The sequence below is a fragment of the Setaria italica genome, chromosome IV, assembly GCF_000263155.2.
Source record: "Setaria italica strain Yugu1 chromosome IV, Setaria_italica_v2.0, whole genome shotgun sequence".
Taxonomy (NCBI): Eukaryota; Viridiplantae; Streptophyta; class Magnoliopsida; order Poales; family Poaceae; genus Setaria; species Setaria italica.
Genome location: NC_028453.1, coordinates 8745225 through 8885805, shown reverse-complemented (window position 1 = coordinate 8885805; position 140581 = coordinate 8745225). Strand labels below are relative to the sequence as shown.

Below are 140581 nucleotides of genomic sequence, written 5' to 3'. Positions count from 1 at the left end.
GGCGCAGGCGCGGTTTTGCCGGTGGTTGAGATTTGGCGGAGGTGGGCGTCGTCGTGCGGTGGATCTGATAGAAGTGACCGGGGAAACGGTGCTAGAAGCGAGGGCGCACAGGTGAGAAGACAGGCGGCTGCGGTCGCGCGGGCGAGCGCGAAGCAACAGATTTTCGGGGGCGCGGCTGACAGGGCGGAAAAGGAGCTGTCGTGGCCGTGGTATGGGTTGGCGGAGGAGGAATCGTCGCGTAGCGCATCTGGGGCGGAGCGACGGTGGAGAAACGGCGAAAAAGACGGGAGGCATCGGGCTCTGCAGCCGGGGGTCCGGCGGGGTGATGATGGGCGCGGGCGGCGAGGTGCTGTAGAAAGGGTTGTAGAGGGCATCCGCTGCTATTGGGGAAGGGGGCGCGGATATCCATCCGGTCGCGGCCGGTGACGAGGCGGAGCGGCGGGTGTCGAAGAAGTTGAGCCACGTGGCGGAGAAGCTCTGAGGCGGGCTTGATGCTGACGGGCTTGGATATCACTTCTGCCGATTTGCCATGTCACTTCCCGGCTAAAGGTTCTCGCCAGCTGGAGACAAAATCCATTGGTGGATGGAAATGTTATATTGATCGACACATCAGAACTGGAACCATCAAAGAAAAGGAGCATGTGTTGGAGGTATGCCCTAGAGGCAATCATAGAGATGATGATATATTCCATTTGTATCCATGATTTATATTGTGTTCCTTGAATATCCATTAAAGGCTACTTGAATTGATTTGCAATTATGTGAATTGTATGTGAAACTCTTTACTTGTATGGTTATTCTAAAGTTGTCTCTGTCGGAGTTCATGTGAGGACACACATGAATGTTAGACTAGCACATGTATTAGTTGATGACTATGTTTCTCAAGTCATGGACATGGAGATGTTGAACTAATAATGTGGGCAAATGTGGAGACACGTGCTAGGACTGACCCAACACGAGAAGTAGTTCTCTCTTTACACAACATATACGCTTTGTCCTTAGACTTGAGATTGCCGCATGTGCTCAAGATGTGGATCGACTTACTTAGGGGCTATCAAACGCTACGCCGTAACAGGGTAGTTATAAAGGTAGCTTTCGGGTTTGTCAAGAAGCATGCTATGAGACATGGTCAATCAAGATGGGATTTGCCCCTCTCTAATTGAGAGTGATATCTCTGGGCCCCTCGAGTGATCGGATCCGAAAATGCATGGCCATGCTACGTACGGTTAAGAGTTAACCTACAAAGGAATTCCGAATCATAGGATCGAGAAAGAGCGGTCGGCTTGAAGCTAGACCAAATATCGTGAGGCAAAGGGAATAGCATGTATATAATGTTGTGATGGTTCGTCTGATATGATCTTCGTGTGCGTATAGGAGTTGGCACGTCTTGCTAGAGGCCGCTACCGACTATTGGGCCGAGTAGGGGTACTCGGGCCATGTCTATACGTATCCGAACCCATAGGGTCACACACTTAAGGGGCTGGAAGCCCAATTCGGATGTGATCCGAGTTGGATTAGGTTTAAAAGGACTAATGGGCCTCGGACCCAGAAGCCTGTTAGGAACCTCTATAAATAGAGGGGTGGGGGTGCTCTAGGGTTTAAACCTTTTGGCGAAACACATCTGCTGCGCCTCCCACGCCCTCGCCTGTTGCAACTCACGGACCTAGCAGTCCGGCTTGCGACGCTTCCTTCCTGCACATGTGGATACCTTGGAGGTGTTGCGCCTGCAGCACTTGGACAAGCCGCCGACGAGCCACGACGAGCCGCCGACAAGCCACGACGAGCCGACGACGAGCCGCGGCACGAGGGCGATCTTGCTACACGTGGACGAGCTGCTGAGGAGCTGCTGGACGTCGACGTGATCGATTACGTATGACTATGCTGATCAACTTCGCTGCATCGACATGAATCTACATCTTCCGCATCATTGCGTCGAGTGGTAATCCCGTGATCCTTATACGGCAGTTTTCCTGGTTTACGCGGTAGAAAATTTTGATTTGCGCTAGTGTAGCCTACCTCGTATCCCAACAGCATGTGGCGTTTCTGAATATGTGGTTGGACAAATTTGTATTCCGCGGAAGATCGGCCGGCCCGACCAGTTGTGGCGGAACCGCCCGGATTAGCTTAGCTAAAGCACAATAAGTCGCCTAACACGCGGTCTTATGCTTTAACCAAGTTAACTCGGCAGTCCGTCGGATTTCATCCGATAGAACCACTTACAGGACCGGTTTAGCAGAGCTCACATGAAGGTGAGTGGTTCCAGAGAATACAACATATCATTCAACTTTAAACAAGTTCCTCAATTTATTACAACACTGTTTCGAAATCAGAGTTTTATAGAGTTCACAAGCAGCGGAAAGATAAAACAGAACAGCGGAAGCTAGCGCCGGGTCGGATGTCCCTCATGAGGCCGATCAGGACATCAATGATCCCTCTCCTCGCCGTCCGAGGAGGGATCCCACTCGACCGTCCACCCAGGAGGAAGCTGGGGAGGCCAAGTGCCACAAGCAGCAAACTCAGAAGCTTCAACTTCACCTGAAAGATGTGCCACAAACAAGGCTGAGCTGCTAAGCTCAACAAGACTTAACCGACCAGTGGTATCTACTCCACCAACTCTTTGGCTGAGGGGTTTGTTTTGCCAAAAGCGACTACAGTAGGTCCTTACTTTCAATATTTTAGCTCAGGTTCTAAGTTCATTATCCAGTCTACATTAGCAACTTATGCTAAGCAAACATAGTCTCCAAACAAATTAAGGAACAAACATCAAGGTTCACATCATCATCATATTCCATCTTTACTCAGTGTAGCATAGTGATCAAGCAGTCCAAAACTGTGAGAGGCAGATGAATCAATTCGAATTTCTTAATCATGCATGGTGAACCTAATCTCACGACATCCGCGCACCGTAGAGGGTCGCTTCTTGTGTCGGCCGTCCCCATCAATTCCCAAGCGCGTGTCAGGTCCAAACTTCCCTTGGCATGCAATGCTCCACAGTCCCAACTTCTTGCCGTACTGTGACCGCACATGCACCCACATGATGCACCACGGGAATCTCGTTCCAGGGACAGCAGGGGTATAAGCCACGCCCTAGTTCAATCAGGTACTAGGCTTCCCTATCCCATACTAGGTATGAGATTAGTACTTTCAAACACTTGATCACGAACACCAAAAACTTTCCAACCTTAATCAAATTTTATGTAGACAGACGAGGCAATCCACCGACCACCAAAATAGTTCACAGAGCCTTGCCCCGTCCATCGTCCTTATAGTTGTAACCAGAAGGAGAGCAAGCAACTTCTATAACTTGCGAGTGACAGGGAATCACTCGACTTTTACCGAGTCCTGTTTAAGCATTGCAACTACTCGACCTATCATACTAGTGTACAGATTAAGGGAACTAAGTCATACATCTATGGTTTCAAACAATTCCTGTAACGTAAATGCACATACATACAAATGAAGGCATGCGCAAGTTTTAGAAAGACTGGGTTATGCTCCAGGGCTTGCCTTCGATCAGGGCGGAGGCAAACTGATCTTCTAGTTACTCTGCTTCAGCTCCTGCGGTCGGCAGCTCGGCTACCGCTCTATCTTCTAGCACCAGGTGCAGCTTGTATGTGCCGTCGGTGAGGTTTAGCTCTACACGGGATGAAAATGTAGGGGTTAAAACACTTAGACGGTTATTTCAACAACACTTGCAAGAGGTAGCTCCAGAAACTGTAGTAACGCTACAGGAAAGGTGAGGAATCCCAAGCTTCTGTTGATAGAGAACAAGATAGAGGAGTTGGATCGGGAAAAACTTATGACCTGACCCTCAGACCTAAGGAATAACTGTACTGGGGTCCTCAGACTTAACACAGAGAAGTCCCCGAAATTTTACACAGATACCCTTGGTTAAAAGAAAAGGATACAGCCAAGCCCTTGGGCGAGGCGGACAAGGGTCGGCGAAACAGATAGGGGTCGGGCGAAACGGAAAGGGGTCGGCAGCTTACCTTTGGGCCTACTGACGAAGTCTTGGGGTCGGAAGGAAGCAAGCTCAGGTGGAACGATGAAAGGTGCTAAGGTTCGGGCGACGATGATGTTTCTTGTGGACAACAAGTAAGCTCTAGCATAGCTTGAAGGAAACGAGCGGCTGGTGGGGTTGGAAAGGCACGGCGTTGGGCGGAAGGGGGAGTTTCTCAAAGAGCTTATGCAGCAGCACTTGAGCACGAAACAGAGGAAGGTGCGGCAAGGGCAACGATGGCGAAGGGAACTTCGATAAGAGGCTTCGGTATCCTTTTTATAGCTACGCGAAAGTGAACGAGTTCGAGCGGTGCGAGGATAAGATCGAGGGGGAAAGGAGTGCTCTACCGCGGCGGCGATTGGTCGGCGTCTCCATTGGCCGGCGAAGCGGTGCTCCGGGGATAGGATCTTACGGTATTGGGTACTGAAGACAGTGCTATGCAGGCGCGGTTTTGCCAGACAGAAGGATTGGCAAGCTCGAGCGCGGAGTTTGGTCGCATCAAGCGCCGGATTGGGTGCGGCGGCTCGGCCAGCGTGTGGCAGGAAGGAAGGAAGGGGCACTGCAGGCGAGGTGACAGGGCGAGCGGCGATGCTAGCAAGAGCAGAACCAGCGGCTTTGCTGTGGCACGCTACTGGCGGGGAGGGGGAAAGGAGTTGTCACTGCCGGCGTAGTGGTTGGCGGAGGCGGTATTGTCGCGGGGCGCGCGTGGGCAGCGCGACTAAGGGGCGACGGAAAAGCCGGAAGGTGTTGGGGCGCGCGGCCTGGGATCCTGGTGAGGAGATGTGCGCGGGAGGCGAGGCGGACTGGCGCGGCAGCAGCCAATCCTTGGTCGCAGTGGCGATAGGGCGCCTGGCGTGGCCAGCGAGGTTGCGGGCGAGACGAGACGAGGCGGAAAAGGACTGCAGGGCGCTTCTGCGCGTGATTGGAGAGGAGGCGCGCTGATCCATCTTGTCACGGGCGGCGACTGGGTGAGGCGACGCTCGTCGGTGAGGCTACACCACGCGGCGGCGGCGCTCTGAAACAGGGCGCACGCGCTCTTGGGGGCGCTTGGTCCGAGAGATCCGCGGGATCCTGTTCTGGGTCCATTTTCCAGCCTCTTGATCTCCCAAGTTGTAATCTTCACCACTTTGACTTCCTTAACAAGAGTTGTAGAACACCAGCTAGGGTCCAACTTTGATGCAGTGGATTCGGAGACCCAAAGCTCCAAAGTTCAAAGGAACACTGGTCTCGGGACTTAGAGAAAACGGCGGTTTGTTGGGTTTCAGAGGTCGGGGCTGATTTGAGCTGCAGATTTGGGATGTTTCGGAGATGAATTGGACCAAGGTCCAATTAATAAAGTTGTAGCAGGGACTTCGTTCTCCAACTTCCATAAAGGAATTTCTGGACGTTCAGCTCAACTTACCAAGGATAAACCCTCTCTAAGGCACCAGGTTGGGCTAAAAACTAGACTTAGCCGGGATAGCTCCAGAAAAGTGCAACCAGATTAGGGGATTCATCTTAAGATTAAACTCGGCTTAAGTAGTCCAGGTCGTTACACCAGTAATATGCAACCTTTGGCCGAAGCATTGGCACGGGGTCTTCAATTCCCGTAGGAAAGCATCTTCCTGGATTGGCCTATCACTTACTGCATCAAGTATCCAACAAACTATTGGTTGGAGAACCCATCAGCAATCTGGGCGGCCCCTGGTGGTTCATCAATTTGTGGCTCTATCTTCACTTCCAACGCGCCTACAAGTACGACGTTAAGAGTATGTCCTTTCCCAGCGATCAGCCAGAGGAAGAACCAGCTGCAATTCACCGATGCATGTCTTATGGTGAAGCAGTATCAGCTGTCCCTGGCAGTAAACTCACCCTTTCTGCAGCAGCTGAGGCCTTCAAGTGTTGTTACAATGGACTCACCAAAGGGGCTACCGTCTGGTACGCTTATGACAGTGAAATCCCCATTTTTGAGCTGCCATATTGCTTCGACTTCGTAATGTGCACCTTTAGCGGAGAAGTCTTAGAGGCGATCATCAAGCCTGGAATCCTTCCAGCTAACTTCTTCATTGGTAAATGTCAATATCCGACATATGAATTTTATCACCCGTCGGCAGCAACTCGTCAACTCGGCTTTGGACAATTACCGATAAGACCTTATTTCGCCGATCTTGTGAAGCCCCGTGAGAAACTTTAAAGCGGCCTTGAATATAACAGACTCAACAATTATCCTTGGACACCAGCACCATCAACTTGGAATCATGGACAACTGCCACCTTCACTATTAAACAATTCAAGTTGTGGTGGAAAGAATGGAAGAATCATCTCTTCTGCGTCGCGATGGGGATATACTGCAGGAAGTTTGACCCAGACTTCAATGATCCTGACGAAGGGGTAATTACTACCGGTTTCACCGAGTCTTCTCTTATCATAGATATGTTCTTCTTACTAATACTTCTCCCCTTTGCAGGGTATTGACTTTACACCTCCAACTGTTAGCAAAAGCAACAAGCCTATTGCCTACGCCCCTCCATCGGCTGATCCCCTCATCGGCTACGGTGTGCCATCCTTAATGGACATAGCCCCAGGCCAAAAGCGCAAAGTTTCCACCCTCGAGAAGACTACCCGCAAGAAGCGCGTTCAAAAGGGCTCAACATCGGCTCAGGCAACTGATCCACCGATAGCAATGTCAGCCCAGGATGCTGATCCGATAGTAGCAGCGGCACCCCAAACGGCCGTTCTGACAGAAGTAGCATCAGTGGCAGCATCAATTTCGATAGAGGCTATCCAGGTAATCTCACTTATTTGAATCTCTTTAGATATTTGGAGCATAACAAACATACCCGGTTCAGCCGATGATGACCGTAGGGAAATAGAGGCTGCCGATCAGATTCGCCTGCGTGCGATAGATGCAATCTAGACTCTTCTGGAATACTTGTAATGAACGTTATCAGCCTCTATGTATTCTGGCACTCGATACATTCCTCTTGTGATGTCAAAATTCAATGTCCGTCTTGAATGTGAATTGGTCAATTCTTCGCAGCTTTCTCTGACTTACCAATGGCTATTTTATTCAATGCACCTCTTCTAACCGACCGTTGCTCAGCATCCGAAGCCTTCAATGTCATTCTATAAATAGGAGCATCAATTGTTCCCTTTAGATGCATCCACACAACTGCACTAGCCTTCGCCTCTGTAAGCACTTGATCCGAACCAAAATCCTCATGTCCAAGATGTCGTCTTCTTCATCAATCAATCAGGTATTGTTATGGTTTCTCAATTCTGAATTGGTCATCGTGAACCAAACCCTAACTCTTCATTCTCTCCTTTTTTTAGCCAAATCAAGTGGATGAACAGCTTGAACGAGTCATTCAGATCCTCCACTCCAACGAGCCTCTCACCCAAATAGAGAAAGCCCTGATCCAAGCTCATCGTGACTGAATCAGAGACCATCTGCCGGCGGACGTCAAATCGATCTTGTCCTCAATCGAAGCTGCAGGCTCAAGCCAGCAAGTGTAGCAGCCAATCCTTCGAAGCCATCAACCTCCCTCCCGCGTATTGCTCGAAGATAAGTTGACCAGCTTGGAAGCAAGGAGAATTCAACTTCTACGGGAACTGGGCCAAGTCGACAGGGAGATCGGCACTACTGAGGCCCAACTGGGGTTCCTCCCAAGCACATCTCGCCAAAGGGAGTAGGTATTTGCCGATACCAATATAGAGCCAGCCAGATTTGCCTGCGATAAAATGTCTTGGCCATGATACGACAATGACTTTGATGTAATAACCTTCTGTATTCCAAATGTTGCAAGTATTATTTGTTCTAAGGGCAACTTGTATTACATCGGCCATATCACAACTGATTTCATGGGCTATCCGTATGTCTGCCTTTTTTCCTTCTTTCCTTTTGGACTAAAGACGATACCCTCGGCATCGGCTATGTCAGTCCGAGGCATCACGCCGTCAGTCCTGCATCTACCCATATACTAGTGTAGTATTTCTTTAAGTATTTTCCATTTAGAGCCCTAGTGAACTCTTCTCCTTCAAGTGTCTCCAAAATATATGCGTTGCCTGGATCACATCGGTTTATCCGATATGGTCCGTCCCATATAGGCGACCATTTTCCAAATTTAGAATCTTTAGACCCAATCGGCAACACCAGTTTCCAGACCAGATCCCCCTGGGAAAACTCTTTGACCTTGACCTTTTTGTCATACCATCTAGCCACCCTTTTCTTATTTTCTTCGATACTGATCAAAGCCCTTAGCCGATGACCCGTTAGGTCCTCCAACTCCCCTTTCATCAAAGTAGAGTATTCTTTGGCTGTTAACTAGTCTTGCAACGACATACGTCTAGACCCAGTCTTTAACTCACAAGGTAGAACTGCTTCATGCCCATAAACCAACTGATAAGGGGATACTTTTGTGGCTCCATGACAGGCCATCTGATATGCCCATAAGGATTCGTTCAACATCGTGTGCCAGCACCTTGGCTGCTCCTCGATCTTCCACTTAATTAATTTAATGATCCCCTTGTTAGATAATTCAGCTTGGCCATTTCCCTAGGCATAATACGGAGAAGAATTCAACAATTTGATCCCCATACTAGTAGCAAATTCTTCGAACTCTCCTAAAGTGAACATTGTCCCCTAATCGGTCGTGATAGTTTGAGGAATACCAAATCGATAGATGATGTGTTCTTTGACAAAATCAACCATGCTTGCCGATGTCGCATTCTTCAGGGGGATTGCTTTGACCCACTTGGTAAAATAATCTGTTGCTATCAATATGAACTTATGACCCTTACTTGAAGGTGGATAAATCTGGCCGATCAAATCAATACCCCAACCACTAAATGGCCACGGCTTTATTATAGGGTTCATAGCCGATGCTGGGGCTCTTTACACATTGCCAAACTTCTAACAATCTTGACAACCCTTATATTATTTGAAGCAATCTTCAAGTATCGTCGGCCAATAATACCCATTGTTTCTAACCATCCATTTCATCTTAAAAGCCGATTGATGAGCTCCGCAAACCCCTTCATGAATTTCGCCCATCAAATTCTTGGCTTCTTCGACCCCGAGGCATTTAAGCAGGACCCCATCAACTGTCCGATAATAAAGGTCATCCTCAAGCAATACATATTTCAAAGCCTGAAATCGAACTCGCCTATCGACTTTCTTGGAAGGATCGTTTAAGTAATCTGCTATCTCTTTCCTCCAATCATCAGCCATCAACTCTAATGCCATAGCACCACAAATCGGCCGATAACCAGAAGCATGCTGAACGAGTTTGTTAGCATCTTCATTGTAATCTCTGGGAATATGCTCGATAATCACACTCTTGAACTCTTTAAGTAACTGGAGGTACTGCTCGTAGTAAATTCTCATAATATCATCTCTGCATTCACATCCTCCAGTCATCTGATTAATAATAAGCATAGAGTCTCCAAATATCTCGACGGCATCAGCTTTGATTTCTCTCAATAATTGGATTCCCTTCAAAACGGCTCGATACTCAGCCTGGTTGTTGGTAGCAGAAGCCTTAATCGGCAACAAGAACTTGTAGTTTGCCCCCCGAGGCGATATGAGAATTATGCCGATTCTTGATCCAGTCTCACATGAAGATCCATCAAAGAATAAAGTCCATGGGGCTACTTCAACAATTGCAACCTATGGCCCACAATGTTGAGCAATGAAATCGGCCATGACTTGCCCCTTGACAGTTTTAGTCGATTCGTACTTTAGATCAAACTCCAACAGGGCCAAAATCCACTTCCCAATTCTTCCATTTAAAATGGGCAATGACAACATGTATTTGACCACATCATCTTTGCATACCACAACGCATTCAACAAATAACAAATAGTGTCTAAGTTTAGTGCAGGAGAAATATAAGCACAAACACAACCTCTCGACTGGAGAATACTTGGTCTCTACATCCAAGAGTCTTCTGCTCACATAATAAATTACTCGTTCCTTCCCTTCAAATTCTTGGGCAAGAGGTAGATAGGTACAACGTGAACGACTTGTTAGCTTGTGGAGGAACCAACACAGGAGGTGACACCACGTATTGTTTTATCATCCAACGCCTTTTGCTGCTCTGCCCCCCCCAAACAAACTCCTGATCGGCTTTCAGTTTAAGCAACGGGCTGAAAGATTGAATCCTTCCAGACAGGTTTGATATGAATCTTCAGATGAAATTGATCTTGCCAATCAACGACTGCAACTCAGTCTTATTTTGCGGAGCCACGACCTTGTTAATAGCACCAATGATCTTTTGATTAATTTCAATGCCGCGTTCATGGACCATGAATCCCAAGAACTGTCCAGCCAACATGCCAAAAGCACATTTATTCGGGTTCATTTTCAACCCATGTTTCCTTGTGCATTCTAGGACTTTACGCAAATCGGCTAAGTGCTCCCGGTACCCTTTCGATTTGACTATGACATCATCGATATAAATCTCCACTAGGATGCCGAGAAGTTTATGGAAGATGTAATTCATAGCCCGTTGATATGTAGCCCCAGTATTTTTCAATCCAAAGGTCATGACCACCCATTCGAATAAGATGATATGCCCAGAACACTTGAAGGCCATCTTAGAAATATCTTCTTTGGCCATTAATACTTGGTTATATCCAGCATCGCTATCCATGAAACTGATGACTCTGTGTCCTGAAGTGGCATCTATCAACACATCAGCTGTCGGCATCAGATAACCATCCATCGGCGTGGCTTGATTGAGATTCCTGAAATAAATTCAAACACGCAGTTTTCCATTCTTTTTGTACATAGGAACCACATTAGAAATCCACTAAACATACCGACACTGCTAAATAAACCCTGCTTCAATTAATCTTGTAATCTCAGCCTGAATATCAGGTAATATCTTCGGATTGCAATGTTGCGCAGACTGCTGATACGGCTGATATCCTGGCTTTATTGGCAACCGATGTTCAACAATAGATCGATGTAAACCAGGTATTTCATGATACTCCCAAGTAAAGAAATCTTTGAATTCTTTTAACAACTTAATTAATTCGCGCTTATACTCAGGATCTAACTTAGCACTAATATACGTCGGCCTCGGCTTGCTCCCATCTCCAAGATCTACCATCTCTAACTCGTCGGTCGTAGTAAACCCGTGCTCCAGCTTCCCGTCTTCTTGAGTGAACTCATCCATCAGGACGATTCTTCAGAGCCAACTGCTTGGATCGGCTGTAGCCCGAAATCGGACATGTTTAGGAAGTCTGTGTCCCAAACTCTGCCAGATATGCAGCTGACTTGTTCATAGTTCCATTGTTGTGCATCGGCTGCAGCGATGCTGAAAGAAGAATCGGCAGTGACTACTTCAACTGAGTTGCCGATCCATTGAACGAGACATTGATGCATTGTAGACGGGATGCAGCAGTTGGGTAAATCCAATCTCGACCCAGAAGCATGTTGTAGGACCCTTTACCATTAATGACAAAGAAAGTAGTAGGTAGAGTCTTACTGCCGATGGTGAGGTCGACGCAGAGTGCTCCCCGGGCTGGGGAGATACTTCCTTCGAAGTCCTTTAGCATCATGTCTGTTTTGATCAAGTCTTCCTCAGCTTTGCCGAGCTTGCGGAACATGGCATCCGGCATGATGTTCATGGCTGCGCCTCCATCCACTAAAAGCTTGGTAACCGGTCTCCCGTCGACTTGCCCCTTGAGGAATAGAGCTTTCAGGTGCCGACGCTTTTCGTCTTTAGGTTTTTCAAAGGTGGCTAACATCGGCTCCAAGGCTAACTGTGCCATCCCCTGTTCTTCTTCCGTTGCTTCATGACCAGCTGGAGCCATGAATTCCATCGGCAAGATGAAGACCATATTGACATCGGCAGCTGATCCGGGATTGTTATATTTGTCATCGGCTTTGTCTTTGACGCGCTACACCTGAGATTTGACCCCTTTCCATTCCGAAGCATGCCTTTGTTCCTCTTCCTGCTGTTCCCATTGTTGCAGGCGTTGGACCCTCCTCTTCTGGGACTTAGTCAAACTTGTTGGGCACCATCTAGGATGTTCTACCGCTTTGTCTTGTGACGCACGCCACCGCTCTGGTTCGCGGCACAGAGGCTCTTCGTTGAGGACCCTTGCATTGGCCCTTTCCTTCAGTCTGCTGGGTACATTAAACCTGCCCCCCAGCTGATCATGTATACTGACTCTGCCCCCAGCCGATCATGCACTAGGATGCGTCTGTCATCATGGTAAGGCTTATCCCTGCTGATCGGCTTTTGATGTCATCAAAGCACAGCCTTTTGGAGGATCGGTTGTCTTGGTATGATCCGTTGCACTCAGGGCAGTTGTCAATCAATGGTAGCTTGATTCCATCCTCCTAGCAGTATATGAAGAACAGGCATCTCCAGTGGTCTTCACGGCGACGTATCATCTCTTCCTGGCACCTTGCTTGTTCTTGTTGTCTTTGGAACTTGTTGAGCAACTCTTGGGAGGTGATCGGCCGGTGAGGCCTTTCTGAGCTTTACCCTTCTTGCAACTGACTCTTTCCTTTGACGTCATTGGTCGACACCTGTACTTTAGGGTCCATAGAACCACTCCTCCTGACCGATTCTGATGTCAGCACCTTCGTGGGAGGTGTGCTTTTGCCCCCAACTTCCACCATATTGGTTGGGAAGAGATGCTGGTCAATTTTCATCAGCTTTGCTGGTTTGGAGGGAACTTCAAACTTGAGCCTCCCTTCCTTAATAGTCGATTGGATCTGCTGGCGAAAGACCTTGCAGTCGTTGGTGTCATGAGATGTGGCCTTGTGCCACTTGCAGTACTTAATCTTCTTAAGTTCTTCGGCCGACGGGATTGTATGGTGTAGTGTGAGCTTGATCTGCCCTTCTTGCAGCAGCAAGTCGAAGATCTTATCGGCCTTGGAGATATCAAACCCGAATTTCTCAAGTTCCTCCATGCCGTATGGGCATGAGATCGGCTTTTTGGTCTTAACCCATTCTGCCAAATCGATCTCTACCTCTTCCTCTGAGTCCGAACATTCTACGTATGCCACTTTTTTCTGGAAGTTCTTGCTTTGATCAAATGGGTGCACGTCTTGGTTCAACAGCCGATGTACAATCTAGCTTAGACTCTTGAACTTCTGCGAAGCATACTTTTCTTTGATATGTAGTAGAAGCCCCTGAAAATCCACGTCAGCTAGTTGGCTGTTGCTCAAGACCAAGCTGTAGCACTTGTTCTTGACCTCTCCAAATCGCTGGATAAAGCTGGCCACCAACTCATCACTCTTCTGCCTGAGACTAGTTAGATCTATAAGCTTCATCTGATAAACCCCAGCAAAGAAGTATTTATGGGACTGTTTTTCCAAATTGGCCTAGGTGATGATGAAGTTAGGTGGAAGGGTTGTGAACCACTGGAAGGCCGACCCGGACAGGAATGACAAGAATAGCCAAACTCTCAGAGCATTTTGCGCAGCTGCTTCCCCACACTAAATGATGAACCTGTTGATGTGCTCTACCGTAGATGTGTCGTCTTGGCCTGAGAACTTTGTGAAATCGGGCACCTTGTACCGGTGGGGGAACGGTAACATATCATAGGCTGGCGGGTACGGCGTCCTGTACGTGTAGGTCTGAAGTTTAGGTTTTAGCCTGAACTGATCTTGCATCACCTCGGCTACATTTGCAACCCAATCAACCTGTTGCGGCTGCCGCTGGACAATAGGTTGGAGCATCGACTGGACTGCCGGCACCTGCTACTGAATCTGTGGCACCACGATCGGCTGTTGGATAGACGATGTATGTTGCAGAGGATGTGGCTGGATCATCGGTTGAGGAGCCAACGCTTGCTGACGAGGAGGATCAACGTGCCGCAACACGCCGGTTGTCTCATCGTACACCACTATTGGTGACCCATCTCTGTGAAGATCCGAAACACCTTCCTCCTTGCTGACTTCTGGTGGATTCTGCTGATAACGCTGGACCGTTGGCTGCGGAGCCGATGGTGATGGTGATTGTACTGGAGACCTCATGGCTGGAACAAATGATCCTGGAAGCACCCCATATCCAGTGGCCGGATTCCAAACAGGTCCGAAGGGCATCCCAATTGCCCCCCATGGCGCCGATGCTCGCAACAACGATGGCACGGAGTATGCTGGAGTAAGCTGGTTTGCCGTCTGAGTGAGCGAGGGTGTCGCAACATTGTTTTTCTTAAGTAGTGCAGCACCACAACCCCCACTTGACAACTGAATCGGCTGAGAAGCCGACTAACTCATTGCAGGTGGAGTCATCACGCTTCCGACCAGAATGCTCCTAGGTTGCCCGTACGCTGGACCGTGAAACCCCTGAGAGCTTCTGTGGCGGAACCGTCCAACTTAAACTAGCTTAAGTGCGCCTAATCGCTGTCAGAACAGCCATTATCCAAAATGCACTTAAAACAGTGTAAGTCCGGTAGTCCGTCAAGCGTCCTGTTCATAGAACTCCTTGAAAACCTCCACGGTGTGTTTCATAGCCTTACATCAGGATCGCTTCCATGATGGGATAGCATCAACAATAGTAAAGGTACGATTTACTACATAGTAAAGGTACGATTTACTACAAACCATAGATTGAAAGAAACTTAGTAGTGAAAGTTAAACCATTTCTAAGAGTTCAAAACTTAACCAGTTCAAGGTGAGGAATTAAACTTTTAGGTCTTATCCTGGGGTATCATGAGACTCATAAGATACCCTAGTTCTTCGGAGCTTCCTCCTCGGTGGGTCCCTGCTAGCTTTCTAAAAAACAGTTACAAGGATCCCCTGAGTACGAAGTACTCAGCAAGTCTGACCCGACTAACCGAAATAGATAGATTCTCTTTTACTGAATGATAGTTGTTTGGTGTACTAGCTAACTCACATTTTGCGAAAAAACTTACTATCGGTGGAACCTTGGTTTTGTTATTTTATTGCAGTTTGGTTTTTACCTAACCCGTCTAGATGAATAAAACATTTTGAGCACTCAATGGGACTAGGTCATACAACATATTAATTTCAGGAAAAACATTATATTCAACGTGATTACACTACGATGCTTAACAATGATCAAAGTGCATTCATAACCAAGAAATGCGGCGATCCGGACCGATTTACATCCTGTAGGAGATACCCGACCACCAGCCATGTACAACTGTACGGGTTGTACACAACAACCTTTCAATTAGTCGTACCCAAAGATTGGGAATATGACTACCCAAACCTAGGGACACACACACCCCCACATGGGACCCCACGTCTGGCCTAGTCTCCATGTGAGTTTCAGGCTACGCCCCTGCCATTCTCGAGCACGTCAAGCACAGGTACGAAATATTCCCGATCAGAGAGCCAACTAACCTACCGGGCTTTGCTGGTCCCATACCCAGTAAGCAACCAGGTAAAATCACTTGATCAAAGGTTAAGACAACGAACGGTCCTTAACCACATTAACTTAGCAGACAGAACTACCATCTCTAGCTTCTCTAGCTTCTGTCCGCATTTCCAAAATCTCAGGCCATTTCCTTGATTAATATGTCTGAGCATCTTAGCCTTAGCGTTGAGTAACCAAAGATTACTCATAGGTATCTAAGCATTGCTAAGCATAGGATAGTTACTAATTAGTTGAACAGGTGGCAAAGATGTCCTTAATAACAAGGTTGGATTGTGCATAAAAGCAAGTTTTCAATCAACTCCTAGACCTAATGCACATATAAAGAAATAACCATCAATTGGACTCATGAATAGTAATTTCCAAAAGTAGATGGGTTTAAATGCACCGTAGCTTGCCTGGGATCAACAAATGTTAGTTCTTCGGAAAACCCCTTTAGTAAAAGAAGCACTTCAACACTTCTCGGACTCTAACAATCTTCAAATGAATGCCACGAATTCCACTTCAGGAGCTTCGACGTCTACAATTTAGTACATGCAGGAGTTAGAGATGCAAAATTTTGAACACATGACTATACAACTTTCCTTCATGATAAAGTTGCAAGCCATCACTAAACTACCTATAAAGATTAACCCACAATTTTAATTTCCTTACTAACCTACATAAGCCTTTTATTTTATTTTAGAAAAGTATTATAATAATTTTCTAATCTCAAAACTTAATTCCTATGGATTAATAATAATTTGTGAATATGAAAACATTATTCAAAATTTTATGCATTTAATAAAGGTTAAGCATTTATTTAAATACCTTAGTAAAAAGGCATTAAATAAATACCTAAATTTTATTATCTTTCCTAGAGTTTAAGAATTTTTAATGCATAAAGGAAAATAAAACCATCCTAATAAAATTGGTTTCACTATTTTTGGACATTTCTACAATTTCTAGTGAATTAAATGGTGATAACTGAATTTAATCTATTTATCCGCCAATGGGAAAATCTATGATTATCCAACCCCTCCCGCCAAACTTTTCTCACTCACGCCACTTCTACCCCACGTTCTGATGCATGGGACCTCTTGGGCCGGCCCCCTTCTTTCCCTCCCTCACTTCCACCTGGGTCCCAACCGTCAGCCCCCCTCCCCTCCTCTCATCTTCCCTGGCGCGTGGGCCCCTGATGACAGGGGCTTCTTCCTCCCTGCGCCCCCAAGACAGGGCGCAAAAGTAGGGGGGCGGGGCCTCGCCGGCAGGGCCTCCCCGGCAGCATGGCCGGGCTGGGGAGCAACCCCAGGCTGCGGCACACCCAAGGGTGGCAGCAGCTCCCATGGAGGCGCCCTGGGCCGGGCCCTCCACGAGCGGCAGCGCCATGGCTGGTGGCTGGCCGGCGTGAGGCCCGGCGGTGGTACCAAAAACGGCCTCTGGCATGACCTACGGCCTCTACACAACCTAGCTACTCTCCGAGGACCGACAATCAAAGGGAAAGGGTCGGCACGAAGGAGCTCACCGAGAGGATAGTGGTAGTGGCGGGCGGATTAAAACGGCGGTGATTCGGAGCTCGAGGGTGAGGAACTGAGCAACGGTCGGCCTCAAGGCATCGTGGTGAGGATAGAGGGGCTATTGGTGGGCGGTGGCACGAAGGGAACGGCGGCGGGGTGATGGCCGGCGATGGCGCTGGCTCGCTCGGGCTCTGTTCTTTCCACGGTGAAAACTGACGGGGGTAGAACGGATAAGCGCGGGAGGTGACTTATACAAATTTTTACCGCTGCATGCCGTCCACCTCGGCTTGTGGTAGGTGTACGTGGATGCGAATGTGGCTCAGCTCATCATGCTGGCCGGCGCTCCAAGATGCCGGCGACGGCACGGCTCCTGCCATCTCTGCTTTTTTCTTCTCTTCTTTATCTCCTGCCAACCGACAGGTTCAGGCCTCAATTACTCAAAACTTTCCATCTCAACTCGTAAAACTCTTTTAAGAAAACTTGTAGAGTAATCCAAGCAATTTATTTGAGAGAATTGCCTCCAACCGAAATGATCACTCTAAGACCGAGATTTTTAAACCCCAAGTTCGGGCACAATCAATCTGTAACCGAATAATTTCAGTTCAGTTTCATTAGGGTTATTTATACTTCTTTGAGCTTGATTTAAATTAGGCAAACTTGTTCCATGCAGCCTGACCCTTACCTATCCTTGTTCTAAAACTACAAAGATTCCATTTTGCACAAGAACCCATATAACTTTTACACTAGATTTTTCTGAAATTTTCTCCAAACATTGCTAATTGCGATGAATTTCAGACTTAGAAATTTCTCGCGACTTCTCGGCTGAAATCAGCTCAACCTGCCATTTTGGACTTCATTATAAATTTGAATCCTCCACTTTCTCTGGCCCACAATATCTTTTTTTCCTTCTTCATAGACCATATTTCACTAATGTCCAGAAACATTGCTCACTTACAAGAAAAATTCTCCAGAAATTGATTCCAAAGTCGTGTACTCAATATTATTTTCAGATTCCCGTGTTTTCGGACGATGCATAGTAACTTCGTTGATTCCATCTTCGATTATATTTCCGAGAGGTTTATGACTTGAATTATACCCCAAGCTTCATTCTTTTGAGTTCTAAATACCCTCAAGCCTCAATTTCATATCTTTGCCAAATTTATCCAAATTTGAAACTCCAAATTGCAAATTTGGTCGAATTCAGCTCAAATTCGATTTTGGCTCAATTTACCTTCCTTTAATCCAAATTTCACCATTAGCTTCTTAATGTCATACTTAAGTTGTCATTAACACTGGGTGTTACAGCTTCCACCATAGAGAGTGCTGAGGACGGTGTTGTGCATGGTGTTGGTCATTACTGCAGCTTGGTTGATCAGCGCATGATTGAGAGCCTGGTTGATCATTTCCTGCATCTTCCCTGTGTCTTCAGCGATGGTGATCTGGCGAGGAATTGGAAGGGCGTGCTTCTTGACAGGTTCCCCTCTCCTAGTACGACTGAAGGACTTCAGGCACAACAATCTGAATTCTTCTACAGCCCTTTGCCACCTCGCTATTCTGATCGTCCTGGAGCTCATTCTCAGTAACCTCGATAATGTTGTCATCCAAAACTTCAGCAGTCTACGGCGCAGACATGTTGAGACTTTGTATGGTCCCACCGGGCATGCCAAAAGTGTGTTGACGCAAAAATCAAGAGACGATCCTTGCGCACTGACACACAAAACCCGAGAGAATTTGCTTCGCTCCTGTTCGGGTTATAGCCCAATTGACCCGCGGCGTGCCAGTCAATTTGACCTGCTGATTGACAAGGACAAGAAAACTGTCAAATACAAGAGCAAATCGGCTGGTGTCCGAATCGCTTCATAAGACGTATCGGCAGGACTGCCGACACAGGCAAAAGACAATCGGCTAGATCAGCCGATGTGGACGTAGTAGATGCAAAGGAAGTGTAAAGCATAACCTAAACAATACTACGTGTACAACACTCAAAATAGATCTAATCGGCTATGCGGCAGTAGATTGATACAAGAAAATAAAATAAAAGCCGATTGGAACATGTTCCAAGCTGGATAACTGTGATAAAAGCTAAAACAACAAGATTTAACGAATAAAGCTTGCAGATATAACAAATATCGATAACTTGTGAATAAATCTAGACGAAACGACAGCGATGCGCCCGAAGTTAAAGCCGAGAAAGTATTCAGTAAACATGGAACTTACAGTCTAGTCGGAGATCGAAGCGATGCAGCCCAACTAGCTTGGAAGAACTCCTGAAGAAAAGAAAACAATGGCGAAGTCGCCGACTTGAAAGTAAATTGCAAAAATAGTAGATTTGTATTGATTATGATGTATATCTCCTCTCAGACCTCACAGGGCCCCTATTTATACCCTAAACATCAAGACTTCTAGTCCTAGTCGATTACGACAAAACATAAGATTTATCTCTAAAGAAACTGTTGGCGCTAAAGATCAGCTGATTGAATCTCAGCGTTGGACACACGACCCGGGAGAATCTGCTTAACTCCTATTTGGGTGATCGCCATGGTGCGGTTCGCGCGGCATGCCAGCCAATCTGACCTGTTGATTGGCAAGGAAAGAAACATGTCAGATCCCGGAGGTTGCGATCGGCTAAGGTTCCGATCTCGAGTAAGCTTATCAGCGAATCGGTCGATTTGCTATAATAAGGGAATCGGCTATAGCGCAGCCGACTACTCAGTAACGTGCGTGAAGAAAACTACTAGAGTAAACTAAAGAACGCTACAATAGCAACACTTGGAACAGATTTAATCGACTATGCGAAAACAGCAGGGAAGCAATAAAAGTGTAAATAAGCCGAAAGTTCTAATTCCAAGCTGGATAACTGGTGATAAAACTAGAACAAAAGGTAAAACCTAGAATTCTAGCAAATATCGATAACTGATGAATAAATCTAAACGAAACGACAGCGATGCGCCCGAAGTTAAAGCCTAGATGTTACTCGATAATCGGAACTTACAGAATCGACCGAAGTTCAAGCTGATGCAGCCCCGCCAACCCGTATGAACTCGTGAAAAGAAGAACAATACAGGCGAAGTCGCCAACTTGAAAGTAGAGTGCGAGGAAATAGTAGATTGTTGTATTGATTTGATGATGTTTACAGATCTCTAAAGATGGCTATTTATAGCCTGTTACAACCAATCTCTTAACCGACTAGGACTCTATCTCTAATTTTAAACGAAAACGAATATTTACAAGCATAACTCGTATCGGAGTTGGTCGTCGCGCTCCTGTGGGCCGATCCTCTTTTGTCTTCGTAATCCACTTTAAGCCCATATTGGCCCAACTGCTCCAGCCTCTCAATCGGCCGATCTCCACCAACTCCATCCGCCGAAATACTGCAGCACCAATCGACCGATCTCCAACTGTAGCACCAATCGGCCGATTCGCAATCGTGACCTCCTTGCCTCGCCACATCAGCTAATTCTCTCCCTTCTTGACACCGATTCCATACGTGTCAAAATCTGGCATCAACATATGCCCCCCAGTTTCGGAGTGAAACATATTCTTTACTTCGAAATTTTTATTCAGCTTCCCTTCCAAAACAAATGCATTGAAAATATCCTTCCATTTCGCGGTCTTCTGCCTGATGATTGCAATCTTTTCGAAACGGGCGCCTATGACAACCACTCCTCCCAAAAAATTGAACCGACAGCGCGGTAAAAATCCTACTTTTACCCCTTCTCAGACCGTCCTTAAATATCAGCAAGTCCCGCACCTCTTTTTCACAAGCCCATGTCTTCCTTCTTTGGCGCACTGGTTTCCTTCTTCCTCCGACGCCTCCCTAGCTTCCAATTTCTTCCTCCGGCGACCTTTTCCATCTACACTCCATCCCATCTCCCCAATGGCGACGCCTTTAGGAACTTCACCGACACTCGAGGTCCCGGAGACGGCTCCACCAGCGGCGGCTCCTGCAGCAATGGCGGCAGCTCCATCGGCAGGAGCGGGAGCTTCATCAACGACGAAGGCCCCACCGACAGCTTCGGCATCCGTAGCTCCGCCGACAATCCCGCCAACCACGATGAGCTTCATACCGGAGGTTTTTACTGAACCTTTTCTTTCCACCTTTTAATGCCAATGCATTTACCTTAGATCCGTTCTTACTTTCCTCCTTTTTACCTTTTTTAGGCGGTTAGGCACCAGATTACCATTCGCCTTACCGAAACTCCCGGTCTCATCTGTCTTGGTCCCATGGGAAACCCAAATCCAACTGACCTAATAAACTTGGAAACCCATAGAATTCCATTTAAGCAATCAACCATGGACCTAGATCACTGGTCAGGCACCTTCAGATCATAGCCGAATGAAACCCCCGGCTGGAGAGAATGGTATCAACAGATAGCCGCCTCCAAAAGAGTTTAGTGGGACGAGCGAAAAATCGGCCAATGTATTGACTTGTCCTTGTCCCAAATGGAAAGGAATCAGCCTTTAGTAATAGCAGCCTCCTACTTTTGGTCCGATGCTCTCAACGCGTTTCTCTTCGGACATGGGCCTATGACTCCCACCCCGGCCGATGTGGTCATGTTGACCGGCCTTGACATCTCCTCCCCTGATACTCCTTTCCGTTACCTGGTCAAAACAACCCATCGGCTGGAGACAAAGGGAATCGGCGGGTGGAAAGGATTTATCAAGAGCAACAAGAGGATCGGGACAGTCGCAGAGAGAGAGAGCACGCGGCCTTCCTGATGATGTGGCTGGAGAAGCACCTTTTTTGCGGGAGAGCAGCTGGTCTATCCTCCAATACACAGGCTCTGGCCGAGGCACTATCGATAGGAGCTTATGTTCCTCTCGGTAAGCATCTACTGGGATCGACCTATCATATGCTTCACCAGATCGGCGTCAAATTATCCAAGGGAGAGCCGATTGGAAACCCAGGTGGATCCTGGTGGTTCATCAACCTGTGGCTCAATCTGTATATGAGCAAGATCTCTCAGCAGCGAGTGGAGCACATGACTTTTCCCAACATCAAATCGGCAGAAAACCCCACTGTACGACGCCGGTGCACTTCCTTCGGTGAAGCAGCATCGGCCTTCTCTAGTTGCTCATATTCTGCCACCAAGGTTGCCGAGTATTTCAGATGCTTCTACAATGGCTTCAGTGAAGATGCAACCAGCTGGTTCCCTTATCAAACGAAGGAACCACTCTTTGAGCTCCCCTCTTGCTTCGACTCGACGACCAACACATTTGATGAGGACCTCACGGATGAGTTGATCAAGCCAGGGATCCTGCTGGCGAATTTCTTTTCGGGGAAGGACGCCCCCACCTATGAGTTTTACAACCCTTCTGTCGCAGCACGGCAATTTGGCATACTTCACCGGCCGAGCAAAATTCCGAGACGAGCTCACCAAAGGTCTCGACTACAGTCGGCTGTACAACCGGATCCTAGACTCCAGCACCATAGACCTGACCGATTGGGTAGTGGCCCCTTTCACCGTCCAGCAGTTCAAGCTATGGTGGGCAGAATGGAAATAACATCTATTCTACGCTTCTGCGGCGATATATTGCAACATCCTGGACCCCGACAACATCGATCCGAATGCAGAGGTATCGCTCCCTCTTTAGCCGATTTTCAACTTCCTCTTTTTATATGCCACTGACTCTTATTATTTCTTTCAGTCTAAGAGCCGCGTTCCCCCAAAACGCAGTCGGAGTGGCCGGCTGATAAAGAACCGTTGATGACATCACTGGCCAGTTGAAGCAAACGCAGAAGAAGATTATCAAGAAAACAAGCCGCCGGGTGCGCGCCCGCACATAATCGGCCGATCCACCCGCGGCTGCATCAGCGGAATCTTTGGCCGCGCCGACCCTTCCGATCATTGAAGAAGTTGACCTCCAAGCTGCTACAGAAGCTGGAGTGGCTGCCGCGTCATTGTTGGTGGAAACCATTCAGGTAAACTCACCATCTAATTTCTCCTGGTCGTTACTTCAATACTGACTTCTCCTTATACTAGGCCGCACAAACCGCCCCGGTGGATCCACAGCAATCGGCGATGCCCAAGCAGAAACTGAAGTACCAGTGCTCCCTCCCACTGAGGTATAGGGTCTCTCAACTTAATTCTTTAACATTTAAAAGATGACCTTACCAATCTTGACGCAGGTCATCGGCACACTAACTGTGCTCTCCGAACAGCTGCCTACCAGAGAAGTCCCTCAAGAAGCCAGCTCGAGCAGAACGCCGATCATCATCGAATCCTCCTCTTCCAATGAGCCAATCACACCAGTGCCCGAGCCGAGGGTAATGATTCCGCAGGCGCAGATAGAGGAGATCCGCTTCAAGGAAGTAAGAAGTCTTATTACCCGAACTAGCTGATTTGCCACCACCATCGGCTGACTTATTTTTTCTTTTGTTCATCATGTTACAGGAGCAGGATACTCCCAATAATAGCCTCTTCTCATTTGCGGTTGCGGTCTCTGATGACGAAGAAGTCGCTTCTTGTCAAGTCACCTTGAGCTCCGTCCCCGATGATGTCCGCGCCAAGCTTGAAAGTATACGGGCCCTTCTCCAAGAAGACATCGGCCGATTGGTGGAGCATGCCTCACCGATTCGGCAGCTCTTTGGTGACGTCAGCGGCCGAGTCCCAGAAGAAGCAGAAGAAGCTTTGGCACCCGCCGCATACATTGAATCGATGCGGATCCCGGTGTTTAGGGCTCTACGTCACATGGCTGATCATGCCAAACTGGCCAAGACTCGTGAGGAGGAGGATTCGTATAAACACCAGGCCCAAGAGGTACACCATCGGATCCACTTCCTCGAGAACTCCCACCCCAGAATCGTCGGCACCATAGATCGCCTCAAGCGCCGAAGGGCAGAACTCGCCAAGGAAATGGAGCAGGTAACCAAAGAGATAGATATCGAAGAGCAAAAGCTACAGGAACTCCCCTCCGTTATCGCCGATTTGAAGCAGGAGAGGAAGCATCTGGCCACGAGGCCCTCAGACTTCATCGTCACATGCCAGAAGTCCCGGGATCAGCGGAGGATGACCAGCGGGTCTTAGACTGGGCCGATCAGACCAGGCAACGACCGATCGCGGCCATTAATGCCCTTCTGGGATGATCTGTAAAAGTACTGGTCGTTTTGTAAGAACATTAATACCTTTTGACCGTTTGGCGCCCGAACTCAATCTCAACCCGTCCTTTGCAGCGCCTCTTTTATTTATTACCTTTTTATTCTGACGGGACGCATCTTACCAAACCCTCGCCCTTTCTTTTCTTATAAATACTGGTCCTGGTATTGCTTTCAAGGGTACTTGCTCCCCTCGATTCTTTTTCCCTTTTGATTGCTTTTTCATCGGAACACTCGCGAAAATGTCTTCCTCGTCTTCTTCTTTCTCTTCTTCTTCCGTCAATCAGGTACGAGATCCGTCTTTGCTTTTCCCTTCCAGTTTGAGCCTTTTAAACCGACCTAACTTTTAGGCGGTTATATGTTAACCCTTTCAGCCAAAGCACCTCAGCCCTGAACTCGAACGGGCGATCGAACTCATGCACTCCGATGAGCCGTTGTCGCAGGAAGACAGGGACTTGATCAAGGCACATCGTGAATAACTCAGAGACCACGTTCCTGCCGACGTTCAACGGATCTAGGACTTCATCGACGGCAACTGTTACAGGCGGCCACGAGTCGACAGGAGCCACCCACTCCCTCCTCCGGTTGTCCTTGAAAATGCCGCGGCGGGAACGTCTCGCCCGATGCTAGATCGGATCCATCCTCTTCCTCGCCAAGTTGAGGCGGAGGCTGCAATGAAGGATGTGGAAGAACGGAGTGCCCGTCTTCTGATGGAATTAGATCAGATTGAGAAGGAGCTTGGGAAGAAGCGTAGTTAAATATTTTTTGTTCTAAGGGTGACTTGTACCGCGTCGGCCGTGTAACTCATCGCTCGTACCGAATAATAAATCGGCCAATTTGAACGATTATTTTTCTCCTCTAGGCGATTCCTTTCTCTGCATCGGCTACGTGATTATCCAGGAAATAACCACTCTGTCTCATCATGCCCCATAATGATCTTTATGCATCGACCCATATACTGGGGTAATATCTTTTCAAGTACCTCCTGTTCAAGGCCCTAGTAAATTCTTCCCCCTCGATTGTCTCCAGCATGTATGCGTTTCCCGAGGCACATCGGCCGATTCCATACGGCCCCTCCCAAGTGGGAGACCATTTACCGAATCTAGGATCTTTAGATCCAATCAGCAGCACCAACTTCCATACCAAATCTCCTTGGGAGAACTGCTTGACTCTGACCTTCTTGTCATACCATCTGGCTACTTTTGTTTTGTTTTCCTCAATGCTGATCAAGGCCCTCAATCGTTGACCCGCCAAATCGTCGAGTTCCCTTTTCATGAGCGAGGAGTAGTCATCGGCTGTCAGCTGATCTTGAAGCGATGTACGTCTTGAACCCGTTCTCAACTCCCATGGCAATACTGCCTCATGACCGTACACCAGTTGATAAGGAGATACCTTGGTAGCCCCGTGGCAAGCCATCTTGTACGCCCATAGAGCTTCGGTTAACCATAAGTGCCACTTTTTGGGCTGTTCTTCGATCTTCCTCTTGATCCACTTAATTATCCCCTTATTGGAAGACTCAGCCTGGCCGTTAGCCTGAGCATAATACGGGAAGGAGTTTAGCAGCTTGATCCCCATATCGGCCGTGAACTCCTCGAATTCTCCCGACGTGAACATCATTCCTTGATCGGTTGTGATAGTCTGAGGGATGCCAAAGCGATAGACAATGTGGTCCCTTACGAAATCGACCATAGCGGCCGATGTTACGGCCTTTAATGGAATCGCTTCCACCCACTTGGTGAAATAGTCTGTTGCTACTAGAATGAATTTGTGTCCCTTACTTGATGGAGGATAAATTTGTCCGATGAGGTCTATTCCCCAACCTCTAAACGGCCATGGCTTGATGATTGGATTCATGGCCGATGCGGGTGCACGCTGCACGTTCCCATATTTTTAACAATCTTGGCATCCTTTATAATATTTGAAACAGTCCTCAAGGATTGTCGGCCAATAATACCCATTATTCCTAATCATCCACTTCATCTTATGCACCGATTGATGAGCTCCGCACACGCCTTCGTGAATTTCTTCCATCAGGATTTTTGCCTCCTCCGTCCCTAGGCATTTGAGCAGAACGCCATCAATCGTCCGGTAGAATAAATCATTCTCTAGTAATACATACTTTGTGGCTTGAAAACGCACTCGCCGATCCACTTTCTTGGACGGATCTTTTAAATAATCGGTAATTTCTTTTCGCCAGTCGTCGGCCGCGAGTTCCAGAATCATGGCGCCTTGAATCGGCCGATACCTGGATGCGTGCCGGGCAAGTCTGTTGGCCTCTTCATTATAATTCCTAGGGATATGCTCAATGACCGCGGACTTGAATTCCTTCAGAAGTTGGAGGCAATCCTCATAATAAATTCTCAAAACGTCATCTTTGCATTCAGATCTTCCTGTCAATTGATCCACGATGAGCATGGAATCTCCAAAAATTTCCACGGTGTCGGCCTTAATCTCTCTCAACAATTGTATCCCTTTTAGGATAGCCCGGTACTTCGCTTGGTTATTAGTAGCGGATGCTTCTATCGGCAGAGAGAAATCATAACTTGCCCCCCGAGGCGATATGAGGACGATGCCGATTCCTGATCCGGCCCCACATGACGAGCCATCAAAATATAGAGTCCATGGAACTGGCTCTACGACAGCGACTTCTGGTCCGCAGTGCTGGGTGATGAAATCGGCCATGACTTGACCCTTGATGGCTTTAGCCGACTCGTATCGTAGATCAAACTCTGATAAAGCCAAAATCCACTTTCCTATCCGCCCTTTCAAAATCGGCAATGACAGCATGTATTTTACCACATCGTCTTTGCATACTACTATGCACTCCGCCGATAATAAGTAGTGCCTGAGTTTGGTGCATGAGAAGTAAAGACATAGGCATAGCCGCTCTACCGGGGGATATCTTGTTTCGACATCCAGAAGTCTTCTGCTAACATAATATATCACCCGTTCCTTTCCTTCAAACTCCTGGACCAGTGCTGACCCGATAGCTCGCTCATCGGCCGATAAATATAGCTTGGATGGCTTGTCAGTTTGTGGTAGGACCAATACGGGCGGCGAGACCAAGTATTGTTTGATGTCTTCCAGCGCCTTGCGTTGTTCTTCTCCCCATACGAATTCTTGGTCGGGTTTTAATTTCAACAACGGTGTGAAGGCCTGGATACGTCCGGACAGGTTGGATATTAATCTCCTGATGAAATTGACTTTGCTGATCAAGTACTGCAACTTAGTTTTAATTTGCGGGGCCACGACTATATTGAGAGCCGCTATGGTCTTCCGGTTCATCTCTATCCCACGCTCATGAACCATGAATCCCAAGAACTGTCCGGCGGATACGCCGAAAGCGCATTTGTTTGGGTTCATTTTCAACCCATGCTTTCTCGTGCATTCCAATACCTGCCGCAAATCGGCCAGATGTTCCTGGTGTCCTCTTGATTTGACCACGACGTCATCGATGTAAATCTCTACCAGTACGCCGATGAGTTTGTGAAATATGTAATTCATGGCTCGTTGATATGTAGCGCCGGTGTTCTTCAACCCAAAAGTCATTACTACCCACTCGAATAAGCCAAGGTGGCCTAGACACCTGAAAGTTGTTTTCGATATGTCCTCTTCGGCCATTAGTATTTGATTGTATCCGGCGTTTCCATCCATGAAACTGATGACTTTGTGACCTGCGACGGCGTCTATTAATACATCAGCCGTTGGTATCGGGTATCCATCCATCGGTGTAGCCTGATTAAGGTTCCTGAAGTCGATGCACACGCGCAACTTCCCGTTTTTCTTGTATACGGGCACAATGTTGGAGATCCACTCGGCATAACGGCATTGCCGAATAAATTTCTCTTCAATCAGCCTTGTGATTTCGGCCTTTATATCGGGTAGGATCTTAGGATTACATCGCCGTGCGGGTTGCTGATATGGCCGATATCCCGGCTTTATGGGCAGCCGGTGTTCGACCATGGACCGGTCTAATCCAGGCATCTCATGATATTCCCAAGCAAAGCAATCTTTAAACTCTTTCAATAATCTGTCAATTTACATTTGTATTCCGGATCCAAATTAGCACTAATGTACGTCGGCCTTGGCTTGGTGCCATCGCCTAAATCTATCATCTCTAACGAATCGGTCGACGTAAACCCCTGCCCTAGCTTCCCATCTTCTCGGACGAAGTGATCCATTTAATCTGAATCTTCAGAGCCGACTGCTCGGATCGAGCTGTAGGCCAAAATCGGACACTTTCAGGAAATCGGTGTCCCAAGTTCTCCCGGATATGCACTTGACGTGCTTGCAGCTCCATTGCTGTGCATCGGCCGCCGCGACGCTATATGCGGAATCGGCGGTGACTATTTCGATGTTGTCGCTGACCCATTGTACGAGGCATTGATGCATTGTAGACGGGACGCAGCAATTTGCGTGTATCCAGTCTCGGCCGAGTAACATGTTGTAGGACCCTTGGCCATTGATAATAAAGAAAGTGATGGGAAGAGTCTTACTGCCGATGGTGAAGTCGACGCAGAGCGCGCCGCGGGCGGGAGACACGTTTCCTTCGAAGTCTTTGAGCATCATGTCCGTCTTGGACAAATCATCGTCGCTTTTTCCCAACTTCCGGAACATGGCGTACGGCATGATGTTGACTGCAGCGCCTCCATCTACTAGTAGCCTGGTGACAGGTCGCCCGTTGACATGTCCTTTGAGGAACAATGCCTTGAGGTGCTGCCATTTTTTGTCCTCGGGTTTCTCGAATGTGGCTGTCATTGGGTCCAAAGCCAATTGCGCCATCTATTCTTCTATCGCCGACATGTTATGTCGGTCGGCAATAGGTCATGAATTTCATCGGCAGAATGAAAACCATGCTGATGTCGGCTGCCGATTCCCGATTGCCGTCGTCTTCCCTGTCATTTCTCTTAGGGTGCCAAATCCGAGGCCTGTCGTGCTTCTTGTCCATCATCTGTTCTTCTTCTTCTTCCTGTTGCTCCCATTGGCGGAGACGCTGGATTCTTCATTTTTTGGGATTTGGTCAATCCATTAGGGCACCACCTGGGGTTTACTGGTTTAGCCGCTGGTTTGGCGCGTTCCCATTCTGGTTCCTGCCCCAAGGGGTTTTCGTCTGATACTCGAGCATCGGCCATCTCTTCTAGCCGATCGTGTGCGCTAACTTTGCCCTCTGGTCGGTCGTGCCGATCGGTCCTACCCCCCGACCCATCGTATCACTCGTGCCTGTCTTTCAGTCGATCATATCGGTCACTTCTGCCCCCCAGCCGATCACGCACTGAAAGGCGCCGATCTTATTGCTCGCGCCAGTTTCTGCTGATTGGCTCTGGCCTTCCATCTCTGGAGCGAGACCTTCTATACGGTCGATTGTTGCGATATGGGCCGTTGCATTCTGGGCAATTGTCGGCTGATGGCAACCTAAGGTTACTTTCCCAGCAGTGGATGAAGAACGGGCACCGCCAATGATCCTCATGTCGTCGCATTATCTCTTTCCAGTACCGTGAACTTTCTTGTTGCCGCTGATACTTGTTGAACAAAAATTGGGAGGTGATGGGCCTACGTGGCTTTCCTGATCCTTCGCCTTCATCATCCATCCGTCTCTTCCCTTTGACATCTTCAGGCGTGGCTTGATTCTTGGGGTCCACGGCGCCGCTCTTTTTAGCAGATTCTGATGTCAGCACCTTGGTCTGGAGTGCGTTTCTTCCCGTATCAACCATGTTGGTGGGGAAAGGATGCTGATCTATCTTCATCGGCTTTGTTGGCTTCGCCGGAACCTCGAACTTGAGCCTGCCTTGCTCAATGGCCGATTGTATTTGATGTCGGAAGATTTTGCACTCGTTCATGTCATGGGAGGTGGCATTATGCCATTTGCAATATTTCATTTTCTTCAATTGCTCGGCCGATGGGATCGTATGGTAGGGTGAGAGCTTGATTTGTCCTTCTTGGAGGAGTAGATCGAAAATTTTATCGGCCTTCGACGTGTCGAAACCGAATGTCTCTGGTTCCTTTTTGCCGAAAGGACACGATATCGGCTTCTTTCCTTTAACCCACTCCGCCAGGCCGATTTCTGCCTCTTCTTCGGATTCAGCTCCTTCTAAGTATGCCACCTTCTTCTGGAAATTCCTCCGTGGATCGAAGGGGCGTACTTCCTGACCAGACAGTCGATGTACGATTTGACTCAGGCTCTCGAACTCCTGTGAAGCATATTTTTCTTTGATGTGAGGTAGGAGACCTTGGAAGGCTATATCGGCCAATTGTGCATTGGTCAGGACTACGGTGTAGCATTTGTTCCTGACTTCCCTGAACCTCTGCACGTATGTGGACACCAGCTCATCACTCCTTTGTCTGAGGCTGGTCAGATCTGAGAGTTTCATCTCATGCACTCCCGCGTAGAAGTATTTGTGAAACTGCTTCTCCAAGTCGGCCCAAGTAATTATGGAGTTGGGTGGTAGTGTAGTAAACCATTGGAAGGCCGACCCGAACAGAGACGATGAGAAGAGGCGCACCCATAGAGCATCTTGTGTAGCTACCTCTCCACATTGGATGATGAATATGTTTATGTGCTCCACAGTTGAGGTATAATCAAGCCCCGAAAACTTGGTGAAATTGGGAACTTTGTACCGATGGGGAAATGGCAGTAAGTCGTAGGTAGGTGGGTACGGCATTCTGTACATGTAGGTTTGCACCTTCGGCTTTAAACCGAATTGCTCTTGAATCACTTCTGCTATCCGTGCCGTCCAGCCTGCTTGTTGTTGATGAATTATTGGTTGGGGAACTAGCACGTGTTGGTAGATCGGCGGAGGGACGAAGGCGTGCGGCATCTGTTGTCTCAGTGAACCGGCCGTTTCATCATATAGTACAATCGGCGCAGCGCCCCGAAGTGCTTCTGCTGTTTCTGCCCCCTGCCCATCTCCGACACGGCTGGTTGATATTGTGGAACCGTCGGCCGCACGGCCGATTGGAAGGGTGCCTGGGACGGGGAGCCTCCATAGCCGGCCGATTGATCTTGGACGGCTGTCGCCGATGGTGCCCCCCAAGGCACTGAATTTAATGAAGATAACTGCACGGAGGAAATCTGACTAGGTTGAGACGGCGCATGTGACTGGAGGTATGGTGTGCCGTTGTATCCCAGATGCGTTGATGGCGAAGGAGCGCTAGATCCTCCAAGCTGAGCTTGGATCAGCTGAGGAGCCGAGTAGGGTACGCTTGGAGAACTCCTGACCGGGGCTGTGATAGGTGGGGCGTACGCCGGCCTCTGGTATCCTTGAGACACGCCATTGGCCAGGGAGCTGATGACGGCATTGTATACTGTATTAGTTATCACCGGGGATTGATTGATGAAAGCTTGGTAGACAGACTGTTGAACCATCTCGGACATCTTGCCCGAGTCCTCGGCGATTGTAATCTGGTGGGGAGTTGGAAAAGGAGCTTTCCTGACAGTTTCCCCGCTCCTGGTACGACTAAAGGATTGTAAGCATGTCTTCCAGTACTGTGCTATTTGCTTCTCCAACTCTTCCTTCTGGTCGTCCTTGAGGTCTGCTTCCGTCACCTCGATGACGTTGTCTTCAGAGATTTCGGCAGCTTTCGACATGGTAGTGGTTGTACTGGTCCCACCGGGCGTGCCAAAAGTGTGTTGGCGCTAAAGATCAGCCGATTGAATCTCAGCGTCGGACACACGACCCGGGAGAATCTGCTTAACTCCTGTTCGGGTGATCGCCCTGGTGCGGTTCGCGCGGCGTGCCAGCCAACCTGACCTGTTGATTGGCAAGGAAAGAAAGGTGTCAGATCCCGGAGGTTGCGATCGGCTAAGGTTCCGATCTCGAGTAAGCTTATCAGCGAATCGACCGATTTGCTATAATAAGGGAATCGGCTATAGCGCAGCCGACTACTCAATAACGTTCGTGAAGAAAACTACCAGAGTAAACTAAAGAACGCTACAATAGCAACACTTGGAACAGATCTAATCAGATATGCGAAAACGACAGGCAAGCAATAAAAGTGTAAATAAGCCGAAAGTTCTAATTCCAAGCTGGATAACTGGTGATAAAACTAGAACAAAAGGTAAAACCTAGAATTCTAGCAAATATCGATAACTGATGAATAAATCTAAACGAAACGACAGCGATGCGCCCGAAGTTAAAGCCTAGATGTTACTCGATAATCGGAACTTGCCGAATCGGCCAAAGTTCAAGCTGATGCAGCCCCGCCAACCCATACGAACTCGTGAAAAGAAGAACAATACAGGCGAAGTCGCCAACTTGAAAGTAGAGTGCGAGGAAATAGTAGATTGTTGTATTGATTTGATGATGTTTACAGATCTCTAAAGATGGCTATTTATAGCCTGTTACAACCAATCTCTTAACCAACTAGGACTCTATCTCTAATTTTAAACGAAAACGAATATTTACAAGCATAACTCGTATCAGAGTTGGTCGTCGCGCTCCTGTGGGCCGATCCTCTTTTATCTTCGTAATCCACTTTAAGCCCATATTGGCCCAACTGCTCCAGCCTCTCAATCGGCCGATCTCCACCAACTCCATCCGCCGAAATACTGTAGCATCAATCGGCCGATCTCCAACTGTAGCACCAATCGGCCGATTCACAATCGTGACCTCCTTGCCTCGCCGCATCAGCTAATTCTCTCCCTTCTTGACGCCGATTCCATACGTGTCAAAATCTGGCGTCAACAGAAACAAACCCTCTAAATAAAACAAAAATGACTCGCACAGGAGTCGGAAACGAACTTGGCCTCCATCAGCTAAAACATGCTCTTCACTGGTCGAACCTCCAACATTTCCAATCGGCTGGAATCCTTCTGCTTGCATCGGCTGACCCCATCGGCTATGCCCCTATCATCTTCCATCCGCTAGGCTTCTATCTTCCTCTATCGGCAAGGCTTTTGCCATCATCGGCCGATCTCTTATAACTTCATCGGCTGAGCCCTCTGCAACCCTGTCGGCCGATTCCACTATCCGTTGTCTTTCCACTGTGCATCGGCATCTCTACTTCCTTTTGACGCCATCTTTGACGTATGTCAAAAAACAGTGTCAACACTCGAATGAGGAAAATTTACTGTACATCGCAAAAGCTAGTAATACATTACTTGATTAAGGAAATACCGGTAGCATCCTTTATTATCTGATAATAGTTGTGTGCAATTAGTCGACTGATGATACCAAAATATTGGAGGAGCAATTTGAGAAGGTACGGCTGATAGATGGTATAAAAGGTGAAATAGAGGACCATAGTATTAAAATTCTTATATTATGAAATTATTGTTTTGTATCATCAAATATTGTTTACAATTTGTGACTTAATTTCACTGTATGGATATTCGGAATATGGGTAGGAATTAGTCAATGAGAAAGTTAAACAGGAGCACAACCTGTTTGCAAGAAATTGCATAGAAAGAAAAGAAAAGGAAAGCCTGATGTGTCTCCAACATTCCACTATTCAGATCTCGGACAGGCAGAGGAACAAGAAGAACTGAGCCAGCAATTCTCAAAAACACACCGCACCATGGAGAATCAATCATTCCAGGGGCACTACTTTAAGACCGCTTTGGTTCGAACTAAGTTAAGAAATCAATCAACAATTCTTCAAACACATTTGTACCGGGGAGAACCAATCTTTCCAGGGGCAACATAAAGCTCCTGGAAATCACTTTCATTCAAACTAAGTTAAGAATTGAGCCAAACAAGAACCTCTTTTATCGAGGGTTCTAGCGGTTGGTATCTTTTGCAAATAATTAAAATGCAATTTCTTTTACTGGATTTTTAATTGTTGGAAACTTCTCAAATTCTTCTGGCAAGCCTTGCTTAATGAATCTAAAAAATCCCTCCAATTGGATGGGATTAAATCTGGGCAATGTGGACATTCCTTCCATTCCATTTGAGGCGTTTTAAACTTAAAGTTTCCTATTTATTGAAGACAAATTCCATTATCATCTCACTTCTCATCAATTCCTACAGATCGATCTAGCAATCATGGAATCTATATTATATTTACTAAATCACATGAGTATCTTTCATAGCATTGTACAGACCACCTATATTTTATCATTTTTATTAACAATGGCAGAAGTGAGTAAATTTTATAAGCATATATATGAATATTTGAGATATTTTTTATAATGAAAAATGATGGTAATTTAGATATAGATTAGGAGTTAATTTAGGTTGTTTTTAGTAATATCATATGTGAGAAATTTAGATAAAGATTAGAGGTCACATTACGTATTTTTTTCATAGTAGTTGCGGTGGGTACTTTATGTATATATATTAGGCCAGGATTATTTTCATGATGGCAAAGGTAAATGTTTGTAGAAAAATAATATAATATAATGGTTCTAATTGTAAATGACGAATAGAATTACTGAATTGATGGCTATATATTCTGATTTTGTTCTGCGCAAAAGAATCTCTAACAAGTAATATAATTTGAGATTTTCTAATATTTATTTTTTTAACGTGTTTTTGTGAGCTTGAGGGCTAAAAAGAATATCTAATTAGTAACAATAAGATAAGATGCTTTGGAATTCATGCTTATGCCATCACAGTTTGGATCTTTCACCTCATTCGCATAGTGTATCGTTCAGGTCGTTATCATACTACCTACACAATGGAACCCAGATCCAGCTATACTCACTGTGGGGAAAAACAAGCTCTTTTACATGCATAATTGAAGAATGGATGTTTGGATACGAGGTGTTAAAATTTAGCAGGGTCACATCGGATGTTCGGATACTAATTATGAGACTAGAGCTAATTACAAAGCTAATTGCACAGATGGAGTCTAATTCGCGAGAGGAATCTATTAAGGCTAATTAATCCATCATTAACAAATTGTTACTGTAGCACCACATTGTCAAATCATGGACTAATTAGACTTAATAAATTCGTCTCGCGAATTAGACTCCATCTGTGCAATTAGTTTTGTAATTAGATTATGTTTAATACTTCAAATTAGTATGAAATATTCGATGTGACAGGTGCTAAAGTTTAGCGGAGTGTATCCAGGCACGTTAACCATTTGTCCGCTCAGGCCTTGTTTAGTTGCCTGATTTTGGTTGTCCAAAATCACTGTGCCAACACTATAGCATACTGTAGCATTTCGTTTGTATTTGTGAATTATTGTCCGAATATTGACTAATTAGGCTCAAAAGATTCGTCTCGCAAAGTACAACCAAACTGTGCAATTAGTTTTTTATTTCGTCTACATTCAGTACTCCATGCATGTACCGCAAGTTTAATGTGATGGGAAACTTTTTGCCTAGTGTCAAAATTTGGATTTTGGAACTAAACAAGCCCCTAGTGGATGTGCATCTCGTAATTCGTGTTTAAATATACTCGCGACTTGTTTGTCCAACTGTGCCTTCGATCTCTCCCAGGCTGCTAGTGCTAGGCATTTGTCGGATTTTAGCAGGAGACCTCGGCACGCATTCGGCGTCGCGAGGAAGCTTCGTACTAGACTCCAATCTCTGTCCCCCCTTTGCTTGTTTAGTTGCTCAACTTTGATGTGTCAAAATTATTGTAGCAACACTGTAGCATTTCGTTTGTATTTGTGAATTATTGTCCAAATATTGACTAATTAGACTCAAAAGATTCGTCTCGCAAAGTACAACAAAACTGTGCAATTAGTTTTTGATTTCGCCTACATTTAGTACTTCATGCATGTACTGCGAATTTAATGTGATGGGGAATCTTCTTTTTCATAGTGCCAAAGTTGGGATTTGAGGTGAACTAAGGTCAAAGTCTCCACGCCCCCCTGTATTGTAATTTTTCTCATTTTCTGCGATACTGCATCTCCTGTCTGCACTTTATAACTTGACTTCAGCGGAAGAAGAAAAGCTCAGTCAGCAACAAATGTGTGTAGTTCAGCAATCTGAACCAATTTTCTCCGTGAGAACTAGTTTTGTGCTATGACTTTGACGAAAGGCACACAAAATAGGTACGCAAATATACCGTTCACAAGAGGCAGCGACCACAAAGCTTCTTAAGGGGTGGTTGAATCTCCAGGTTAAATTTTAGTTACTATCCCATCGAATGTTTAAATTAGGAGTATTAAATATGGACTATTTACAAAAATCCATTGTACAGATGGAGGTTAAACGGTGAGACAAATCTATTAAGCTTAATTAGTCCATGATTTGACAATGTGTTGCTACAGTAACCATTTGCTAATGATAGATTAATTAGGCTTAATAGATTTATCTCGCCGTTTAGCTTCCATCTATGTAATTAATTTTATAATTAACTTATATTTAATCCTCTTAATTAGCCTCCGCCTCCTAAAAATTTGATAAGAAGCGACGAATGGGAGTAATTTTCTTCCGATTGGTACTGGTACGTTTACCGACTACCAAAGACGGGGGGATTAGTCTAGAACGCAGAATCTTCAGTGCCACCGTGGCCGCACGAACTTTCCACGTGCGCGTAGCAGGCTCCCTCCCGTCGTACGAAAAGCCCAAACCGCGACGCAAAAATGGGAAAAAGAAAACTACCCGCGTGAAAGCGCCACTACAAACAAGCGGCGAGCCAACACGAGCGCGCACCGAGCCAACCGGGTTCCAGCCCGAAAAATTCCACGAGCAGCCCTGCCTGCCCGTCCGACGCGGGCCCACACGCTCGTTGCTGCGCCGGGTGGGTCCCGCCACACGCAGCCACCCCCGCCCACCTGCGTACGCCGTCGAGTCAGCAGCAGCACCCCCCCGCCCGCGCAGCCCACGCACGGGTCCCGCGGCCGCGGGCGCCTCCCCGGGATCCTAGGCCCCACATGGTGGTGGGCGCGCGGCTTACGAGGGGCCAGGCCAGAGCAAAGACCAGTGGCCAACTTGCCTGCCTGCTTGCAGCGCGGCAGGCTGCAGCCCACCCGACCCGACGACGGCAAGTGGGAGGTTGATTGGCGAGTGGTACATGCTGGATCTGGGCCTTGTTTAGTTGGGGAATTTGGGAGGTGCCAAATTACTGTTACAGCACTGTAGCACACTGTAGCGTTTCGTTTGTATTTGTGAATTATTGTCCAAATATTGACTAATTAGGCTCAAAAGATTCGTCTCGCAAAGTACAACAAAACTGTGCAATTAGTTTTTAATTTCATCTACATTTAGTACTCCATGCATGTACCGCAAGTTTGATGTGATGGGGAATCTTCTTTTTGCATAGTGTCAAAGTTGGGAGTTGGGAGTAACTAAACAGGGCCTGGGCTGACTGCCACCGGTCCCACCGGTAAGCTACCAGTAGATCGAACGAGAGCGGTGGGTCCCGGCTCCCGCGCGCCAGTCGGTGGGTTGTCCACCGCGAGGTGGGAGCCGAGCCGACTGGGCCCCGCGGCAGCGTCCGAGCCGCTCGCTCGCCTTCGCTTTCCCGGCTCAGCCCCGTCCTGCGTGTCACCCTTTTTGCTTTGCTTTCTCCGTACTAATCACTTCCGCTCGTACACCGGGCAGCCAGGTTAGAGTAACTGCGGAATTGTTATCCAGCTAAAATTTAGTAAGTATAAAAATCTCGAACGAAATTGTTATCTAACTCTCTATCCTATCCGACTCGCCAAACTTTCTTTCATTCTTGCCAAACTTCCTTTCAGCCAAACTTAGCAAGTCAATTTACCTCGCCAAAGTGTAGGTCCCACGTGCAGTAATTGTCCGAATGAAGAGTACAAAATGGATAGGCTGTTTTTTTGCGAAATAAAGAGGCTGTTGGAGTGGATGAAGAGTGTATATTTTAGAGAGTAATCTAGCCGTTGGGATTTGAAGAATGCGAAATGGATAGTACATTGGAATAAATTCGAATAAATACGCCAGAGTCTGTTGGAGATGCCGTCACGCAGGCGCCACGTAGTACGTCACTGACTCGTGGGGCTGTTCAGGCGTGGCCCTACTTGTCATCCGAACAAGGTGTGGAGTCACCAGCCGCCAGCCGGGCGCCTTTCCGCATTGATTACTCGCTGCCCACCAATCGCAGTCGAGCCCGGAATTTTTTGGGGGGCGTTTTCTTCCCGTGTCTTATTTTTAGCACGTGTCACATCGAATGTTTAGATACTAATTAGGAGTAGTAAACGTAGACTATTTACAAAACCAATTACATAAGTGGAATCTAAACGGCGAGACGAATCTATTAAGCCTAATTAAGCCTAATTAATCCATCATTAGCACATATTTGCTGTAGCAACACATTGTCAATATCATGGACTGATTAGGCTTAATAGATTCGTCTCGCCGTTTAGATTCGTCTTATGTAATGGGTTTTGTAAATAGTCTACGTTTAATACTCCTAATTAGTATCTAAACATTCGATGTGACGGGTGCTAAAAATAAGTCAGTGGAAGAAAACGGGGCCTTGGTTTGATCAAGGCTAATTTGAGTTACCCGCTTGCGTCAGCTCGTCGTAGGAGGAGTAAGAAGCGGCAGCCGGGAGAGCAAGCAAGCAAGCGGAGGCGGCAGCAGCCAGTTGCAGCGGGCGAAGCAAATTAACGGGAATAATTTAATGCGGCTTGGGGTGCACGCGGGCAGGTCAATCCTCGCACTCCACCTCCTGCCCGCCCCCGCATCCGTAGCCATGTTGGATCCACCGCCCCACCACCGGTAGCTGCGGCGGCGGCGGCGGCGGGCGCGGCGGAGGGATGAAGAACTTCCTCAGGAAGCTGCACATCGGCGACTCGGCCGGCGGCGACGGCGCCTCGGTACATCCCCCGCCGCCAACGAAGAAGGGCGGCGGCGGCCGCGGCGGCGAGCACATGCACGCCTCGGGGTTGTCGGGCTGGCTCAGCTCCGTGACCGGGCGGCCGCACGCGCCGCCTCCGCCGCCGTCCTTGCCGGAACCTGCTGCTTCTGCTGCTGCTGCTGCTGCGGCGGCGGAGGTGCAGGCGGAGGAGTCCGCGTTGGCGACTGCGTTGGCTTCGTCGATTGAGGAGAGGAGGGTTGCCCGGGAGGAGGAGTCACGGAAGGAGGCGGAGGACGAGAGGAAGCGGGAGGTGGAGATGGAGAAGAAGGAGAAGCAGAAGGCGGAGCTGGAGGACTACCACATGCAGCTAGCGCTCGAGATGAGCGTGCGGGAGAACCCCGAGGCGATGCAGATCGAGGTGGCCAAGCAGATCAGCCTCGGTTCATGCCCGCTCCAGAGCTCCCCCGCGGAGGTCGTCGCCTTCCGATACTGGGTACTCAGCATCTCCATCCCCACCTCTCCATCCTAGTATCTTCTACTGCGAGATTGTTCCCTTACTGCGATTGGATCTCACTTGTGCTATGTTCATGCAAAATGGACGTTAGAGACGAAAACGAAATTGGCCTTCATGTATGGTATCGATCATGGTAGTGTTCTTCTGATAGACGTTGAACTCTGTCCTAGAATGGAATGGGGTATCGAACCATGGGATAGTGTAGGTATGTAACTTAGCTCGTTATGGTATATATGCTCATTTCCTTTTCTGGTATATCTGAAATTATGGTAGTCCGGAATAACACACCTTGGATTGGTCTACCATTCATAATCCGATCAACCTTTTCTTTTTTGAGGATGAGGAAAACAAAAGTTAGTCCATGATTTTGTAGTAGTGGTTTAGGGGTTTTCCACCATAATGAACATCTGGCTTGCTTTGTAGAAGCTACTGGCTACCCATGCTTTTGTAGGAGGCGCATGTGCAATGCCCTGAAACACTCAATCAATAGCCTAGAATTAGCAGCAGCAACCAGCCACCATTAGATGTTCTCCTTCGTCAGATATTGTAAAGAAGTAAAATCTCCCTATGTATTTGTGACTCTTACCATTTTCTTACTTCCTCATATGGTAGATTTGTTCGTGCTTCACAGAGTTTCAATGCCCTTAGCTACGACGACAAAATTTTGGATGGTTTCTATGACATTTGTGCCACTGGGAATGAGGCCACATTATCGACCATACCCTCTCTGATGGAACTGCAAGCACTGCCTCTTTCACATGGAGCCAAAACCGAAGCTGTATTGGTCAACAGAGCACTAGACTCTGAGCTTGTAGCACTGGAGCAGAAGGCATTTATAATGACTGTGGAGTTTCGCTCGAAAAATTCAGAGTTTGTTGGCCGCAGTTTGGTTCAGACTCTAGCTAATTTAGTTTCCGACCACATGGGTGGACCATTTGTTGATCCAGAAAGCATGCTGTTGAAGTACCGTAATATGAGCAGCGCATTGAGAGCTGGTATAAGAAGTGCAGTTATACCGCTTGGGCAGCTAAAAGTTGGTTTGGCTCGGCACCGTGCTCTGCTTTTTAAGGTCAGTAACAAATCGCATTGTGGTCAGCAATCTGAGGAACATTACTTTTGTTGTTATGAAATCTGTCATAAACAATAAGCCCTAGAGACGCAGTCGTTAGTGGCAATCATTTTGAAATGCAATATCTTTCCCTGCTCAGTACAGAATCTGACATGTTCAAGAATGTTATCCTTGTTTAGTTAGTAGCATAAAACCTGACTTCATTTTTGTTATGCACTCAGCTCAACTCATGACATACTTGCATCTAGGTGTTAATGCTTGCAAAATTGTTTGTTTGTGGTCTTTCAGTATTTTAATTTCTATTCTCTGCATACTTGCATCTAGGTGTTGGCAGACAGCCTTGCTGTTCCTTGTCGACTAGTTAAAGGAAGGCAGTATACTGGATCAGATGAAGGAGCTTTGAACATTGTGAAATTTAATAATGGAAGGTACCGTGCTTACCAATTCCTTGATGGTAGAAGTTATCTTTTTTAGTACTTGGGTATTAAGGATTAGGATAGGTTGTCCAGATTTCTGATTTCAACCCCTTGTTTTAGCAATGGGTATTGCTTTACATTTAATACATTACCATCTATAATGTCCCACATGTTTACAGGGAATGCATTGTTGATCTCATGATAGATCCTGGCACTCTTGTTCCATCAGATGGTGCCGACCTGGGTAGAGAAGTGGAAGACAGCTTATTCGTCGATGATCACCATGACAGTAACACTCAGTTGGTTTCTTCTTTCAGTGAAGCTTCAAGTTCCATTCATGGTTCATTTGAAAATGAATCACTTGAAAAAGGATTGACACCTACCAATGCTGGGCATTCTGGTCCACATGGAGCAATAAATGCCCAGACTGACAATGACGTATCTGGATCTGGGGTATCGAGTTCATTTGAGGAGCTATCAGTTAGCACATATGCAAGTGAAAATGTGCCAATTATTCATGAATCTAATGCAGATCATAACATTACTTCAGAAGGAAAAGATAAGTCGATCGCATCAAATATTTCGTCATCAAGTTCGCCTCCATCTTCTGAGATGGGCAGTACTCCAACTGTACGCAGGAAGAAAGTGAAAGATGTCTCGGAGTATATGATTAGTGCCGCAAAGGAGAACCCCCAGTTAGCAGAAAAGATCCATGCTGTATTACTTGAAAGTGGAGTTGTGCCACCACCTGATTTGTTTTCAGAAGAATCTAAGGAACAACCAAAAGACCTGATTGTTTACGACACATCTGTATTTCAAACGAAAGATGAAATGATAAGGACAATGAATGAGCTTGAATCCACAGCACATGATGGTTCTGGTGGCCATGGTCCTTCATTGCCACATCATCCTGGACATGAGCTCAAGATTGTTCCTTATCGGATGCCTCTTGACCTTAAGCCTGTCCAGGGATTGGGTGTTTACCATCCGTTTGATTCCCGGGATAATGCTGCTCCCTCTATACCTCTGTATGAGCCATCTGCACCTCCCCAGGAAAATCCATTGCAACTCATAAAGCAAATGCCTGTTACAGCTGCTGCTGTTGCGACAGCTGCCGTGGTCGCGTCTTCAATGGTTGTTGCTGCAGCTAAATCTAACAGCGATATTAAGTTAGATGTGCCAGTTGCAGCTGCAGCCACTGCTGCTGCAGTTGTTGCTACTACTGCTGCTGTTAACAAGCAATATGAATACCTTGATCCTGGTTGTCAATTGCTTTGCTTGCCAAGTTCATCAAATAAATCAATCCAAAAAGGGAAACATGACCTATTGGATAATGATCAGCTGGAAACAAATCATGGGCAGGATAATGCCCTCAAGCACGAAAAGGATTCGGTTCAAGAACCTCACGAAGCTGAGCGAGTTTCTGATAGGTCAACTGGGACAGAGAGTGCAAGATCTGAGATTACTCTAGATGATGTTGCAGAGTTTGAAATTCAGTGGGAAGATCTTACCCTTGGAGAACGTGTTGGGCTGGGTACAATTCTCTTTATTTTTGCAAATTCAATTTCTTCATGGCTCAGCTTGTATAATTCGACTATCAATTTATTTGCAGTGTTACTGGCTAAAGATGGCCATTCCTAACCCATGGCTTTTATTTACTGGAAATAACATAAAACATACTTTGAAACACGAAATCACGCTGCCCTGTATTTCCAATGCTGTTCTGACTTGCTTCTTTTATCTACAGGATCTTTTGGAGAAGTGTACAGAGGTGAATGGCATGGAACAGTAAGTTCTTCATCTACCTTGTCTTAAATTACAATGAGTCCAGGTTGGGATAATAAGCCTAAACTTATGGTAGAATGAGATCCAATGTAACAAAGAAAGATTAGGTTCTATAGGATAATACATGCAGAAACAAAATGGCCCCCGCTATTTCACCTTGTCAAAATTTAGAACACTTTCCATTCTTTGTTGCAACTGCATAGGAAGTCCTTCACTCCTTTTTATAGGAACACTGAACACCACCTAACTGAGGTGGCGCTAAATCATGTTACAAGTTACAGCTAGGCACGTGGCTGCAAGCCTGCAATAAATCATATTTCTTCAATTTTGTATTGGTGTACCACAACAATATACGGACCCATATGTAGCTTTGGTACTAACCTTGACTGCCTGAGGGGGTATTACTCTTCTATATATCAACATGGGATCCACATTTAAGTCAATCTAGTTGTCATCAGCGTGCGTTTGAACAATTTCTTAGCCAGTTCATTCTCCCTAAAAAAGGTTTCAGACACATTGTAATAGTTATCACAACTATATTGTTATTGTGTATCCCCACCTAAACTAGATGCTTGGACTTGAAAGTGAAGAATGTTAAAACTAAAGCAACTAACCTACAAATGATTGATTGATTAACTTAAACAGAGCTCATTTGTTTCACTCTGTGCACAAATGGTAAAAAATGTATACCATTTCTATATTTGTGCTGCTGCTGTTGCATCATAGCAATTTGCTTCTCTGTGTAGGAAGTCGCTGTCAAGAAATTCTTGCAACAAGATATTTCAAGTGATGCTCTGGAAGAATTTAGAACTGAGGTATATGAATTTTCGCATTTAAATAGGCTACAAAATGGAATACTGCTAACTTTATAATGAAAGGATTTATTTTCTTAATCTATGTGAACCAATAATCTTTAGACCATCAGACAGTTGAAGAATCTTGAGCTTGTCAGACAGTTACATAGATATGCAGAGCTTACATACCATCCATTTCAGTAAGGTTGCATTTCGCGCTAAATATTGACCAAAATTGACATGGGAAGAGGCCAATAAAAGGAGATTTGAAGGGATGGAATATACCCAAAGATTTAGCCCTGGATAGGAGTGCTTGGAAAACAGCTATTCATGTGCCCGAACCCTAATTTGTGGCTCTTGTTGGGTTTCAACTCTAGCCTACCTAACTTGCTTGGGACTGAAAGGCTATGCTGCTGCTGCTGCTGCTGTTGTATTTGACTAGTAATCCCAAATCCGAATAGCAACAGTTTATTATAGTCCCCTAGGAGCTTAAAATGACTCAGCTTCTGTATCGGTTAGAACAGGCAACCTAATAATTGGTGTTGGGATATTTTTAATCATCAGTATGATTAACTCAAAAAAGGTTAAAATTTGTATTGGCATGTCTTACGTATTCAACACAAGATGGTGTTATAATAAACCATGCTGTGTTGATCTGCCCAGTTTTAGAAGTTGACCATGAAAAATTAATGAAGACAATTAGCTGACTTGAACACAGCACTATTCTTTTTGTTGTTTTAGTTTTGTGCTCTCTCATCTGAAATAAATCTCTTTTTATAATGCTGGAAGCAAACCTCAAAAACAAAAAAATTTAGCATTTGGCACATGAAAGTGAAATGAGTGAATTAGACATTTAGAAACTATTACATGATTATATCTGTCGGCGCGTCTACATTATAATGATTAATTTGGACTCTTTGCCAAAATTTTCATGTTTATTTATAAGACTATTTTTTTCTGTTTAGTTTGGAATAATGAGAAGATTGCGTCATCCTAATGTTGTTCTTTTCATGGGGGCTGTCACTCGCGTACCTCATCTTTCCATTGTGACTGAATTTCTTCCAAGGTACCTTTTTGCATCCTTGTTGAAATTTTATTTAACTTTTTGAATCTTCAACTACTTCATGGATTATAATTACAGAACCAATCTTTGTTAATTAATGCTTGATCACCTTTTTCTTAAGAAGTGTGTTCTATAACTATAAAAGAAGAATTTAATGGATGTAACATGTGTAGTTTCCTATATAGATACTACTTTTGTGGTTAAATTAATGAATCTTCCAGAGTAAAAGAAGGTGATAAGATTTTGCAATCTCAAAGTTACTCTGTTATTACTTGTGGTGGGGGTGTAAAATCATCAAGTCCTCTAACTGGAGTACTCAACCTACAACACTCAGCCAAAACTCTACACCCTTTGCTTCTGCCATCCTTCTGCTCCTCTATTCAGTCCTCTTCTTTCTCCCATGCTGATTTTTTTGTTACTTTTACTTGATAGTGTCCATAGATTTTTTTTGACAAGCTGATCCCTCTCGTATAAAATATGGAAGATTTTACTTTTACTTGATAGTGTCCATAGATTTTGTTACTTTTACTGGAGGAAGATTTTCTCCTCTATTCATCACCATTGATTTTTTTTTGACAAGCTGATCCCTCTCGTATAAAATATGGAACTGTCCATAGTTCGCATTTAAAATTTCTGCTGGCCCAGCTTGGTCAAATGGCATTCCCTTTGAAATGGCCAAAGTACTCTTCCTAGAAAGTAGTTACTGGGGAATCAATCATTTAACCTCAGCCTCTCACGTGCATTGAATTTTCTCCTCACATTTATACAAAAGCACCGATGCACTGCTTATTGTAGAGTATTGGAATGGTGCAGTAAAACGCTTCTAAGAAAAATGGGAGGTTGCGCCCATAGGTGCCAGCAAGTTGCCAAGTTTACACTGTAGTTAACAGTAAATATAGAAGATGATGTATAAGAATAGTTAAAATAGAAACACATTTTAGGACCTCAATGACAGTACAAGATGTAGGCATTTATGGCTACATATGCTTTATTTGCTAAAGCATTATTCAGGTATAGGTTATCAGGGCTGTAAATCATTATGTTTTATCTTTTTTTCCCTATACAAGTTGACTTGCATAAATGCGCAATTGCTAACTGTAGTATTGGCAATGCAGGGGTAGTTTATTTCGGTTGATCCATCGGCCCAATAACCAGTTGGATGAAAGAAGACGTTTAAGGATGGCACTTGATGTGGTATGCCTAAGTTAATTTTTGTTGTGTTTCATTCATATTGAGAACTTTGATCTTGAGAACTTCGATCTATTCTTTTCTAATACTTGGTCGTTGTCTGCCACAGGCTCGTGGTATGAATTATTTACACAATTGCACCCCTGTCATAGTTCACCGAGATTTGAAGTCTCCAAATCTACTTGTTGACAAAAATTGGGTTGTGAAGGTAATAAACTGGTCCATAAATGGTGGCACGCTTTGGACCTTGGGCGTTTCTAGATATATAACAAAATTATGACTTGCCTTGTGTTTAGGTTTGCGATTTTGGTTTATCACGTATAAAGCATAGTACCTTCCTCTCCTCAAGATCCACAGCTGGAACAGTAAGCTTGCATGATTATGTTGAATCAAACATTTCCCGTTCCTTATAATAAGAAATTTTGTTCTTGACACCAAGTTTAGATTTAGCTTGCATGTTAGTTCTGCTCATTTGTAAGACTCATTTCTATCGCATGTTGTGCGAATATATATGGGATACCTCTCAATGGTAGGAAAATGATGAAATGCTTGCTATTGACTTTTATTTTAGCATTCAGATTGGTATGTGTAGCTAGAGGGGCTGGGGCATGCAATCATGTTGGCCAGGGCTAGAAGTCTATTTTAAACTAATCGTTCATTTTATATTGAGATAAAGCTAAACTTGCACGTCTGATCCTTCTATTGATCATGCCATAATTTACTCTGGTAGATAATTTGAGGGATTGGAGAGGATTGTTAGATTCTGAAACATTTGATGAAATATTAAGTTGTGTAGCTAGAGGGGTGGGGTAATCATGCTGGCCAGGTCCAGAAGCCTTTTTAAAACTCACAATTCACTCTATCTTGATATCAACGTAAACTTGCACATGCGATTTGTCTTTTCGTTATGCTGTAGTTTACTCTACAAACTATATTTTCATTCAGGTCATCATGTGAGTACGAGGATGAGTTGGATTGGAGAGGATCATTAGATTCTGAAACATTTACAGTATTTAGCCAGTTCCTGATTTTTCCCCCTTTATCTATTAGAAGTTGGAACTTTGATGATGTCATATCAGCAGTCTTTTATAAGCTTTTGCATGTTTAATAGATTTTCTTAGTCAAAAACTTGCAAGCTGCTTTAGGCTAAATACTTCCAGAAGCTGCTAACTGTCCGTGCTACATCAAATGCAGGCAGAGTGGATGGCACCAGAAGTACTTCGAAATGAACCATCAGATGAGAAGTAGGTTTTTTTACATGTTGCTCTCTTTGATTCGAAATGGTTTTGTGATTGATGAATGCCTTATCCATTTGTTTTCAGATGTGATGTTTTCAGCTATGGGGTCATATTATGGGAACTTTGTACATTACTACAGCCATGGGAAGGTATGAATCCCATGCAGGTTGTTGGAGCTGTTGGTTTTCAGCAACGGCGACTTGATATTCCAGGCAGTGTGGATCCTGCTGTAGCAGAGATAATCAAGAAATGCTGGCAGACGTTAGTATGCTTTAACTCACTGGGCTGCAATAGATTTTTAAGATTTATACTGTGTTACAATTTTTTTGAGGCCTCAAATGTGTAGTTATTTACTTAAACAATTGCGTCATAAATTGGTAAATTTTCTGTCACATAAATACTACCATGAAATAGTGAAAGTAAAGGTGACTTCTGGGAACCCCCCACATTCAGTTTATGCTTCATGAGAGTATATCTTTTGAAAAGTTTAACTGTGTGAAGAGATAAAACATAATATTTTGCGATGTCCTGAAAAAAACAACTATTCTGAAACACTTAGTTGCATTTTCTTTAAATTGAAGCACGGTACTTTTCCTTGTCTTTATCAATCTTTTTATGCGCCTACTTAGTTTCTCAATTCTGTTTTGCATACTGTTTCATGCAGAGATCCGAGGATGCGGCCATCATTTTCAGATATCATGGCTGCTTTGAGACCATTGCTGAAAAACATGCCTGCTAACCAACCTACCAGAAAGCGGACACAACAAATAGATGATTAAGAATATGGTGGTCAGTATCAGCTGACGGCACAAACCAAAAAGAGAGTGCATTGGTCTGTCTTGCCTTCCTGGCTTCAAGCGTGGTCATCTGTAACTATTACCATTGTTTTGTACAGTACGCCAAATGCGTTTCTGATGAAAAACAGGTGAAATTTTGGTCCCTTTGCCCTCAAAATACACCCTTTGGTCCAGTGAAGCCAGCAGAAACTGTCCATCTGCCGAAAGCCAACCCAAATAACACAGTTCAATGTAACAAAAAGAAAAGAAAGGGGAAAGAAAATTGGTCAAGGTTGCTGCACAATAATGTCGCGGGCACAATGGTGTACTGGAGCCAGAAGTCGACATGCCAGGTAACCAGGTCCATCGTCTTGGCCTTACTTTTGTTAGTCCCCAACCTAATGGAGAATTCATCTTTAAGGCCATCTTTAAGGCCCCATCAAATTGTAATCTTCTTTGACAGAAAGGTCGTTTCGCCCTTAGCTTCAATCTTGAAGAATCTCACTTGCAGGCTCTTGTGTATATCAGTCTCGACAAATTTGATGTAATTGACAATTAGATTACAAAAGGAAATATGTTGTTTGTACTTAAAATCATCATTCTTTTAGGGGGGAGGAGATGTTGAGCCTCTCTTCTTTCCTCTTTTTATTTGTTTTTCTTTTGAGTTTTGAGGACTCTTTTATTTGTTGGTGTACAACAGATGGCATATTTAGGGTAGATCACTAACTGAAGCTACCACCAACTGCTGCACGGTTTGAACATTATAGATTTTGCCCAGAATTGAGGAAAATTTCCTGCATTTCCCTCATTTGCTTTCATGTACTAGCTGTTGTTTATAGCAGTCGTGGTCGGGTAGTTGAGTTGCTCGTTGCCGAATGATCATAATTCACAAATCACAAGAGCTGTGACTGAGATAGCTAGGCGCTGAGATTTCTTTTTCCAGTTATTGTACACCAGTCAGTTGCCGGAAAAACTGTGATGAACTCTAATGGCCCGGTAACTGGATGTGATGCGATTGATGGGAGTCCTGAATCTGAGAAGTGGCTCGGCGCTGCTCTGCTCCTCCGAGTCTCTCGGCCGACGCAGTCACGCAGCAGCGGCACGGCCAGTCGGCCAGGGACAAGCTCACGTCACGAGTCGCGCGCGGTCAGACGACCCAGAGGCCGCCAGATCGCGAGGCAACCCACCCATTTTTGCCATCCCCCCCGCGGCGCGGCGCGCCGCGCCCGTCGCCGACGCCGTGCATCCCAGCGTCCCTGTCTTCCCGATTCCACGCAGGCACGCACCCCGCACCGGCCCTCCGGCCACCAGCCCCCACGTGCCCCCACGTTTCCCCAGATCCCATCCACCCCCCCTCCCCCGGCTCCCAAGTCCCAACGCGCTTCCCTCAACGCGATACAAGCAAGCCACGCACACACGCTTCCATCCCCACTTCCAGACCCAAAGCCCCCAAGCCAAACCCTCGCTCGCCACCTGCCATCCGATCAAGCAGCCTGCAGCCGGCCGATCCGCCATGGCGTCCGCGTACTACGAGAGCTCCCGGGGCGGCGCCGCCGACGAGGGGGACGACTTCGACGAGTTCGACCCCACGCCGTACGGCGGCGGCTACGACCTCTTCGTCACCTTCGGCCGCCCGCTGCCGCCGTCCGAGGAGACTTGCTACCCGTGCTCCGAGCCTTCCACCTCCTACGACGCACCCCACTACTCCGCGTCCGAGCCGTCCCCCTACGGGCACCACACCAAGGCGAAGCCCAACTACGGTTTCCGCCCCCAGCAGGAGCAGCAGCCGTCCTACGGATCCTCCGGCGGCAGCTACGGATCCAGGCCCGAGCCCGCCGCGGAGGAGGGCGGCGGCGGCTATGGATCTGGCTACGGATCCGGGTACGGTAGGAAGAACCAGGAGGAGGAGAGCTACGGATCCGGGTACGGAAGGAAGCCTCAGGCGGAGGAGAGCTACGGGTCCGGGGGGTACGGCTCTGGCTACGGCGGCCAGGCCCGGCCGGAGGCGGGCTATGGGTCAGCAGCGTATGGATCTGGATATGGCTCCAATCCGCAGGCTGAGAGCTACGGCTCCGGCTACGGGAGGAAGCCGCAGGTAGAGGAGAGCTACGGATCGGAGTATGGGTCTGGGTACGGCAGGAAGCCGCAGGTGGAGCAGAGCTATGGATCGGAATACGGGTCAGGGTACGGGAGGAAGCCTCAGGCTGAGGAGGGCTACGGATCGGGGTACGGCAGCAGACCGCAGGGTGGGGAGGAGTATGGCAGTGGTGGGTATGGCAGGAAGACTCAGGAGGAGAGCTATGGTTCCTCGGGGTATGGCTATGGCAGGAAGACTGAGGAGGAGGGCTATGGTGGTTCTGGGTACGGGTATGAGAAGCCGAAGCCGAAGCCGTTTGGGGAGGAGCATCAGAGCGGTGGGTATGAGAGGCCGAGCTATGGCGGCGGTGACGAGTACCAGGGGAGCTATGGCCGCAAGAAGCATGTAAGTCCCTTCCCCTTCGAATTGGGGTGTGTTGATATTTACTCATCTACCTTAGTTACTTTGTTGCGCTTATGCATGCTATAAGTTATATAATGTGATGAAAGTTCAAGAAAAGGCAGGAGACTTGATTGTGTATTGTATTAGGCCTTGCAATTGTTGACCTTCCGAGATAGGTGACTGTTTAGCTGATAACAGCTTTTTTAGAAAATCTGTTGGTGGGAAGGAATAGACAAATTCAAGATATATGGCATTTTGGTGCAAAAAATAGCTTGTAGATAGATGCTGCTGATACAAATATAGGTTCAAGGCGTTTTAAGAAGTTGGGAAGTTTTATCCAGTGTCAAAAACATGTTGTGAGGAACATTCTTTATGAAGCCGATCCATTATGAACTGCTTGTTAGTGCTTATAGTGTCATGAAAATATGTGGTATTCAGGGTGCATAACTAACTTAGTGTTTGAGTTCTGTAGTATTACTATGAAGTCCAATACAAACTGTGGGCATATGACATTCATTTCACGCTAAGTGCTAGTTTGGAAGCTCGAAATTCTTGGGGTTTCCCGGCTCTTTCCTCAGGCAGGAAGTCTGTGTGGAATTTGGCCACAGGCCAAATAACCCTGTCCGTTTGGAAGCTCATGGCTCACGCGGTGGGGTGACTGTCCCTGACCCACAAGCTTTCCCTGGGGTAGTGTTTCCCCACCTTTAGGGTAAAGTAGTCTAGTTAAACAAACAATCACTAATGGTGATTCATTTATGTTGAGTGACCCAGTTGTAGGAACACAGCCCTGTGCTTCAGTAGTTATATACTCCCTCCGGTCAGGAATAGATGACATTTCCGACCAGGGAAATGAACTAGCGGCAGGCTAAAAGATGATGTCTGAACGTCATATATTCATGTCTGGAGGTAGCAGTATATATTTCATAACACATTTATCTCTGCACGCAGAAGTCTACAAATTAGGTCAAAAATTTTGAACGATTTAAAATGTACAGTACAAAATTGGTCAGAAATGAGGTGCCCCCCCCCCCCCCCCCCCATGCATTGCTGGCAAGCTTCAACTCTTGCTACTGGTATAGCGCATAAAGGGGGTGTTTGGATCCTTGGACTAAAGTTTAGCCCATGTCACATCAGATGTTTGGATGCTAATTAGGAGTATTAAATATAGGCTACTGATAAAAATAATTGCATAAATGAGGGCTAATTCGCGAGATGAATCCATAAACCTAATTAGTCCATGATTAGCACATGTTTATGCAAAAGGTAGCCCGTTGAAGGAATGGAATATTCTGTTTACAGTGCTGGCACAAAGTGATGACTCCATAAAAGCTCTAAGAATAGAACTTCCTCTCCACCGCTAACTGTTTCTTGTTGCCACTCGGTAGGATGATGACTCTGATGATGAGAAGAAGCAGCATTATCAGAAGCACCACCACCACCGTCGCCATGACTACGACGATTAAGCACCCATTGTGGGTACCTTCTGCTGGGCGTGGCCTCGGTCTTACCGCGACGGCCACTGTATCTGGTTACTGCATAAATAAAGATGGATGTGCTTGCCTTCTGGACACTGGACCATTATGGGCTGCTTTGAGTTGGTACTTCTCGCCCCTGAAGTGTGCTATGTGCCTGTGGTTTGTATGTTCGAATCTTTACCAAATAAGTATCGTCTGTATGTGTGACGAACCTGGTGTGCACGCCTGTTGAGGCTGAACGTTATACTTTGTACCTCTTCCTGTGGTGTTTCTTTCAGTGATTGGGACTTGTCTTCGCATCAGGCGTGACTCTTCTCTTCTGGCCCCCCTATCATCTTAGGGGTGTTTGGATCTATGGATTAATTTTTAGTTCGGGTCACATCGGATGTTCGAATACTAATTAACTAATTGCATAAGCTATGGTTAATTCGTGAGACGAATCTATTGAGCCTAATTAATCCATGATCAGTACATATTTACTGTAGCATCATATGGTCAAATCATAGGCATCATATGGTCAAATCATGGGCATCATATGGTCAAATCATGGACTAATTAGGCTTATAAATTCATCTCGCGAATTAGCTTTTATTTATGCAATTGATTTTGTAATTAATTTATATTTAATACTCCTAATTAGTATCTAAACATTTCAATATGACAGTGACTGAACTTTTAGTCTCTGGAACAAACACAGGGGTACTCTCCACATCCTACTGTCTCCACATCCTACTGGCGCTGTTGCATTCCGCTGCACTGTATATGGCCGCGTCATGACATGACGTTGCCCCCTAGCCCTTGAGGGATGAAGGTGGACCCAAGAAATCAATGCTTGGCTCCCTTCGTGTCACAATTCTGCTATTGACATGCTCTAGCGGTTGTTAGGAGGTGTTTGGATATACCTCATTAAACTTTAGCACATGTCATATTGGATGTTTGATAGTAATTAGAAGTATATTTATGAATATTTGATACTAGTTAGGAGTATTAAATATAGTCTAATTATAAAATTAATTGCACAGATGGAGTCTAATTCATGAGATGAATCTATTAAGTCTAATTAGTCCATGATTTGATAACGTGGTGCTACAGTAACCATTTGCTAATGATGGATTAATTACCTTTAATAGATTCGTTTCGTGAATTAGACTCTATTTGTACAATTAGTTTGTAATTAGTTCATATTTAATCTTCCTAATTAGCATCCGAATATTCAATGTGAGCTATCCTATCCGACATCTTTCCCTGAAATAATCATCTGATAGATAAGCTGCCGCAACACGTTCGGTGCCTAAATTTGGCTCCAGCTGGGCCATTAAAATTCAGAACGCGAGAAGGTGCTCCATTGATGCGACGCCGGTTGTTGGAATGGTGGTGGCACTAGCACCACCATCAGTTGAGCAATGATCGACGTGGGGGGATTTCGCAATAAGCTAATCAATTTTTAAGTTCCTAAACGAGCCATATTTTGACAGGCTGAGGCCATGTTTTGCTAGTACATTCCTTTTTATAAGAAAAGGAAATGCTTATCTGCTTGTAATTTCCAGTTGCGTGTAGATTCAAAGATCTCGCGCATCGCAGCCCTTGCACGGCAGATGTTACTTGCAATTCCGCGCAATTTTCTCGAAGCACACAGACCCGAGATGGAACACACGCAGCAACCTGGAGGCTGGACGCTGGAGAGTGCGTCACACGGACACGGTCACGGTCACGCCTCCCCCCTCACCTCGCCTCGCTCCCTCCCCATCTCTTCCCGGCGAGCCCCCCCTCCACGCGTCTACCAACCACCAGTCCACCAGGCGCGCGGCGCGACCCCCAACCGACCCCGGTAGGCAGGCGCGCGCGGCGCGCCACCGTGACGCTCGACCGGCTGGCTTGCTGCGTGCGGCGGGGAGACGGAGGGCCGGGCGGCCCCCCCGTGCCGTGACGACGCCGCGCCATGGAGGTGCCGCCGCTGCCAGCAGCGGCTGCGTCGGCGGAGGAGGAGCGCCGCAGCACGGCGACGGGGTCGTGCCTCCCCCGGCTGGTCTCAGGCGTCCTCTCGGGGGCCCTCACCGGCCTCTTCGCCGTCGGTACGCGCGCGCGCGCCTGCGTGTTGCTTGTGTTTGTTGGTTTGCGTGCTCTGGTGTTTTTGAAATTTTGACGCGGATTTGTGGTGCTTGTTGTCTGAAGCTGGAGGCTTGACGGGGGCGTTCACCGGCGCATTGGCGGGGAGGGCTTCCGACAGCGGCGTCCTCCGGGGAGCCGGGCTGGGGGCGTTCGCGGGGGCGGTGCTCTCCATCGAGGTTCTGGAGGCTTCGCGCGCGTACTGGAGCGCGGACCGATCGAGCCCGCAGAGCACGTCCTCCATGGTCCGTAAGCTTCTCTCTTCAGCAATTCAGCCCCCATGATTGTTGCGCAAATCAATTACCAGAGTGCTCCATAATTGTCTTGCGTTAACTCGAGAAATATCATTGGTTTCAGGAAATTCTTGTATGCTATTGTTAGTTCCTTTCAGCTCAGATAATGGAAAATTACATTTTGCGATGCCATTATTGTCGTTGATTCATGGCCGGCGTGCTTTTAAGAGAATTCTTTGTTGCGCTTCCAGGGTGATTTCATAGAGCAGCTCCTTCATGCTCGATCTGTGCAAGACCAGTATGAGCCATCAGCATATATGGCATATCGTTGGCAGGTGAGTTGTTGTATTACCTCTGGTGGCATCCTCACTAACAGAAAGCGCACAAATGCTTACAGTAGAGGGTCACATCCATTTCTATAGATGAACAATAGATATTTCCAACAGGTTGGTATTGCAGACAATGATGATCTGTACGATGTTCTTGAAGAGGTTTTATCTGATGGGCTCTCACAAGATACCCTAAAGAAGTTACCACATCATGTCGTTACTGATCAGAAGCAAGAATCGGTTGCTGAAGACCTGTCTTGCGCTATTTGCCTCCAGGTACTAATATCACATTACATATTTGTTTAGTGGAAAACTAACCTGCATTAAAATCTTAATGTCGTGGGGGTCTGGGGGATTTCATAGTTTAGAAGCTGCCTTTGTCTTGTCTTGATAAATTAACATGACGTGCATATGTCATTTTCTTTTGGAGGTTGGCAGTTGATTAATCATGGGGAACATGTAATTTGACACATTAGATCACTGAAAGTAAGATGATGGGAGTTGAAGCAGGACTGTAGCTGTAGGAGTGCCCATCACTCTGCCTTGTAGGTTGATTATAGTTAACTCAGATGTTGAATCACCTTTGTCCACCTAATGGTTGCTTGGCTTACTTCCGAAGAGTTGCCAGCTTTTTCGACTAGTTATCTTAACTCTAAAGTGTAACATACAGTTTGATGGTGCTCTGTTTAGATTATAAGAGTGCTGGGGGCGCAATCCATTCCTTTAGAGTGCAGTACATGGACAGATTTATAGTATTCATTTTTCTCGACCTTCCAAGCAATGCCTTCGGGGTGTCTTTCTCCTTGGGTCGAATTTTTTTTAATATGAAGTATCCACATTTATTTTGTATGTGACAAATTTAGCTGTCTTTTTTTTTTCTCTTGAAATGGCATGCTACGGTTGGACTTTGTCTTGTACAGTACATACTAACAGTTTGCTCTTCCCCCAGGATGTAGTTGCCGGAGAGACAGTGAGGAAGTTGCCGAAGTGTTCTCACACTTTCCACCAGCCTTGCGTGGACAGATGGTTCATGGACCACTGTTCATGCCCTGTATGTAGGCAAGATGTGTGTAGGTAGATTATGTTCGGCTCCATGTTCTCATGCCTTTGTAAAGTGTCTACTGGCATCATTCATATAGAAAGAATTATAAGTACCAAGCCCTATAACTTGTTTGTATCCATACATCAGAGGTTGCGCGGTTCGTGTTTTTCTAGTCACTCATCTTGTGCACATAAAACTGGAGATATCGCAATGTGAAGTTTCTTTTATCCATCCTATTATACATGTATATTGCAATATAATGCTAAACTGTGAACGCAGTGTCTAATGTATTTCACATGGCTTACCATAAAAATGATTTCCAATTTTCATCTTAATAGCCAATTTGTCCTTAAAAATGCATTTGCTGCTGAGGAAGAAGCAATGGAATCAGTCTGGATGCACAGGCGCACAACATGCTACATATAGATAAATTTGGGCAATGTTTTTTTAAAAAAATTGAAATATAAGTAATTTTGGAATTGGAACTCACTACGACACATGAAACACTGAGCACACTCACATCTGGTTAAATAGGTAAGCACCAATTCGTATATCACGACCACGACTTCACTGCCACACAAGATGGTTCACGTCTTTGACAAAAAAAAGAACAATATTATAGCAGGGTTAAATTTAAAATAAGTACATTAAAACAAATTTACCAGATTTGTTTTCAAACTTTATAAATCGATTCTGAAATAAAAAAAATAATGAATTTATAATTAAATTTCCATTGGAATTGTTGCATCAAATCCAAATAAATATGCAATTTGAGTCCTATGGGTATTTTGATACATTTCAAATTGTGTTAACAAAAGGAAATAGAAAAGGAAATCATCCAAATTTGGAATCAGTTTATCTGTTAATCAGACCTAGTATTAGATCTGATCATTTGTGCCAGTACATATACGTACATGATGTTTGAAGCATATCCCTGTATTAATAAGTTGATGTATGTACAAATTTGAACTTTACTAAACGGTCCGGGCTTGAGGGCATTCGCGCCATTTGATGCCTCCATCCTTTGACCCAAAATCATACTTACACGATGCAATATCCGCCTGCAAAGTACTACCACTGGAAAGATCATTTTCCTCCCAATCCGTATGGGTTGAAGTGAAAAATGAACTAAATTTCCACCTCAACCCCTTCCAACACCAAGGCCGAAGCCCGAAGCTGATAGCATTCCGCGGTTGTAGGCGAACAGCAAGCAGGGGGTTTTCCGTAAAACTTGCGGAATCTGCGGCGGAAGCCTGAGTCGGAGATGATACGGAGCCCGCGCTTGCTGACGAGGGCCGCTTAGACGAGACTCGCTGGCCTCGTCGGGTCGCCCGGCGGAGGCGGAGGCACGGAGGACGACGACCTCTTCGACGATCTCGTCCGTCAGCGCCGGCGGCATGCTGCTTGGCGGTGGATCGAGGGATTGAAACGAGAGTGCAGCGGGTTATAGGCATCCATGGGATAGAAACAGAGCACGCACATCTCAATAAGGAAAAGCAAGAGCAGGACACGCGTGTCGAAAGGACATGGGAAACCAGCGAGGTCGTCTTCTTCTTGCTATGGTATGGCGCGAGCAGGTCGCATACGAGGGCGATGCCGGGTTGCCATACCCGAGCACAGATTCCATACCGCCGACCACAACTTCCAAACAGGCCCGTACCTATGTTTTTTTTTTTTGGCCCTGGTGCAAAACATAAAGTGAGGCCTATATTTATAAAATGCAAAAAGCTAAAGTGCACGTAGACTTCCTCGTGTAATACCATAATACCATAAGTATTCATGCAAAACGATTAAATGACGAATCTTACTTACTAATAACTTCTTAGCTTCCATTAAAAAACATCATTCGTCTAGTATTCTTCGAAATGAAATCTTCAATTATATCTTCGTACTTAATCTTCTCTAGAAGATCATTTTCAAGCGCAATTATCGCCAATCCATTTAGCCTTTCTTGTTTCATAGTACTGCGCATGTAGGTCTTTAGCAACTTCAATTTGGAAAAGCTTCGTTCTGCGGATGCAACTGTTACAGGAATAGTTAACAAAATTCTGTATGCAACAAGGGCATTAGGAAAACAGCCCATCCGTTTCACAAACTTCAGAATATCAAGAGGGCCCATGTCTTCCTTTGGAATGAAATCTTGGAGGAACTTTAACTCCACATGTAATTCCTTGCCATCAATATCAGAATGGTCACCACTCTTAAGTGCAGCCTCAAGATGAGCACAAGAAGACAACAGACTCTTGTCATCTAAGGAGCATAATTTCTTTGAAGTAAACAAAAAACCAAAAGTTTTTTCGTATCCCTGGTATTGTTCGAATCTCTTTGTAAGTGAAGCAATAGCTTGATCAACAATGGATAGAAAATAATTGATTCTAATTAACTCCTCTGTAGATTGTGAAGCAATAGATTCATCTTCAGGTGCCTCATCAAATTGCCGTTTCCTTTTGATTTTACGCTTGGTACGGAATGTTGGTTCAACATCCATCTCATGTGCAATTTCTTTTGCAGATTCTAATGCATTTGGAAAACCAGTTTCTCTATACTTAGTGAAGAATGAAATCAACCCCTGCACTTTCTCAATAGCAATATCAATAAGCATATCCTTTGCTTGTAATTGTTTACTGACCAAATTAATAGCAGATAATACTTCATACCAGATAACTATTGCCACTATAAATTCAAAGTCACCAAGCTCATTGGTCGCCAAGGATTTAGCTTCACTACATATTGTGGCATCATTATCAGTATCTGACACTTCCCGTAAAGCTTCTCGTATATCCTGCATTTGGAACCTTATAGCCTTAACACTGTCAACACGACTCTCCCAACGAGTTGTTGACAATGGCTTGAGAGTGAATCCTGATATGTTATCTTTAAAATTTGCCATCTCTTAGTGGACTTACCAAATATTGTATAGATATGTTGTATGATTCCAAATTTTTTTTTGCTTTACCGCAACTCTTTGCCATATCACATAGTGCTAAATTAAGACTATGACAGCCACAAGCAGAATAAAAGGCTCGAGGATTGATCTCCAAAACTTTCTTTTGTACCCCTATATTTTTCCCTTTCATATTTGATCCATTATCGTATCCTTGTCCTCTCACATTGTCTATATCAAGGTCAAGATTCTTCAATTCATTTTGTAAAACATCAAATAACCCTTGGCCTGTAGTATCATTAATATCCAGAAAACCTAAGAATGATTCCTCAATGCAAATAGAATCTGAAGATGTGTCAACATATCTTATGATCAAAGACATTTGTTCTTGGTGGCTTATATCAGAGGTACAATCAAGGATAACTGAGAAATATTTTGATTCCTTTATTTTTCTAATTATTTCAGACCTGATAGAAGCAGCAAGCAAATCTATTACCTCATTCTGGATGCCATGACCGAGGTAATGTGTATGGATATCATCATTTGTATGCGTTGAACATGCTCCTGCATAACCGGATCAAATTCAGCCATCATTTCAACCATGCCTAGAAAATTGCCATTGCTGTCCTGATACAGCTAGCTATTGGTACCACGAAATGCTAAGTTATGCTTTGCAAGGAATTTTGCAATCAAAATAATTCTGAACAAAACCTTCCTCCAATGTTCCTTTTCCTTCTCAATTTCTCTATGAGCAACTTTATCAATAGTTTGGTTGTTATCAAATCTGAGACGCATGTCATACCAAGAAGCCATATTTGTAATATGATATGCACTAGTTTCATGATCTTTAAGTCGAGTGCCAACATGTGACCAATCACTCAGACCTTCATTTGCTAGCTGACTCCTTAAATGCCCCTTTCTTAATAACTTGCAACAAAAACAGAATACTCTATCAAGCTCTTTGGAATATACCAGCCATTCTCTATCACAAGTTTCCCCATTTGATAAAATTCTAGTATATAATGCTGCAGAAAACCTCCTTGATAACCTATCTTTAGGACCTTTCTGAATAGACAAGTCCCTTTTAGGACCCTTTTGGACCAAAATATCAACCTGTTTTTTATCTAGTCCATCCCAATATCTTGGATCAAATATGTTAGGCTGAAAAGGAACCCTCAAATCATTGTCACTTTCAATACTAGCTAATCCATCGAGGGTAGCATCAACACCATCCGCATTGTTGGGATTAACTTGCACTGATTCAGTTCCTAAAGTGTGAGCTTCAACGTTGTCTGTGTTATCACCGTGATTTCCATCACTATGTGCCTCAGGAGTTTCATCTTGTGCACTAGTTTGACAGTTCTTAACAACAAATCTATCAAGAGCACCCTTTTGAGTCCGAGCAAATTGTTCAAGCCTTTGTTTCTTCTTGCGCTTTTCATTACCTGCCTCATATTTTCTATTTCTAGAAGATATGATATAATGATAAATAAATAGGACTCCCTGTTTCATGAATTACAAAGCAACAAAGCTAAATTAACATTTAACAAATCATTGACCCAATTGCACACAAATCATAGAGCCGGTCACCTAGCATTACATTACCTGGCGGTAGCTTTTGCCTTTTGTAGTTCTGTTGTGCCGTTGTGGAGAAGACCTGCCGTCAGATGGTCAGAGGCAGGTGGAGTCGCTGCATGCAGGCTTGATTGCGGCAGCGCAATTTCGCATGCAGCTCGGTGACTCGGCGAGATTGCAGCGGCCGGTGGCGCTCTAGCGATTAGATTTAGAAATTAGAATAATCGGCAGGCGGCAGCGGCAGGCCAGGCCTACTAGGCTGCTAATCAGTATCGGATGATTCGGATCGGACGGTCCTGGTCCGGCAACACGGCAACAGATTCTCCAATCTCTAGGGCCCAGGCTAAAAACACAAAAAGTTGCATGGAGCCATGTAGGCCTGGTCGCATACTCGCATGCAGGCAGGAATAGAGGCCACCAGAGAGAGATTGACAGGTCAGTAGGTCACGTACTCACGTACACATGGGGGCCCCAAAATTTTGGAGGCCCGGTGCGGTCGGCCCACTTGCCATGCATGATGTACGGGCCTGCTTCCAAACCATCTCCGCCACCGCCCTCCACCACCTGCGTCCATATATTCAAGCAGTGGCGGGCCCACTTAGATTCAATGGTATACAATTGAATACCCATTATTTTTGAAAAAAAATTCATATACATAGTGTATTTTAGATATATGTATGAAAAAAATAAAAATACAGAAGCTAGCATAGACATTTCACTCAAAAAGGCCCACCGGAAGCCAACCTCGCTCTCCCTCGACTGGCCCAACTGGCCCATCCGGCCACTCGATTTCCCCCCACCCCCACGCGTGAGCACGCACACGCCAGAATCACGCACCACGGCCAGCGTGCTCGAACCCTAGGTGGCGTCCGGCGGCAGCAGCGGCGGATCGGCGGTGGCGACGCCCGACGGCTGGCGGGTTGGGACTGGGAGGGCGCCCGGCGGTAAGCGGCGGCGGACGGCCTGTGCGACTGCGTGGTTGGCGCCTGCGCGGCGCGATCGCGCGGAGCCAGAGCGGCGGCGCCGCGGCGGCTGACGGGTCGGCGGCCGACGGGTCGGCGGCGGCAGGCGACCTGCGCGCTACTGGGCGGCGGTAAGCGGTGGCGGGCGGCCTGCGCGGCGTGGAGCCGGAGCGGCGGCGCCGCGGCGGCCGACGGGCCGGCGGCGGCGGGCGCGCAACGCGCTACTGGCCGCCGTGGGCGGCTGGGCGCGCCAAGCTTCGGCGCCACGACGCGCCGGCTCCACCCTTCGCGAGTCCAGTCGGCCGATGCGGGCACACGGCGACAGCCGGCCCCAAGCCCCCAAGGCCCCTACTATCTACTGATTTGAGGATTTTGTGAGCTGCTATTCCTGATTGTTTGTGAAATTGAGGTGAGAATTTTCAATTGTTTGTCAAATTGGGATAGCACATCAACTTGCAAAATGTGGATGCTCATGAATTTAGTTCAATGTGAAATTGTAAATATCCAATAACTTGAAATTGTGTAACTTTTAGGTTTGAACCAGGAAGAGGAAGGGTAGTGCCGCTACTGATTTGAGGATTTTCATGGCGAGGGCTGCTGCAAAGAAGAGACAACCTGAACCGGAGAATGTTAATCAATCTTGCAATGAAAGCCAAATGCAACTAGTGTTATTCCAAGGACATCATCGCTCATTTTCAAAGCATTGTAGAACAGAAAGTTGTCCTATAGCTTGTAAGTTGTAATCTTTGTTACCATTTTGCTGTTTAGCCTCTTTTTATTTCACATGTTGCCAGTTTGATATGTTGATCATTAGTAGCTGGACAATTTCAATTTGTGATCAATTTTATTAATCAATGATGCTACCACTTAATTCTGTGTTATAAAACTATAATTTATTCTGTCAAAAAAAATTTCTTGCCATCTCCAATTTTGAATACCCATACTCCAGATCCTGCGCCCGCCACTGTATTCAAGACGGGACACAGTCACACCAGACACGCATCCACCACCCGGCATTGTTGTCGTAGTCTTTCCGCAAGCATCTCGACATGGTTACGGCGACAGCACCCATGGCCATGGCCACGGTCCTGGTGGTGGACTCGATCTTGCTCGTGCGGCCGGCCTTCGCCGCCCGGCGCCACCAGTGAGACGCCATGCGGGACGTCGTGGTCACCCAGGACGAGGGGCACCGCCAGTCCAACGGGGCCAAGAGGTTCGCCGTGGAGGTGGCCAACCGCGGCGGCGACGCGGTGTCCGGCATCCACCTCATGTGCGGGTACAACTTCCGCACCGTCCGGCCCGTCGACACCGACGTGATCGTCGAAGTCGGCCACGGCAACTGCCTCCTCATTGACGGCGGCTCCATCGCGCCCGGAGGCACCGTCTCCTTCAGCTACACCAGCTACATGAGATACGACATGACCCTCCTCGCCACCACCTACGACGGTGGCAGTTCCTAACGGCCGCACCTTGCTTCGCATAATCGCTTCATGTATAAGCCTTCTTCTTGTGGCGTGTACTCGTATGTCATGGCACACGTGGAAGATGAATTAGATGTCGTTTGATTATTAGGTTAGTGTATATACGAAAACTACTTTTAGATTAGAGATTTACTCCTCATCAATCGATTGAAATCTTGCTTATCCATCAATCACCAAAATCTCTACTAGAAAAAGAATGGGTTTCGGGAATTTGGAGGATTCAGGGTTGGAGGTTACCTATGGCTTGCGGTACTAGAGGGGGCTCCGCGAGGCTTGCCGGCCGGCGGTGGAGGTGGGAGAGATGGCGGGGGAGCGGAAGCGGCGAGGGTGCTGCCGGAGCCGAGCGGTGGAGGAACCCCAGTGGTGGGCGGCGGAGGCGGCGGGAGCATCTGGCCCGACGGGTTAGCGTCGGGAAGTGGAGGACGGTGGTGGCGGAGGTGGCGGAGGCCGGCGTAGCCGGGGGGAGGTGGGGGCGGCGGGGGCGGCATGCCTGGCGTCGGGAGATGCCGCGTGTGGAAGATGAAGGGAGGATGAAGAAAGAGAAAGGAGAGAGTTAGGACCAGATGGACTGTTGGATCAAGATCCAACAGTTATAGACGTTGATTGATAGAAAAACTAAATTTCAATTGGTTGATACCGAGACACTTCTTTAAATGTATTGACTACTTGAGAAAAAGAAAATAATAATAGAAAATGGTCATTGGTCACTAGCAAAAACCACTTGAAAAATTAAGTAAATCTTGTGGTGTGTAAAATATATTATAAACATTGCAGAAAACTGTGCTGGGGAGCATCCTGCCCGGACACAAGGGAGCAGAGGATGCTAATCTGTTTTCCTCTGCTACCTCTCTGTCAAAAGAGTGAAAGACTCAAAACAGGGCAGGCAGAAACCACTACACAGTACCCACATCTTTTGATCTTTGCATGGTGCACCGTCAGACATTCCACGCCAGGATGCCACTCCACTGGCATGAAATATCTGCCTCCCACTGCTTTATTTCACCATTTGGAAACCATCTCCTCTTGAAGTTAGTTGTGTGCCAAATAGTTAGTGCTACAGGTGTAGAGAGCCAGTAAACAAAAGATGGACCGATTCAGAACTAAACTTGGCAAAAGAAAAAGGGAAAGCTAAACTATACTCGAGCATTTTGGAGCCCCCTGACACTCGAATTTCTCTTCTTCCTGTTGAACCCATCTTCCCCACCTCCGGTGATGCTTGGTTAAGTCCAATGAGGTTTGGCGAGCTCCGGCAGGGTTAGGAGTTCGGGGGTCAGGGGTTCCAGATTTTGGGGGTTGGGACCTCACCGGCGGCCTTAAAGGGAAGGCTAGCGGCGGCAGGCTGCCCGACGGAGGTGGCGGACGCGGATTGTAACATCCCAATTTTCCTTAAAATTTATCTAGCAACTTAAACCATAGAGCCTTGCATTTGAATTATGCATCGAAATATAGTTTTTCATGAACACATATGCATATGTTTGAACTAACTACTCCCTTTACTTCAGGAAAATCCCATGCTATATCTCTTTTAAAGTCTATACCTCAAATTTTTCAAATTTGAAGTTTGGAATTTCAAATTTGAACTCAAATTCAATCCCAAATAAATAGAAAAGGACAAAACCTCAACCAGGCCAGCGCCTCTTATTTTTGGCCCACCTCTTCTAGCCCGGCCTGCCTCTCCCCTCTTTTCTCGCTCGCAATGCCCGACAGCCGGCCCAGCTCGCTCGCTCGCTCATGCGGCCCATCCTGGCCACATGGTGATGCCAACATGACGTCATCGTCATCTTCCACATGCATCCCCCTTTCTCTCCTTCTCACCTGCGCCCAACGATGCCGCGCACGCGGACCTGCACTCCCAGTCGCCCCTACTGCTCCCTGACGGGCGCGCCGCCATCACCCATACCCCCTCCATCACCCGCGCCTGTCAGAGCCTCCCTTCCTACTCAAGGACGCGCCCACCCCTATCCACTCGTCACGCTCCAAGAGCACGCCGCCGGTGGCATGGCCAACCCGATCTCCACCTTCCCGGTCGGATTCACCACCCCGGTGAGTGCGCCGCATGTGCCTGCACCAGGTGCACTTATTGCCCCCCTCCCAGAACAGCCCCCCTAGCCCCTCCCTGTCCTTATCCACCTCCGCCGGCCATGCCACGCGCCGCCATGCCATTGATCGCCGGCCAGTCTGGATAAGCACGACCAAGCCTGTCCGAGCCCCCAAGCCTCCTTGCTGGGCTATAAAGAGCCTCCCTCGCCACCTCTTGCTTCCTCGCCCCTCCCCTCTCCACCTCTTCCCCTCACCGTGCCTCCTCCACCCACCGCCATGTTCTATCCCCTAGAGCCGGGCCGGGTCAAAGCCGAGGAGCTCTGTGCGGCGCTAGACACCCTCCCCAGTGTGGTCCTAGCCCTAGAGCAGCTAAGCCTGACCGACCTTGCTCCGCCACCACCAAACCCCACCCTAATTCGCCACCGGCCAACTCCGGCCATCACGCTGCCTGCGTGAACCCTCACCGCCCTCAGGTATAGCTGTCATGCTACCCGCGCCGCCACCTCCCCTCCTCACCCACTCTAGCTCCCCCTCCACACGGCCGCCATGCTGTCGGAGCTCCGGCGAGCCGCCAGCCTAGCTCTGGCGCACCTCTAACCCACACGAATGCACCTGTGCACGCCCCAAGGTCCCTGATCACAGCCATATACTTCTTAGGACCCCAAACCTTGCCTAGGCCCTACTTCCAATTCGCTCCGTTGCTGCTTAAAGCTCCAACGAGCTCGCGCCTCGCCGCCGGTCACCACCTGTTGACCATAACACCCTCCATCTGTTCGCCTTGGCCACCTCTACCCCTTGGACTACTCCTTGCCCCCTCCCGTAGCCTATGCTGCTCGGTGTGGCCCGCTCCGGCAAGGAGCCCTGCACCCCGCGATGGTTCGATGTCCTAACCTGAGCAATGTTGCCGCTCCCTGCTCCCATTTCATGTACACCACACACACACCCCTCCCCTGGTCCACCACCTGACCCTCAGGTGTACCACATGGCCTGCCACGCGGACCGCGTGGGCCTCCCCTGCCACGTCACCACCTGGCCCACCCATCAGCCTCTCTCCCTTTCTCCACCTTGTTCCGCTACAGCCACACGAGTAAATGCACACCAATTTTCATCTAGCCATGTTAGAAACTTCTAAAAATCACCAAAAATTCCTCAAAAATACTAGAGACCATTTAAAACCCAACCATACCTTGTTTTTCCAGATCTCACATCCATAACCCCTGTAACTAAATCCTCCTCCTTTCATTAATGAAAAACCCCATATTTTATGTGGCTCAAAACTAGGAAACTATTCCGAGGAGCTCTATAACAATCCCAGAAAATTCTAGGAAATTACCCAAGCCTCCTAAACCCCAATTCTACTCTCGTTTAAACCATGTTTGATGTATTTCTATGATTGCTTACGTATAACTACGATTATGTAAAAAATGATGACGTCGGAAACACTTTTGACAACCTGGATTACGAGGAAGAAGCTTTGAACGACCTAGACTACAAGGAAGGCAAGTCCCAAAAATCATCATCATCTTTTGATCCCAAGCTTTATTAAATAAACCAAGATAATAACTGATTTATTTTATAAGCTTTGCATATTTCCTTTATTTCCTTGCTTAGCTCATCCTAATAATTTTGATATCTCCTTGATATCATGAACCCCGTATAGACTAGGTCATATCATGACTCACAAATCCTAAGGAAGAGTGAAAGTACTTTTAGAAATGGCATAAAAGCAAATAAAGTGAGTCTGGCAACCAGTTAAGGTTGGACCCACGAGTAAGAGGGTAGCCTCGATAGAGGATCCTATCCTAAAAGCTTACTCTGGTCATATGAGGACCGGCTCATGGGAAAGTCTTTCTAGTGGACAGTACAACCATACGTACCAAAAAGGTATAGCTTTTAGGAGTGCCTAAACATGTGAGGTCTTGATTCACACCCCACAAACTGAACCTAATAAACCATCCCAAGGGGCCACGGTGGGTAATAGATAGACTGGAGCAGGACCTTCACAGAGTCCCAGGTCTGGTCGGCACGGGTCACGAGTTGAGGTTCGTAGGACCTGTTGACATTGTATGTCAAGTTATGATGCATATTTTTTGGGATAGAGTCCATGAGTGGACATAGTGTGACCCCTGTTTAGACCCCAGCCATATCTATGGACGGAGTTAGGGAATGTTGTCTAGCTAGGAATAAACACGGGTGGGTACGGGTCTCGTAGGTCAGTACCGCCTCCGTACAAGGTATGGGCTAATTGAATGTGCGGGTAAAGTGTACACCTATGCGTAGAGTTAGAAAACTATTCGAATAGCCGAGGATCTTGATCAAGAGCTCACATAGTTAAAGCTCCCATTGATTAGTCTTAACCTGCTTTATAAAAAGAGTGGGATTCAGGATTGTCCTGAAGTGTGTCTAGAGATAAGGCAGAAGTCGGCTTAGGTAATCTCGGACGGATCCTGATGCTCTTAAAACTTGGGGACTGGTAGGGAGGTAGATTCCCCTCTAGGACCAACAACTTATAGATATCTGCATTACATTCTTTTCAAATGTTACAACCATATATACTATGCATAAAACTAGCTCTCAGGCAAACTACTACCTATTCCTTGAAATCCTGCATGAAATAATACAACAAATGTGGGATTTGCTGAGTACCTTTTATATGGTGCTCACCCTTGCTTCCCCTCCCTTTCTTCAAAGGAAGAAGTTGTTGGTGAAGAGGACGAGGATCTTGAGGATCTGCCATAGGAGCCAAGCCGCCTGCAGGCTTAGGACTGCTATGTAGAACTCCGCTATATAATTAAGGTTGAGGCTAAGACCCCTCTTGTATCTTTAGTAGTGTACTTTCTCTTTTTTTACAACCTTATGTAAATTATCAATAAAAGTTACAAAGTATGGATGCGATACTTCTCGTGTGAAGTGCATGTATCATCTACTGATCCAGGGAATGATACGAATGACATTCGGGGTCCCTTTTTATTGTCAGCCCCCACATGGGGCGATGATGGTGATGACGGTGGTGGTGCGAGGTGGGCTGCGGGGGTGACGGCAGCGGCAGGACGAGTGGGGAGGTGGCTGCCGTGGGCGGGCTAGGGTCTTGCCGAAGGTCCGCGCTGGCCGTCGGCACGACCCTCCGGCGAGACCCTAGCCCGCCGCGGCGGGGCAGCAGCTTGTCTCGATGGGAGGGCAGGGGCAGCGGCTGATCTGGGTGGCGGTGGAGCAACAAGGTTGAAGAAACGGAACAAATGCACGGAGGATGAAGAAGGAGCCTTGGCCATTCAATCTACATCCTCGGGTTACAAAAATCGGGTGTCAGGGGCTCGAGAAATACTCGAGTGCCCCATAGACAACCTCAAGAAAAAGCAATGCAGTACTACACAATTCAACTATTCAAGTGAAATAAAAGTTCCTAACCGGCTAACCCATTTAAAGTTTTAGCTCATGAGCTAAACTGCCAGCAACTGAGGCAACCCTGAATCCCCCAAACCCAAACCCCAAATTCCCGAATCCCATTCTTTTTCTAGTAGAGATTTTGGTGATTAATGGATAAGCAAGATTTCAATTGATTGACGAGGACTAAATCTCTACTTTTAAAGCCTAATTGGGACATTCCTTGGAGGGCTATTTATCAAGTGGCCGCATTTCTTTGTTTAAAAAAACCCCTTGACGACTTGACAGTAAATTGTTAAGATGAACCATAGTCCTTGGCCATTTGATAAAAACACTCGAAACTGTTATAAATTAGAAGCACATAGTTGACAATGTATGTATGTGGAACCAATCTTTATTTTCTTATTCATTGAGTCTGTAAATAAGTTCCTTCTTTAGAAAAGAAGATAACCCTTGACCTTCAGATGTGACCCTTTAGCTCCAAGAGTTAATTCGATATAAGCCCACTAATATTAAGTTTCATAACAGTCCCCCTTGGGTGAATACCACAACCAACTTATGCCTCATTAAAAACTCCTGCCAAAAAACCAATGGGAAAAAAGGAAAGGAGAAAAGAGTACAAGGTTGCCACTAGATGCATTGCACTTGTTGCCTCATTAAAAACCTTTATACGAGAAATTTCATAAAAACTCGCTAAAGGAAAAAAGAGCACAACATGTATGTCTTCAAGACTTGAAATATGATCTCCAGGACCATAATTTTCATAATGTTTATGATCCAAGAATATAAGCTAATTATCAGAGTTTTACTCCTCCTGAGTTCTGCAAGTCCTTCAAGAACTTCATGCCGATTTCTCGAACATATCTTTGGAATGTTGTAGCTGGGAGAGATTTTGTGAACAAATATGCGAGATTATCACATGATTTAACTTGCAGAATAGTCACCTTACCTTTCTTCTGGAGTTCATGAGGGTAAAAGAATTTAGGAGATATGTGCTTAGTTAAATCATTCTTTATATAGCATGTTTGCATTTGTGCAACGCATGCTGCATTATCTTCATAGATAGTAGTGGGGGTATTGGCAGTATTAAAACCACATGATTTCTGGATATGGTTAATCATCCGTCTTAGCCAAACACACTCACGTGAGGCTTCAAATAATGTTATTTATCTCTGAGTGTTTTGTCGATGTTGCTACTAAAGTCTGCTTACACGACTGCCACGAAATGGCCGTACCATTATGGAGAAACACAAAACCAGTCTGGGACCTTGCATTGTGAGGGTCTGATATATATCCAACATCGGCATAGCCCACCATGGTCAAGTCAGGTTTCTTCGGGAAAAACAAACCAATATCTATTGTACCTTGGAGGTATTTGAGTATTGTCTTAACACTAACCCAATTCCTTATGGTCAGGGATGCACTATATCTCGCTAGACAGGTTACCGTGAATGCAATATCAGATCTAGTGCAGCTTGCAAGGTACATAAGTGCTCCTATGGCACTTAAATAGGGAACTTCAGGTCCTAGGACATCCTCATTTTCACTCATCAGTCTAAATGGGTCTTTATCTTTATCAAGTGATCTTACAACCATTGGAGTTTTTAACAGGTGAGCCTTTGACATGTTAAACCTCTCAAGGACCTTCTTTGTGTAGGTCGACTGGTGTACAAGGATTCCTTTAGGGACATGCTTGATGTGTAGACCTAAGAAAAATCAAGTTCTACCTAGATCTTTCATCTCAAACTCCACCTTAAGGTAGGCACGTGCCTCCTCAATGTCCTCCGTATGGCCTATGATGTTCAAATCATGAACATAGATTGAGATGATACAAAATCCATTTTGGGACTTTCTAATAAATACACAGGGACAATCTTTATTATTTACATAACCTCTCTTCAGGAGAAAGTCACTGAACTAATTGTACCACATCCGGCCAGACTGTTTAAGCCCATACAGAGACCTTTGCAATTTAATGTTGCAAATGTTGCTATTGGTTTTAGGATCTGAAATTTTTAGTCCATAAGGAACTTTCATATATATATTTCCATATCCAGGGCCCCATAAAGATATGTGGTCACCACATCCATTAGCTGCATTTCAAGATTTAAACCTACCACCATTGATATTAAGTATCAGAATGTTATACCACTCATAACAGGAGAGTATGTTTCATCATAATCAATGACGGGTCTCTGCAAAAACCTTTGTGCTACAAGCCTCACTTTTTATCTCGCCACCACATTATTCTCATCCATATTTCGAACGAATACCCATTTGTATCCTACAGGGAATACTTTAGGAGGGGTGCGAGCCAAAGGGCCCAAACACTTGCCTCTTATTAAGCAAGCACAATTCTGCCTCTATAGCTTCTTTCCATTTGACCCAGTCTGAGCGCTTCCGACACTCTACCATGGACTTTGGTTCTGGATCCACATCGATCACATCGATGATCTTAGAGACAAAATTTATGTTGACAATTGTAGTCTTTCTGTTATACAACCCTCTTGACTTAGCATAGTCTATGGTGATTTCTTCATTCAAATCATCCAGATCATCCTGATTTCCCATATTTAATATGGTTGGTTGTTCTGATGCCCCTGTGCTATTATTTCTAGTCGTGCGCACTAGTGCACTGGGTCCTTCACCTTCAAGGTGTGTCATTTCTGGGACCACTAAATGGGCGCATAATGCTTTTGCTCTGAAATCTTAGCTTTGCAGATGTGTCCGCTCTACCTGTATTGAGTCATTTAGTTCTCTCCCCCTTTTCCTAGGATTAGGGACTTGAGTAGAGTTCATCCCTTCCAAGGGTATCTCCACTCTCTCCGGTGCATTAGCCGCAGGAATATGTGACTTTGACACTTCTCTTATATTAGTAAAAGCATCTGGTAAGTTGTTGCAGGTTAATTATTCTCTGAACTTCAAGTTCAGTGTCTTTAGTGCGTGGATCAAGTGAACGAATGCTACTGGCACTACATTCAATTTCCCAACATTCTTTAGAGTTTAGGTACAATCCTCCCCCTAATGATGGGAAATAGTCTTCATCGGAGATCCTATCAACGTACTGAGCCATAAACATATCCTCTATTTTGGGCTCCAAATATTTGATTATGGATGGAGATTCATAACCAACATAGACCCCCATCTTCCAGTGTGGGTCCATAGTTGTACGGTGGGGTGGTGATATCGGTATGTACACAGCACATCCGAATTTTCGTAGATGGGAAATCTTAGGGTGTTGTCCACGTGCTAATTCAAGGAGGGAAGTAGAGTGATATGCAGATGGTCTATACTGGATTAAATTTGCAGCATGCAGTACTGCGTGTCCCCAAGGGTAGTCCTCAATCTCTGCTGCTTCACGTCAAGACATCGTCTTGGATATTGGGCTTGGTGAATTTTTTGGGCATTTATAGTCCAGAGGGTGTGTGGTAAAAATTGGAAGGCGAGGGGGCGAAGGAATCCCCTAGGCAGATCGACCAGTCCTAGGCTTCCTTATGATCCCTCGTGTCCTGCTTCGTCTTCAAGTCTCCCCTAGTGTTTTGAAGTCTTATTTTCACTTGCATGGGCCTAGCACGTCAGTTGCTTCAGGATGAGATTGATCTTCAATAACTTTCCAAATCTTCGCTTGATATTCTTTGATTCCTCTTTGATCCCAAAGTAATCCTTAAGTCATCTCGGAGGATTGCTTGCCAAAGATGGACGCCGAAAGGTTCCAGAAGACCCTAGGTTGATCGGCCTCGGCTCCTCTAGGCCGATCGCTCTTCTTGGGCCCATTGACCTCCGTCTTTGTCTGGTTCGATGCTCATTTGGTGCTTTATACAAAAATATACTTTTAGGTCCAATTCCTTGCAAAAATAGAACATCCTCCATAATATGTTGTATATGTGAAAATGACCGGTTTATTAGGTGTAATGAATAGTTTAGGTATTAAATTCATGTCATTGTTGAAGATTAATAAGGGTAAAAGGGTGTCAATAGTGAGCGCCAACAATCCCCCCATGCTTAAATCTTGCTCGTCTTCGAGTAAGTCTTCAATAGAATCAGTGTTGCCTATCGATGTTCAATCCTGCACTTGATCACACACAAGAAAACATAATGCTCAGTTAGAAATTTTCAATTAATATTCAAGTTTCAATCAGCCTTCTCTAATATGGAGGATAGATATCATTTAAAAACATCCTACAATAAATTTATTCTTTTGCTCTCAATTTTAAACAAACCTTAGAAGATTTTCAATAAAAACTTTTTGAAAAAAAACTGAACCGAGATCAACAATTTAAACTTCATTGCAATTGCTCTTGTTCTCTCAGCTCATCAAGTCTCTCAAACCTATGTTAAAACTTCTCCAACATGCCATCACTCATAAAATATGTGTAAGGGTTTATCTGGATCTTTGGGAAGGTTAGTCGTAGCAAAAATATTATAATCAGGATATTATCAAAACAAGAAAGACTTCTGATGGATCTTACCGAGATTTGTTAAAAAGGTCATGAAAAATAATTGTTTATGAAGAGGGAGAGAATGAACACACACATTTAGATAGTGGATATGTGCAAGGGCAAAGAGTGATCGTGAGGCACAAATGAAGTCTTCGTAATCGAATTGCACATGGTTGGAAGAATGAGTATGGAGTAATCCTTAATCTTGAAAGCACTTGGGATCTCTATGAAGCTCAAATAACTAAGGAGTATTTTTTTTTCTTTTTCCTTATTTTTTCTTTCTTTTTCCTTTTTCTTTATTTTTCCTTTTTCTTTCTTTTTTTTATTTTTCCACAATATATATTTTTTTTCTTTTTGCTCATCAAAACTCCTTACAACATATTACTTACTCAGCAGTAGTCACAGATAATGTGATGACTCTCCTATTCTTAGATGATGCTCATCCTCGAGCATGAAAATGAACAAAGATAAACTACTGATGTAACTACCAGAATCTTCGATCTTCTGAAAAAAATTATTTTACTCAACTGGAGGGGCTTCCACACCAAGTTTTAGGGGTAACAGAGGGGGAACACCCAGGCCGATTGGCCTAGCCTCTTCTAGCCTCTGTTTCCTCCAGTTTTTATTCCATGCACTGGTGGTTGCCTCCAGATCTTGATTTTCTTGAAAAGGCACTGAATAATCTTCTGAATCTTTGTCGAAATATTTTCCATACTCAAATTGGGTTGTGGTTAAGGAGGTAGTGACAAAAATGATATTTGGGTTTAAGTTTGGATGCCCAGCAAAGTTTGTAAAATTTCTCGTATAGAAATTCACAATGCATGGACAAAAAGGCTAGCAATAAGAGGTTACACAAAAAAGGAATGACCAGCTTCTAAGTCTCATACCACAGAAGTATATCCTGAATCAATTCACCCAAAAATAAATGTTGCAATCTACAGCTCATAAATATTTAGCTTTGGATGGGTAGAGCAATTGCACAAATTATTATTGACAAGGTCAACATGAGTTGTAACAAAAAATAAAAGAGCCTCCGATCCATTTTAAAAGAGAGAGCAATAAACAAATATATAGGTCCAAATTATCATAACCTCCACAAAAAGATAAGCCGGTATTTATGTCAATTTTAGTTCGTGTTAGAGAGAGCATTAGTTCAATGGTGCAATAACCAAGCACAAAAATTAAACAAAGCAGCAATGATCATCATCTTTCTATATGACAAGAACTTAAACCATCACAATTAATCACATATCATTATGTTTAGGGTGATGCATATTTTATTAAGCATGGCATGGTGAAACACACAAACTGAAAATAAAGAGAAAATAAAATGAAAATACCACGCACACCCAACACATATGTTGAAATAAATAAAGAAAAGAAAAGAAAACTCAAACCACGCGTGTGCGTTTTTATTCATCCCCTTCGATCTCTAATCCAGGTCATCTTGTGGAGGGTCATAATGTGGCTTTCCCTTCGGCGCGTCTCCTTGCTGTTGGTACTCGTGATACCCCTGCTCGTAGTGCTCCTGCACTCCACCTTGATAGTGATCTAGAGACACAATCCCTATCATGCCGAACTGATAGGCGATGGTCACATTGTTGTCCTCAATCCTATCGGTGGCTTGTCTCACACTACCTGCATCTTGTAAATTTCTTTGTATATATGCGCCTATGATGCACGCACTTCTCTGTGGCTGTGGCAAGTGGCCGTACTGAGCAGACAATAGAGCATGTGGTGGGGATCCCTAAAGAGAGGTGGCATATAACCAAGGAAAACATATGGTGCTGGTGGACGTGGCTATACCAGCTGCTGAAATTATGGTCATACTGGATACGCCAGTTGTTAAATTGTGATGCATATGGGCCTTGTGCCCATGCCTTTGCTGGCGCCTCCGGCCATTGTTCTTGCTACCATCCTTCATGGACTCCCTCGTAGCTTGGTGCACTCTGAAACTCCGTCTGCCAGTAGCTTGAGCTAGTGGTGGCACTAGTATTTCTAGAGTTGCCTGTGATGATGATCTTTCTTCTATTTTCTATCCTCTCTTGTCTTTCTTTGCGGGAAATAAAATTCCTTCTTCCCGCCAGTTAGTCTTGCCTACATGGTAAGTCCCTAGTTTTTTATCAGGCAACTTGAAATTAGTGACTCCAACTGTATATCCTTTCTTCCCGTCGCCACCAATCAAGTGTGCATTTTTCATTGTCTTAGCAACAATGCTTCCTACTTTAATAAACCACTTAGGGACCCTTTCATATTTGGCTTCAAAAGGAACCAATCATGGTCAGGTAGCAATCCGACCCAACAGTTCCGATCCCTTTTGTGGCTTCAGCAAGCCATCTATTTAACATCAATAAGGAGGGGTAAGTTACTTTCTTTCCCACTACCTCACAATAAAGCCAGTTCATCTCAGAGTCAATAATTTTGGTCTCCTTCATTCTTCCCGAGACGCGATGGCTCATCCAAAAATAAAATACTTGTAGTAGGGGATTGACACGAAATGGAGTATAATATATCGAAATTAGCCTTTGACACGAAATCATATACTCCCACCGTTTCTGTTTAGGCGCACACGCATATCAAGATTCAAATTTTATGATATTTGACTAATAATTTAGCCAACAACTTTCTTTTATAATGTAAGTTTGATATGGTTGGATTTGTAATTAAATGTATTCTCCAATGATTATAATTTTAGAGCCATAAATAATGTAATATAAGATAAATGAATGGTCAGCGTTTAATTTGTGGAGACTGTGCCATGCCATACCGCGCCTTAGGCCATTCTCAATGCAAGTGTCATGTGAGTTTCATTCTCATTAAATGACATGCCACATAGGCAAAGTGATGACATGGCATGCAATTTATGAGGAAAAAGAAGAATAGAGTTTTACAGGGATTTTTGGTGTACACAGTTATCAAGAGCATGACACTAGAATGAAACTCCATCGAGAAGATTTGAGTTTTATCTACATACATTAATTAACTCTCATTGGTCATTTATAATTTTAGATGAAACGTTTAAATGATATGCTAATATATGAAATTGTAAAGAGAGACATCTAGTTTCATTCATCAACTCAATGATCAATAGATGACATGGCACTCTTGGAAATCACACTATGAAATCTTGCACCGAGAATGACGTTGGAAACAGGAACGGAGGGAGGAACGATGCACTAACTCAGAAATTCTCAGGGCACCAAAATAAAAAATTCCCGATTCTTGACGAAAGCTGAAGGACTGATCGTGTTTTCGATATCCTGACCGTCCACTCCAAGTACCAACCGCGCAGATCCATCGTCCTTAGCAATTCCCACTGCCCAGTCCCCAAACAGCTCCCCACCCTCGTAGCCCGGCTCGCCGCCGCTTGCCATGCCGCCGCCGGTCCCCGCCGCAGGCGGATCCGCCGCGCGCGCCGCCGCCGTCCGCCTCCTCTGCACCGCCACGTCCCCTCCCGATACAGCCTCCCTGCCCCACCTCCTCGCGCTCCCGCCAGTCGCCCCGTCCCCCGCCGCCGACGAGCTCGCGCGCCTCCTCCTCGCGCACCACAACCCCTTCCACCCGGCCGAGTCGCCGCTCCAGCTTATCTCCGGCGGCGGCGTCGCTCTCTCGGGGGACCTCCTCGTCCAGCTCCTCCTCCGCCTCCGCGGCGCGTCCAAGCTCGCGCTCTCGCTCCTCCACGCCGCGCGCCTCCACCCGTCCATGGCCCCCGCGCGGGCCCCCGCCGACGCCTACGACGCCGTCGTGGATGCGCTCGGCCGCGCGCGCCAGTTCGACGCCGCGTGGCGGGTCGTCGTGGACGCCTCGGCCGACGGCGCCGCCTCGCCACGCACGTTCGCGGTGCTGGCGAGGAGGTACGTTGCCGCGGGTATGACGCGGCAGGCCATTCGAACCTTCGACGACATGGAGGCGTTCGTCGGGAGGGAGCCCGACGCCGGCGAGTTCGCCACGCTGCTTGACACACTCTGCAAGTACAAGTACCCCAAGGTTCGTGATGATGAAACCTGTAGGTGCATGCTTGCTGATAAGATTGTTATTTGATTGATTAGCACTTGCTTTTTGAGATTTGAAGATCATATGCACGAATCAGCTGTGGATTGCACATTCTAATGCTAACTTGATTGCTAATTGTTAACCCCCTGATGCTCCTGAGCTGGATGAGTTCAGTGTAATGATTTTTATCTTGGCTTGTTAGAAACCCATAGGCCATTTCTCTAGGAATGGCTGATTAGTGCTTAAACATATTACTGCTATAGCTACTTTAGTTAGTGGATAAATTCTACTCCCTCTGTCCCAAATTATAAGTCGTTTTGGCTTTTTTAGATTCATAGACTCTGCTATGCATTTAGATATACCTTATGTCTAGATGCATGATAATATCTATGCATCTAGAAAAGCCTAAACGATCTATAATTTGGGACGGAGGGAGTAGTACTAATGCTTTTGGTTTGTATGGAAGACTATGCTTTTGAACTGATAATCACACAAGGCATATCAGAAAGTTATTGAGTCACTCTGCTCAGCTAGGGTTTGAACTGCATTATTCAGTTCTCACCCAAATCTTTAGTTAGCTTATAGTTTTTGTTTTGGCCTTTTGAGAGATTGATTATATTCATTTACTGATTTTTTCCATTGGCATGTTTATCATCATTACAGGTTGCTACAGAGATATTTAATAAAAGAAAATACAAGTATGGGCCAAATGAAAAGATGTACACTATTTTAATTTATGGATGGTGCAAGGTAAATCGGAGTGACATGGCTCAGAAATTCGTAAAAGACATGATTGATCATGGAATAGAACCAAACATAGTCACATACAACATTCTCCTGAATAGTATATATGACCGGTAATCCAGTCACCCTGATAACCGATTTGATAGAACAGTTCATGCAGCTGAGAATCTCTTGAAGGAGATGCGTGACAAGCGAATTGAACCAGACGTGACCAGCTACTCAATCATCTTGCATGTTTACAGTCGTGCACATAAACCTGAGTTGTGTCTCTGTATGTTCCGCTTGATGAAAGAGAGAGGCATTTGCCCCACAGTGGCAACCTACACTTCTGTGATCAAGTGCCTTGCCTCCTGTGGGAGATTGGAAGATGCGGAGACCTTGCTTGATGAGATGGTTGCAGAGGGAGTATGTCCCTCCCCAGCCACCTACAATTGTTTCTTCAAGGAGTACCGGGGGAGAAAAGATGTGAGTGGCGCCCTACAACTGTACGATAAGATGAAGGCACCTAGCTCACCGACAGCACCTGATATTCACACATATAACATACTGCTAGGAATGTTCATCAAGTTGGACCGACATGGAACTGTTATGGAAATTTGGAGCAATATGTGCGAGAGCACAGTGGGTCCTGATCTTGATTCATACACACTGCTGATTCATGGTTTTTGTGACAGTCAGAAATGGAGGGAGGCATGCCAGTTCTTCATGGAAATGATAGAGAAAGGTTTTCTTCCCCAAAAGATTACCTTTGAGACACTGTATCGTGGACTGATACAGGCAGACATGCTGAGGACCTGGAGAAGGCTGAAGCGCAGGGTTGATGAAGAAGCAGCAAAGTTTGGTGATGAGTTCAAACTGTATCACATGAAACCTTACAAGAGGTGAACCTGTGCAAAAGCTGTATGCTGGCCTTGTGAGTCCAACATGACTGGAACACAACAAGAAGATTTACCTCATCGAAACTGCCACTCAAAAATGCAATTGCTTACCAAAGATGAGATGCCACTTTGTGGGGAAGGGAACTGGTGAGAAGGATGATCAGAGTGCCACTGTAACAATTACTCTGCTTACTGTGAACAACCAGTTGAGCATGGGCATGGTAGAACAGCTTAACAAATGACAGTTCTTCATTATTGTGTTTGGACTTTGGAAAAACCTGAAGGTAAACCACTCCTGGTTGCTTCTCTTTAAATATTCTTTGAAGTATTGCAGGACCAGCTCTGAACCATTTCATCAGTCTTTTGCAGGAATAAGTTTGCTTGGGAGGCTAGATTTTACTGAACAGGTGAAGATTATTCTGCAGTGCTGTTAGGAATGCAATCCCACAATTAAAAGTTTCCCTTCCAATTGTACAACATAACTTTGGTGTTTCCACTTTGGCCTATGTTGCTGGCATGACATGAAGCTTTGTAAAGGCAATGCAGGATCAAACATGTCCAAACTTCAATGTTGCATTTTCTAATACGTAGGCCTTTGATTGTGATACCTGTTTTATTGGAGAATCGAGGAAGGCACTAGAATTCGTTTATGGGAGGATTCATGTGCTTTTCAGTCAGGCATTTGCCCGTTCATTCCCTCACGCATTTGTGCAGTGGTACAGCAAATTGAGACAGCTCTACCTTAAGTATGAACAGGATGTGTGATTACCAGGGTCATCAAGTTGCCGAATTACTACAGTAACTGGCATTAGTCATCTCTGTACGTCACATGGAATTCATCGTAATCGTTAGAGAGTTCACTGATACACGTGCAGGAAATTAACAATGCTAGACCTAAACCTCATCCTATTTCTTGTTCTCGACGCTTAAGCGGGGTGCCCGGGACGAGCGAGCAGGCACATGGCAATTCACGAGGCAGCGCGGTATGCCGCCCGGTGGCAGAGGCCACAACGGCAGTGAGGATGCCTCATGGCGGGCCTCCATGCCGTGAGTGTGGCCTCTCTCGGTTGCTATTAGGCGAAGACGACAAGAGATATCCCAAATATTAGCCAGATCGGACTTACATTTAACTCTACACATGCGTAGACAAATAGAAATCCTTTGAATGGAGTTAAAAAAAAAGATAAACACCAATATCTCCGGAAGTTACCCACGCGGGCGACGTCCACCTCGAACTCGGAACGTTCTAACTGACGGTTCCAGCCTCCAAGACTGCCCCACGCCCTCGTCCTCCAACCCTCCATATAAACCCACCTTGCTTCCAATCCGCATCGCATCGCAGATATCTCGCCAGCGGTGATGGACCCCCGCCGGCTCTTCGCCGACCCATTCAACCACTACGGCAACTTCTACGGCACCCCGCCGTACACCCACGTGTTCGACGATCTTTTCTCCGTCCCCAGAGCCGGTGATGGCTTCTTCCTGGTTTCGTTGTGGGACGCCGAGCCGGAAGTGATTCCGATCCCCGTGGCTCGCAGCCGCAGGGATCGCAATCCCACCCGATCGATTCCGATCCGTGTTGATGGCCCCGACGCGAAGCCTAAGCGGAAGGTGGAGGCGCAGCAGCGCGCGGAGCCGGTGGCCTCGAGGGCGCCGCCGGCCGTGGCCGATCGCAATCCCACTAGATCGATTCCGATCCGTATTGATGGCCCCGACGCGAAGCCGAAGCAGAAGGCGGAGGCGCAGCAGCGCGCGGAGCCGGTGGCCTCTAGGGCGCCGCCGGCCGTGGCCGTGGCCGGGAGGCGGGCGCCGTCGCGGAGGCTGTTGGCGGAGGAGACGGAGGACGCGGCGACTGAGCCAACCGTCGTCGAGATCGCTGAGGAAGCGGAGCACAACGACGAGATCGAGGTGAAGGCTGCAGCCGAGACGGAGGTGGACCGAGGCAGCGCGGACGGCGAGACGGACGCGGCGGAGGAGTCCGAACCGGCGTCGGGCAAGCCTGATGGCTCCGATGCTGAGTGGGAGATCGTGACGGAGCAACCCGCTGCAGCGCCCGCGGCGGCTGCGTGCCTCGAGGCGCCGCGCAAGGAACCCGCGGCGCAGGAGGTCACGAGGGCTGCAGATGCCGGCGCCGGCGTCGTGGACACGGGGAAGGTGATGGAGATAGTGGCGGCGCTGTGCGAGCGGAACGCGCAGCAGTACGCGCTGATCGGCGCGCTGGCGGAGCGCGTGGACGCGCTGGAGTGCACCGTGCGGCGGATGGAGGACGCCGAACGGCAGGCCATGAAGCAGAGCGAAGAGGGCAGGGAAGCAGCAGCAGCTAGTTCTGCAGTGATTAGGGATTAAGCTCTGCCATTAACAGAGGTTAAATTTAGCAAATTTGGACCGTTTCCATTTAGTTAGTTTCTAATGCATCTCTTTATAATTCATTCATCTAGAGATGGTTTCATATAGTTAGTTTCTAGTGGAATTCTTTTTAATAATTCATTTATCTTGATATTGTTTCATATATATAGTTTCTAGTGAAATTCTTTATAATCCATTCGTCTTTGCTTTTTGAAGTTTTTAGCTCTTGTATCCGCAAGGAGGTTTATGCTTTGTCTTGCCTGAGAACTATTCCCTTCTTCAACCATGTTACATTTGCATAATATTTTTAGCTGAGACGGTTTGTTTCCGGTCTATTGATGTCGATTTAGCAGGGGCGCTGTATGATCAGACTAAAAAGCAGAAATGTCTTCCATTTTTGTTTTGTTAGGACTGGGGTCTATTGATATCGATTTAGTAGGGGTCTTGCATGATCAGACTAAAAAAGCAGAAATGTCTTCCATTTTTGTTTTGTTAGGACTGGATAATAGCTTATCATAAAATTTTGAGCAAAAGAGTGTAAGTTCAGACATCTTATTAACATTAGTAAATGAGACAAATATAAAGCATATTTGCTAATTTTTTCATAAGAAATTTGCTCAACAAAACGTGCGTTGCATTTGTGAATGTTCTGCTTAAAGGAAAAAATACTTTGCAAATAAAAATAAAAATTTATGAAATATTACTTTGGAAATAAAAATAATACAAGTTATGAATGTAATATTTCCATAATGAAACTACTAACATCAACCTTATGCCAAATCTAACTCTTTTTAAATTGATGGTTGAAGTGAAACACATTTATCCTGTATATCCATCTAAAAATGACTTAAAACTCAGGAGCATAGTTAAGTCTCAACCTTGAATTAGGACTTCTTGTCTAAACATATTTTATTACTATTCTGAGCCAATTTTGTGCTAATTTAGTTAGTAGACTTTGTCTCTACGTGCGAGTAGTCGGATGGATTGGTCTTGATTGAATTTTATCTGCAATAATCTACAGTCTTTGCAAAATTGTAGTTCATTATCAGTTACTGCCCCAACTAATCCATTTCTTTCATTTACATTTGGGTCAGTTATCATATATGTTATTCATGCATGCCTAATTTTGAGTTATCATATATGTTAAACTTTGATCTCTTCCTTTATGGGTTAAATGGCTTAATGACCTTTCAAAACATTGAGCAGTTGAACTGTTTTGAGTTGAGCACGGTTGCAAATTAGAGTCCTGTGTTCGGGCTGTATCTGCTGTACCAGTTGTGGTGTTTCAAAATTAGAAGTTAATTATTTGTTGACATATCACATCTTTAAGTTGTAATTATTGAGGTATTTCAAAGTATGTGTGAATTGCTTAGAAAAGCATATTGCTTTCGAAAATTAGAAGTTCAATTGCTTGTGTTATTCTTTATCTGACTAAAAAATTCAATGAGCTAAGGAATGCTAGCTCATTTTCAATTGCTTGAGGCATGGTTTTAATATCATTGACATTTTCATTTTTGCATTTTGATAAGTCATTTTTGTTTGAAATTTTAAAATATTTGCTTGGAAAAATCAGACAAACATTAAATACCTGTATCAATTGCATAGGTTCAGTTACTGTCTATGTGCTTGCAAACAATGAAAATTAGCTTCAAATTTATTCTTGAACATTAAAATTCGTCAGTTATCTTTTTCTTAGGTGGAATTTGCATCTGTGTGCTGCTTTTTGATTCATCGTCGGTTTCTTTTGTGCCCAGCTGAATCATGTTCAGTTCAGGAATGTTGTAACCAGCTCCAGCACAGCCAAACAAAGACTTTGCCACTGTAATCTGAAGAGGTAGCCCAGTTTAATTCATAAAAAGCAAATAGCTCCTTCTATTACCAATTGCAAATTGTTTATAATTTATAGTTCAAAGAATAAGGCTCTGGGTATGACGGTTGATGTAAAGCTAGGGCCAACTTTTTCTTGAGAAAAAGTTTAATATGCAGTGGGTGTCTGAGTTTGAAGATGTCGCATTCAGAATTACTCATAAAGAATATGAGCGTTGACGTATCTTTGCATAGGTTCAGAAGTATTTTTGCTGATGATATGATTGGGGGATTTTGATTCTTCTTTTCTTTTTTCTTGTTTTTATTGTATCTTTGCTGGATGAGAATACATTGAATGATAACAAAAGGTGCTTTTTAGTTGGAGTTTCTGTTTTCTCTCATCACTGGAGCACCTTCTGAAACTGTTTTTTTAATACGCAGAAGAGTTGCGCATGATTGCATTAAGATAGGAGAAAAAGGCTAACATAATCATACAGACACACACCACCCACACCTAGGATGTTAACGTTACATACGTGCCTGTTTTAAAACAAAAGACGACCAACCTCTAAATTGTCAATGCTGCTAACCAACAGGCCCAGCAGCGACCAGCCCACGGCTCATCCTGTGCAAGGAGAAGCACCCGATCAATCCTGGGCGAGGCCCCATTGAACACTATATTGTTCCTTTCCTTCCAAAGAATCCAAGCACCAAGAATGACCAGCGAGTTAAACCCTCGCCCAGCTTCCCTGTTGAGTGTGCCGCCAGCTTGCTGCCACCAATCAAAGAGACCCGCAGAGTTTGGTTGAGGTGCAATATCCGGGAGTCCAAAACGACGCAGCAGCTGATGCCAAAATTGCCGGGAGAAGACACAAGAACACAGGAGATGCTGAATTGTTTCATCCTCTTGGTCGCAAAATAGGCAATGTTCAGGGTGAGGGAGACCGCGTCGAGCAAGTCTATCTGTTGTCCAACAGCAATTATATGCTACTAACCAGAGGAAAAATTTACACTTCCTGAGAGTCCAAGTACTCCAGATTAATTTAACTCGAACTGAATGGCTCCAAGAAGAAGAGCCTCATATGCCGATTTGGTAGAGAAATATCCTGAAGCCTCAAACTTCCATTTGTGGACATCATCAACCTCTGGTCGAAGCAGCACTTCCTGAACCATGTCCTAAATGTACATGTACTCAGATAAGACCGCTACAGAGTAGTGGCCATGGATATCCTGCACCCAACGATTATCCGGTAGGGCTTCCTGAATTTGGCACACTTGCGAACAAATGAGGGGCCAGTAGCCCGATAGAAGACCCATTCAGCCATTTATCTGTCCAGAATCTGGTGTTTGCCCCATTACCAACTTCTGTAGTCACCGCAATGGCAAAAAGAGCTTGGGCATTCCCATGAATGATGACAGGGAAGGCTGCCCAAGATTTATTTGGTTTCGTTTTACTCAACCACAGCCATCGAACCTGAGAGCTCAACTAAAACTCTGCAGGTCCAAAATACCCAAACCTCCTAACTCCTGTGGACGACTATCCTTGGGCCATGCAATCAAACAGTGTCCTCCATTTGCCTCCTTCCTGCCCCTCCACGAATCTTGTCCACCGCCTTTAAACATCATGGAGGAAGTTCCAAGGCAGTGGCAAAGTAGATCAGTACGGAGGTGAGAACCGACTGCACATATGTAGCCCGACCACCTTCTGAAACTGTTAACATTGTCTTGGTCTTGTATATGATTAGCTGTGATCTAATGATACTATTATCCTTTTGAAACACGCTGAAAAAATATCCATCATTTTGAGTTATATAATTTGGAATTTCAATGGAGCTTTGGCAAATCTAACAAACGGGTTATGCTCCAGTCTCTGATCTAAAGCTTTTATTTACAATCTCAATCTTTTCTTATAGTTGCATTTTCTTCTATTCTACTATCTTCAGCTCTCTTAGTCAATTATTGTTGCTATTTGTTTTACAACACTGTACTCCATAGATGACACTAGTTCTATAAACTCAATAGAAGGCCATCTTAACATCTGGCAGCGTGTATTCTGTTCAAAATCTGATATGGGAAAAACTGACTGACCATATACATATATGCTTACCAAAGGGCAGGAGTAGTTTAGCTCAGATGCTCTGCTCTGCAATCGATTCTCAAAGGTGCTAGTGGCGCACACATTGCCCAAAGTTTTGTGCAGCTATCAGTTTTCCCAAGGAATGGATTTTATGAAATTGAAAGACTATAATCCTCCTGTCTTTCTTGTATGGTACCAAAACAGTGTAAAATTGTCTTCTTTCTTATTTCAGTTCAAGAGAGTGTTTCCTTGTTTACATGATAATTTATTGACCTCAATTTATCATTCCTTGCCAAAATGAAAAACATTTGCAGAAATCTACCTCAATTTGCCACTATATTTCTCTGGATCAGCTATGTACCAAAGTACCAAACTATGCTTCTATTTTTGTGGGGTTTTTTTCCTTGTACACCAGATTAGGCTCCGTTTGGATCCAGTTGTGGATTTTGAAATCTAGATTTTAGATGGATTTCTAGAATCTAGATTCTAAGCAAAATCTGGACGGTGTTGTTTGGATCATAAATTCCAAAATCTGATTGTATAGTAGCTTGTTGAATAGATGTCTTTTATGCCCTTGCTACCCAAAAGAGTGGACAATAGCAGATTGGATAATTATCTAGAAGGTTGCTAGGCAAAATGGTAAAATATGCATGCAAAATCTGGTAGAATCAACTTTTGAGCAGCTTCTAGGATTCTCAAAATCCAAAATCTAGATTGTAGAATCTGGGTCAGAATCTGTCATGTTTGGAGGGCAATCCAGATTCTAGATTTTGGATTTTGAGAATCTGATGTTCTCCAAACGGGGCCTAAAGGTGAAGTGTGAGAGGCCAAGCTCAAGCCTAAAGGTCACACTTCTACTCTGGCTCTAGCTCTTTGAGCTCCTCAGCTTCACTTCTCTTTCTCTCTTTTTTTTTTGCGAGGAAACAATGTCATGTTGAGTATAATAAGTGTACAACCATGTATGGGACCACGGTCCTAGAAAGGAAAAGGGCGGATTTAATATCTATGTAGATTTTCTTCACAGTAGCTTTAAAGGTTCACTTGCTAGCCCCAAATAGCCAAACTGAAACAATTTACAAAATGTGAATCCTGCTTGTGCTTCGCCAGTTCATCAACCAGCTGAAATTCTAACATGGTAATAACCACAAAAGAGGTCCTTTGGGGGCATCATTAGTGCGGGATAGAGGAAGAAAGCAATTACATGTTTTTTTTTTGCCAGTGACACAATCTTGTGCATCATTTAATTTAGACTTACGTACTTGAATGATCTGTATTTTTGTATCCTAGGTTCATGATTTATTTGACATTATTATGCAAACACTAAATATTTGATGCTTTTGAATCTCAATTTGCCTCAAAACAGCATGTTGTTAAGATTAACACCATGTTACCCATATTTTGTATATGAGGTTGGAAATTTTTTACCGTCTTGTAGCAACGTACAGACATTGTTGTGAATTACAAATTTCAGTGGATAGGTTCTTTTGCAAAGTGTAAAATCTCAAATTACAAAGGACTGATTTAGATGGCCTGTTCGCTTCAGCTTATAAGCCGACTGAAAAGCTGAAACGGCTGATTTGTTGTGAGAGGAAAACACTGTTTTGTGGCTGATAAGCCGACTGAATAAGCTGAAGCGAACAGGCTGAGAGTTTTCCTGCTAATTTGATCAAGCGATCTAAGGCCTTGTTTAGTTGCTAAAGTTGGGAGGTGCCAAATTACTGTTACGCACTGTAGCACACTATAGCGTTTCGTTTGTATTTGTGAATTATTGTCCAAACATTGACTAATTAGGCTCAAACGATTCGTCTCGCAAAGTACAACAAACTGTGCAATTAGTTTTTAATTTCGTCTACATTTAGTATTCCATGCATGCACCGCAAGTTTGATGTGATGGAGAATCTTCTTTTTGCATAGTGCCAAAGTTAGGAGTTGGGGTGAAGTAAACAAGTGCTAAGTTGCACGGTTTCTTAAGTCCAAACTTGATATACTTCAACTCCTTTTATTAAAAAAAATATACTTTTTGGTGGGCCCATTCTAGCCCGAAGAGCAAACCACTGGGCCCGTGCGTGGTCACCAGCGACGACCAATACAAACTTGGGCCCACACGTCAGGTTGACCCCTCTTCTCCATGTTCCCACCCTTCCAGAAGCTTCCCGAGCCACCCGAACGATAACTTCGGCCCCGTTCTCCAAGCATTCGAAGCTCCCGAACTTTCCAAACAACACCAACGCCTTCGCGAACTTTCTCCTTCGTCCTCCATATATATGCACCGCGACAACAGTTCGCATCTCAGAGCAACTCGAACAACAACTCCGAGAAAGCAATCAGTTCCAAGAAAAGCTCAAGGCAGCCATGGCGTCTCGCCGATTCTTCGCTTACGACCCCTACGACTACTACTACGCCGCTCCATACCACTACCCCTACCCGTACTACCAGTACCAGCAGCCGGCGCTATCCCGCGGCGTCGGCGGGTTCTTCACGGACGCAGCGCCGGAGGCGGTGAACGTGGCTCCGCGGCCCAGGGTCGAGTCGTCGAGGCCGGTCTCCATTCCCGTCCACTTCGTCGGGTCCGACCCGGAGCCCGAGCGCGGGACGGCGAGGATGCCGGCGGCGGCGGCGGTGCCGAGGAAGCGGGCGCCGTCGGCGGAGGAGGCGGCGGTGAGGGTGCAGGCGGCGGCGCGCGGTTTCCTGGCGAGGAGGTCGGTGCGGGCGGTGCGCGACGTGGAGCGGGAGACGGATGAGGTTGCGGGCAAGATTGCGCGCGAGGCGGAGGTGCTGCGCGGGGACGCGAGGGCGCGGATCGCCGTAGGGGAGGCGCTGATGAGGCTGCTGCTGCGGCTCGACGCGGTTCGCGGCGCGCGGGAGTACCGGAAGAAGGTCACCAAGCGGGTGCTCGCGCTGCAGGACGCCGTCGACGCCCTCGAAGCCAAGCCCGCGCCGGCGCAGGTGGCCGTGGCGGAGCGGGACGAGTCCGAGGTGACGGCCGAGATGGCCGACGAGGGAGCGGTGGCTTCAGAGCTCCCGGATGTGGTGGAGCATAGCGGCATGATCGAAGAGGAGGTGGTGGCCGGGAACAGAGCTGACGGCGAGCCGGAAGAGGCGGAGGAAACGGGACAGGCGCAGGGCGGGGCGAACCTTGACGGCCACAAACTGGAAGGTTCGGACGCGGAGGGCGAGGACGAGTGGGAGATGGTGACGGATGAACCCGTGCCTGCGACGGAGACGCCAGCACCGCGCCCTGAGTCGCCGAGGCCCCAGGAACCGGCGGGGACAGAGATCAGGAGGGCGGCGGAAGCCGCTGCCGCCGCAGGCGACGGCGGCCTGGACGCTAGGAAGGTGATGGAGATGGTGGCGACGCTGTGCGAGCGGAACGCGCAGCAGTGCGCGGTGATCGGCGCGCTGGCGGAGCGCGTGGACGCACTGGAGCGCGCCCTGCGGCGGGCCGAGGACGCCGAGCGCCGGCGCCGGCGGGGAAAGAAGGCAAAAAAAGAGGGGAGGGGGAGCAACCACAGCAAGTGCTACAGCGATTGTGGGACAGAGATCTGAGCACAAATAACAGAGCTTTTGAGTTTTTTTCTGTTCTGTAGTATGATTGGTAGAAATTTGAGTTCTTTTGTAAATGTGTTCCGTTTTTTTTTTGTTGTATAATTCAGTTTTTCAATATGATTTGCATGTCTTTGCTTGAGAATTATGTCCTGCCTTGGTCCTGTGGATCTCTAGTTCGTGGCATCTTTCTTGAAAGCTTTCGTGTCAAGAGCTGAATCGGGGGGAAATTATGGAGCAACATGCGTCGCCTTTCATGTCCTGAATAGGTAACTGCAGATTCAGAACGATGTTGGTGAAGCAGGAACTGCAGGGCCAACGAACTCGTATGTTCTTGCATCATCAAGCCTCGTTAGGCTCATACCAATCTCTACAGAGTTCAACTGCTACGTACTAATCTTCAAACTTCACCAGTATTTCCTCTGGATTAACACAAACTTTTACCTACTCGTATCTCAAATCCACAATAGCTCAACAGTACCTGAAATTCACGAGGTGGCTCAACAATAGAGGCCAAATCGAGCAATAACGCCGTCCCAAGGATCGCCTATCATGTTCAGTTGTTCACGACGGCTAGATTACAACATGACACCAACAACGAAGATGTAGTGCTGAGCTCTTCTTTCTGCATGTAACCTTAACTATGCAATCGATCTGTGGCCGGCATGGTAAGCTCTGGCCCTTCTTTCAGTCAGTGTGGAGAGATCCCACCCGTTCCTTCTGTTCAGGAATGGATGATTAGCTCTTGAGGGGTGCGGCTTATGCCTGTCCACACTTTCTTAGGCAGGCAACACCTTCTTCCTGGTACTCCTGCCTGGTGATCCAGAACTCAGGTGCATCCTGCATGTCCGGCACAATAGGTCAGAAAGTATATAACTAGCAATGCAACACAGCATAATAGGATGATGCAATAACAGCTATATACATGACAAAGCCACAGCGTTTATTGTGTTCCTTTCCTATACTTGTTTCCTCACCCAAACTGACTTATACACGATTCTTCGTGAGGGTGTGACAGTGCGTATACAAGAAGTACCTTCATGATTCCAGCAAGTACTGCACCTCCCAGGTAGACCATGTGCTTTCTCCTTGGAGGATCCTCTATCCGCAGTCGTAATTTCTATGCACAAAAGGAGGAATGTGTTACCATAGAAACAGAGAGCGGGTGCTAATTCATCATATTCTTTCTGAAAATGCATTGGGATTGTTCTGTCTATGAGTTCAATAAGATTATGCACTTTTATTTCCTATTTGTAAAAGAAGTGCAAGTTCTTTGACAGGAAGGATTTGTCATAAATTTCAAAAGAGAAAACTAACAACTGTAGACCAATGACTACAACAATGCAAGGGTAGAATATCAACAAGATTACGTGCCAGTATATTACCTTCAGGCCGTCTTTGTTTCCCTTCAAAACTACATCAAGATAGCGATCAAGAATTTCCTTCTCCAACCTTGTAAAAAGTAGTAATTTGTTAGGCATATGCAACCTAGAAGTTTATGTGAAACAGGAAAACTATTGGTATAAGAAACATGACAGGTAGTTATCATAGCAATATCCATATACATTATATGACAACTACCAAAAAGGCTGTCAGAAGAAACACTTAACATGAATAATGTTGTTTCCACTCATGATCTTTCCGTGCTGGTAGTAGAATAAAATAGATAAATGAAGACGAGCATATGCTCACGATTACAAACTTTAAACTAAAAGAATTTATAGTCTTACCGACTTGGCAGACCAGGGTACATGGTACTTCCTCCACTCAGGACAATATGTTGATAAAGCTGCAAAATGTGACCAGATATTCAAATAAGAAAAAAGACACACAACATGGTCAATCTATTAAAGAAACTATGCAACCTAAAGCAAGTAGGAAACTAATGTAATTGATATGTCGATATGGTTTCAGCCCCTTTATTGAATTTGACTTAAGTCCAGAACGTAAGCATCAAAGAAATTTAAATAAATTCAACATTCTAAATAAATTTAAGCACTATACTGTTTAATTCACTATTTGATGTTGTGTTGCCTGCAAAGAAAGACAGCAGAGCGACAAGTATCCGCAAGTCTAATAACAGTATTTAAATAGCTAAGTTTGTTGAGTTGCCATATTCAAGATGCAATATCACAGCCTCTGTATAAATATATAAAACCAAAAAATATTACACCCAATCATTTGTTCCACATGACTCTGTTCATGCACACATTGTCCGAGAAAGTTTGACTCCACTAGTGTCATAACTCATAAGAACTAAATCGGTAAAATATTAACCCATCATTTCCAATCCAAGTTTCAAGTGAACAAGTAAAAACTTTGACAGGCAAGGTACTGTACTGGTAAGATATGTTTACCGTCATCCGGTTGTCGATATCCATTTCCTGAATGCAACGGAATGCCATATCTGCCATCCCATCACCTTCAACATCTATTAATTCCTATTCAATAAATATTTGATGAATACTACCCCATTGCTGACCTTGCTGACACAATTGATACTGCAATAAGCAATACTATGAAGGAAAAGAAATGGAAGTCTTACGGGAGTGAAAAGTGCTTCAGGAGCTTGAAATCGTTCAGTGCCCACTTTAATAACTCTTCCATCTGGAAGCTGATCACAAGAACTGAGCTTACAATAAGAAAAGGAACAGGGAAGAAACGAAAGCAGGACAATATACTTACAGTGTAACTTTTCACAAGGATTGTGGTCTCAAGTCCGAGCTGGTATTCTCGTTTGTAGTCGTAGCTGTATATCATTTAGCTGTCATGACTACATATATAACATCAAGGTAGAAACAATAACTAATTTAAGAACAATAAAACAACTGACCTTAAATAGCATAGCTTCTCTTTTATTTCTCTGACTGTCTCAAAGTCAGCAGATTTGTTCATAGCATACCTTTTAAAGTGGAAGTATTAATTGAATTAGTAAAATAATAATTTAGCAGCAACTACAGAAGACAACATCTTCAGAGCAGGATAGGTATTACCCTCTTCTTGAGAGCAGGTCGACAAGATAAGATGTTATATGCCTTCCAGCTACATTCATTCTTTTTGTTAGATGTGGATAAGAGTATCCATCAACTACAGGCACCTGATGCATAACAAAGATGATAGGTATAAAATTAAGGTTGGAAACCTAAATAAATAGTAAAACATACTCTGGTAGAAGTAAATCATAAGGAAATAACATAATATCAAAGGGCCTGTTTAAAGGAGCATCTTGAGCACAGAAGACTCAATTATGCTTTTTAAAACTAATAATGCACAAGTTCAATTACATATTTTTTATGCTTTTTACTACTGTTCATCAGTGATTCCTGATTTACAATTTTATAGTCGCCAGATTCTTAAAACACTTTCATACAGCATACTGAATTCATTGACTGACGTGCTACTTAAAATGACATCGTATGCTGTTCTGGGTTATATGTTGCTGATTACCATGATATTTGAGTTGGTTACACAAAGATGATTAGAAATGGAATGTACCACTTCAAAGCTTAGTAGCTAGTAGAATATAGGGAAGAACATTATTCTCATACCACATGAGTAACACCATCACCAGAGTCTATCACAAGTCCTGTTAGCAAGCCTGAAAGGTATACACACATGTAAAAAGTGGAGTGTTGATGCAATCTTGTATGTGCTTGTGTGAAAGCACAGACACTAGCATGTGGTGGTTGAGGGAGAGAGATGACCTTGAGCATACAGTGAAAGAACTGCTTGAATCTGGATGAAGACCCCAGCAAAGTTATATTTCTCGAACATTGTCTCAATCTGTACATTATGGGATTAAATTTGTTAGTCATTGATGTTAGAAACTGCAATGCGGTAGTATATGACAACTTGATAAAAGCAAATGACATACCATCTTTTCACGGTTTTTCACAGGATTGAGTGGTGGATCTGTCAGTAGGATTTTACACTCGGATGGATCAACCTAAATGGAGAAAATAGAAAGGAGTTGCTTTACTAGCTAGGTGACTTTAAGAAAAATAGCCAAGGATATAGGGGATTGTTTTTCCCAGAGAAAGGGTATGACATTACAAGCAGAGGTAAGCATATCATTACAGATATACCTTCAGCTCACTGTAGAAGGCATTATCCCAAATATGGCCCATATCATCCCAATTTTGAACAATCCCATTGCTGACAGGATAAGATACATCAAGTTGATGTCTCAAGTCAGCACAAGCTGCTCCAACTACAATATCCTGCAATGACCAAAAGCACCAATTATAAGTTGTACTCAAGAAGTAAGTTCAGCAAAGGTGATAACAGAAATATTCATACCGTCAGTTCTTGTTCCTGGAGCGACTCCTCATAACGAAGCAGTGGTCTTCCAACAACACAAGGAAACACGGACGTCGGGAAGTTCTCACCGGCAAAGCCACACTTTACATACTGCAGCCAAAGGTGCCAAATTAGAGAATGGAATCATCCACTTTGAAATCAGCAAGACCCTCCCCGCGTGGCGGGACTGAGTACTGATCCCAGAATTCCTCGATCTCGCAAGACCCTGCCCGTGTCCATCGACTCGCGAACCGACCACCCAGCCGGCGGACGAAGCAGCGGCGATTCCCCCAGGGCGCTACGCGAGAAGCTCGGCCCGAGATTCGGCCCAAGAACAGGTCGGGAGGCGGATCTAGGAAGGGAATGGAGCGGAGGGAGGGCGGAGAGAGGGATCGGGGAGGGCTCACCCCGGTGCCATTGTCGCAGACCACCACGTTCCTGCTCTCCATTGGCGCCTCCCCTGTTCTCCCCCCTTCGTCCTCACCCTCTCCACCTTTCTGTTTCTCTGAGCGTGGAAGCTACGGCACGGGGAGGGGAGGGGAGGGAGGACCGGAGGAGACGAGCAAGACCGGGGAACTGACTGCAGCAACCGCGGATGCTCACTTACCGTCGGATGTCCACGTGGACGGCGTCTGATCAGCTGCTCGGTTGAAGAAAGCATTTATCTATTCATCTTTTATTGCAACGATGAATCAGGTCATTTTGTTCCTTGGAGGTGTACTTATATTTATTCAGCTGTTATTTTTATCGATATAAACTATTTGATTCAATATTTCTTGTAAAAATAGGTAAATCCACATAAAGCGGTTGAGTGTGCATGCGTGTATGTTAGTATTTGTATTTTACTGCGTTTCAAAAAAGAAAGAAATGTCAAAAAATATGTCGATCACTAAAATAGTTGAATCAATGAATCAAATGGGACAATATTGTGTGTATAAATGTTGAATCAAAAACTTTGACAAGTAAAATAATGTCGAGTAAAAAATAGACATGTGGAAAGCTAGTAACTCGAAGGAAAGAGGCGAAGAAAATTAGCTAAAACGGAAAGAGGTGGGAGGAAATTGCCACTATTTCATATTGCTTTTGTCGCTCAAAGTTTAAGCAAAGCGTAGGCACCACTCGCACAGAATTATCAGAGGATCTTATCACCGGTGGCTGCTCTGCTCCCCCTCTCCAAGCTCCGACAATGTCCGCCCCCGCCCCGACCCCCATCCCGCTAATCACCATCGCCGAGCTGCGGCAGCACCACTCGCAGCTCGTCCGCCTGGGCCTCGCCTCCCACCCTTCCCACGCGCGCCGCCTCCTCTCCTTCCTCGCCCGCGACCCCGACTCCCACTTCCCCTACGCCGCCCGCCTCCTGGCGCACCACCCGGACCCGCACCCGGCGCTATTCAACCCGCTCCTCTCCGCCCTCCCGTCGCGCCACGCCGCGCGGCTCCTGGCCCTCATGCTCTCACTGCCCCTGGCCCCCGACCACTTCACCTTCCCGCGCGTCCTCCCCGGCGCAGCGCCGCTCCTCCTCGTCGCCCAGCTCCACGCGCTGCTCGTCAAGCTCGGCTTCCACTCCCACACGCAGTCGCTCAACGCGCTGCTCGCCGCGTACCTCGCCAACGCGCGCCCCGACCTCGCCTCCCGCGTCTTCCGCGGCGGCGGCGGCGGGGGCGCCCTCGACGTCGTGTCGTGGACCACCATGGTCGGCGGGCTCTGCAAGCTGGGGCTGGTCGACGTCGCGCGGGAGGTGTTCGACGGGATGCCGGAGCGGAACCTGATATCGTGGAACGCGATGATGTCTGGGTACGTGAAGGCCGGGCGGTTCCTGGACGCGCTGGAGGTGTTCGACGAGATGCGGGCGCGCGGCGTGGAGGGGAACGGGTTCGTCGCGGCGACGGCGGCGGTGGCGTGCACGGGCGCCGGCACTCTGGCGCGCGGGAGGGAGGTGCACCGCTGGGTGGCGCGGAGCGAGATCCGGATGGATGACAAACTGGCGACCGCGGTGGTCGACATGTACTGCAAGTGCGGGTGCGTCGAGGAGGCGCGGCGCGTGTTCGAGGCCCTGCCGGCGAAGGGGCTCACGACGTGGAACTGCATGATCGGCGGGCTCGCTGTGCACGGGCGCGGCGAGGACGCCGTCGAGGTGTTCGCCCGGATGGAGAGGGAGGGCGTGGCGCCGGACGACGTCACGCTGGTGAACGTGCTCACGGCCTGCGCGCACGCGGGGATGGTCAGCGAGGGTCGCCGCTACTTGGACCACATTGTTCGAAGATACGGCGTCGAGCCGAAGATGGAGCACTACGGCTGCCTGGTTGACTTGTATGGAAGAGCAGGGCAGCTGGACGAAGCCAAGAAGGTGATCGACGACATGCCGATGGAGCCGGACGTCGGCGTCCTCGGCGCGCTGTTTGGTGCGTGCAAGCTCCACGGCGATGTCGACTTGGGCGAGGCGATCGGGTGGCGCGTCATCGAGCTGGATCCCCAGAACAGCGGCCGCTACGTGCTGCTGGCGAACCTCCTCGCCACCGCCGGCCGGTGGGAGGACGTGGCCAGGGTCCGGCGGCTGATGGACGAGCGGAACGTGAGCAAGGAGGCCGGGCGGTCCGTGATCGAGGTCGACGGCGAGGTCTGCGAGTTCCAGTGCGGGAGCCTGAGCCATCACCAGGCAGAGGAGGTGTACGCCATGGCCAGGGACATGATGAGGAGGATCGGGGCAGAGGGCTACGTGCCCGACACGAGGGACGTGCTGCACGATATTGCGAAGGAGGAGAAGGAGACGCCGCTGCTCTACCACAGCGAGAAGCTGGCCATCGCCTTCGGGCTGCTGCGCACGAGGCCCGGCGACACGATGCGGATCACGAAGAATTTGAGAGTTTGCAGGGACTGCCATGAGGCGACCAAGTTTGTGTCTCGCGTCTTTGACCGCGAGATCGTGGTCAGGGACAGGAACAGGTTCCATCATTTCAGGGATGGGAAGTGCTCGTGTAAAGATTATTGGTAATAAAATACATTAGGAAATTTATGTTATACTCGAAGATGGAGCTTAATGTTTTTTCTTAGTTTTGTTTGATCCATCTTTTAAGAGCATTCTAATCTGACATGTTATATATGTCGTGTTGAAATTATAAGCAAGTCTACAAGAGCAAGATATGACCAAGATTAAGACATGCTTACTGGCCTGGTTTGGATAAATCTGGGAAGTCATATTCCTGATTCTTATCGGGTTTGATTCGATTGATCTGCCCAGCGATGTGTTGCCTGTTGCGATTTGATTCACTCGACCTACTGGATACATTAAAGAGGTCTACGTGGCGAGGGCTCTCGCAACAGTAGCAACCCGAGAACCCTTAGGACAATTTCAGTAAAAAAAAAACACTACGGCAGGTTCTCTACAACTCCCCATTTCAGAAAGGTCTTCAAATCCCCCCTCTATCTTCCACTCCTTCCAAAGCAACTTCAACAAAATTGCTATTTTTAGCTCTCGTTTGACTATCTAGCCAACTTGCTAAAAATATTTCTCTCCACATTAAGTTACACATTCCAACATATTGTTCATTTCTCACTATCCCAACGATAAGCTTCCTCTCTAAAGATCCGCGCTCTCCATCGATTCCAACAGCCTCTCCATTTGCACTTCAATAGACTCTCCATTTTGCGATTATTATGCATGGACCCACATTTGACAAGCCAAATTCGCTTGCCAAGTTTGGCAAGTGCAAGAGAACATTTGGCAAGTCGGATAGGTTAGCCATCCGGTTAGCAACTTTGTCGTGGAGAGGGAGATGGTCGTGCTGTTGGAGTTGCTCCCTCTATCCATAGGGTATTACTAGAGCTGGAGGTATTGTTTTAACCCTCAAAAAAATAGAGTGGAGGCTTTGATTTGAGGGCCGTGTGCATCACATGCAAACTAATTCCAAAGCTAAAAAAGTGACAACCGAAACATCCAAATCAAAATACGATTGCAGCACTATATTTATTTTAATAAAATCTTCAAAATAAGATCTCACTTGAGTATGTTTTGGTCAAAATAGTGAAGTTATTTTCCTTATCATATAAATTAGTCACATACTATTTCCTGGCATGTATATTATTTGATAATTTACTTCCTGCTACGAGCTGTTAAGTTAATTTTTTGTTCTTAAGTTAAATTTCGCAGACCATAAAGGTTATTTTTTTCTAATATTCATGGAACTATCACGCTTACTTTTTCTTAACTTTCACATAGTATAAAGTTATTTTCTTGATCTAGATGCAAATCATAAATTACATTTTCCAATATTTATGGACAAGTTATCTTTTTCTTAACTTTCAGGGAATTCAAAGTTACCTTTTTAATACGCGTGCGGACCATAAAGTTACTTTTTCCAATATTTATTTGTTACAAATACTAATTATTTTTTTCTTAACTTTCAGAGTGAGAAGTTGCGTTAAAAGTAGGCGGCTAGCTAAGTAAGAGAGGGCACTCCCGATAGCAGTAGGTCGAGAGTCCTCCTGCCCAGCTGCCTCTCTCGCTCACGTATACACCCCTACAAAATAGAAGAAAAAGGAATTATATCGTTGACAAACCCGTCACCCCACTTCCCACCTCCCCACGACGCCCTCCACCACTGACCCTCCCCAACTGGCCTCCTCCATGACCATGACGGGAGTAAGGAGGTGCCACCACCACCTCCCCACACCTACCACCACCACCGGTCCGACAACCTTCCCAACCATTCCTCTAGACCCCGCATGGCCGCATGCACAAATCCCCTCCGTAATCTGAAACCTCAAAATCTAAACCATAATTCTAACCTCATACCCTAATCCAAACAGAGCTCACCAAAGTTGGAGACGTCACCGGAGAAGACGATGTGTTCGCCAAGGAGGAGGTGCCTCAATTTGTTACTCTCTTGTTTCGATTCGTTACTTCTTCATCTTTCTTTCTTTTTTTATCTTCTGACGTCTCCTTCTGTTTCCAAATTGAGGGGTTATCACAATCGAAAGCTCTCATAGAGCTCTCTCGATTTAGATTTTACGTACCTTAAATATAAACGTTAGATTAACTAAATGAAGTACTACGGTGGGTATGCTATTTTCAGCATAAGTGGGATGGAGTGGGTTGATTTTTTTTTTCCAAAAACAGTGAGCTCTCCGTGTAAGCTTATTTGGAGAGACCTCCAAATAGATTTAGGGTTCGATTAAACTGATCTGCTCATGTGTTCTGCTCGGAGGCCAGGGATGGCGATCGCTGCCAGCGAAGGACGCGGCGGCGGCGACGGTAGCTGAGACACTATCAACATAAAGCAGGTAACACTTGGGTCATTGACATTCCAAACACCGGCATGCGAACTTTTGTGCCGTACATGGCTCACGTGAGCATGGAACAGAGCACAGCAGCGGAACTTTCAGTTAACACGCATGTCGGAGGCAGTAGAACAGCACATTATGATCCACGCATAAAAATGATATAATCCAGTTCAGGAAACAAGTCACAGTCCTAGACACAAACTAGACACCCAAACAACCTGATGAAGATAATTGTAGAAACAATTTCCCCAACCAACCGTCTTCCAGTGACTGGCTTTGATCATCCTCAAGCTATTTTTGCCCCTGAGAAGCCCATCTCCGGGTGCTGTTTGATCATCCTCAAGCTATTTTCGCCCCTGAGAAGTCCATCTCCGGGTGCTGATGTGAAAAAATTAAGAGCTCAATCAGATACATAAATATACAGAATGGAAGCTACTCATGCGTGTAGCAAGACTGGAAGATGATACCAGCTCCACCATGGGACTTACCTCAGCCATGAACTTCTTGAGAATTTCTTGCTTCTGCATCTCATCACTTGTTGGAAGGCCCATCTGCTTCTGGCGTTGGTCAAACTGCACAGCAATGAAGAAATTTAGTTATTTCCGAGCACTAACAAGAATTATTCAGATGCGCATCAGGCTGTGTATCTTACCATCATCTTCTCCACAGTTTGTCTCGTCTCCGGATCCAAATCTGAAAGTTTGCTGCTCTCTGGCTCCACCTTTTGGGTATCAACTTCAGGGTCGCCCTTAATCACAGATTTCCACCACTCCATTTGGTTGTGCTTAGTGAGCAATATATTCAGTGATTTTCCATCCTCTGTAAGATGTATTACAAGGAAAACCATGTTCGTGAGGGGCTTTGGACGGAAGAGAATACAGGCAGGCTCAAATATAAAGCAGACTTACCTATGCTCCAGAAGCAGTCATCAACCTTAACTGGTTTATAGAGCTCACCCTAGTAAGATAGGAAGTTACAGTAGAAGTTAGAACCCAAAATATGTATTGTAACACCACATTTGATTTAAAAGATGCCAATCCATAGGAGGAGATGGAATATATTGCTGTAGCTACTTACGTCAATGATAAGGGGTTGGCCCTTCAGGCCAACCTTTAGATGGTTCTTCTTTATATCACAGACCACAAATCTTGATTTCGTTCCTTCAGGAACAGGAACAGTGATGTTAACCTCTGGCAACTGTTGAGTCCACGAGTACTTCTCCAAATCAAGACCATTGCCAGCATTTGGTTCTGTTTATTAGGACAGACATAAAATTAGATTTACTTAGGAGATCCCCAAAAGGTCAGTACAAATGACATACGAAGAAATTGTCTTAGATGGAAATTACTGCAAGTCCATCCCGAAGCAAATAAATGGCAAATGAATGTAACTTTTCCTAACAAGGCTGAGTTTTAGAAATTTAAGCATTTTGTTATCCACTGATATCATCAATGAGATGCAGTTTAAACATATCAAATGGTATAAGGACCCACTCTAGAATTCATTTTCTTATAGATACATAAATCCACCATCCAAGGATACATATACATATCAAGTAATTTAGTCAAAAACTGAAGCTCTATCGAATGAAAATTAGAAGCTCTACCGAATGAAAACTAGAAGCTCTACCAAATCTACCATCCAAGGATACATACACATACATATCAAGTAATTTAGTAAAAAACTAGAAGCTCTATCGAATAAAAACTAAGAGCTCTACCGAAAAACTGCATCAGGTTAACTAATCACATGAGTTGATTAAACAAAACTACTGCTACCTTGAAACTGATTAATTACACAAAAGTAAAGCCATGCAACTTGAAACCGACAGCCAAACTCCGAATCCATTGGTCAACTCATCACTGAAATAGGGAGCTTCTGCTCACTCTGGATTGCAGCCCCATTGCAGGTAATGCATCCCATGTATGTTGATCAGAGCATCAACCCCCACCTATTTAGTCAACCAATAACTATTCTGATAAGAAATCGTTCCTACTACTAACTCTGACCCTCCGATTCAGGACATGCGAGATAGGGATTAGAACCACATTTCAAAAGCCCTTCAGGACATGCGAGGGATTACCGGAACCACATCTCAAAAGCCCTATGGCGCAGCAGCGATAGCAATTTCAAAAGAGAACGGCTCCAGAACAGAGTACTCACGTCTCACGTTGCCCTCCTCCTTCTTATCCACCTCCATGCTGTCCTTCTCCGCCGAGCTCTCCGGCTTCTCCTCCGCCGCCGCCGGAGCCGCGGTCGCCGCCGCCGCAGCCTTGGACGCCTTCTCCGCCTCGGCCGCCGCCTTCCGCTCGGCCTCCTCCGCCTTCCTCTTCGCCTCCCTGGCCGCCCTCTCCTCGGCCTCCACCTGGGCCCTGGCGGCCGCCGCCATCGCGGTGACCTTGCTCACCGCGGACGGATCGCGGAACAGGGCCGACCGGCGGTGCGCGACGCCGATGGCCGCCTGGAGGAACGGCAAGGCGCCGCCGCACCGCTCCAGCAGCGCCGCGAGGGCCTCCTCGACCTCGGCGCCGCCCACCGCCGCCGCCTGCTGCTGCCGCGGCGGGGCCTCGTCCTCCTGGAAGTCGGAGATGATCGCCATGGAGCGATTCGCTAGGCTAGGGTTTCGTGTCGCGCCTGGGAATCCGAGATGGATCTCAGATTTCGGCGAGGGTTTTGGATGGGGAAGAAGCGGGGGCTTTGGACTTCGTTATAAGAGGGGGCGGCCGGAGAGGAGCGGCGAGATGAGTTGGAACTCGAGGCCGCTCCCCGCCCGGTTTGGTTTGGTCTAGAAGACTCTGGAGGCGTGTAGGGGGTTGACGCCTCGGGTCTTCGGAGAGAGCACGGGTGGATGACAGGTGGGGTCGGTGTACTTTGGATCCGATTCATATACAAACACAAAACAAAGAAACGGTAGTCGTCGTTCTATATTATGGAAGGCGAATCGGTGGTGCAGGTCTTGAAGAAGTCCAAAATTGTATTGGACTTGGAACGTGCATATAGAGCAAAGTAAGTATGTTTTGTTTGCACTTCCAATCAAACATGGCAATGTTCTTCATGAATCTTGTTCTAAAATGATTGTGATTCTATCATAACTAGGAGACACTTAAATTGACTATAAGGAAAAATACCATCGGTGAGCCCCTCCTCTTTCAAAATCTCCTCTATCTACGATGGGTAGTGGACGGAGCGGTCGGCATCTAGTCGCTAACGACCACAAGTAGGGATACAGGGCAGCGGGGCATGGGTGGAGGAGGGATTTAGGGTTTCGAATTTGAGGTTGGGAGTTCGACTACCAGGATTAGTAGTATGGCCATCGGCGGCGGCAAGCCCTGTGGCTGCTGTGGGTTGTGGGCAGTAAGGACGGTGGCCATGGCTCTATCGATCGGGTTAGTTGAGGAGACCGATTAGATAGGGTCGGTGGCGAGGGGCAACAAGGTAGTGAGTAGAGAGGTGGCGGGTTGTGGTGGGCAGATCTGGTGACGCCGTCGCCGCCTCAACCAGGAGGGCCGATGATGGAGCAAGGGGACCTTCAATCTCAAAAGGTGGTGACCATGGGAGGAAGGGGAAGGGGAGGGAAGAGTGGAAGACGGTCCTCACCGGCATCAGGGGTGAGGCGGAAGCGGACGGCATGGCGGGGTGTTGGCGGAGGAAGAAGTACGGTCGATGCCCTTGTCACGAGGAAGACAGGATGCGAGCGGGCGGCAGATAGACGGGTGAACTACATGTCCTTTTATAGTGGCAAAGGGTTGAGAGGGGCTCTCGACACAACTTATCTGCAGAGTCCCCTCGGTCTAGTTGCCTCCAATTGACTATACTCATGGTAATCTTTTTGTGTTGAATTACGAAATACATATTGCATATAGTTTAATGTTAGGGTATGAAAATTTCTTGCCTAAACATGCAAGAGTCCTTCAAACTAAAGAAACATATAGGAGAAAGAGGAAGTGTAATGGTAAAAGAGTATAGAAAGCATCCTCCTCTCCTACATAAGAGCACTTTTTATTCACGGGATAATATTATCAATGATAATTTGTCCTTAAGTTTCTTTGGAGGTCATTTGAATTCAGACCTGCTCGCTTCTGCTTTTCCTATATCTAGTTGAGCCGTTCGGCTGCAGCCTGCTGGCCCCAAGCAGTTGCAGCTTGATTTGGCATAGCCTATTTTACACCGTAAACAAATGGACTTGCTGCAGCAGCTGTTAATGGTTGTTGTAACTGTAGCTACAAGCTATTTTGACACAGTCATGATATGACTTAGGAGTATTTTTTTCATTATTTGTATTGGCACACAAATCGGCATTTAGTTTTTGCTAATATGTTATTTCAGTATGACTTTCATCCTATTTTATACTCTCCGCTCTATGGAAGTGTTTCCTCATTATTCAAATTAAACCAAAAGAAATGTGAATATAGCAAGGATTACAAATTCTACATAAGCTATATTGAAGCAAAAGCAAACATGAATTAGTTGGACCTTGAAAGGATTGCAAGTTGTTATAGATTTAATTGAACCGGAAGGCAACGCCAATACAGTCGGAAGGATTTCAAATGAAACACATCGTGTAAACTTCACAAGCCTCCAATGAACATTGTTTTGTTTCCACGAAAGCGTATTCTTTGTAAACTCGCTACCGTGTCTTCCTCGTACCCGCACCCGCCATCGCGCCGTTCGCCGTGTTGCCGCTCCAGCGGCGACGGCCACCCCTGCCGTACACCGCTCCCAGCGATCTTCTCCACAACGGCCTTCCTTACTCCTTACCTCCTTATTGACCACAGTGGCTTCCCAAAGAGACATTGCTCTCGATACACCGCAACCGCATGATCCGGAAGGGCTCTGCGCGCTTGAGCCCGCGCGCGCTCAAGCAAATCCACGGCAACCTCGTCGTCAGTGGCATCACCTCGCGCGGCCTGCAGCCCGTGCGCGACATTCTCCTCTCCTGCATCGTGTCGTTCCGCGGCGGCATGGACTACGCGCGCAGGCTGTTCGACGGAATCCCGCCCCCGGGACCGGACCTCTTCATGCACAACGCCATGCTGCGCGGGTACGCGCACGCCGGCGCGCCCCACGCGGCCTTCGCGTTGTACAGCCGCATGGAAGCGGTGGGTCTGAGGCCCGACGGGTTCACATTCTGCTACCTCCTCCGCGCCTGCTGTGCCGGCATCGGCATGCCGGTTGGTTCTAGCGCTGGGTGGCAGGTGCATGCCGTCGTCGTGAAGCTTGGGTTCTTGGAGGACGCGTTCGTGAGGAACGCGCTCATCAATATGCACGCGAAGTGCGGGGACTTGGGTGTCGCAGGCACGCTTCTAGGTGAGGCCAGCGAGCGGGACATCGTGGCGTGGTCGGCTGTCATAGCTGGGAATGCGGCCAGAGGTAACCTGGACGTGGCGAGGCAGATGTTTGATCAGTGCCGGCACAAGGACGTTGTGTGCTGGAACGTGATGCTGGGCGCGTATGCGAAGAATGGGGAGATGGAGAAAGCAAGGGAGCTGTTTGATTGTGCGCCGGAGAAGGATGTGGTTTCGTGGAACACCATCATCACCGGGTACTCAACGCAGGGAATGCTGGAGCAAGCATTGGAGGTCTTTGATGAGATGAGGGGTGCAGGGTGGATGCCTGATGACGCGACTATTGTTAGCTTGCTGTCGTGCTGTGCAAATGTAGGGTCACTTGATGCAGGGAGGATGATACATTCTTGGCACTTGGAAGGCAGACGATTAAGTATTTTGACCGGAAATGCATTGGTGTCAATGTATGCAAAATGTGGGGATGTCAATACTGCAATGGAAGTCTTTAGCCGGATGGAGGAGAAAGATGTTTGGACATGGAATTCGATCATTGGAGGGTTAGCCTTGCATGGTCAAGCGGAAAAATCAGTTCAGTTCTTCAGTAAAATGCTTGACGAGAAAATGCACCCAAATGAGATTTCTTTCCTATGTGTTCTCAGCGCATGCAGCCATGCCGGACTGGTTGAAGATGGTCAGAGGTATTTCTCTCTTATGAAAGAAAGGTATGGGATTGAGCCTAATGCAAGGCACTACAGTTGCATAGTGGACATGCTTGGCCGTGCAGGTCTACTGGATGAAGCATTTGCAATTGTGGGCAGCATGAGGCAACCAAGTGCAGTTGTATGGAGGACACTGCTTGGCGCCTGCAGAACCCATGGGGATGTGGCTCTGGGAAAGATTGCTCAGGAGAGGCTTCTTAGCATAAATGGAGATGCAAGTGGTGACTATGTATTGCTCTCTGGCATTTATTCATCATATGGTGAATGGTCAAGGGTGGAGACGGTACGGAGATCAATGGATAAAAGAGGGCTAAGAAAAGTTGTTGGCTGTGCTCAGATTGGCCATAAAACTGCTGGCCTTTCAACACTGTGACTGTGATTATGGGTGTTCTGCACTTCTACTATTGAATGGAAAATGGAAAAGGTGATAAACGCTCATGAATGACTTTTCATTTCTGCTTGTATACCAGAGACTGGAAACGTTAGTAGATCCCAGATCAGTCAAGTACTCAAGTCAAACCCGCCATGGTTTCACTGCCAGTATAGCAGGTATAGATTTATGAGCCAATCACATTTTCTTTATTTTATTTACTTGGGAAAATATTTTTACCAACTCTTTCAGAAACTATTGTGATTCATCCATAACAGTGCATGCATATTCATTTTCAGTAGCTTCTATATATGATGGTACACACCGTCAACCGTCAAGATAAAATAGGAGGTACAGAATTAAGGGCTTAAGGCAACATTTGAGATAGGATAGGAGGATCATAGCAAGAGGTAATAGGCACATGGATGGCTATATAAAGATAGCAAGCCCGATGACCACACTATTATATCATATACTTCACACTGCTGGAAGCAAATGATGCATGATTTGGTCTAGCGCCTCGCGAGGGCAATGGCGGAGAGTAATATCAGCAGGATCAGCAGAACCATGGCTCCGAATGAACCAATGAGGGATCCAGAGATACGCTCGCAGAATGAGTCAAACTGCTGGCAAATAGCAAGCCAGTTTGCCCTGACATTGCCCTTGTGTGCTAAGTACACAATGGCCGCTGCTGCAGATGCTCCCGCAGTCACCAGTGCTAGCATTGCCTTCAAAAGAATCACAAGGAAAACAGATCAATAAACAAGTTGAGTAACCATGCATACTTTCATGCAGGTTGATTTTCAAGTTCTCAATATGCTTTGAATAAGACAAAGGGGTAGTCTTACCGCGTCAAGAAAGATCAAGAGCAGCCTGCTGAATTTGGCCCTGCTCCTAATGATGTGCACTATTGATAATGGAAGTGAGAGGATGAGATAGGCACAGACAATAGAATTTGCAATGACGAAGAACCTGCCGAAAAAGGAAAGAAATTGAAACAGTTGGAGCATCAGATACTCATAGGATTGTTATCTGAAAGCATCGCTCTCTGCAGTTATGGATGTTGGCTCACGTGAGAGTAGGGAGATCACTGTACTGTGCCTTGAACCGGATGAACTGTGTGAAGAAAGGCAGTGTCTCGTTGGTGGTGCCCATTGCAATGGCGCTAGCAAGAGTGCCGATGATGGCAATGAAGCGAAGTATGAGATCTAGCACAGACAGTCCTTTGCTGACGCCCCTGCTCAGGGGCGCCTTGGATGTCTCACCATGCTCACTGGAGCCCTTCATTGTGAACGTTCTAAAGATCTCACCCTTATGGGACCTGATTGCTCAGCTGGTTTGAATAATACAGCCCTATCTCCCCCGCACATATATACATGGTGAGCTGCCTGAAGTGGAAATGGATTAGGTCAGCTCCGATGCCAGAGCAGGTGGCCGTACAGGGCGTGTTCTGGGAGTACTTCTAGGTGCATTTCGGTTGACACCTACTCTACTTGCTCCGTGGAGACCAATTGCTTCGTTTCGTGCAGAGTTTATGGTCTCTTTACATCAGTGGACTTCCAATGAGCGCTGCTATGGGCATGTCACTGCTATGTGTCCTACGCAGGAGGCTTCAACTAAACGCTTGTTAGCTCGTTCCAACTCCAGAAGCGTTGTGATATTCAACTTTATGTCAGTTCATAAGATCCGGGTGTTGTCTGTTTTGAGTTGGTGAATTATTTCTTGATCGTTACGGCTCCAAGCGTTGTGATATTCAGCTTTATGTCAGTTCTGTCTGGCTGCAAGGATCTGGCTCTTATCACTTGTCAGCCAGACTTTAGGTTGAGTGGTTGTATTATCTATACTTTCCTACTTATTTATTAATGATATATGTTCTTTACTAGCACAATACACTCCGCTCCGTTGCCACGGACCACAGTTAGAACTAAATAAATAATATTATTTACCTTGAAAATCTTAAATTTGGTTCCAACTCCAATAATTTATTATCCTAAATTTTACACTTGTATATATTTTATTTAATCCTTTCTACTCGCTTGAAAAGCATAAAGACATATTATAAGAATCACACCTCCCAACCTTAGTCTTTACCTTATGATTGTGTCGAACCAACGCATAGGGTAACCTACGTATTGATGCGTCTTTAATATCATTTAGAAGTTCTTCACTGTGTCGTGCATTGTACCGGCCACTTCTCTCTCTCAACAGTGGCTTGACCGACGAGGATGCACGTGGGCAGCCACGCCCTCTACGGCGAGCTCGGCGGCACCCTCCATTGCCTCACCGTCACTCCACTCAATCATCAAAATTTGTGCTGCAGCCAATACTAAATGCAAATAATATAGATTTAATATATTTCTAGAAAACCGCAAGGTTAAGGTTCTTGTGGAAGTTACTCACTCTAAGGATAAGTGGGACATGCCATAAATTTGGAACATCACGGATGTTCAGTATGTTCTCGATCTACAGGAATGAAGATAAAATATGAGTCAGAAAACAACGTGGATAAATGTCAACTTTTCAGACTTAATCATGAAACATACCGGGACATGGCAAGATTGTGAAAACTTCTCCGTAACAGATCCTATTAGTGGCTGAAAGAGCAGATAAATATAGCTAATGGCTGCTTGAAAAAATCATTATGAGGAAAATAAAATACAAATTGTACAGCAGATGTGCCATGACAAGTATCCAATGCACAGGGAAAAGTATCAGAAATCTCTACAATGACTTAAATATGGCATTTTAAAGCATCTACTATTAGCTATTCATACTTTTTTATGCTTTTACACTCTACCTGCGCTGACCGGCTTGCTAGAAGATCAATAATAGACATTGCTCAAGGTTACTTCCTTTTATTTGCGTGCCTTTTCTCCTTTTATTTACTTGTGATAAGCTATTGAGCTGAAGGTTGTGCAAGAACTTGGGTGTGTGTTTATCGCAGAGGCCGGATATATTTCCATTTTTTTTAAAAAAACCAGCTTTTATGTAAAAAAAATACAAAATCCTTGCCCCACTATTTGTCGAGATCTATACCGTCGGACAATGCACTTAAAGATATAGCCTTTTCCATAAGCTGCACCATATTGATCGTAGATGTTCATATCATCTAACAGCTTAGTAAAGATTTTTCTGTTAGCCTTTCACTTCTTATCATCTCAAAACTGCATACCTTTTCTCCAATAGCATTTTGAACGAGGAATGCGTCTCCTGCCATCCTTTCAACCACTTGCCCAGTGCTCATCTCCATATCAAAGAATGCAATATCTTGTCTCAGAGTCGCCTTGAGGTACAAGGCTCTGATTCGTGCTGCTTGTCTTTCTCCAGTTATTGTGCAAAAGAATTATGTTGCCTTCACCTTTGGATAGTGTTTGGTTTGTGCTAAGGTAACATAAACACAAAGGAAATCAAATTACAGTGTATTTGGTGGCGGAATGGGTAATTACCCTCTTTGTTTGGTTGCACTTTGGTAACATAATCAAATTACGGTGTGAGTGTTGTATCTGATTACCGTGGGAGAGGAGAGGTAACAAACTTGTATAGTATAGATATTATTTATGCAAGGGATTCGATTACAGTGCCAATTGATTACAAACCACCGCAACCAATAACAGGATTCGCTACCTTCAATATTTTAATCAGATTACGGTTACATTTGAGCCAAACCAAACACCATCTTGGTTTCTTTCCATTGCCTTCTTTGCTTTCTAGCATTGCGTCTTGAGAATCAAACAACTCAAATTCAGTTGAGATTTAGCTGACAAGCTGAAAACGCATACTGAGTAGTATGTACCATGGTGAGCCAAAAAGCAGGGGGTGCTCAATTATTAGTGTTAGAAATTCACGGCGGCTCCAGGCCCTGTAATTCAATTACTGGAGAACCTAGCACCACCATTTGGCGGCAAGCCTTGAGTAACCAAAGCAGGAAGAAAAAGCAGAAAGAGTGCTATGGTATATGACAGAAAAGAGTTTTTACAGATTCATTGTGAGGCAGATGGAAAAAAAAACAGTCAGGAATGTTTGTTTTTCACTTCATAATATGTGCATGCGCCGCACCACGTTTACATACCCAAACTGATTCCGGGAAGCATCATAATCAACGACATCCCATATTCTGCTGCATACAGTTATTACAATATTTCATGGGCACATTTAGATAGTCAAAATGTAAAACATATAACTACGTTTCCATTCCATATAAACATCTAGAAAGCTTACATATCACATTATCACTACATTCAGCATCATATAGATGGCATCGCACTTCTCCTGTATCATACAAAGAGTCAATAGTCAGAAACAAGAGAATCAACTGTTTCAAACCACTTACAGTAATTCTCCTGTATTTTGACCGCACATAAATTTACCGAACTTTTCCAACACAAAACAGAGTACTTGACTACAGTGTCACACCATATCACTTCTTCTAATCTTCCATGGACTCCTACTACCCTGCGTCTCGAATCACCAACCAGCCAGCACACTGTACTGTACATAAGTTAGATCTAAATACTGAAAAATCTCAAGTTAGATCTAAATACAGAAAAATCTCAATTTCAAAAGCTGGAGATGTATGATAACACTTGTAATAATAAAACCATTCACAGCCTCATTTGCTCACAACCCAAAAAAGAAATCACAAAAACTGAAGTCCAACACATTGCAGCTAGGAAAACAAGACAGCAATTGGCATAACAGGACCATAAAAAAAACAGTAAACACAGGGGCATTCTTGCATCAGTCAAGCCTTCATAATTCTTGCATCTACATGCACATTCCACGGAGCTCACTTGGCCAGCTTGGTTGATGGAGAATCACACACACCCACAGACAGGCAGGCCAGGAAGAGAAGAGAGAGAGAGAGAGAGAGAGAGAGAGAGAGAGAGAGAGAGAGAGAGAGAGACGGAGGCCAGAAGGCAGTAGTAGTACTAGCAGCTGCAAGAGCAGACCATCAACCAGAGTGGCCAAGCAGGCTTCAACGGGTGAAGTGCATTCTGATCTCCGTTCTTAGTGCAAACATCATAATCATCAGGCCGATACCAGAATGCCTGTCCCCCATAACAAAAACAAAATATTGGGACTTTGCATGACTAATGAGACACCACAGATATCACAACCAATGTTTTAAATAGCAGGCTAAACCCGGTTTAGAGGTGGAACTCTAAATCAGCTAATAGCAGAGCTAAATCTAACTATAGCGGGCTATATCGGCTAAATTGTACATGAACTCGAATAGTGGTAACATGCCTCAAATAGGTATAGCTGGCTATGGCGGGAGATTTAAAACCTTGATCACCTATACATCATCATTTATGCAGACTGATTTATGATGGCGAAAACTTCTTGACAACTTTATGCAACAGTACTACAGGGACACATTATGCATATGCCAAGCCTTCTTTTTTTTTTTTCAATCAACACACTCTTGCCTGGTGGAAAATCAGACTGACATTCATGCATGGATGGATGTACAGACTTATAATTGTGATTAGAGGAACTATATGATCCACCACAGAGGCCAAGCCAGCTTCAACGAATAAGTGTGTTAAGATCTCCGTTCTTAGTGCAAGAACAGCCCCATGAATATCAGTTTTTAGAACTTAGGCAGAGCTTGTGCTCAATTTCAGGAGGGCCAGTGCCATAAAGCAAGTGAATTAGGCTAAAACTAGCTTAGCATGCGCAATAAAACTATGCTCTAGCACTATAAAATGCCTCCTGTATAACTTTGCTACACTAACCCTAGCTACATCCTTGGTCTAACAAACATGCACCCATCCATTAAAAGAATGGTCATCGAAAGGTCCATTTTAGGTTCAGTTCTCATCAACTTATTTGTAATGCAGATCATCTGAGCAAGTTGTCACCCCACATCTCTGGTTCACTTCAACAAAATCTGAGTGGGATGTAAATTAGATCCAAGTGCTGAAAATCTTCATAATTTCAACAGCAGGTCAGATGGATGACAAAATTGGGCAATACTGCTACACAGCTCCACTATTTGCTTTGTAACCTCAGAAGGAAAAAATCACAAAAGAGGTCAATTACAATGCAGTTTGAAAAAGCCACTTGGAAAAAAGAAGAGAAACACCAAGCTTAGAGAGAAATTACTTGTTATAAAACGAATTTGTTCGATATGAGGTCATTCTTATATTTGCCAAGCCTTCATAACCATTGCACTTACATATGCATCCCCAGGAGCCCACTTAGCCAGCTTGGTTGATAGAAACACACACACACACACACACACACACACACACACACACATCCAGAGAGGGAGGGAGACAGAGACGGGGAAGAGACTCATTCTGGATATTGTAGTAGCAGCAGCAGCAGCAGACCATCAACCAGAGCAACTAAGCAGCCTTCAACAGGAGAAGTGCATTCAGATTTTCACTCTCAATGCAAATAACCTGTAATCATCAGGCTGGTACATTTGAATGCCCCCATAATAAAACCAAATTTAACATCTTTCCTTTCACATGTGTCTGCCAAAGCCTTCATATTTCGTTTTATCTACACACATCTTAACCGGAGCCAGCTCAGCCAGCTTGGTGGAAGAAAATCAGAGTGGGGTGTACATGGATGGATGGACTTATAGTAATTTGGAACGGAGGGAGTATATGGTCCACCACAGCAGCCAAGCCAGCTTCTACAGTCAAGTGTATTCCAATCTCCATTATACTATTGAAGAGGTAATCATCAGGCTGGCAAAGAGGCAAATCAGAACATCCCATGAACAAACACTGAAACTGGCATATCCGTAGGCTGCAAACTGTAGGCTTCCATTATGCCAATTTCTACAACCTGCTTAAACAGATTCATTGTTTTAAAAGCATCCACCTATCTAACCCTTACCTCAAGAAAAACAAAATAATAAAAAGACTCTCAGATTAGGTGAAGATCACTGAGGAATGCTAAGGCAAAACCCAAAGCCAAACATGATCCGAGAAAAAAAAGACATGTATGGCGACATGGAGTATTGATAGACTGGTTAAGCAGCAAGGCATAGTACAATAGAGATGCATATTCAGATCTCTATTCTTGCTGCAAACAATTTGATCATTAAGCTACAGACATATCAAGATATCCCTTCTGATCCAAATCTCACATGTGAGAAAAGATAAAAGGTTATGAAATAAGAAAAATAGTAACCACTATGCACCTTCTAGTAAGTTGACCCATAGCTTCATAAAAACATTCATATTCTAGTCTAGTTGATAGCACATAGAGCAACTGTATGACTGTATCACCAGGGACACTAAAAAGATCCCGTCTTCTCATCCTCAACAAATTTGAAATGGTGAAATATTGCAAACCACGAACTAGTCATGAATCCTCCAATGAGGACTTAAAGCCATATAAAAATACAAGGAGACGACATGCAAGAAAACAAGGCAACAAAACACAGATCAGAATCAGAGATTCACCTAGATGGAGTCATCATGCTATTGTGGGCATTCTTCCAATCTGCCAAACCTTTTGTAATTTTGCAACTACAGATACATTTCCCAGAGTCTATTTTGCCTGCTTTAAGGAAGAAAGCCAGATGTTAAGAAACATTTAGAGTAGAGGCCTAGATGTAGAACATGATCCAGCAGAGCAACCAGGCAAGCGTACATGGAGATGGGATTTAAACCTCAGCTCTTAACGCAGGTTGACAGGTCATGGTAAACCTGCAGTACACAAACTTATATCTTATCTTACAGCAAGACATCAGAATCTTTCATAAGAACAAACCAAGATAAAAATTCCATAAGATGCACAAAGGAAACTGGTGTTTCTCTGCTTCAAAAGATACACATAAAGAATCAACCTCATACACTCCATAAGCTATTTACAAAAACTGGAATTAGCTATTAGCATCAGAGATTCCCCTAGACAGAGTCATCATGCTATTGAGCCCCCACGAATGAGGAGCACTGCAGATGCATTGTCTTTGCTTCTCATCATCTGCCAATGGCAATAGGGTGAAATATTGAAAGTTTGCAACTCAAATTTCAGTCACAGTAAGATATTAATACCAACCAAATCAAAATCAGCACAGGCTGCACTGAAGTACTTCAAAAAGGCAAAACAGCTTTCGAAATAGAAACGGACACCTCGTTAAACAATTTATAAATAAATTTTGACAGGGCATTCTTCCAACCTGCATTAGCCTTCATAACTTTCGCATCTACAGATGCATCCCCCGGAACCCACTCGGCTTACTCGGTGGAAAAGCAGATGAGCAGCAAAGGAGATATATATATATATATATATGTATGTATATGTATATGAATGCATGCATGTGTGTGTATGTCGTTGCAGTTTTCCTCTCAGATAGGAACGCTGCACTAACATATCAGAACAGTGGGAGAGGTAGGGAGGTTAACGAGCCGAGCGAGATCGAGAGAGCCAGCCTGCCATGATCCACCACAGCAGCCAAGCGGGCTTCAACGAGGAAGCGCATTCAGATCTCCGTTCTTGGTGCAAACAATGCTAATCATCAGGCTGGCAGATCAGAATACCCCTCATGAGAAGAACAAACTAATCATCTAATCGGTTCGGAGATGAGGCTGAAACCCTAGTTCACAGATCCAGGGCCTCAAATCATCAAGGATCCACACGAAAACCGAGTGATCTCTCAAACTATAATAACAGCATCACGGGCAAACATCCGAATCCGAAAAAAAACAAAAGGGAACAAAAGCGGAAGACACAAGGTGCAGAGAAGAGAAGATAGGGGATACAAACTGAAGGATTCATGTGCCGCCGAGCGCCGACTCAAATCGGCAACCAAGGGATTTGCTAACCGTCTTGCTCCTCGGCATTCGCTTCCTCTTGCTCCGCTGGGGAGAATACCTAGGGCTAGCCTCGCTAGGGTTTTGGTGGGGTAGAGCGGCGGCTTCGACGGGGACTGGGAGAGACGGTGGAGGGAGGAGAGCGAGAGCCGAGAGGACCAGCGAGGCTGTATCGGTCTGGCCCTCCCTTCATATATGGGTTCAGGCATGTGGTTCCACGAGAGCTATTGGGCCCTCCTGGGCTGGATTGGGCTTTGCGGCCCAGTGTAAAAACTCAAGAAACGCATTGTGCCATGTACCGAAATTGAAACCGTTTACAGCAAAATAAACCTGGGTTTTTTTCTCTTCGTGAAAGTACGTATTTTTTTTTGCAGGAAGTGAAAGTACGTATTAGATCAAGACGAAGAAAAGTGCGACGGGTAAACACCGGAGCAAGGGTCCGACGGAAAAAAGATTTGGTCGGGAGCTGACAGAACAGCACGCGTGGTGAGCATAGAAAAGTTTTACTCAGGTTCAAACCTCCCAGAGAATAATAGCCCTACGTCCTGCTTGTATGTATATTTTTTATTGTACTCAAGAATACATGGGGAAAGCTTGTTCTTGAGCTCTGGAAAATTGAGGGAGCAAGCCCCGCTATCCTTGCCCCAGGTCTCCTCCTTTATACTTAAAGAGGGATCTAATACCAAGCAGCACAGAGGAAAATAAAGAAGCATGATCCCACAGTTGACGGGACGCTGCATGGGTGCCAACATGCTGCCGTCCGTCGGAGTGTGCAAGCCACCTCTTTCTTTATTGCTTGCATACATGCATTTCATGCATCCCTTTTATCTTGGAATCTTCATCATGGACCACGTGCTCTCAAGGGTGAAAATAGCAAATGGGTGGAGAGAGAGCACATGAGCGCCACCCCTCATGATGTACCTTGTCCTTAGGACCACGCCTTGGGGTTTCATGCATGTATTGCTGTGGAGGAGTTGTTTTTTATTTGTTCGTGCTTGCATGCTGCATGCCATCCATATCTGAAGCACAGGAGCCACCACAGAGTGCATGCAAATTTTCTTCATCAATATTGGCTGGTGGTCTTTATCTTGGAGGCGTGCGCTCATACGTCAGGATAAGATAGAGGTGTGAGACTTGCTTTATCCTTTCACACGGTCAGTGTGACAACCTGAAGCTATTTAGTGCCACCTGCCTTGTAACTCACTAGGCTCTTCTTTCGTAGCGAAGGCAGCTCACTCACCCCAGGATCCTTCTGTAGCAACATCTCCCAAAGTCCCCAAGCTCCTGAGACCTCAAAGTTAGGCCTTCCGGATGACATGATGGTCAAGCGTCTCCACAGATCCTCTGCTCCAGGACCCGTTCTCCTGACGGCTGACGCTGACAGCAGCCCCCGGCCCCATGTCCGGTCGAGGACCCAAAGGCCAGGTGTGGGGCCACTCGTCTCTTGAAGTGGACGGCGCTCCGAACCACCTTGCCCCGTCGTGGAGAGCTCCTCGTCCGGAAGAAATGCCCATTGCTTCGGTGGGCGCATGTGTTTGAACTTCGTTTGTTCAGATCACGTGTTTGGAGTTTTATGTCCGGCGAACTCCGGAGCCGTTCTCGCAGCAGGTTTTGTGGAGCCCCCTTGCTCCCTACCACCCTGCGCAGAAATCGCCGCAACGATGAGTGGCAACATGCAGCGTGCCTACTTTCGTTAGGCGGATAGCCGCGCACGGGCTCGCGTGAATGTTCGTAGCAGCACTTCGCGCATGCGTGTGGTGCATGCAGCAGCAGGAAAGAGGTAGCACGTCTAGTCTAGTTAATTTCAGAAGTGCTTCTTGTCGTTGTCAAGATCGGCGGATCAGGACTTTAGACTAGTGAATTTCTTTTATGCGCGTGAGCCTCAGATGGTTGCACGGGAGACACGGATTAGACTGGTTCGGGCAAAGGGAGCCCTACGTCCAGTATGGAGGATGCTCGTGTTGCCCGCGCGGGGGTTCTGTAGTAGGGGGTTACAGATGGGCGAGAGAGGGACTGGTCCCAAGTCTCTTGTGTTCTAGGAGGAGTGTTTTTCTTTCGAGATGCCGATTGATCGATCCCCCTCCCCCGGCTCTAGGTTTCCCCTTTTATATCGCAAGGGGCCGGCCGGAGTTACAATTGGGAACCGGGTAAAAGGTAGAGAGTGAGGTGGTAAAAAGGCCTGGCGGGAAAGAGGGCAGGGGCCCATGGCGCCCGACGTCCTGCCGACCCTGAACGCGTGCCGTTGTGCATGCTCGAAGGGGTCGCCGCCGGATGCCAAGTGTTGCAGCTTCTCGCAGGTAGCTACTTCGACGTTCGTAGGTATCAGGATAGATCATGATGAGGGGGTTTCGTCGTCACCTTGCCGTCCGTTAGGGAGGACGGTGGATACCGCCGTTCTGACGATGGCTTGTTGAGAGGGGGAGCTCCACACCGGTTTTGCCGCTTGCGCGGGGCCCGAGGGCGTGCGGGACCCGAGGACGGGGCCGCCCCTTACTCCGCTCTGGTCGCCGCAGATCATGAGTACTTTGTGACGAATGGGGGCTGGCCGCCAGTACTGTAGCTCGTATAGGATGGCTGTGCGCGGGTACTTGCGCCGGGTCGCGTGGGGGGCGTGGTCGCCCTGCGCTCCGCCTTCTCTGCGGCGCATTTATGGTGAGGCCGACGGGGGGCCCCACCGGATTTGTTCTGTCTACGCGGAATGTATCCGAGGAGGACTCTGACCCGTGGGCTTCAACATGCCCGACTCCCTCGCTCGGGGTCGGGCGAGGCGGGACCTTTGTGGTGCGGGGTCGGGGGCTCCCGACCCTGGGGGCGCGGTCGGTCGAGGCGGAAACCCTGCGGAGGGAGGTCGGGCGCTCCCGGTCCTGACGCTGGGGTCGGTCGAGGCGGAGACTTGATCACACTTTGGTGGGCCTGGGCCTTCAGGTTTGTTTCCTTAAGCTGCGTATTAGGGGGCCGTTGATATTTCCCCCCGACAGTAGCCCCCGAGCCTGTGGTGGAGCAGGAGTGCTCCTCCGGAGGCTCCTTTCGCTTGCTTCATTGTTCTCCATGCTTGAGAGAACCTGTCAGTTTGCGACCACACGTGTGGTAGTTTTTTGCGAGGCTAGCCCCCGAGCTCCTGCTCGCTGCAGGAAACCGATCGGGAGGCCAGGTCGACTTTTTGATCGTTGCCCCTCAAGCGTCCGTTCGCTAGGACGGAGGGGTTGAGCCGGGCCACGTTATCCGCGTAGGACGAACCGTGGTGCTCGTTTGAGCTGCAAACGGGTAAGTTCGAGTGGAGTCCCGGTCCCCGTTCGGGGGGGTCCGGCTCGGGCCAAGCTGGTGGCGTACTCCAATTTCTCGCCAGTCGGTTCATATAGTTCTCGGATCCGTTCGATTGGGTCTGAGGGCTCGTTGCCTTTCCCCGTGGAAAAACCATGAACGTTATACTGAGCGGGACTCGAACGTGAGGTTGGGGCGCCCTTAGCGTTTGCTCGCCTGGGTGTTGGCCGCTAGCGGGCCCGTCCCTTCTCACCCCTTGCTCAGGGATGTCCTGGGGCAACTGTCGAACCCGTGTTGGGCTAGTTTTCGAACCCCTGGACCGTATTGGGCCGTAGGGGCGTTTTCAGCCCCGTATCCCTTTCTTACCTTCCTGTGGGCGTTGGGCCGGAGCGGAGCGGTTGATGTGCCAGGGCCGGTCGTGCGGAGCGTTGTGGGCGCGAAGCCCGGGGGATGGAGTTATGGAAGCGCCGTCCCGCGGATCGAGGAAGATAGGATGTTTTTTCGCGGCCGATCGTGCGCGCGATTTTCGAAAGGAAACGGGCGTAGCAGGGGCGTACCTGGCGCCGCATTTATGGCGGCCGGGGCGTCGGTTCGGCTTCCCCGGTACTCTTCCTATAAAAGCTGGAACATGCCGCTCCGGTTCCTCTCCTTTCGCGCTCAAGCCTTCTCGCCTTCTTGCTCCCCTGCGCTCGCTTTGTCTTCCTTGTTCCCATTGCCCTCCGCCGCGCGTTTCGCCTTCGTCTTCGTCGGCCCTCTTCCCTCCTTGGCGATGGCTTCCTGGGGAATCTCCCACTTCACCGCCAAGCGTGCCGAAGGTCTGGTGCGGAAGGGGCTCCTTTGTGAGAAGACGGCGGCGGACGAGTGGAGGCTGCCGGGGACGGAGCAGGTTCCGTCGCCGCCCGCCGGCTACGTCGTCTCCTTCGCCCATTTCCACGAGCGGGGATTCGCCTCCCCTCCAAGCCGTTTCTTTCGCGGGCTGCTCCACTACTACGGGCTCGAGCTCCAGCACCTCAACCCCAACGGGATCCAGCACATTGCGGCGTTCGTCGCGTTGTGCGAGGGATTCCTGGGAATCGAGCCCCACTTCGAGCTGTGGAAGTACTTCTTCACGGTGAGCCTCTACCAGAAGACCGGGAGGGCCGGAAGCCAGCAACAGTTGCCTCCGGTGCCGATTGGGTGCGCCGGCATCCACCTCCGTCATACTCGCTCCAAGGAGTATATGACGGTGAAGACCTCCGTGTCCCACAAGAGGTGGCATAACCAGTGGTTCTACATGAAGAACTACCCGAACTCCCCCTGCCGCCGTTCACCGGCCGCACCATTGACGCGGCGCCCGACGTGTGGGCGTACGGGCCGGTGGAGAAGGAGAAGAAGAAGATCTTCGACCTCCTGCAGGCCATCGGGCAATTGAAGCGGGAGGGACTCACTGGTGCCGGTGTCATCGGCGCCTACCACGCCCGGCGGGTGGCGCCGCTGATGCTTCGGATTCGACCCCTCGGCGTCATGACCCCCGACACGCCGCCCGATGGCACCGTCCTGGCGATAGGCGCGCTCGCCGACTCCGAGATCCAGCAACGGCTCCGGGAGGCGTTGGAGGATAAGGACGTCGAGTATCCGGTCCCTGGGCACCCGCCGATGCGCCCGGAGCCGGGCTTCGTGGACCTGGTAAGGCATCTGGGTCACTACCTCTTCCCCCTGATGTTCTGCCGTCTTGTCGTTCTGATGTTGATCCTCTTTTTCGCCTCACAGGGCTCGCTGACCCGGGTTAAGGACTCTCTCCCGCCGGTGCCGGAGGATGCCGCACGGAGGGCCCTCAACCGCGTTCAGGCGGAGAAGGACAAGCGCCGTAAGGACGAGGAGACGGAGAAGCGGCGGCAGAGGGCCGCCAAGGAGCTCCTACGGCGGCGGAAAGGGGCGGTCGTGTCTGATGACGACGACGACGACGAAGAAGAAGAAGAAGAAGAAGAGGAGGAGGAGGAAGAATGGGAATTATTTGCCCCCCGTTCGGGGGCTTTAGTGATTCGCGACGCACCCCCGCAGACGACGGTAGGGGGTGCGGCGGCGGGAGCGCCCGTGCGGGATCCGGCTCCCCCCGGTCCTGGGGCCGTGCCTCAGGGGTCGGCGCAGCACGCGCTCCCGGAGCCTGCGCGGACCGCTCCTCAGGGGGCGACGCAGGGCGTCCCCCGAGGGTCGGCACAGGATCCTCCCCAGAGGGGGGCGCAGGGCGCCCCTTCAGGGCCGTCCCAGGGCACTCCCCAGGAGCATGCGCGGGGTGCTCCTTCGGTGCCGGCGAGGGATGTCGCCCCGGCGCCGAGCCGGAGCGTCCCTCAGGGTTCGTCAGAGCCCGCCCCTACCGCAGTCTCGGGTCCGGCGCGGGGCGCCCCTCAGGAGTCCGTTCGGGGGGCTCCTCGGGGATCCGTGGGGGCTGCCTCCGCCACCGTGCCTGCTGGCGGGGGGCAACGGGGTGGCGACAAGCGGCCACTGCCGGACGCCCCAGGGTCGGCGTCAGGCTCCGAGTCGAAGCGCGTACGTCGCCCATGTGCTTCGAGGGCGTAAGTTGACTCTCCCCGCACGTCATTTTTCCTTCCTTCCATATGTTTCTATTTGACGCCTATTCGTCGACGTTGCAGCGCTTCTCCCCGTGGTGTCAGCCCGCGGCTGGCGCCCAAGAAGATGCTGCGGTCGTCGTCCTCCTCTGGGGGACGGGACGCCGCCCCGCCAGCGGCGACTTGCGGGGTTCCTGGCGTGGCCGCGGGTCTCTCAGCGGAGGTGGCCGCTGAGGGGCCGGTCGTCGGGACGGCGGCGGGGTCAGCCGCCGGAGGGGGAGCGGACCCCACTCCGCCCGCGGCCCCACCGGTCGTTCTTCCGGCCCGGGCCACGATTCCTCCGGGCCCACAAGCCGGGGAGGTGATTGACCTCGACGCCGACGAGGCGGAGGATGCGGAGATGGCGGTGGGCGGGGTGGATGCCCCTGCTGACGTGGCGAGGTCGGAGGCGGAGGGGGCGCTGGTCCCCGAGGGCGCGGCGGTGGTGGAGGTACCGGTGCCGGAGGGCGAGGTCCCCGCCCCGGCTGCTCCCACGGGGGTGCTTCCGGCTGCCGAGGGGGACGTGCCCACAGAGGTGCCGGCGGCGGCCGCGGTGGCGACGGGCGTGCAGGCGCCGGAGTCGTCGGTAGACCCTGGGATCTCTGGTGTCGTGATGTCGTCGTTGGCGACGATGTCAGAGTCGGGCCCCGTTCCGCCCTCGGCTTCCTCCGTCCCCGGGGCGTGGAGAGGGCACATCCTCCGCTGGTCATCCCGCGATGATCCGCCGCGGCGCCTTTATGCACTGGACGATGCTGCTGAGTGGCATAAGTGGCAGGTGGTGCACGGCGGTGTCGCCCGGGCTCAAGCGGCGCTGACCTCGGTGTTGGGAGCCTTGGCCGACACCGTAGTCCCTGGCAACCAGGTATGTTTGTTCCCGCCGCTCGGTGATAAGCTCTTTTCCTTTTACTTTCTTGTCTTACCGTCATGTTACTTTGCAGGCTCTTCAGGAGGCCAGCCTGGAGAAATCCAACTTCCTCCGGCGATAGCGGAAACTCTGGGAGCACTACATCGCCGAGAGGGAGCGTTCCAGGGGTCTGGCCCTGCAGCTCGGTGCTGCCCAGGGGGCCGTTCGCGACCTGGAGGGGCGCGAGCAGGCGGCGCTAGAGGGGGCGCGGCGTGCCGAGGCCAAGCTCCAGGCTGTCGCGGAGAAGGCCCGCCTCGACCTTGAGGAATTCCAGGCCGCCATGGAGAAGGCGCACCATGACGCCGAGGGGCTAAGAGCAGCCGCTACCGAGCGGGCCCGCCGGGACGCCGAGGAACTGGCGCGGCTGAGGGGGGAGAACGCAGCCCTTCGAGCGGAACGCGACCAATTCCGTTTGCAGGTGGACGGGCTCCAGACCGCCGTGTCCCTCAGTGTCGCCCGGGAACACGAGCTGAAGGCCAAGGCCGACGGTGAGGCTCTTTCTGCTTCCGTATTTCTGTGCTGTCGGTGTTTCGTTTCTTTTAACTTGGTGAGGTTTCTTGATCGGCTCCTGCAGAGGACCTTGCCAAGTTGCAGGCCTTGCTCGACGAGGAGCGCGGCGAGCATGGCGCCTTGCGGGATGCGGTCCGCGTCGTCTGCGAGGACTTCGGCGTTGCTCCGGAAGAAGGGTCGAGCTTGCTGCCGACCCGTGTTCTCGAGGTGCGCCGTCGCCGTCGTGAGATTGCCGTGGACGCGCTTCACCTTGGTGTGCGGCACGCCTTCGGGGTCTTCGGCTCTCACTATGCCGACATTAACTTTGTCGGGATGAGTGAGGGGTATTGCGTCGGCTATACCGACGCCGAGCTGGACGAGATCGACTCCGCGGTGACTGCGCCGGCGGAGGCCCTCGCGAAGCTTTTGGAGGATGAAGCCGTTCCCCCAGCCGACCCTGAAGCCAATCCTGCCGGCCCCGAGGCCCCTGGCGCCGCCGACCCTGGAGCCGCCGCCGTCGCCGACCCTGGGACTACCGCTCCGGCCGATCCTCCTGTTAATTAACTGCACCGGGCATGTGCCCAAAAGACGTTTGTATTTAAGTCAGTCGTTTCGAACTTGTTTGCGTTGGCCATACGGGCCTGTTCTTATGACTTTTTATTTCGCTAAGGAAACCGTTTCCCTTTGTTATTCCTTTGGTTTTGAAAGCGTTTGGATGCGTTGCCGGGTGCGTCAGTAAGTTTTTGATGAGCGAAGGTATCGTAGCCGCTGGGGCGTAGGCTTTTCGCAGTCCGATCGCAACTTGGCTGAGTACCGTTCACGCATCCTTATCTTTCTGTATTCAAAGGTTTTTCGAAAGGGAGAGGCCGGTTTTTTGAAAGAAAAAACGTTTTCTTTTTGGCGGTGCCCAGCGGCTGGGGTCGGAGCCCCCGATAGCCCCCGAGGGGTGTTTGATCCTGGGGCCAGGTCAGGGTCGGATACCCCTGAGCTTAAAAGAAAAAGCCTTCTTGTTTCGTGAAGGTCGAAACTGGTAGCCCCCCGAGGGGTGTGCGACCTTGGAGCGAGGCCAGGGTCGGATACCCCTGAGCTTAAACGAAAAGGCCTGAGCCAAGGTGGCTTAGGGTTTCTTTTTAGCAGAAGAACAAAACTGGTAGCCCCCGAGGGGTATGCGACCTTGGAACGAGGCCAGGGTCGGATACCCCTGAGCTTAAACGAAAACGGGGGCAAAGCTATGTATAAATTATGAACAAGAGCTATGGATAGAAGCGTCTTAGCTGTTCTATGTTCCAGGCGTTGCTGAAGATTTGCCCGTCGGGAGTTGCCAGCTTGTAGGTGCCTGCCCGTAGCGCCTGTGCGATGATGAACGAGCCTTCCCAAGGGGGAGTCAACTTGTGCCGACCCCTGTTGTCTTGGACGAGGCGGAGCACTAGATCTCCAACGTTGAAGGCGCGGCCTTGTATCCTGCGGCTGTGGTAACGCCGTAGGGCCTGCTGGTACTTAGCCGAATGCAGGAGGGCTACGTCTCGCGCCTCGTCGAGTTGGTCTTGTGCGTCCTCGAGCGACGCCTGGTTTCCCTGTTCGTCGTATGCTTTTACCCTTGGTGATCCGTACTCCAAGTCGGTGGGCAGAATGGCCTCGGACCCGTAAACCATGAAGAACGGGGTGAGTCCCGTCGCCCGGCTGGGGGTCGTCCTCAGGCTCCAGAGGACTGCTGGGAGTTCCGCCACCCATCGTCCGCCGAACTTTTTAAGGCGGTCGAAGATCCGTGGCTTGAGACCCTGGAGTATCATGCCATTGGCTCGTTCGACTTGCCTGTTCGTGCGGGGGTGCGCAACCGCCGCCCAATCCACTCGAATGTGGTGGTCGTCGCAGAACTGGAGGAATCTCTTTCCGGTGAACTGCGTACCGTTGTCGGTTATGATGGAGTTCGGGATCCCGAAGCGGTGGATGATGTCGGTGAAGAATTGTACCGCCTGCTCGGACTTGATCTGCGCCACAGGCCTTGCTTCGATCCATTTGGAAAACTTGTCGACAGCGACGAGTAGGTGGGTGAAGCCCCCGGGCGCCCTTTTGAAGGGTCCAACAAGATCCAACCCCCAGACCGCGAACGGCCACGTGATGGGGATGGTTTGCAACGCCTGTGCGGGCAGATGGGTTTGGCGGTCAAAGAATTGGCATCCTTCGCACGTGCGGACCACCTGGGTAGCATCCGCGACCGAGGTTGGCCAGTAGAAACCTTGCCGGAAGGCATTGCCTACCAGCGTCCTTGGCGCAGCGTGGTGACCGCAGGCCCCGGCGTGGATGTCCTGGATCAGCGCCCTTCCCTGCTCGATCGGGATGCAGCGCTGGAGGATCCCCGTGTGGCTTCGCTTGTAAAGCTCTTGGTTGATGACGGCGAAGGATTTCGCTCGGCGCGTGATCCTGCGGGCTTCGGTCTTGTCAGTTGGGAGCACGTCGTGAATAAGGTACTCGAGGTATGGGGCTCTCCAATCGGTCGGGGGGTCGGCCCCCGCCGCGGGACCCGCCTCGATTTCCATAACCGCGGGGTCGGAGGGCTTGGCTTTCGCGACCGGGTCGGGTGGGGCGGCGTTGTTTCCCTCGGGATTGGTGTTCGGGTCCCAGATAGGTGGCGTATTGCCGACCTCCCCTGACCCGGATCCCGACCCCGAGGCTGGGCATGCCCCGCCGACCCCTGCTGGCTCCGGGTAGCGGATCGAAGGCTTCAGCTGGTCGCTAACGAAGACGCCGTCGGGGGCGGGCGTCCGGCCAGACGCCGCCTTAGCGAGCTCGTCAGCGGCCTCGTTGAAGCGCCTTGCGACGTGATTGAGCTCCAGCCCGTCGAACTTGTCCTCGAGCTTACGTACCTCGTTGCAGTAGGTGGCCATCTTCGGGTCATGGCAGCTCCACTCTTTCATGACTTGTTCGACGACCAACTGGGAGTCGCCTCGGACGTCCAGTCGACGGATGCCCAGCTCGATGGTGATGCGAAGCCCGTTGAGAAGGGCTTCATACTCAGCGACATTGTTGGATGCAGGAAAATGGAGGCGAATCATGTACCTGATGCGCACGCCTAGTGGGGAGATGAAGACGAGGCCTGCTCCAGCGCGGGCCCTCATTAGCGACCCGTCGAAGTACATCGTCCAGTACTCCTGCTCCTCTGTTGCCGTTGGGGCTTGTACCTCTGTCCACTCAGCCACGAAATCGGCAAGTACCTGGGACTTAATGGCGGTGCGGGGGACGTAGGTAATACCCTGATCCAATAGCTCGAGCGCCTACTTCGCGATCCTTCCTGTCGCATTCGGGTTCCGGATTACTTCACCAAGCGGGAATGAGGAAACGACCGTTACCGGGTGGGAGGTGAAGTAGTGACGCAGCTTCCTCTTCGTGATGAGGATGGCGTAGACCAGCTTTTGGATCTGCGGGTATCGTGACTTGGACTCGGACAACACCTCGCTGATGAAGTACACCGGGCGTTGCACCTTAAGAGCGTGCCCCTCCTCCTCCCGCTCCACCACTAGGGCCGCGCTGACCACCTGGGTGGTTGCCGCGACGTAGAGTAAGAGGGTCTCACCGTCGGCCGGCGGAACCAGGATCGGGGCCTTCGTCAGGAGGTCCTTGAGCCGGTCAAGCGCCTCCTGCGCCCCGCTGGTCCACTCGAAGCGGTCGGATTTCTTGAGGAGCCGGTAGAGGGGAAGTCCCCGCTCGCCGAGGCGCGAGATGAAGCGGCTTAGGGATGCTAAGCATCCCATGACGCGCTGCACTCCCCTCATGTTCCGGATCGGCCCCATGCCGTTGATGGCCGCTATCTTCTTCGGATTCGCCTCGATGCCGCGTACGGAGACGATGAAGCCTAGCAGCATGCCCCTCGGGACGCCGAACACGCATTTCTCCGGGTTAAGCTTGATATGCTTATCCCTTAGCCTTTCGAAGGCTAGTTCTAGGTCGGGGACAAGCTGATCGCTCTTCCTGGATTTGACCACGATGTCGTCGACATAAACCTCAACGGTTCGCCCGATGAGATCCCCAAAGCACTTGAGCATACATCGCTGGAAGGTAGCCCCCGCGTTTTTGAGGCCGAACGGCATCTTGACGTAGCAGTAGGGGCCGAAGGGGGTGATGAAGGAGGTGGCGAGCTGGTCGGCCTCCTTCATCGCGATTTGGTGGTAGCCGGAGTATGCATCGAGGAAGCTGAGTGTTTCGCACCCAGCTGTCGAGTCGACTATTTGGTCTATACGCGGCAAAGGAAACGGATCCTTTGGACACGCTTTGTTGAGACCGGTATAATCGACACACATTCTCCATTTCCCATTCTTTTTCGGTACAAGAACAGGATTGGCCAACCACTCGGGGTGGTGAACTTCCTTGATGAAGCCGGCCGCCAGGAGCTTTTCAAGTTCTTCGCCAATGGCCATGCGCCTTTCTTCGTCGAAACGGCGCAAGCCCTGCTTCACCGGCTTAGAGCCGGCCCTGATGTTCAGGGAATGCTCGGCGACTTCCCTCGGGATGCCTGGCATGTCCGAGGGTTCCCACGCAAAGACATCGCTGTTTGCGCGGAGGAAGCCGACGAGCGCGCTTTCCTATTTGGGAGATAGGGCCGCGTTGATTCGCACCACCCCTGCGCTGGAACAACCGGGATTGAGGGGGACTTCTTTGATACCTTCGGTGGGCTTGAAGGGGATTCCTGACTGCTTGGCGTCGGACCGGTTGTTGACGCCGGATTTCGTCATCAGTAGAATCGGCGCCAAAGAAGAAAGAAATTGAAGGAGTACGGATGGGAATCGGCCAAAAGGTGCTACAGTGCGGAATCGGTCAAGTGGCTTTTACTTCGCTTCAGAGTGAATACGCTAGGTTCCCAATCGGCAATCCTTTGCTGATGAGAAATCGGCCGATCAGGAAGGTGGACTAAGGTGGGCCTGTATGGGCTTGGAAAGATGGAAGGATAAGGTGGGGTTCAGCCCACGAAGCGTGGGGTAATTAGTTTAGCACGGATTGTGCTTGTAGATATTTGTTTTCTGTTTGAATTAGAGATAGAGTTCTAGTCGGTTAAGAAGATTATTTGTACGGGGCTATAAATAGCTACCTTTGTAAATCTGTAAACACAACAATCAATCAATACAACAAGTTACTTTCTTCTGCGCATCTACTTTTGAACAGGCGACTTCGCCATCAATTTTCTTTCTCACGAGTTCGTACGGGTTGGCAGGGCTGCATCGTCTTGATCTCCGGCCGATTCTGTAAGTTCCGTTTATCGAGTAATATCTAGGCTTTAACTTCCGGCGTATCGCTGTTGTTTCGTTTAGATTTATTCACCAGTTATCGATATTGACTAGATTCATAGGTTTTTACCTGTTTTCCTAGTTTTTATCACCAGTTATCCCCCTAGGAATCGGTAGTATCGGCTTTCATTGCTTTCTGTTGTTAGATTCATTCGTTGCCGATTAGATCTTTTCCTAGTACTGTTTCCATAAGCTTTGTAACGATTGCTTTAGTATTCTTTCTATCTACAAAGCTACAGGGATCGTGTTGTCTTGTAACCGATTCCATCATCACAGTGAATCGGCTGGTCTGCCGATAAGCTCTTCCGATCGGAAACCTAGCCGATCGTAGCTACTGAATTTGACACGTGTTCTTCCTTGCCAATCAACAGGTCAGATTGGCTGGCACGCCGCGCGAACCGCACCAGGGCATTCACCCGAACAGGAGCTAAGCAGATTCTCCCGGGTCGTGTGTCGGTCGCTGGGAGTCGGTTGACCGATTTCTAGCGCCAACACACTTTTGGCACGCCCGGTGGGACCAATACAACCGCTGTCATGTCGAAAGCTGCTGAAGTCTCCGAAGATAACGTCATCGAAGTGACGGAAGCAGATCTAAAGGACGACCAAAAAGAAGATCTGAATCAGTATTTGGAGCAAGTCCGGAAAACTTGCTTGAAATCCTTCAGTCGTTCCAGGAGCGGGGAAACTGTTAAAAAGTCTTCTTTCCCTACTCCCCGCCAGATCACGATTTCAGAAGATTCGGACAAAATGTTCGATATGATTCAGCAATCTCTTCATCACGCCTTCATCAACCAATCCCCGGTACTTTCAAACATGGTGCACAATGCTGTTGTCAACTCCTTCGCCGGAGGTATACCACAAGGGTACAGGGGGCCTACGTATTTTCAGCCGATTCCGCCAAATCAGGCTTATCAGGCTTCACAGCTGATCCAATCCTCTGTCGGAGGATCTGGTGCTTCTACGTCATCAACTCCTTTGAGATACGGCTCCATCCAGCCGTCCACTGCACCACTCCCTCCAGTCATCCCTTTACCCTGGGGGGCACCCTTAAACACGACCGGTTTGAATCAATCGGTCAGCCAAGGAAATCCTCCGTTCCAGACACCCTCCCAAACGGCCACTCGGCCGATCATACCACCATACCAGCCTATCGCTCCGGAGGTCAACAAGACGTCAGAGCTCATGCTATATGATGAAACAAGTGGCGCCTACAAACAGCCGTCCTTTACTACACCGCCGGTTTATACTCAGATACCACCTTTTCATCAACCTCCTTTTATACAACCTCCGATTTATCAGCATGTGCCGATTCCGCCGCCAACTATTCCCCAGCAACAGCCAGATTGGTCGGCGCAAATCGCGGAGGTAATGCAAGAACAATTCGGCCTGAAGCCGAAGGTACAAACTTATACCTACAGGATGCCATACCCATCTACGTATGATTTGTTGCCGTTTCCCCATCGGTACAAAGTTCCTGATTTCACCAAATTTTCGGGGATGGATGATACTTCTACTGTAGAACATGTGAATAGATTCATCATCCAATGCGGAGAAGCAGCTACGCAAGATGCCCTGCGGGTACGGTTGTTCTCGTCATCTTTGTCTGGATCGGCTTTCCAGTGGTTCACCACTTTGCCACCAAACTCGATTATCACATGGGCCGATCTAGAGAGGCAGTTCCACAAATACTTCTATGCTGGAGTCCACGAAATGAAGTTGTCTGATTTAACTAGCCTCCGGCAACGAAGTGATGAGCCGATACCCTCGTACATACAGAGGTTTCGGGAAATCAGAAACAAATGCTACTCCCTGGCTCTAACCGATGCACAGTTGGCCGATATAGCTTTCCAAGGCCTGCTGCCACACATTAAAGAAAAATATGCTTCACACGAGTTTGAGAGCTTGAGCCAGATCGTCCACCGATTGTCCGGGCAGGAGGTGCGTCCATTTGATCCAAGGAGGAATTTCCAGAAGAAAGTAGCATTCCTGGAAGAAGTAGAGGATGAAGAAGACGCCGAAATCGGACTTGCAGAGTGGATTAAGGGAAAGAAGCCAATATCATGCCCGTTCGGCAAAAAGGAGCCGGAGGCATTCGGTTTTGATACTACTAAAGCTGACAAAATATTCGACCTTCTACTCCAGGAAGGACAGATTAAACTCTCACCTTACCACACGATACCCTCTGCCGAACAGTTGAAGAAGATGAAGTATTGCAAATGGCACAATGCCACGTCACATGATACCAATGAGTGCAAAATCTTCAGACAACAAATACAGTCGGCCATTGAGCAGGGCAGACTCAAATTTGAAGTGCCGACAAAACCGGCCAAACCAATGAAAATCGACCAGCACCCTTTTCCTACCAACATGGCTGACACGGGGAGGAATTCTCTCCAAACAAAGGTGCTGACGTCCGAGTCGGCAAAAAGGAGTGGCGCTGTCGATCCTAGAAATCAAGTTACGACTGAGGACGTCAAGGGAAAACGACGAATGGAGGCCGATGATGGTGAGTCAGAAGGACCACGCATTACTTCCCAGTTCCTGCTCCAAAAGTACCAACGCCAACATGAACGTTCGAGGTCCCGAGAGGAAGCGATGCGGCGGCACGAGGAGCACTGGAGATGCCCATTCTTCATCCATTGTTGGGAAAATAACCTCAGACTACCATCGGCCGATACTTGCCCAGAGTGCAACGGTCCCTATCGAAGCAATCGGCCGTTCACCAGGTCTCGCTCCAGAGATGGAAGGCCAGAACCGATCAGCAGGAATCAGCGCAACCCAGATGATCAGCGCCCTTCCATGCGTGATCGGCTGGGGGGCAGAAGTGACCGATATGATCGGTCAGAAAGTAGAAGCCATAATAGGCAGGGGGGCAGGACAGACCGACACGATCAATCAAATAGCAAAGCCAGCGTTCACAGTCGGCTCCAAGACATGGCCGATGCTCGGGTAACAGACGAGAACCCGTTAGGACGCGAGCCAGAATGGGAACGCGCCAGGAAAGAAGGGAGGCCAATAAACCCCAGATGGTGTCCCGATGGTTTAACCAAGTCACAAAAACGAAGAGTCCAACGCCTTCGCCAATGGGAACAGCAAGAAGAAGAGAGCGCGATGGACAAGAAGGAAGGAAGGCCTCGGGTATGGCGCCCCAAAGGAAACGACAAGGGCAACGATGAGTCGGTGGGTGATGAATCGGCAGCCGAAATCGGTATGGTTTTCATATTGCCGATGGAATTCATGACCCCTGCCGATCAACAGGACGTGTCGGCAATAGAGGAACAAACAGCACGGTTGGTTTTAGAACCAATGATGGCCACGTTCGAAAAGCCCGAAGACGACGAACGTCAACATATGAAGGCACTGTTCCTTAAAGGGCATGTTGACGGTCGCCCCCTCACCAGATTGATGGTCGACGGGGGAGCTGCCGTCAATATCATGCCGTATGCCGTACTCCGAAAGCTGGGAAAGAGCGACGACGACCTGACCAGGACGGACATGATGCTCAAGGACTTCGAAGGCAAGGTGTCAAATGCTCGCGGTGCTCTCTGCGTCGACCTCACTATCGGCAGTAAGACCCTTCCTACCACATTTTTCGTCATCAATGGCAAAGGGTCCTATAATATGCTTCTTGGCCGAGACTGGATACACGCAAACTGCTGCATCCCGTCAACTATGCATCAATGCCTTGTACAATGGGTCGGTGATAACATCGAGGTGGTCAAAGCCGACTCCGCGTACAGCATCGCAGCAGCCGACGCACAGCAGTGGAGCTGCGAAACCGTCAGGTGCATATCAGGTAGGGCGTGGGAAACCGATTTCCTAAAGGTCACCGATTTTGGCCTACAGCCGATCCGAGCAGTCGGCTCCGAAGAAGCGCAATAAATGGATCAGTTCGCCCGAGAAGACGGGAAGCTGGGACACGGATTCACGTCGGCCGATTCATTGGAGATGGTAGATTTAGGCGACGGGACCAAACCAAGGCCGACTTTTATTAGTGCAACTTTAGATCCAGAGTACAAGTGTAAATTGACAAATTTATTAAGAGAATTCAAGGATTGTTTTGCTTGGGAGTATCACGAGATGCCCGGATTAGATCGGTCTATTGTTGAACATCGGCTACCCATAAAGCCAGGGTATCGGCCGTACCAACAACCCGCACGGTGATGCAATCCTAAAATTTTACCAGACATAAAAGCCGAAATAACTCGGCTAATTGAAGCAAAATTTATTCGGCAATGTCGTTATGCCGAGTGGATTTCTAATATCGTACCGGTGTACAAGAAAAACGGGAAGCTGCGCGTTTGCGTTGATTTCAGAAATCTTAATCAGGCCACACCGATGGATGGTTACCCCATGCCTACGGCCGATGTACTGATCGACGCTGCCGCGGGGCACAAAATTATTAGCTTCATGGATGGAAACGCCGGATACAATCAAATACTTATGGCCGAAGAGGATATACCCAAAACGGCTTTCAGATGTCCAGGCCATCTTGGTCTATTCGAGTGGGTGGTGATGACTTTTGGCTTGAAGAATGCTGGTGCTACATATCAGAGAGCCATGAACTATATTTTCCACAAACTCATTGGCCTCCTGGTGGAGATCTACATCGATGACGTTGTGGTCAAGTCCAAAAGCCACGAGGAACACCTAGCCGATTTACGACGGGTGCTAGAGTGTACCAAAAAGCATGGCCTCAAGATGAATCCCAACAAATGCGCTTTCGGCGTCTCCGCCGGACAGTTCTTAGGATTCATGGTGCACGAACGAGGTATAGAAGTCAACCAGAAGACCATAGCGGCCATCAACAAAGTCGTCGCTCCACAGAACAAAACTGAGCTACAGTCTCTAATCGGCAAGGTAAACTTCATCAGAAGGTTTATATCTAATCTATCTGGACGGATTCAGGCGTTCACACCACTTCTGAAGTTGAAGCCAGACCAGGAATTTATATGGGGAGAAGAACAGCGCAAGGCGTTAGAGGACATCAAGCGATACTTGGTCTCACCCCCAGTCCTGGTTCCCCCTCAAACGGGTAAGCCGTTTAAACTATATCTATCAGCCGATGACAAAGCTATCGGGTCGGCTCTAGTCCAAGAGTTTGAAGGCAAAGAGCGGGTAATTTATTACGTTAGTAGAAGACTCCTGGACGCCGAAATAAGATACCCTCCAGTGGAGCGTTTGTGTTTGTGCCTTTACTTCTCGTGCACCAAACTCAGACACTATCTACTGTCGGCAGAGTGTATAGTCGTATGCAAAGATGATGTAGTGAAATACATGCTGTCACTGCCGATATTGAAAGGGCGAATCGGAAAATGGATTTTAGCTCTATCAGAATTTGACCTACGGTACGAATCGGCAAAAGCCGTCAAAGGTCAAGTCATGGCCGATTTCATTGCCCAGCACTGTGGGCCAGAGATTGCCTTCGTGGAACTAGCTCCTTGGCAGTTATTTTTTGATGGATCATCATGCGGAGTCGGATCGGGAATCGGCATCGTTCTCATATCGCCTCGGGGGGCAAGATATGATTTTTCTCTGCCGATAGAAACCGCCGCCACAAACAATCAAGCGGAGTACAGAGCCGTATTAAAAGGCTTACGATTATTGAGGGAAGTCAAGGCCGATTCTGTTGAAGTCTTCGGAGATTCGATGCTAATTGTGGATCAACTAACCGGAAGGGCTGAGTGCAAAGATGACATATTACGAATTCATCACGAAGATTGCTTGCAGCTTTTAAAAGAATTCAGATCGGCAGTAATCGAGCACGTCCCAAGAGACCGCAACGAGGAAGCAAACAAACTCGCTCAACACGCATCAGGGTATCGGCCGATTCCAGGCGCCATGGCCTTAGAGCTTGCAGCCGACGATTGGCGTAAGGAAATTGCCGATTACCTGAAGGATCCATCTAAAAAGGTGGAGCGACGAGTGCGCTTTCACGCTACCAAGTACGTACTGCTCGAAGATGATCTGTTCTACCGAACGATCGATGGTGTTCTTCTTAAATGCCTTGGGACAGAAGAAGCCAAGACTCTAATGGGAGAAATCCATGAAGGGGTATGCGGAGCTCACCAATCGGCACATAAGATGAAGTGGATGATCAGAAACAACGGGTACTATTGACCTACGATCCTCGAAGACTGTTTTAAATATTATAAGGGTTGTCAGGAGTGTCAAAAGTTTGGAAATGTCCAACGTGCACCCGCGTCGGCCATGAATCCCATCATCAAACCATGGCCGTTCAGAGGATGGGGAATAGATCTTATCGGCCAAATTTATCCACCATCAAGCAAGGGGCACAAGTTTATTCTGGTTGCTACCGATTACTTCACCAAATGGGTGGAGGCAATCCCACTAAGGACTGTGACTTCAGCTATCATGGCCGATTTCGTAAGGGATCATATCGTCTACCGATTCGGTATCCCTCAAACTATAACAACCGATCAAGGAACAATGTTCACATCAGGGGAATTTGAGGAATTTACGACCGATATGGGCATCAAGTTGTTAAATTCTTCTCCATATTACGCTCAGGCCAATGGACAAGCAGAATCTTCCAACAAAGAAATAATCAAGTTGATCAAAAGGAAGATTGAAGAATACCCGAAGAAGTGGCACCTATGTTTGACCGAAGCCCTATGGGCATACAGAATGGCCTGTCATGGGGCCACCAAGTTATCTCCCTATCAGTTGGTATACGGTCACGATGCAGTACTTCCGTGGGAGTCAAGGGCAGGATCAAGGCGCATTTTACTTCAAGACCAGTTGTCAGCCAATGACTACTCGTCTCTTATGAAGGAAGAACTTGATGATTTGGCCGGCCAACGACTAAGGGCTCTGATAAGTATCGAAGAGAATAAAAAGAGAGTGGCCAGGTGGTACGATAAAAAGGTCAAAGTCAAGCAGTTCTCCCCCGGAGATTTGGTATGGAAGTTGGTACTACCGATCGGGTCGAAAGATCCTAAATTCGGCAAATGGTCTCCTACCTGGGAGGGGCCGTATAAAATCGGCAAATGCGCTCCAGGGAATGCCTATATCTTGGAAACAATAGAAGGAGAAGAATTCACTAGAGCTCTGAATGGGAGGTACTTAAAAAGATATTACCCAAGTATATGGGTCGGTGCCTAAGGAATCAACACGATCATACATGACCGATACGATTCGGTCTTGAGACACACATGAAGTCGACCGGAACGGCCGATTACATTCATTCGGTACGGGCGACGGGTCACATGGCCGACAAAATGTTTAGTCGCCCTTAGAACAAAAAATACAGCAACTAATTATTCTTTTTCTTACGCTCCCTCTCAGCCCGACCTAACTCTATCATGAGTCGGATGTATTCTTCTTCTATGGCCTTCATTGAAATCTCCGCTTCGACTTGACGGGGGAGATCTACGGGAGGGCGTGAAGTCCCCGCTCCCGCATCTTCAAGAACGACTTGCCGAGGGAGTGGATGACTCCTGCCGATGGGAGGTCGCCGGCTGCCGTTCCTCTCCACGAAGTCCAGGATCGTTCGGGCCTCCGTGGCGATGTCGTCTTCAAGATCACCACAACGATCGCTCCTGACAGGTGGAGATTGATGGTTACTTTCACTCACCACGGAATCCAAGACTACGCGAGCCTCCGTGGTAATGTGGTCCTGGAGCTCCTCTCGGTGAGCCACGATCAGCACCTTGTCCTCCGATGTTAATGGATCTTCGGAATGAATGCACTCAATGGCGCGCACGAGCTCGGGGCTAAGACGTTGATGCTGAAACAAAGAAGGAATGAGGGGGGATATCCTTTCCCTTAGGGTCTAAGAAAGAAAGGAAGGTAGAGGTCAAAGACTTCACCTGGTTAACAGAGGAAGAAGAAGACGACGAGGCCATGGCAGAGAAATTGCGCCGATGAGAAGGGGCAGAAAAGTTAAACCGAGGGCCAAGATTGGTGCTACCAGGAGTAAGCGCCGAGGTTGGTATTTATAAAAGAATGCGTGGAAATCTGGTAAAGCTACGTCCCATCGGTAATAAGAAGGCAATAAATAGAAAGGGCGTCGCGAGGGGCGGTCAAAGAAGATAGTAAATGATTCGTACAAAACGGTCAGTGTTTTTACAGATTACCCAGAAGGGTATCGATAGTCGTGATGGCCCGGCGCCGGATCTGATCGGCAGAGTCAAGAACCCGTTGGTCTTCTTCCGCCGATCCAGGAACCTCCGATGCGCTGCGATGAAGTCTCAGTGCCTCGTGAGCAAAGCGTTGCCTTTCCCGTGTTAAATCGGCAATAACAGAAGGAAGCTCTTGGAGTTTGTTCTCTTCGGCACTGATTGCCTTGGTCACTTGCTCCATTTCCTTGGCAAGCTCCGCCCTCCGACGTTTGAGACGGTCTATCTCACCTATGATCGCCGGGCGGGAGTCTTCTAGAACATGGATACGCCGATTCGCCTCTTGAGCCTGACGCTTGAAAGCGTCTTCCTCTTCGCGAGCCTTGGTCAGCTTGGCGCGATCGGCCATGTGACGAAGGGCTCTGAAGACCGGGATCCTCATAGACTCGATGAAGGCTGCCGGCGCCAGGGCCTCCTCCGCCTCTTCTGGTACTCGTCCGCTGACGTCATTGAAGAGCTGCCGAATCGGTGAAGCGTCTTCTACTAATCGGCCGATGTCCCCTTGAAGGAGGGATCGGATGCTGGAAAGTTTGGCTCGGACGTCATCAGGAACGGAACTCAAGGCGACTTGGCGAGAAGCAACTTCTTCGTCGTCAGAGAGGGCGACCGCAAAAGAAAAGAGGCTGTTGTCGGGGGTATCCTGTTCCTGAAGATAATAAAGAAAAGAAATAAACCAGCTGTAAGAAAGAGCAAATCGGCTGAGATAGAAGCAGAAGCAGAAAAGTTACCATTTTGAAGCGAATCTCCTCATGTTGCACTTGAGAAGCCGCCATGCCTTGCTCGGGGGCCTGCGTCATGGGTTCATCAGATGAAGAGGACTCCACGATAATCGGCGCCGTGCTTGGACCAGCCCCCTGAAAGGAAATCGGCGATCGAGGAGCGATTGATGTGCCGATGACCTGTGTCAGAAGTTTGAATAAATACGGTACGTGAACGCTCAAAGGAAATCGGTACGAGAAGTTCTATACCGTAACGGAAGGAAACGGGGGCGCGTCAATAACTGGAGGGGCTGGTGCCGATTGTGGTACTTCTGTAGGAATGCTCTGTGCAGTTTAAAGATAAAAGAAAAGTTAATATCAAAAATAATAATCGGAGGCATGCGCAACTCAGTTTTACCTGTATGGCCTCCAACAACAACGATGCGGCGGCCGCCCCAGCTTGCGTCATGGTTTGAGTATCGGCACCTTGAATGACTTGAGGAGGTGGTACGACCGAAGTTTCTGCCGATACGCTCACAGGAGGATCCGCCGATCCCGTACGAGCCCGGACTCGGCGACTGGTCGTCTTGGTAGTCCTTTTATGAACTTGTTTCGATCGGCCAGTAATCACGTCAACAGACGGGGCGTTATGGCCGATAAGGGGATAAGTAGTGTATGGATGACTCTCTATCAGTCGTCCGCTGCGGCTGTGTGTTGGAGGGATCCGATTCTCGGCCTAAAATAATAAAATCATTAGTACTCGATCGTGTTAAGAGGAATAAAAGGGAATAAAAATCGGCCATGTGAAGTACCTCGGCGTTTGGATCAATGTTGGTCGGGTCCAGAAGATTGCAGTATGCCGATGCTGAGTTGCAGAAGAGGAATTGCTTCCAATCAGCCCACCAGAGTTTGAACGGCTGGACAGCAAATGGAGCTACTAGCCAGTCGTTCAAGTTAATTGTACTGGAATCTGGAATTCGGTCTCGCAACCGACCGTAATCTAGGCCAGATGTGAGATCATCTCTAAACTTGATTTTGCCAGCAAAGTACACCTGAATCGGCAGCTGACCCATGCCGAATTGTCGTGCTGCAGCAGAAGGGTTGTAGAATTCGTACGTAGGGGCATCCTTCCCTGAGAAGAAGTTGGCCGGTAGGATCCCTGGCTTGATCAACCCTTCATAGAGATCTTCATCAAACCGGCCAGAAGTTGAATCAAAGCAGGAAGGGAGCTCGAAGATGGGAATGTCTCGCTGATATGGAAACCAGATAGTTGCGTCCTCATTAAATCCATTATAAAAACACCGAAAGTACTCGGCTACCTTTGTAGCGGAATACGCACAACCTGGAAAAGCTGATGCTGCTTTACCATAAGACATGCATCGGCGGCGCTCGGTAGGGTCTTCTGCCGATTCAATATTGGGAAATGTCATGCGGTCCACTGGCTGCCGAGTGATCCTGTTCATATAAAGGTTCAACCATAAATTGACGAACCACCAAGGCCCACCTGGGTTGCCGATTGGTTCTCCCTTGGAAAGTTTTGTGCCGATTTGGTGGAGCATGTGGTACACAGCACCCAGAAGATGTTTCCCGAGAGGAATGTGGCTTCCTTTGGACAGTGCCTCGGCTAAAGATTGGGTGTTGGTTGTTGGGCCGGCGGCTCTTCCACAGAAGAGGTGTTTTTCGAGCCACATCATCAGGAAAGCGGTGTGCTCCCTGTTATCAACAGTACCGGTCTTCTTATTATCATTAATAAAGCCCTTCCAGCCGCCGATTCTTCTTGTGTCCAGCCGATGCGATGGTACGGTCAGAAGTTGGAAAGGCGTGTCAGGAGAGGATACATCCAGGCCGGTCAAGAGGACCACATCGGCCAGAGTGGGAGTCATGGGACCGTGTCCAAATAAGAATGCATTAAGTGCGTCAGACCAAAAATAGGAAGCCGCCATCACTAGCGGTTCGTTTTTCTCCATTTGCGACAGGGAAAGGTTGATACATTGGCCGATTTTGAGCTCATCCCACGAGACGCTCCTTGATGCGGCTACCCGTTGGTACCATTCCCTCCAACCTGGGGTTTCATTCGGCCAAGATCTAAAAGTGCTGGCCCATTGATCTAAGTTCATATCAGATCGTTTGAAAGGTATCCGATCAGTTTCCAAGTTTATGAGGTCTGCTGGATCCGGGTCTCCCATGGGACCGAGGCAAACAAGGCCAGGACTACCCGTGAGATGAATAGTAATTCTATGTCTAACCGCCTAAAAAAGGAAAAGGGGCATAAGAAATATAAAGAGTAGATCTAAGATAAATACGTTACCGATAGAGGAAAGATTCGGTATTTACCTTCGGTATAAAATTCTGAGTAATCGGTGTGGTCGCCGATGCAGATGCGGATGATGGAGTCGCGATGGGGATCGCCATTGGGATCTCTGATGAAGCTCCTTCATCTGCGGATGGAGTGACGGTTGTCGCCACCGTTACCAAAGGCGCTACCTCCACCGGGGGCATTGTCCCTGGAGCATCGCGTGCTGGGGAATTACCGGAGGGAGTCGCCATTGAAGGGAAAGGGGAAGAAGTGATTGGAGCTGAAACTGGAAGACTTCGATGGCAAGATTGAAGAAAGAAGGAGGTGCGCGCGCTGGAAAAGGAGATGCGAGCTTGAAGATGAGTTGCGGTGAAATGATATTTATAGGGTGCCTGAAGAAAGGGTAAAGATGGAATTTTCACCGCGCCGGCGCATCGAGTTTTTCGGGGTAGTGGCTGTCGTGGGCGCCCGTTTCAAAAAATTGCAATGATCAGCCGGGAGACCGCGAAACGGAAGGATATTTTCACTGCGGCCGTTTCGGAGGAGAGGTTATAAAGAATTTCGAAGTAAAAGACTATGTTTTACTCCGAAACTGGGGGGCATGTGTTGACGCCGGATTTCGTCATCAGTAGAATCGGCGCCAAAGAAGAAAGAAATTGAAGGAGTACGGATGGGAATCGGCCAAAAGGTGCTACAGTGCGGAATCGGTCAAGTGGCTTTTACTTCGCTTCAGAGTGAATACGCCAGGTTCCCAATCGGCAATCCTTTGCTGATGAGAAATCGGCCGATCAGGAAGGTGGACTAAGGTGGGCCTGTATGGGCTTGGAAAGATGGAAGGATAAGGTGGGGTTCAGCCCACGAAGCGTGGGGTAATTAGTTTAGCACGGATTGTGCTTGTAGATATTTGTTTTCTGTTTGAATTAGAGATAGAGTTCTAGTCGGTTAAGAAGATTATTTGTACGGGGCTATAAATAGCTACCTTTGTAAATCTGTAAACACAACAATCAATCAATACAACAAGTTACTTTCTTCTGCGCATCTACTTTTGAACAGGCGACTTCGCCATCAATTTTCTTTCTCACGAGTTCGTACAGGTTGGCAGGGCTGCATCGTCTTGATCTCCGGCCGATTCTGTAAGTTCCGTTTATCGAGTAATATCTAGGCTTTAACTTCCGGCGTATCGCTGTTGTTTCGTTTAGATTTATTCACCAGTTATCGATATTGACTAGATTCATAGGTTTTTACCTGTTTTCCTAGTTTTTATCACCAGTTATCCCCCTAGGAATCGGTAGTATCGGCTTTCATTGCTTTCTGTTGTTAGATTCATTCGTTACCGATTAGATCTTTTCCTAGTACTGTTTCCATAAGCTTTGTAACGATTGCTTTAGTATTCTTTCTATCTACAAAGCTACAGGGATCGTGTTGTCTTGTAACCGATTCCATCATCACAGTGAATCGGCTGGTCTGCCGATAAGCTCTTCCGATCGGAAACCTAGCCGATCGTAGCTACTGAATTTGACACGTGTTCTTCCTTGCCAATCAACAGGTCAGATTGGCTGGCACGCCGCGCGAACCGCACCAGGGCATTCACCCGAACAGGAGCTAAGCAGATTCTCCCGGGTCGTGTGTCGGTCGCTGGGAGTCGGTTGACCGATTTCTAGCGCCAACACCGGTCCTCAACGGTTTCCTCAAGCTGGGCCACCGTGTCGCCCGAGACGGTGATAGCCGCGGCGTACTCGCAGCACTCGACGTCGCACTCGTATGCCTTCTGGAAGGTTGTGCCGATGGTGATGACTCCGTTGGGCCCCGGCAGCTTAAGCTTGAGGTAGGTGTAGTTGGGGATTGCCATGAACTTCGCGTAGCATGGGCGGCCCAAGATGGCGTGGTAGGTTCCGTGAAAGCCCACCACCTCGAAGATGAGGACCTCCTTCCTGTAATTGGAAGGGGTCCCAAACGTGACGGGCAGGTCGATCTGCCCGACGGGCGTTGCCTGCTTCCCTGGCACAACGCCATGAAAGGGGGCCTTGCTAGGACGGAGACGGGAGCGGTCGATCCCCATGGCGTCGAGGGTTTCAGCGTAGAGGAGGTTGAGGCCGCTTCCCCCATCCATGAGTACCTTGGTGAGACGCGTCGTGCCAATAATGGGGTCGACGACGAGAGGATAGCGCCCTGGATGCCGGACGCGTCCAGGGTGGTCGGATCTGTCGAAGGTGATGGCCGGCGCGGACCAATCCAGGAAAGTCGGGGTCGCCGGCTCGGCGGCGTAAACCTCCCGACGCTCTAGCTTGTGCTGGCGCCTGGTGTCGTACGCAGCGGGGCCCCCGAAGATCATGAAGCAGCCGTCCACTTTAGGAAAGTCGTCTCCTTTCTCCTCGTCGCCCTTCTTTTCCTCCTCGGGCTTCCGTTTCCGATCGCCCTTCACCGGGTTGCCCACGAAGAACCTCTTCATGAGGTTGCAGTCTTTGTAGGCGTGTTTGACGGGGAACTCGTGGTTCGGACACGGTCCCTCGAGCAGCTTGTCGAAGAAGCCGGGTGTGCCCTCGGGGGGCGGCTGCCCTTGCTTTCGTTCGACTGCGGCCACGAGGGAGGCCTCGCGCCGCTGCTTGCTCTTCTTCTTTTGTTGCTGGCGGTTGGAGGTGCCTTCGCCGGCGTCCTCCTCCCGCTTTGCCTTGCCTTTGGAGCGATCAAAGATTGCTCCGACAGCCTCTTCGCTGGAGGCATAGCTTGTGGCGATGTTGAGGAGCTCCTCCGTGGTTCGTGGACCTCGGCGCCCTAGTTCGTGGACGAGGGGCCGGCATGAGGTCCCTGCTAGGAAAGCTCCTATGACGTCGGCGTCGGCGACGTTGGAGAGCTCGGTGCGCTTTCTGGAGAAGCGCCGGATGTAATCCCGGAGGGACTCTTCCGCCCCCTGGCGGCAGCTCCGGAGTTCCCAGGAGTTGCCAGGGCGAGTGTACGTCCCTTGGAAGTTTCCTACGAAAATCTCCTTCAGGTCGTTCCAGTTACGAATGCATCCTGAAGGGATGTGCTCTAGCCAGGCTCTCGTGGAGTCTGCCAGAAACAGAGGTAAGTTGCGGATGATGAACAGGTCATCGTCCGCCCCGCCGGCCTGACATGCGAGTCGGTAATCGCTGAGCCATACTCCAGGGTTGGTCTCCCCCGAGTATTTGGCCACGCTCGTAGGTTGCCGGAAGCGCGGCGGGAAGGGCGCATTTAGGATGCGCGCAGAGAAGGCTCGAGGTCCAGCTGCTCCAGGGCTCGGACTGCGATCCTCCCCGCTGTCGTAGCGTCCGCCACGGTGGACATGGTAGCCACGGTCCGCCCCGTCCGCCCTGTCCGCGCGGGAACGTCTCCGCGCGTTCAGTGTGGCGCGGGCGTCGCGAACGGGACCGACGCGCTGGTGGATGGATCGGGCCTCGCCTATCGCGAGTGGCGGTGCTCGCTGGGCGGTCGCAGCTGGATTCGCCTCCGGAGGGGGTTGATGGACAGATTCCCCCCACCGCTCCGGGGGGGCGTCCTGCGTTGCCCTACCGGCGTTCTGGCTGCGTCGTCGAGACGCCGAGCTTTCCGCCTGCTGGACGGCGGTGCACTCGAGTAGGTTACGCATCTCTTGGCGCGCCCGTCGCTCCTCAGGCGTTGCCGGCTCGGGGAGCTGTCGGAGCAGTACCGCCGCAGCGGCGACGTTCTGGCTGGCGCGGGCAAAGAGCGGTGGACGTTCTCCATCTGCGCAGATGCGTTCCTGGACGTCGCGCGCTCGTTGCCGCGCTCCTCCCTCGTGGTGGGGGTGCTCTACTTCTCGGCGTGCACCCATGTGCTCTTCCGGCAGTAGAGAGCCCTCTGGCGCCCTGGGTAGGGCCCCAGTCGTAGCTGCGGCGCGCGAGGGGGGAGGCCGTTGCCTCCCCTCGGCACCATCGCCGTTGGACCCCTCGGAGTGCGCGTCAGCCATGAAGCACTCGCGCGAGGGGTCAGGATTCTCGTTACCAGAGCTAGTGTCGGAGGCTACCCTTGCCACGCCTACGAGCTCGTTGCTCGCGGGCGACATGGCGAGGGACCGCGTTAGGAGGCGGCCATGAGCCCCCGCGGCGTTGCGTAGCCCAAAGAGCCATCCTTCTGGTGAGGCCCTTCCGGCTGGTGTCCGGCCTCTCGTCGTCGTCGTCCTGGCGGTGGTGCCGAGGGCAGCAGGACGAGCGGGCAGGACGTGGACAGGGATCAGCTCGATCCCGTTCCCGGTGGCCAGAAAGTCCAGGCTCCCGAAGCGGATCAGGAAGCCCGGAGCGAAGCTGCGATCGCGATTGGCCATCTGAGACTTGGTGATGTACGCGCAAAGGCCCCCTACCTGGCGCGCCAACTGTCGTTGTCAAGATCGGCGGATCAGGACTTTAGACTAGTGAATTTCTTTTATGCGCGTGAGCCTCAGATGGTTGCACGGGAGACACGGATTAGACTGGTTCGGGCAAAGGGAGCCCTACGTCCAGTATGGAGGATGCTCGTGTTGCCCGCGCGGGGGTTCTGTAGTAGGGGGTTACAGATGGGCGAGAGAGGGACTGGTCCCAAGTCTCTTGTGTTCTAGGAGGAGTGTTTTTCTGTCGAGATGCCGATTGATCGATCCCCCTCCCCCGGCTCTAGGTTTCCCCTTTTATATCGCAAGGGGCCGGCCGGAGTTACAATTGGGAACCGGGTAAAAGGTAGAGAGTGAGGTGGTAAAAAGGCCTGGCGGGAAAGAGGGCAGGGGCCCATGGCCCCCGACGTCCTGCCGACCCTGAACGCGTGCCGTCGTGCATGCTCGAAGGGGTCGTCGCCGGATGCCAAGTGTTGCAGCTTCTCGCAGGTAGCTACTTCGACGTTCGTAGGTATCAGGATAGATCATGATGAGGGGGTTTCGTCGTCACCTTGCCGTCTGTTAGGGAGGACGGTGGATACCGCCGTTCTGACGATGGCTTGTTGAGAGGGGGAGCTC

At 47.7% G+C, this 140581-nt stretch overlaps 12 protein-coding genes, 1 long non-coding RNA gene and 1 pseudogene across 19 annotated transcripts; 9 read left to right on the top strand and 5 right to left on the bottom strand.

Moving 5' to 3' along the window:
* Positions 1–38343: 38343 nt before the first annotated feature.
* LOC101767850 (probable serine/threonine-protein kinase SIS8) lies at positions 38344–48192 on the top strand. 2 transcript variants are annotated; one of them, XM_004965001.4, is made up of 13 exons: positions 38344–39081; positions 39734–40171; positions 40496–40599; positions 40767–42121; positions 42335–42375; positions 43119–43187; positions 44132–44232; positions 45345–45423; positions 45527–45625; positions 45714–45782; positions 46612–46661; positions 46740–46916; positions 47320–48192. In XM_004965001.4, the coding sequence occupies exons 1-13, from the start codon at positions 38548–38550 to the stop codon at positions 47432–47434; spliced, it is 3231 nt and encodes a 1076-aa protein (XP_004965058.1). In that variant the 5' UTR covers positions 38344–38547; the 3' UTR covers positions 47435–48192. The 2 variants fall into 2 exon arrangements, with proteins under 2 accessions (XP_004965058.1, XP_022681618.1); XM_022825883.1 differs by having other exon boundaries at positions 38942–39081; positions 39715–40171.
* Positions 48193–48797: 605 nt separating this feature from the next.
* LOC101767450 (uncharacterized protein At5g39570) lies at positions 48798–51687 on the top strand. Its single transcript, XM_004965000.3, has 2 exons — positions 48798–49913; positions 51296–51687. Exons 1-2 carry the CDS (start codon positions 48945–48947, stop codon positions 51371–51373), a joined length of 1047 nt encoding a protein of 348 aa, XP_004965057.1. The 5' UTR covers positions 48798–48944; the 3' UTR covers positions 51374–51687.
* A 1334-nt stretch (positions 51688–53021) lies between these two features.
* On the top strand, positions 53022–55334 carry LOC101766771 (NEP1-interacting protein-like 2). The gene is made up of 5 exons (XM_004964998.4): positions 53022–53457; positions 53558–53736; positions 53976–54059; positions 54171–54329; positions 55003–55334. Exons 1-5 carry the CDS (start codon positions 53325–53327, stop codon positions 55129–55131), a joined length of 684 nt encoding a protein of 227 aa, XP_004965055.1. The 5' UTR covers positions 53022–53324; the 3' UTR covers positions 55132–55334.
* A 1583-nt stretch (positions 55335–56917) lies between these two features.
* Positions 56918–61672, bottom strand: LOC101772552 (annotated as a pseudogene).
* LOC101772154 (TPD1 protein homolog 1A-like) lies at positions 61671–61976 on the top strand. The gene has a single exon (XM_004966785.1). It carries the CDS (start codon positions 61671–61673, stop codon positions 61974–61976), a length of 306 nt encoding a protein of 101 aa, XP_004966842.1.
* A 13196-nt stretch (positions 61977–75172) lies between these two features.
* LOC101771360 (pentatricopeptide repeat-containing protein At2g13420, mitochondrial-like) lies at positions 75173–78218 on the top strand. Its single transcript, XM_022825732.1, is given in 3 exon segments — positions 75173–75844; positions 76514–77756; positions 77832–78218. Coding segments are annotated over 2 exon segments (1581 nt in total). The 5' UTR covers positions 75173–75229; the 3' UTR covers positions 77480–77756; positions 77832–78218.
* Positions 78219–78774: 556 nt separating this feature from the next.
* LOC101766361 (translation initiation factor IF-2-like) lies at positions 78775–80010 on the top strand. Its single transcript, XM_004964997.4, has one exon. The coding sequence runs from the start codon at positions 78832–78834 to the stop codon at positions 79816–79818; it is 987 nt and encodes a 328-aa protein (XP_004965054.1). The 5' UTR covers positions 78775–78831; the 3' UTR covers positions 79819–80010.
* Positions 80011–85721: 5711 nt separating this feature from the next.
* On the top strand, positions 85722–87392 carry LOC101765951 (cilia- and flagella-associated protein 91). Its single transcript, XM_004964996.2, has one exon. The coding sequence runs from the start codon at positions 86054–86056 to the stop codon at positions 87245–87247; it is 1194 nt and encodes a 397-aa protein (XP_004965053.1). The 5' UTR covers positions 85722–86053; the 3' UTR covers positions 87248–87392.
* A 160-nt stretch (positions 87393–87552) lies between these two features.
* LOC101765541 (actin-related protein 2) lies at positions 87553–92109 on the bottom strand. The gene is made up of 15 exons (XM_004964995.4): positions 91951–92109; positions 91544–91654; positions 91330–91464; positions 91119–91190; positions 90949–91027; positions 90793–90842; positions 90238–90341; positions 90078–90146; positions 89930–89993; positions 89790–89858; positions 89602–89685; positions 88975–89033; positions 88630–88696; positions 88281–88364; positions 87553–88084 (listed from the first exon to the last, which is right to left on the bottom strand). The coding sequence occupies exons 1-15, from the start codon at positions 91990–91992 to the stop codon at positions 88004–88006; spliced, it is 1170 nt and encodes a 389-aa protein (XP_004965052.1). The 5' UTR covers positions 91993–92109; the 3' UTR covers positions 87553–88003.
* Positions 92110–92662: 553 nt separating this feature from the next.
* LOC101765140 (pentatricopeptide repeat-containing protein At3g62890) lies at positions 92663–94674 on the top strand. Its single transcript, XM_004964994.2, has one exon. The coding sequence runs from the start codon at positions 92730–92732 to the stop codon at positions 94533–94535; it is 1806 nt and encodes a 601-aa protein (XP_004965051.1). The 5' UTR covers positions 92663–92729; the 3' UTR covers positions 94536–94674.
* Positions 94675–96815: 2141 nt separating this feature from the next.
* Positions 96816–99612, bottom strand: LOC101764727 (protein BOBBER 1). The gene is made up of 6 exons (XM_004964993.2): positions 98987–99612; positions 97901–98073; positions 97732–97780; positions 97476–97642; positions 97312–97395; positions 96816–97201 (listed from the first exon to the last, which is right to left on the bottom strand). The coding sequence occupies exons 1-6, from the start codon at positions 99420–99422 to the stop codon at positions 97163–97165; spliced, it is 948 nt and encodes a 315-aa protein (XP_004965050.1). The 5' UTR covers positions 99423–99612; the 3' UTR covers positions 96816–97162.
* Positions 99613–101452: 1840 nt separating this feature from the next.
* Positions 101453–103605, top strand: LOC101770963 (pentatricopeptide repeat-containing protein At5g15300). Its single transcript, XM_004966783.2, has 2 exons — positions 101453–103376; positions 103497–103605. The coding sequence occupies exon 1, from the start codon at positions 101641–101643 to the stop codon at positions 103198–103200; it is 1560 nt and encodes a 519-aa protein (XP_004966840.1). The 5' UTR covers positions 101453–101640; the 3' UTR covers positions 103201–103376; positions 103497–103605.
* On the bottom strand, positions 103429–105072 carry LOC101764322 (casparian strip membrane protein 1). The gene is made up of 3 exons (XM_004964992.2): positions 104270–105072; positions 104046–104169; positions 103429–103925 (listed from the first exon to the last, which is right to left on the bottom strand). Exons 1-3 carry the CDS (start codon positions 104482–104484, stop codon positions 103710–103712), a joined length of 555 nt encoding a protein of 184 aa, XP_004965049.1. The 5' UTR covers positions 104485–105072; the 3' UTR covers positions 103429–103709.
* Positions 105073–107283: 2211 nt separating this feature from the next.
* Positions 107284–112126, bottom strand: LOC101764056. 6 transcript variants are annotated; one of them, XR_215024.2, is made up of 3 exons: positions 110815–112126; positions 110625–110721; positions 107284–110001 (listed from the first exon to the last, which is right to left on the bottom strand). It is a non-coding gene; the product is annotated as an uncharacterized LOC101764056 (long non-coding RNA). The 6 variants fall into 6 exon arrangements; XR_002677490.1 differs by having other exon boundaries at positions 107284–110721; positions 110815–110870; positions 111927–112126; XR_002677491.1 differs by having other exon boundaries at positions 107284–110724; positions 110815–110870; positions 111931–112126.
* Between the last annotated feature and the right edge of the window lie 28455 nt (positions 112127–140581).

What these genes read in the sequence shown, in the direction of transcription:
- LOC101767450 (XM_004965000.3), top strand. Translation starts at nt 48,945, where the DNA reads ATGGCGTCCGCGTACTACGAGAGCTCCCGGGGCGGCGCCGCCGACGAG. An exon ending in GCTATGGCCGCAAGAAGCAT is followed by an intron (nt 49,914 to 51,295) that starts GTAAGTCCCTTC and finishes GCCACTCGGTAG; the next exon opens with GATGATGACTCTGATGATGA.
- LOC101764727 (XM_004964993.2), bottom strand. Translation starts at nt 99,422, where the DNA reads ATGGCGATCATCTCCGACTTCCAGGAGGACGAGGCCCCGCCGCGGCAG. An exon ending in GGAGGAGGGCAACGTGAGAC is followed by an intron (nt 98,074 to 98,986) that starts GTGAGTACTCTG and finishes CCTAATAAACAG; the next exon opens with AACCAAATGCTGGCAATGGT. An exon ending in GCCAACCCCTTATCATTGAC is followed by an intron (nt 97,781 to 97,900) that starts GTAAGTAGCTAC and finishes CTATCTTACTAG; the next exon opens with GGTGAGCTCTATAAACCAGT.
- LOC101770963 (XM_004966783.2), top strand. Translation starts at nt 101,641, where the DNA reads ATGATCCGGAAGGGCTCTGCGCGCTTGAGCCCGCGCGCGCTCAAGCAA.
- LOC101767850 (XM_004965001.4), top strand. Translation starts at nt 38,548, where the DNA reads ATGAAGAACTTCCTCAGGAAGCTGCACATCGGCGACTCGGCCGGCGGC. An exon ending in TGGAGAACGTGTTGGGCTGG is followed by an intron (nt 42,122 to 42,334) that starts GTACAATTCTCT and finishes TTTTATCTACAG; the next exon opens with GATCTTTTGGAGAAGTGTAC. An exon ending in ATCAAGAAATGCTGGCAGAC is followed by an intron (nt 46,917 to 47,319) that starts GTTAGTATGCTT and finishes TGTTTCATGCAG; the next exon opens with AGATCCGAGGATGCGGCCAT.
- LOC101766361 (XM_004964997.4), top strand. Translation starts at nt 78,832, where the DNA reads ATGGACCCCCGCCGGCTCTTCGCCGACCCATTCAACCACTACGGCAAC.
- LOC101765140 (XM_004964994.2), top strand. Translation starts at nt 92,730, where the DNA reads ATGTCCGCCCCCGCCCCGACCCCCATCCCGCTAATCACCATCGCCGAG.
- LOC101764322 (XM_004964992.2), bottom strand. Translation starts at nt 104,484, where the DNA reads ATGAAGGGCTCCAGTGAGCATGGTGAGACATCCAAGGCGCCCCTGAGC. An exon ending in AGTGATCTCCCTACTCTCAC is followed by an intron (nt 104,170 to 104,269) that starts GTGAGCCAACAT and finishes CTTTTTCGGCAG; the next exon opens with GTTCTTCGTCATTGCAAATT. An exon ending in TCTTGATCTTTCTTGACGCG is followed by an intron (nt 103,926 to 104,045) that starts GTAAGACTACCC and finishes ATTCTTTTGAAG; the next exon opens with GCAATGCTAGCACTGGTGAC.
- LOC101765951 (XM_004964996.2), top strand. Translation starts at nt 86,054, where the DNA reads ATGGCGTCTCGCCGATTCTTCGCTTACGACCCCTACGACTACTACTAC.
- LOC101766771 (XM_004964998.4), top strand. Translation starts at nt 53,325, where the DNA reads ATGGAGGTGCCGCCGCTGCCAGCAGCGGCTGCGTCGGCGGAGGAGGAG. An exon ending in CACCGGCCTCTTCGCCGTCG is followed by an intron (nt 53,458 to 53,557) that starts GTACGCGCGCGC and finishes TGTTGTCTGAAG; the next exon opens with CTGGAGGCTTGACGGGGGCG. An exon ending in ATATGGCATATCGTTGGCAG is followed by an intron (nt 54,060 to 54,170) that starts GTGAGTTGTTGT and finishes TATTTCCAACAG; the next exon opens with GTTGGTATTGCAGACAATGA.
- LOC101765541 (XM_004964995.4), bottom strand. Translation starts at nt 91,992, where the DNA reads ATGGAGAGCAGGAACGTGGTGGTCTGCGACAATGGCACCGGG. An exon ending in ATATCGACAACCGGATGACG is followed by an intron (nt 89,034 to 89,601) that starts GTAAACATATCT and finishes CACATTTTGCAG; the next exon opens with CTTTATCAACATATTGTCCT. An exon ending in TACCCTGGTCTGCCAAGTCG is followed by an intron (nt 88,697 to 88,974) that starts GTAAGACTATAA and finishes ACTTTTTACAAG; the next exon opens with GTTGGAGAAGGAAATTCTTG.
- LOC101772154 (XM_004966785.1), top strand. Translation starts at nt 61,671, where the DNA reads ATGCGGGACGTCGTGGTCACCCAGGACGAGGGGCACCGCCAGTCCAAC.